At 37.4% G+C, this 124,962-nt stretch overlaps 1 protein-coding gene across 9 annotated transcripts; it reads right to left on the bottom strand.

The window, feature by feature from the left end:
- Nucleotides 1-2,027: 2,027 nt before the first annotated feature.
- FAM184A (family with sequence similarity 184 member A) lies at nucleotides 2,028-74,005 on the bottom strand. Of its 9 annotated transcripts, none has more exons than XM_077782253.2 (19): nucleotides 73,626-74,005; nucleotides 47,118-47,972; nucleotides 45,470-45,605; nucleotides 42,269-42,450; nucleotides 41,427-41,624; nucleotides 38,063-38,185; nucleotides 34,148-34,309; nucleotides 32,217-32,342; nucleotides 31,878-32,024; nucleotides 21,899-21,940; nucleotides 17,648-17,860; nucleotides 16,490-16,643; nucleotides 16,002-16,129; nucleotides 13,676-13,860; nucleotides 13,043-13,189; nucleotides 10,058-10,175; nucleotides 9,276-9,380; nucleotides 5,489-5,691; nucleotides 2,028-3,793 (listed from the first exon to the last, which is right to left on the bottom strand). In XM_077782253.2, exons 1-19 carry the CDS (start codon nucleotides 73,791-73,793, stop codon nucleotides 3,712-3,714), a joined length of 3,474 nt encoding a protein of 1,157 aa, XP_077638379.2. In that variant the 5' UTR covers nucleotides 73,794-74,005; the 3' UTR covers nucleotides 2,028-3,711. The 9 variants fall into 9 exon arrangements, with proteins under 9 accessions (XP_077638379.2, XP_085431206.1, XP_085431212.1 ...); XM_085575080.1 differs by having other exon boundaries at nucleotides 31,878-32,028; nucleotides 32,221-32,342; nucleotides 73,626-74,002; XM_085575086.1 differs by lacking the exon at nucleotides 73,626-74,005 and adding an exon at nucleotides 60,763-73,344 and having other exon boundaries at nucleotides 31,878-32,028; nucleotides 32,221-32,342.
- Between the last annotated feature and the right edge of the window lie 50,957 nt (nucleotides 74,006-124,962).

Raw genomic sequence — 124,962 nt, forward strand, 5'->3', positions numbered from 1 at the left:
CTATCCTGGGAGTTCGGACTTTTAACCCTTCCTTGAGAAATGAAAGCTTTGTGAATTTTTCTTTCTCCTCCTCGGTTTGAAAGAGAGGAAGAGGGACACCTTGGACCCTGGGATGTTAGAAGGAGGAATTCTAGATGGGAGGGGGACAAGGAGTGGCTTTTGGCTGGACTTTTCTGTGTTGGCCACAAACTGAACCAATCTTCTCCTCCAAGAGAGACTGAATTTTGGGAGGATGCCAGTGAGCCAAGAGACCTGCTTCAGCTGGGAAAAGACAGAAGTGGAGTGAACAGAGGAAAAGTTAGGGGGTTTGTGGTGGTGCCCCCTGTCCTCAGAGAAGGAGATCTCTGTTCTTGGACCCTCGGCCCAGGGGAAAAAATGGGAAAATGGGGGGGACTGTGGTCCCAAAAAATGAAAAACTGAACTGTTGTTTTCTCCCCTCTTGGCAGGGCATCCTTGAAAGGAAAAATCCTAAAAGCAGTCTGTCCATCCATGCATTGGTGGTGAGAGCACTGTGCATGGAAAGGAGAAGGGTCACCATGGCAAACTTTTCTCCGGGCGGTGCCATGTGTGACATGGAAACACAGGATGTGGAGCTGTTTTCTTGGGGGGTCTGTGGCACAGGAGAGACTCCTCTCTCCCTTGATGGACTGAGTATCGATTGTTTGGAGGGTGGAAACCTGATTGGGGTCCAGATTGTGTCTCACTGTGGTTTGTTGGAGTTGGGTGGTGGGAGGAGGAATGTTTTGCAAGGTTTTAATTTTGATCTTTGTGTGGTTTTTTTTTCCCTCCCTTTTTCCTTTTTTTCCTTTTGTAGGAGTAGCTTAATAAAGTTTTTTTCCCTGTTATTAAGCTTGGGCCTGCTTTGCTCTGTTCTTGATTCCACTTCACAGCATTCAATGGAGAGGTTACATTTTCATGGGGGCACTGGCATTGTGCCAGTGTCAAACCATGACAGGCCCTTTCAAAAAGCTGTGAGATTGCCTCTTCTGAAATGATGGTGTAAAATGGGGCAGGAAAAAGTAATTGTTTCAAACTAGTGGATAGAGACAGTGCTGGCAGTTACCACCCTAATAAACTCTCTTGTCCTGGGCTTGGAACACTTGCCTGGTTTGGCTCTGCTTTCCACTTGGAATAATGGCTTTCTTACATAAACCAGTATTACTATTTTTGCTTTCAGGTCCCTCCTGATAGTCCTGTGTGGTAGTGAAGACAAAGACTTAAAACTGCTCTTTTTTTTTTTCAGTTTGACAGAATACAGTGTGTGCCCTCAGTCTGGGTTTGTTCCAGGGGAGTACAGAACTGCCCATTAATATGGTGGTCAGGGTGGGGTACAGTGTGCAATTTGGACTCTGCCAGCAAGGCTGCACAAGAGCTGAGAAGGGCTTACAGATCCCACAGGTTAGGGAAAGGTTTAGACCAGGCAGCATGAATATGGTAGGATGTTCATGTGGCTGTAAAACTTGGGCTCCAGACTATGCCCTAAAGTGTGTCTATTGACAGCCAAGGCTGAGGCTGCCTATGAACTCATGTTTTAGCTTCTTCCAGAATACCAGGTACTGCAAAGATCAGGAACACAGTGGCATTGCCATCACACAAGTTCCTTAATCCCAAATGCCAGATACTGACTTCTTTTACAAATACATTTTACAGAGTTCTCAATGCCATTTGGTAGAAAATATAATTTTTCCTAATTTCTTCTGATTGTTTTTAGGCATTTTATTTTTGGTTGGTTTTGGGACTTTTTTCTGGCTTTTTTTTTTTTGGTTTGAGAAGACTGATAAAGCAGTGGTACAACTGCTGACTGTGGCAGACATAGTTACTGAGAGCTTCTTGACATTCAGATGCCTACTAGTAAAACTAGGCACACCTTTCATTGAATAGTTGAATGTAGGGATCATTATCTTTGTACTCCTGTTCAGTTATTCAATCCATATATGAAAATGCACAAATGAAGTTGAGGATGGGAGAAGGCATCTGATCCCTTGCAAAGCATGCAAGAAAAAATACACAACACTCACTTCAGAACATTGTAACAAAATGATCTAGTGAATTTTATTTTGGGTAACAGCCAAGAAATCTGACATTTTGCCCAATATGGCTTTCTTCTAAAATTAAAAAGTTGCATATACCTACAGTTGAGTCAACCAGCTACAGAAAATCTGATGTATACATTTTTAATCCATGGCAGCATCACCAGAATACAGCTTTCAGTGGTGTTTTCAAGGTGAATTATATGATAAAAGTTTTTAAATGTGCATTTAGAAGATTTTTATATAGTTTATATGAAAACATACAAATTTTTCTTTTATACATATAGTACATATAAAATTCATTGTAATTAGCAAGTATCTTCATCTGGGTCTTTACCTTTGTGCATACAGCAAAAAAAAGGATGCAGTTAGGGCTTTAGATGAGATATTAAAGTTCAAGACCTTTTTTATATGCTAACTAGAACCTTATTCAAATAACTCAAACATATTTTTTCCTGCTTTTAAAAGATAAGAGATTCAGCTTAAAAATACATTCATAAAACAAAGACAATATTCTCCCTGAGACTACCAGTGTGAGATAATTTGTGGTAATCTTTGAATGAAAAAATATAAAAAAGACAATAAGCTCTGGTTTTCTCTATGCTGCAACAAATTTCTTGAGCAACACTGACATCATAAAAGGTATAGATTGGGGAATCATGCTCACTAGCTGAAAAACAGTTTCATATATTAGTTTAAGAAGAAGAAAAATATTTAATACAGACAAGGGATGGAAACTAAGTTTTAATGAAAGACCTGTATCTTAGTATGTATTAATGGGAAAAAGTAGTGTAGTTGGTATTTGTTTATTTGTGGCTTCTTTTTTTTTTTTCATTTCAGACATTAATTTTATCCAAAGAAATACTGTATGTTCAAAATGTAGGTTCTTGATTTACACAGAGGTACCTAAAACAGTTTTCTAAATATTTCAAGCATTTGTTTTTGTTAATATACATAAAAGAAATATAGGACCTGTGGGAACAGTTTCTGCTTAAATTAAATGATAAAATATTTGATTATAACTAGATGGTGAAGTCTTATAAGCAATAGGTGAGGAGTCAACCCACCTCCCCAGTGAACAGCTCCTGGTTTGTGGCTTTTTTAATCTTCTGTCAGAATCCATTAGCTCTGAAGGCCAGCAGCTACACTAGCTTTATTTAGCATTTTTGATTTTAAATGTTAGCCAGAGAAGGCTTTTAAACTGCTACAAAGTAACAGAACTGGGATGCATTAAACATATCCCACCCAAATTGGATAGAGTGAGAGAGATATATTTTTCCTTGTACAGAGTTCAAGTTGTATTTATAGTAACCATGCAATTATGTTATCTGGGGGGGAAAGCCTTACCTGAAATCAAAGAAAACACATTTATAGGAAAAAGGGGGAAAAAGCATTATGTTTGTTCTACCAAAATTTATTATGTAGTAATTACAAAGTTTAAAGATTCTTCCATTTTAAATAAAAATAATAGTTATAATTACACATATTGTATAGTACCATGTCAGATGATTCCAACAAATATAACATGAAATACAGTGCAGTTTCAAATCAGAAAGACAAATACTTTCTCATTCACAGTGTTTGACAAATTACAGGAAAGCTTGTTCACATGAGGGTTTACTTAGGGTCATGCTCTTATAAACAGTCCACATCACGCTGTGCCACAAAAACAAATCATCTCTCAGAATGTAAAGTATCGGGCAAACCACTCCTGGCGTTGGGGGTCTGGTGAAGCCACTGGTGAGGCATCAGTCTGAGGAGGGCTAAATTCACAAAAAGAAAAAAAAGAAACAATTATCCTACAACTACATGAAAAGTACCATTTTAGGAGAAGAAAAAAAAAGATCACAGAATATTCAGTAAGGAACACAGTATGTTTTTCCATGGATTAATTATCAGTGTGTTTTAGGATGTGATTTAATGTCTCCCTATAGAATCTGTGATCATCCACTCCATTGGAGAGCATCAGCAGCACAAGTCAGTTCAGAAGCCACATCACAGGCTGGGCAAATAATATTCTGGAAAACATAATTTTAAATCTCATAAAGAGCTGTAGTTTTCAGGAAGAATAAAAAGTTTTCTTGGAAAAGCATGACTGTAGAAGGTCCTCTTTTAGCATCCTTTTCCTGTGGTAAAATTAATTTTGAAAAATATGATGCGAACATCATATTTGTAGACATGTGCTCACAAAAACTGGCTGGCAACTGAACAGAAATACACACTTTTGTAATAATACCCATGAGAAATATCACTTGCAATTGTTCATGCACACACTTAAAATATGCCAAGATACTAGAAAAAACAAACTGCTCTGCTGTAAAACAGCATTTGGCTCCTCTTTGAAAACTTAACATTCTCATAAAATCAACAGGAAAGAATAATTTAAATTTAATTACACAAATACCTTTATCAATAAAAATTGATAATAAAATAATTTTTTATAGGTTAATACACAGCACAAAGCAATTTGGAGTGAAAACTCCAGCATCACAGTCCATGGGGTCATGCACATGCATACCTGAGCATATTCATGCACATAACATGCACAGGAAAAAATAGCAACAGTACTTTTTTTTTTTTTTAAGGTTTTCTTGAAAAATATTGTTTTCCCTTATCTATTTAAGATTCTATCATTTGTTTCCCTTTATAATTAACAGTTGCCAGGTATATGATCTTTTGCATTAAACCAAAGAAGAGAGCAAACAACCAGCTGTGGAACCAGTAACTACACTTCGCTTCAAGTTGGCAACTTAGAGGTAAGAGATCAGCACCTACTAGATACAAAGTACAGCACTTCAGTGCATTTAATATGTGGGCATATCAAGATAAAATATTAAAATCCTGCCTCTAAAATGCCATTTTAAAGTTATTCAATTCAGTAGATTATTTTGTGACAGAATTACTTGAGACTTTAATGCTGGTTTTGATTACTGGAAGCCCAGCATTAAGCACCCAAGCCTGTACATTTCCTGTTGCTGTAGTAAGGTTACTCCTATGATACAATTTCATACAGGTGAGGAAAGAGGAAACACAAAACATTCACCTAGCACGGAAAGTAATTTTCTTACATAAAAATCATTATCATATATTACTAAATAAAAAAACCTTCGTGCTAGTATCAATCCCTAAATGAAAATCAGTAAATAACACAAACATCTAAAACAATTGTTCATTTATGTAAACAATTGGAAGCACATGAATTCTGTTAAGGTACTTATAAAGGTTTTCAAAGTTCAAGGCTTAGGATAAAGTGAGAGACTATGTCACATTTCAACAAGGTCTACAATAAAAAGGAGTACTATAAAGAGGTTATAATTATAATGTAAAAATTAAAAACGCTCTAAGAGTACTTGTACCTCTGAGCAAGTGGGATTCAGCTCAATAAGAATGCAAAATTTTCCAAAGTTAAGCAAAAAAAAAAAAAAAAGAAAAAAAAAGATTGGTGAGGCAGTGCTCACCTCAAAAACGTCTTGGGCTCTTTGGGTGGCATTGGCTGTGGTAGTGGTTTGCTGCTGCTGAACTCAATATCGTGGATGGGTGAGTTAGGAATGGGGTCCAGGCGGTTTGGATGTCCATTGCCCACCACTCCGCTAGATTCCAGAGCACTTAGATTGGGGACACTCACAAACCTGTTTGTTGATTTATCGTTCTTCTTCTTTTGCTGCATTAAAAATAACAAATGTAAGGAAGGCTTCTTGCACCGGGACAGATGAGGACATTGCTACTTTAGAAGTTTTATTGATGGCTGGTTTGGAGGTTTTTTTGAAGGAGAGGAATTGGGACAAATTGGGCTCTTTTTCTGATTGTAGTTTTCTCTTTGCTTTGACCTGAACACCCCAAATTATCACAGAAAAATCGAATTTCTAATCAAAATTATTAAGTTATTATGATTTAGTGTATCACATGAGTATATGATCTTTCAATATAACATTTGGGTTATATTGAAACATTGGTTCTATGTAAAAATGTATTGGTTCTCTTTAAACATTGGAGATTGACAATCTTGTGGAAAATTTCCTTTCAGTCTGTTTAACCTTTCATGTTTACTTAAATCTTTTTTTCATATCCGTGAAACAGCTCTGCTATTAAATGCAATTAATTGATGAAATTTAAATGATAAAAAATAATGGGTCTCTCCAACACATTTCACTCCATCACTGAGGCACATTCTGGTAACTGGACCATGAAATCTAGAAAAGCATCTACACTCCTTTCACAACATTTACACCCTTTCAGTCAGCAAAGCATTATAGCAATACAGCTGAAGAGAAAAATATTACTGTACAAAAGTCCAGTTTCTTGCACAAAGAAAAGGCCTGGCTTTGATGCTAATACACTTCTAGACACCAGATGGCACAACAGAACATGGTTATTTTTTTTTACAATACTCTCTGTACCTTGCTTGATAGTATTTCAAGAGAAGACTCAAAATATTTCAAGCGAGGACTCAAAATATTTAGGCAATCTATTTTTATATCACTCTTCTACATTCTAGAACACATCATACAAGGGAGTTAGTAATTCTCTCTGTTTTTATAGATATTTTAATGCAGAAGGATGTTTCAAATAATTCTATTGCTTTTCTTTTAAATGTCTGTCTGACAGGACATATTTTCTAACTTCTACCACGTTTTTCATGTCCACAATAAAATACTAAAATTCAAAGTGCCTTATTTCCAAAAACAGGAGGTTTTGACATACCCACAGCGATAAAAAAATCCCTTGCTCAAAAATACAATTAATTATGTATTACTTAAATATATAATAAATCTTTTTTTTCAATTACTTATATGCAACCCTAAAAAGCAGCTAGAAGAAAAACCCCTTAAGGGCTTATTAACTATACACATATGAACTAAATAAAGAGAAAGACAAGTAGACTCTCATGTTGTTTCTATGTCATACTTTCTAGCAGAATTCCACCTGAAACAGGAGAGATGTTCTATGTGAGGGTGGGCACGAGTTCAGCTGGAGACAGAGTCCTATTGTTTGTTTGCACTTTCTTTTCTTAGGCTCTCTGCTAGCTTTGATTTCAGTGCCTGACCTCTCCAGTGTTAGCAAATGCAAATGATACTAATTGCAGACATATGCTTGTGGGTGTTTGTCAATACACAATTAAAATACCCTGACAATTTAACAGAAAGCTCTAATAGAAAAAAGTGGGTTTTTAAGCATCACAGTAAATGATCATCAGCTACAAAGGATTAAACTATGCTTGTCCCATACATGTCTGCTGTAGTAGCTGAAGAAACAAGAAATAAGAAGAAATAGTTTGGTGAAAGTAACCAACTGTATGTAAAATACACTTGCAGGACAATATCTGTAATTAAAACAATGTGTTAAACAAACTGTAGTTAAATCTGTGCACTCTACAGGTGGCTCACTTCTGGAAAATGTATGTTATCCACATAGAAAAATACCACAATTTATATAATATTCTCTATGAAACAATCTGTGCTTCTGAAGCAGTCAAATCTGGAGAGAAAACTGTGTGTATTGTTTCCATGAAATTCATGCAAAGTATTAAGAAACTTTAGATGTAAGAATGTAATACTATACTAAACAGATACATTGCAGAAATTAGAGAAGCTCTAATACATACTGTGATGGCTGCAATTTTGCATTAATATGCAAAGCCTGTAGTAACTCATAACTTCTTTTTTTTTTTTACAAAAAAAGAAAAAAGAATGAGATTTTCAGTTTCCTTGTAATTCATTCTCCAATAACACAGTATGTGCTTTGACAAAATAAAATAACAAAGTCCACAATCATGAAATGAAAGATCAGAATGTTCTGGCATACAAGACACTTCTAAAGTCTAAACATTTTAAGTGATAGAAGCATATTATAAAAATACATGAATTATCACTGTGGAAATCTGATGCTGAAGTACTTTTCCCAAACACTTCAGATTTCACACAAAACATAACATTATATACTAAATGGCTACATTTTACATCTTTATAAATAGGTGGTTCAGACAGACTTCCAACATTTTCAAACAATCACTGAAATTGTATCTGGAAGTCCTAGTATTGTGTCTAATGGGGCTAAACTAATTTCTTTTATGCAGTTAGCATAAAAGTTAGGCATCCAGATAAGCTCAGGAGAGCTGCTGGGCTTGTGAAAATCATAGGAGAATACTGACATTTTGCAGTAGAGTTTGTGCAGAAGTGTGAAAGATGCTGATCTGATGTGAAACTGCAGTAAGGCTGGCTAAAAAACATAGCCTGATCACAAATAATTGAGCCATTCTTCCTTTTAAATAACTTGAGCCTGAACCTTGATCATTGAAGCTCTTGAGCATCTGAGCTGCTCAGGTTGTGCTCCTTGGGTTTTAGCCTCTGCTTCCAACTTCTTCTGTCTCTACAGCTGGCACAAATCCCTTCCCCTTCCATGCAAGTGAAATAACCTATGCGTTATCACAAGGAGGAAGGAAATGTCAGAGGGCTCACTCCTGAAGTGGTGCAAAGGAATAGTCTATTCACATTCCTCAAGAAGGAGTGCTGCTGGCTTTTGAGGTCACAGAAAAGCTACTATGCCTCTGTGTACAGTAGCCTTCCCTGGCTGCTGTTCAGCGGGATGGAGAGAACTGGCAAAGGTTGCTGCTGAAGGGCTTTCACTTTCATAGATGGTGACAGTAACTGAGAAGGCTAGAGACTGACTTCAGTCTCTTGCAGCCTCCACTGTCCACAGTGGTTTGCCATTCCACTTCTCCAGTCTTACTCTATGTCTTTCCCCCATCAGACTCATTCCATACCTTTCTCACAGGCTTCGCTTTTTACCCTTATTCCCTTCCTTTTACTGTCCCCTCTCCCTGTGTTTCTAATGCTCTTCCATTAGTCCTAAGTGTCCTTGTGATTTCAATAATAACCAAGAAAAATTACAAAATTAAAGCCAGTTAGGGGTGTCACTGCTCTCTGTTGCATGATACAGTTCTGCCCTCTATTGCCTGTCACTTTTTCATTTTAAATTTGCTATTTTGTGATAAGGACCTGTGTTTTATGTCACACATGTTAAGCACACCAGGGCAACAGCATCAGTGGATCTTTCATCAACACAAAAGAAACAAACCTACACAAAAATAAGTAGACAAATGGAGAACTATGTTCCTTGTTTTGAACATGTCTGATAAGTGATTTATGTAGAGATGCAGGCACACACACATAGACAAGTATCTTTTCTTTTTACTGTATCTTTAGATTTCCTTTTCTGTACTTTAGCAATGAAGTCCATGGAACATACCTTCACCAATGGATTAATAACACCAACATTAGGGCTTGCATTACACATTTTGTTGTAGTTAGTCTCCCTGTTTACTAGTTCCAGCTGATAGAACTTTTTGTCCTCCTAAAAAGAATAACAAATAGAAACTCCTTTTTATGCATTTTCAATCAGTTAGTGGTCAAGTCTGCCTGTTCTCAAAAAAATGTATGTTTACATTTTAGAATAAACTGATCATTCTAAAAATAGCATTTCATGTTTATATCTTATTATATGGAATGATCTAAATAATTTCTGTTTATGCAGTTCCATGGTCCTGAGAGTGAGCACAGCCTAATGGATTATGTATTGTAGAAGACTCAGTATAGTTAAATTCTGATATTTACTCAATTCTGATTTCCCCATTTCTTCTTGCTTCTTAATTGGCATCTAATCAGACTAACCCCAGTCAAGGTGTTCTGCTCTGAATTTGGGAAGTTGAGTGGGTCCGGATCTTGGTCTAAGAAACCTCACAGAAGAAATTATTTCTTATATGGCTTACATGGCTGCCTTGTCCCAGGATTGGAGGCAGGAGACATCTGATAAAGTATGAACCAAAATACTTCTTGTAGTAATGTATTATGCTTGATTTTAGGAAACGCTCTGTATCTAATTAGTATGACTATTATGAGTCATTGAAAACAGAGGAGTAATGTGTCAAATAATATGAATAACATGCTAGCAGGATTGGTTCTTTAAACACTGACTCAGATTAACTTTTGTATTTGTCAAGATATTACACCAAGAGAGCATAGAAGTCTTACAATCAATTTCTTTATGAGTTGGTCCCGCTCTGCAATTAGGTCTTTCAGTTCTGAGATAAGCTGCAAGTCTTCTGGTCTTGATTCTCTGTTTTTATATTTTTCTTCCATTTCTTCTAAACTTTATAGAAAAGAAGAATATCCCCTTTAGCCGATCCAGTGTAAAATAATGAGTGAATAGTCACATTTTTGCTAAGTACAAAAGAGAGTTCAGGGAGTAAAAGCAGAGGATAACTTTCTTACCACCTTGAAGGAAATTAATTTCTATGTTCTCCTTTGACTTTAGATAGTTAAGAAACAAAAGAAACAAAAGAAACAAAAGAAACAAAAAACCCCCAATAACTGGAACTTTTTCTCCAGCAACTAATAATCTAGGTAACATTCCAAAAACTTAACATCCTTCCTGTGCATGCACTACTGCATTTTTGAAAAGGGCCACTTGTAAGTCAGGCTAAAAATAAAGCATTCAAAACCACAGCATCTTCCTCAGTTCATGTGGAACATACTGGAACAGAAGATACCCAAGAATATTGAAGACTACTAGGTAACTAACTCCTCTCCACAAAAGCTACTTAGTACCATTAGAGATGAAATACAGGAATGAGCTGCAAAACAAAAGCAGTAACATTTGGATATTAGGACATCTAATGTAACAACTGATAAACATTTGAAAAAAAAAATCTAAGAGGAAATTTGAAATGCCTTGTGGGAAAGCATTAAAGGAGAGAAGTGAAATAAGCCAACTGAGAGAGGAATTGTACAAATAATTGCATAAATATTCCCTTTTACTTAAAGAACAAGTTTTGAAGACATGACAGTTTCAAATTATTTTGTCTCCTTTAAACTAATAGCATGCTCACGATGCTAAATACAATTTCAAAGGAAAGTACTAACATACGTCTCTCGTATATTCAGCCCTCATGCAGATTAGTCAACCAAGTATCAGAACAGATTCAGGAAATTGAACAAACTTAGTGAAAAAGAAAGAAAATAAGTCCCAAACTCTGAGAAAAATCTATGAATTAAATTGAATCTAAATCAGGTCAAGCCTAATTCCACAAGAATTAAACAAACTGTAGACACCTGGAAGCAGACCTAATTTTTCACTTCAGATAAATATTTTCTCTTCAAAAGCAACTATGAGATTTTAGTTTGATTTGCAACTGAGAAAACAGTTACTATTAAATTATATTGATACTTTTATAACTTTCAAAAAGCCTGTACATATTCTGAGGAGATTATATAATGTAATTACATAAAACAATATGAATGAGAACAACATGATTGTTTTTACTTGCAGAGAAGGCATTTGACTCAGCAGAACAGAAATAGCCTCAGATGACTTAATTTTTATGCACACTTTTTATGCTGGGTTAAGCTATTGTACACAGATCCCCAGAGTATAGTAGATAGTTACACACAGCTGTCATTTTATTTTCAGGTATTTCAGAGAACTGGAGTTTTTTTCTGTTTCAAATAGATAATTTGTAATTCAAAGACTTTAATTGTAGAGCCTAATTAAGGACACCCACTCTCAATTATTCCAAGACATATTCTCCATTTCAAAAACATTCATGAGGCCATGGTTTAGGTGAGGCTGAACCTGGGAAGAGTTACTTGAGAAACTGCTGCATAAAACTTCTCTGGGTTGTTGGGGGCAGGGGGTGTTTTTGGGTTTTGTTCTTGCTTTGGTTTTGGGGCTTTTTTTTTGGTTGGTTTTATTTGTTTGGTTTGGTTTCGGTTTTTTAAATTTGTTTGCTTTTCTACATAGTTTCCTCTTTGGACAGCTTCTTGCTTCAGTGTAAATAGAGAAATAACACACTGAAAGCCAGGTCAGGGCACCCTGGATTTTAGGCCAGTGGCTGCTTCCTCAAAGCTCTAAATTGAGCAAGAGCGAGGAGTAGAAAACCAGCTAAATTCAGAAAATTCCTTGACACGGAGAAACAACTTAATGCAGAAAACATTCAGGGTAAACAGTTCCAAAACAGTTCTGGTGGCTGCTCATAGGCCTGTTTCTCATGCAAGATAAATACAGTAAAGAGTAAGTAGCTTACACCTAATTTACTGAATGGCAGGGTACCATATTTATCAGGGCATAAGAGCATGCATATAGACAATTACAAGGGGGTGAAAACTAGAATTTTATAACCATTTTATTTGAAGACAATTTCTGAGGGCTCATTATACAGAAAAAGCTAGATGCATTTTGACTTTACTGTCCATTTGTAACTAATACTTTTTTGGAAAAGCTTCCTATCAAAAACTTAGAACCAATTTCTTCTCACTACCATAAATCTCCCATGCTGCAAATACAAATCCCTTAGAGACAACTTTGTGGCAGGAAGCCTTCAATGTGCTAAAACCTGAGCCAGAAACTGTGACCAAATGGGTAAGAGACAGAGAATGAAGGATGTGGAAGGCAGGAAAACTGGTTTGTGACACACTATTACATCACTTCTGCCACCATTAGGTAGTCTAATCCCTGGTGGCATTTTGATTCAGACAAACTTTTAAGCCTTCTGTTATTGTATCCTCATACAATCCATTTCAGACACTAATTTTCCTTTATGCTACCAAACCTGAAAATGTTTGCATCAATCATGCTACAATCTCACTTCTTAGTAGTAGTAAATACTGTATTGTTTATAAACTTGTTGAAAAAATTCTTGCGTTCTCAAGAAAGTTGTATTACAGTTTGAGAAATAAATTACTTGAAATAATGTTTCCTCCAGTTTTCTAGGAACTGCACAGATTTAATCTTTCCTACCTGAATTTTTTTGGTCTCAAACCCTTACCAACTTACCTCACTACATTCCCCTAAAAATTATAAAACTGTGTTGCTTAAAGAATGCAAGATTAGCCCCCATATTTTATTGAGGTATTTGTACTTTGGCATCTCTATAGTATCTTCAGGAATTTACGGACACCAGAATAAACTATTCACTCAAGCGCAGCTACATACAATTCTTTTAATGCAACAAAACTTACGAAATTTGTAAAGCTGAATTAATTTCCTTGAGCAGCTCTTGGGTCTTATTAAAATCTGCCAGCATGCTTTGTTTCTCTCTGATGTGATCTGCTGTCAAGACATCCAGCTCTTTCTCATGTTTCTTGCTTAAATCTTGCTCATGCATCCTGTTTAATTTAGTTTTTGTTAAAAAAAGAGTTATTCTAAAATCAGACTTTTTTGTTCATCATGATTTTCTGCCATGGTTCTAATGGCTCTTACATAACATCAGACAACACAGAAGGAATTACTGATTCATCAAAGCCTACTACTTACTGTTCTCCAATCTTCTAGCTTATTTCATGGAAAATGCATCTCCTTTAATGCTTTTTAAAATAAACAAACATAATGAATTTGGAAAAAACCACCAAAAATCAATACTTGAGTGAACTGCTACTAAAATATGCCAAAATGTGTCACTGAAATGTCACTTAACTGCACAGCATAGTCACTAATTTTACCAGTAAAGGGCATAGCTTTACTAAAGAAGACTAAATGATATGAAACATGACTTGATTAAGAGGATAAATTTAAAATCGCCAATGGTTATTTTTTTAAAGTAAAATGGTAAGTGAAACAATACAGGTTTGAATTTAGAGTGGAAAAATTCATACCTGATTTGTTGGTTGGATTCACTGTGTATTCTAAGAATTTCTTTCCCTTTAAACTCTAATTCCTTCGTCAATGCACTTATATTTTCATGAAGGTGCAGAATCTCTTTGTCAAGTTCAGCTATATGATGGTCTCGGTGTCTCAGTTCATCTTGTAGATCTGATATTCTGCACAAAAATTCTTTTTCCTATGATGTAAGTAAAAGCAGCAAAAAATATTTTAGATAGACTTGCTTCTCAGCAGTAATGCCTACAATACTTGCTTTTGGAAGAAAACAGCTGAGCAGAATTTTCCATCCAATAGACAATTTTTTCAGTTTTTGATGCTGACACAAACTATAATCAAAGCAAAGAGCTTTTTTATTGTGTACAAGTACAAAGAAAGAAGAAATCGAATGCATGTAATAAATTATTTCCACTTGCAAGAAGAGTTAAAACCCATGATTGTTACTGCCTGTTAAAATTGTCACATTTTCCTTTTGCCCACACACACGAGGAAAAGAAAAAAACAGGTATCAATAAGATTCAGGGGCTGGGCTTTTCACTTTCTCTGCCTCAACAGCATACAATCCAGAGAAACATTTTTCTCCCTTACAGCCCCATTCAATGGGAGAAAATTGCTCAAGATGTATGCCCTGTACAAACAAAAACTGATTCTGAAGTCTCCTATCTTACAAATATATACATATGTCATAAATATCTTACAGCAGAATATGTGTTAAATAGTTTATGTTGTATTTATATTGTGTCCAATAAATCAAGTCTTTTTTTGCATAAGAAATTCCAATGAAGTTAATATCTGGGAAACCCAGCTGGAGCCCATTCCAATGGCTTTGATAATGAGCCTCCTTGATTTAGAAATGTCTGTAATGAAAACATTTTTTCAGAATTTTCTATTTCCATCTATTCCACTTCTTACAGTTTCACAGTATTTAATGACCATATAGGTCACACAGAGAAAATCAGCAGATATTATAAAGTAATTTCATGTATAATTGTGTTTTGTGCCTTCATGCCTCCAGGAAATACAAATATATCTTAGTGCACAGATTTCATAGGACATCTTTAAGAGCAAACAATTAAAAATAACTATATATCTCCCTATATAAAAACTATGTTGAAGTTACAATAAAAAGCAGAGAAAAAATTTACATCTACATATATAAATATATTTCAAAAAGTAGCAATATAATCATCCTGATCAGATCACTCTCCATCTCATTCAATCCTGATCCTGTGAACTGATGAGCAGTCTAACACAGGAAACCTCAGTAACTGCTTATCCCTCAGTAAAACCAAAGTTTGCATTTAGCAGATCATTATACTGAGGCAAAAAGTACACCCCGTTTGGTTGGATCAAACACCGGCTCTTGTAATTTAAATTTTTCTTCTGACGTCTCATTTAGGTGTCTGACTCTGGGCTTAAACAACTCATGACTGAAACTATATCCTCCTAAATCCTGCACTAAAGCACCTTGTTTTTGCCTCTGGCACCCACACTGTTAAACCAGGAAGGAATTGCTAAAAAAGGGCTCATCTTTGACTGTCTCTGTTTCTGTGTAAAGGCTATGTATAATAAACCCTGTTTCCTCTGTTACTACATTTCTAAATCGACTCCTCCTCCTTGGTGCTGGAGTATCAGTAAATCAATCTTGAAAAGCCTATTATATAGGCAAATAAAGAGGTAATTTTCCGGTCCTCTTATTTCTGGGAGTCTGGCTTTCAATAGAACTTAAACTCTGAATTTTTAGCTACTAGCAGAAAAACTGATTGTGTATAAAATGAAAAATGAAAGATAAAAGGTGAATTAATCACTTTGCTACTGAAAGCAAAGGTAGTTCGTACTGGCTTTGGGGGCTTGGTTTTGGTGTTTTTTTTGTGTACTTTTTTTCTTCAGTTTGAAGCAATCCTTTCATTATAAGCAACCACTTCTTTTGCCATATCTCTTAGGCTTCAAAGAGAAGCAGCTTTTTCCTTCCTGCTGGCAGCTGAGAATGAATACGATTTTGCAAAAATGGGCACTTGCCTCCCATGGCAAGCCAAGGTGCTCCGAGGTGGCTGTGCAGTTCTGAGAGGAAACTACCTGTGAGCCTTTTCTAGGCTTTGAACAAGGTTTGTAGAAGGCAGAAAAAGCTAAGGAAGGAAGTTCATGAAACTGGTAGGAACACATTAGCTGGATGGTTGGTGCTGGATGATTGGATGTTGGTGCTGGATGATTTTGAAGGATTACATGTTTATTGTTTGTTGACAACCGTTCTTGCCTTCAGCAAAGGGAAAAATGAATATTCATAATGCCATTTTACAGCCAGATCCCAGCCATGCCTCCTACCTGTCGCCTGCCGAGTTCTATGCTTCTTTCAAGCTCCATTTTGGCAGCTACTAGTTCTTGTTGATGGTTGTGCCTCAGCTGGTCAATTGCTGCTGCGTGTTGGTGGTTGAGCTCTGAGCGCAAGGAAGCTGGTTACCATGAACAAAGAAAAAAGTTTAATTTGGACGTGTTGCTGTTAATTAACAGCAACAGTCCAGATCCATCTAGTATTGCTGCTGATCTGAAATACACTTTACATCAGCTAAGTAAAAAAAAATCAGCTAAGTAACTGTTCTGAATTTTATTCCTGTTGCTTTCTGAAAACAACAGTTCTCCATCAGGAACTTTGGTTGCTTAATCCTTCCAAAAGATCCTTAAGGGTGAGGTCAACACTGAGTGATTCAGAGAGACACTACAGTTTTATAATATACACACAAACCCACACATGCATGTATATTTGCATGAGTAAAAATAATGGTTTTCTATTTTCAAATTTGAAAATAGTATACCTAACATAGCTTTTCCTTCATCCTCCAGCTCAAATCGTAGAGTCTGAAGTTCCTGCTCCATCTCCAATTTAAAGCCTTCCATGGCTTGTTTATGTGTTTCTTTAAGTGCATGAAGCTCCTCCGAGTGCTTCTGTTGTAAACGTTCTTCTAATTCCTATGAAATCAAAATTGGCAAAATTTGTTCTACACCAACTTAAAGAATTTATAAAACATTACACAATAAAAAACTGGAAACAAAAAGCAGGCATTAACATACTCTAGGAAAAAACCACTCTAGTATTACTCATATTTGCTTATCCTCCTAACATATTTTTTTCTTTTCAGTAGCTGATGGTTAGTTACCAAGATTATCTGTACACAAAACCCATTTGGCTCACAGCGGGAAAAGCAAAAAAAAAAAAAAAAAAAATCAATCCATGGATATATCTACAAAAGCAAGCAATGTAGTAGAGTGCAGATTCATAGATGGGTTTAGTCTGCACATATTTAAGGACTTCTGCTCCCTAAGGACACCCATGTTTGCTCCCTATGGAACTGCATGAAGCATAATGTTCCTTCTTCTGATCTTCAGAGCATATAGTGTGAAAATGATTGCAAAGGCACACTCTAGAGCTGATCTTAAAAAACCTTAAGATACCCCCCATCACGTACCATGTACTACCAAAATTCCAATTCTAAAGTTGTTTTAAAAAAGTATCTTGTGTGGGGTATGAAGATTATCTTGCAAGTCACAGAACATAGCTAACACAATTTTTAACGTAAGAAAAATATAAAATACATTTCAAAGGAGTCTATTGACAGAAAATACATGCAAACTTAATTATAATGTAAAATTCCTACTCAAAATCAAAACAAGAATACAATATTAAGGGTAACAATGTCATTCTACCATAAAGAAATGCATGTGTTCATAATAATTTTACATATATATACACACAGCTATATATGTGTATACAAAGCAAGACATGAAACAATGCCAGTATTAGAAAATATTTTCATTATGTCTTGTTCAGGTGTAACTGGGTAATAGTACAACAATACATCAGCTGAAAAGGAAACAAAGTAGTTATGCAGATTCTTTACTAATTCCAACTGTGTACGCAAAATGCTAAAATGGTAATATTCTCTACAGAAGTTGGAATAACCATATGAACATGCCTTTTGTTCTTGCTCTTTTGTTTCTTCCATGTTTTGAAAGGCAAGGATATGGGCTTCCTGAAGTGACTTATGCCTTTGCTGATGCTCTTCTTCTAATTCCTGGATCTCCTGAGTCAATCTCTGTCGCTCCTGACTGAACTGGGCTTGTAGCTGTTGCAAAGAGCTCTGTGACTGGGAAAGCTGCATCTCCAGATTCTGCTTCAGTAAGGAGATCTAACCCACAATAGAATAGCAAATATTCATTAGTCATTAATACCAACATCAGCGGTAAAGATGACATTCAGAAGCAGAAAACATTTGAAATTTTAGAGCAAGAGTGTTAGCTAAAAGACAGACAAGCAATGTCATCCATCTACTGAATTTGTTGTTAATGTTATATGTATATAATCAGACATATAATGACATTTTAGTGGTTTTGTAAGGATTATCATATTGGTTAGTTCATACTGCGGCACTACCTGTAAAACAATTTTTAATGGCCAAATTATCAAAGGTTTTATTTAGGTATTGCATAAAAGATCAATAAAAATGACACTATCAAGGTCCGAAATCCAATACTTGATTGTTTAACGATTCCTCAGGGGAACATGCATTCTGCAAGGATAATCTTGCACTTGGAATAGGGGAGGACAGCCTGGGACATCTACATTGGTTTTTATATATTTTTGTATTGTATGGTCCTACCTTACTCGTGGTTTTCTCATTTAGGAAGAAACAGTACCACTCAACATAAAAAAAAAAAAGTAACACTTGATGGATTTCCCATCATACACTTTTCTGTTAGTTCAGTAAGACTATGAGAATATTTAGATCTTGGAAACAGATCATGCTTGGAAACAAGCATAAAAATCTGAGTCACAAATAACTTAATTTCTTAGAAATACCTAATTTTACAAATGATGCTTTTCATCCAACAAGTATTATAGTATACTCTATTCCTTTCTTAGTCCCATTTCCTTTTTATAATAATATTATACTTTGTTCTCCACATCAGATAGCATCTTTTCAGACTGAAAGTACTAAATCTGTATTCCCTTTATAGCCATGAGATACCCTCCAGTTCTAGAAACAAGATTTAACCAAAAGAGAATTTTGCTACAGTGATTCAAAGGAAGGAAAATAAAATTGCCAAGTGACAAAGAATTTGAGTCAGTAAGGATACTTTTCAAGCCTCAGAGCATTGCATAATACAGAATTATAAATGCAAGTCTGATAGTGTCATTTGATTCAGCATATCTTAAAATTAATTATGTCAAATTCGTAACGACATTGCACATCACATTACTGAGTTACAGAACATTAAATCCACCACTTAGCAAAAAATTAATAGCAGCATACCAAGTACAACTTCTAGCATGAATATTGCTGCCGAACACGTAGGTTAAGTTTTTTTTTCAGAAGGACACAGCTTAAGCAGACTTGAAAGAAAAAAGCTACAGAAACAAAAATTAGAAGTAAAACAAAAGAAAACAAAAATCAAAATAATTTAAATTAAATAAGCATAGCTTTTATTTCAGATTCACAGGGTCTTTGTGTCTGGGAATATACACTCTACCTTGTATAAATAGTATTGTACTTCAGATACCTTTGAAAAAGATTAGCTACTATTAAAGAAGAGTAGGAGGGAAGGCCTACACTTTGTTTTGCAAAACCTTTACTAACTACATTAAATACAAATTTCATCTAAAAATTGTATAGTGTCAGACCAAAAGTTTGGCTGATCCTTGATTTTGCCTGCAGAAAGGGCCAATCAGGATTACCCTAGAAAAAAAGGCCAAGCATAAATGTAGGGAGCTTGACTCTGTAGTTTACCTGGCACTAGCAATCTTTCTTAAACCAGATGTGGTATTTCGGAGCAGAATTATAGAAGAAATAATAACAACCATTATCTGAGCATATATAAGCTTTCAGTATGCAAAATATCTTGTATCAAGTTCCATGCAGACATGCCAATTTAACATGATGCTCTTCAGTACTTGTAATGGAAAGGAGTCAAAAAAGTTCACTTTTTATTTGCTGTCTTCTACTCATGTTTTTATAGCTCTCCATCATTTCCCTCCTTACAAACTTGGCCATACTGAACTCCTATGGCTTAAGGAGCTTCTCCTTGTATGAGAGTTATTTCATATATATGATCACATTTTTCCTACTTTTACCCCTTTTCTACTACTTCTTTTTTAAGATGAGGAGTCAAAAGCAGCACAAGTTATTGAACATGAGAGTAAACTCTGTTTTTATGTAGCGATCTATATGGTTTTACAGTTATGTTCTCTGTTTCTCTCCTATATTCTGAAAGTTTTATTTGCTTTTGCGACTCCTATGGAGCACTGAGGTAATGTTTTCATAGAATTATATAGCATAGTCCCCAAACCTATTTTCTAGTTGTAACAGGTCAAGGTAAGGCTCATCATTTTACAGAAAAAGTTACAATTTTTCTTTCCTTGTGTATCATTTTGCATTTATCTACACTAGCTTTAATCTGATATTTTATTGCCAAGTCCCTTGGCCCTTTACAGCTATTCTATTTTGAATAAGCTTTTATAAGCTGCAAAGTTTCCAACCTTACTTATTTATCAACAACCTTTAAAAGAAAATGTTTTGAGCACCAGTGTAACTCTACTGATAGTCTATCTTCACTGTGGGTTATTAAATTTACTGAATATCTATATATAATATATACTGTAATTTTTCTCTCCGTCCCTAGAAACTCACACCACTGAAGTGGTGAGTTTGCACCATGCACCTGCCAGCATGGCCAGCTCTGAATTTTCATAAATGTATCTTCTTCTTGGATTGGAATGTGGCTGTCCTCCTTCTCCAGAGAAAAAAAAAACCAAAACTATTTTACCTAAACTTTCCTTTGGTTTACTCACATCCCCATCTACTCTTATCCATCCCACATTCACAGGACCCTTCTCTACTTCCCACCTTTCTGTAACCTCATACCTATCTGGTCCTTATCTTCATCTGTAAGCCCATTCTTACTTGGTCCCTTCAACTATGTTTCTGTCCCTCAGGTTTCTCACCACTGTCCTGTCCTGTTCACCCTGGCCACCAGGAGGTACAATTCCAGGAGAAGTCCTGCCTGGTCCTGCAGAACCTCAGGTAATTTAATGATCACACTCTAACAAGCCTTTCATGATAACACTCAAATGGAGTCAACCATGGTAACTTAGGCAAATTTTGATTAAAATAACATGAAAAAATTTATTTTTGGCTTGAGTTTAAATCTATCTATCACTTAAGTTCCTGCTCCAAATTCTGACAATTATCAGTATATAATTTATAAATATTTTGAGCATGGACCAAGGGCAAAATGATTTTGTTTTTATTTCTGTCTTGGAAATGCGGTAAACATTTTAACTGAGATGACCAAGAGAAGTCTGACATCTAGGCAGGAAGCCATCTTCAAAGAGAACAGGAATAAGCAAGAGCAATTCATCCTACCACCAGATTAAAGTGACTGCAAAACTACAGCCTGAAATGAGTCAATGTCTGGAGACGTCTATTTGCATCAACAGACTACACAGAAAATAAAGGACAATGAGGATCAAATGATTCTAGCAAGCAAGTCAGATTAGTCTACCCTTCTAATAATTTGTTTTGATGTTGAAAAGTACAAAAAAAGTTTAAAGTATCAGTCTTTTTAGAGGGGTATGTGATTTTAAATATTATTTTGATTATTTTGTGCATAGACTGATATCCTTAAAAGCACATTTTGAGAACATTAGTGCCTCTTTTTGTATGTCTTTGGACTACCCCTATCTGTACCAGGGATTCAAAAGAAAACAGCTCTAAACTATTCTCTGAACTTCAATACTTTTATCCCAGGTTTTCAGCACATTAAAAACATCAGTGAGAATTAAAAAAAAAATAATAGAAAGAACAGTTTGGCTACAAATATGAGTTACACTGCAAAACTGCAAATTATAATAGAGCATCAATCCCATGCTTTGTAAAAAGCTCTGCAATCCACATCTGCACTGCCCACAAGCTTGCTTGCGTTAACAATGACATAAGGACGCTGCCCATGTTATGACCACGGACACAGTGTTCGATGCAGCAATGAGCACACAGTCACACAGATGAGGGGATGCATGACACAAGCTTTGATAGCAGCACATGTTCTCGTCTCAAGTATTACCATGTCTCCCATTTCATGGGCTTAAGCTGTAAAGCAGTACTGCAGGATATGCAGGTTGATTAGTGCGAGCATGCCCTGTTCACAAGCTGTAAGTGCAAGTCACTTACATTGCTGATAGATTTATGCAAAGCTTCACCGAGACAGTGCCGCTATGAAGGAAAGATCACAGGAATAAAGGGAAACATTCAGAAATCAACTAAGTAAAAGAAAAAGGGATAAGGAAGGAAGGGTAAACATAGAATATTAATTAAAATTGATCAGAGAAAAATAAGTTGAAAGCCATCTGGAAAAAATATGAATATGTTGCTTTGACTTAGTCTATAAGCTACTGAACACGGAACGATGTGGTGCACCATGTTATGTTTTTGACATACAGTACAGCACTATCTCTTTAACATAATGTTACTATATAGACATATATTACACAACTGAACACGTTTGAAGTTAGCCACTTGTTTTCTCTTCTCCTTTATGGCAAAAAAGTTTTGGGAGAAATCATTAAGTACATGAACAGATGTTATGTAAGGCCACAATCGACAATCAGCTGTGTCTCAAATATCACAAGCATATTAAGTACATCATATTAAAGATAAATTTTCAGTGTTAAAGGGCAGAAAATTAGTTTAGTCATTAATGAAGACATTTCTTTTAAAATACTACTTTTATCTTTCTTAAAATTCAGAACAAAATGCATAGATAAAAGACTATTCCTGAAAGTCTCCAGCAATAAAATGACTTAATGTACTTATACTAGTGGTGTTTACTAATGAAAAGCAAAAAAATCCCAACATATTCTTCCCATATGCCAAGAAAATGCTCTTTTAAATATTACTGATCATACAAATATATGTAATTCATATGTATATGAAAATGCCTGTGTGTTTATATATATGAATCATGTAGATAAGGACAAACACATGCACAGAACAGAGTCATCAGAAATTAAGTGAGAGCAATTTTAAATCCAGCATGACCACTTTCCCCTTTTGTCACAGGTTGGTGAAGAAGATGGCTTTCTCCAGGAGACAGCAGGTATTTTGGCACCAGTACTGAAAGCCTGTAGGTGGGAACTCTTAGATAAAACTTTGCCAAAATAAAAAAAGAAATTGTTATTCAGCCTCAAAAATCTGAAAAAAGGCACAAAATAAAAATACATTACTGTGAAATATCCAAAATGAACTTATTAAAATTGTGAGAGTTATCAACATTAATCTGTGCAAGAGTGGAACACTAGGAGGCATCATACTCCAACAGACAAGGCAAGAAACCAGCATCTAACAGCTCTGATACCAACACGGCACTTCGACACTGCTGCTCTGAACAAATCCACCCAATTTTTCTGTGTTTCCTTTCCCATCTGTTTGGTTTGTTTAGGGGGGAAGCTGTTTTCAGCAGAAATGATCTAATAAATAAATGTTCACTTTCTAGAACGTTTGGGACTTCATATTGGGGACTTATCTATTCAGCATGTGGTACAACTCAGAAATACTTTAATTTTACACCCGAAGCAGAAAAGTTCTCATTGTGCAACAGCAAACAGAAGTTCCAAGTAAAAACAGAATAATATAGGCAAGTTAATTGGAATGGTGGCTCAGCAAAAGTGCAGCAATTTTATCAGATGCACTCTACATTCAAAAGTATGCAGAACACATTCAGAATGCAGTACTCCAAAATAGCACTGGTTTAACTGTTATTAAGAAATTTCATAAAAATCCCAGACATTGTTTTGAGTACTTCCATAGCAAGGTCCATCCAAGTTTTGGATAAAGAAACTATTAAGAATCAAAAAGAATGCAGGCATAATTATTACTGTCTGTATATCTATGATGGGGAAAAAAATGATGATTAAAAAGCAAGGAAACAGGTGGGTTTAACGATCACTATTTCTACAAATTAAAATTCAAGTTTTCATTTGTGATGTTACTGTGGTATAAGAAACCTTTGATCAATTCTCTTTGAAACCTATAGGTTGTACAGGTGAATTAATTTACTTCTTGAAAGTACAGAACCTTCTGAAAACACACCTCTACTTGGTATTTATGTATTAGCTAACCTTATTTCACTTGATTTTGCTGTCTCATTTTTCAGTAGAAGTATTATCTTCTCCACCCTCAGCACATGCAATGCTAAGCTTCAGATGCAACCAAGAAAGCTTCATCATGACCCAGAGAAGAGCAGAGATGCTACAGAGAATAGAATCTGCATCTTTATGTGCAGCATCTTTAGAACCAACTAATCACTGCAGGCTGCTCAGCAGTACTGAAAGACTTTGCAAGCAATACATGGAACAAGACTGAAATTCTCAGCTCTCTTTCAACATCTCTCCTAGAAGAGCTGAGTTTTCAGTTTAGTTGGGCAAATGTGCGTTGCAGGAAAGAACAGATTTAGTGATTTGAAGCTATTCAAGCTTTGTGTTTGCTTGTTGCAATGAATAGTTGTTTATGTTCCCATCACAGCTGTCACAGGGGCCATTCTTGGTGACAAAATGGTGTCATTTTCCTCAAGCAGGACATTTACTGCACCAGTGATATTTTTACATTTTCATTCAGTTACCTTGCTTCCTGCAGGACATTAAATTGGATGCATGGAAGTTCTTGTTTTATGGTTTCTCTGAACTAAAAATTACTTTCAACTAGATTAGAGAGGCTTGACACTTAATTTCAGCATCAGTCTTCATATCACCCAAAGATCAGTTATGCAACACTTTTCCTTCAGTGACATTTCAATGTCATATTGTGTCACAATCTGACTTGGCTATATGGTTTACTGAATTTTCAAAACACTGCTGGCAAACAGGAATTCTTGTGTAAAACCTGCGACCTTGTCTGGGAAAGCTCCTACTTTATCTGTTTTATCAAAGCAGATCTAGATTGCTACACAGTCTTTGTTTCATTTTAAGAATGACGTCCCAGAGATGATACTTACCTTTCTGAAGAACAAATCCTATGTACACCTATCAGACATTAATAAAGGAAATGAGTTTCTGAAGTGCCTAGCACAAAAGCCAAAGGGACCTTTGGCATAAGCCCATTTTATCCAGCTAACAATGGCAACAACAACCCTAACACTCTCCCTCGAGATAGGTCTTTGAAGAGAAGGACTGTTTTGTCAGCAGATGTGCAATCTCTGGCTGTGCAGTGCTTACGTGGCAGATGACTCCGCAGGGATTTGGAAAGCAGCTGTTTGCTACTACAACGTTTTGTACTTGGCTCGAGGCTTGTGACATGCTAGGAACTGGAGAGATACATCAAAGTTCACCCTCTCTGACTGGTAAGAAAAAGTAACGTTTAGAGTCTTTTCCCTATCTCAAAACTCAAGTTTTCTGATGAGGAAAGAGAAGTATATATAAGGCATTCTGAAATCTTTAATAGTCTCTGGAATCTGATTGATCCTGATTTCCTCCTGGTTTTGGAGCCACCCCAAAGGGAAGGTACTATCTCCAGGATGCCAGAGGGTGGGAAACTTATCCTGTTGCTTTAAAAAGATGGAGTTTTTCTCTTTTCCAGTTCTAGGAATCTATCACACTTCTAGGCAAAATCACAGAATGGCATGGGTTGGTATTTTGCCGATTTGTATCTGTTTGGATTTTAGAATACACTCTTTTAATCCAACAAACTGCACGTTCAACAGTTAGGGGAAAAACAAGTACATTTGAATGTCCTGAAAATTTTTAAAGGTTTTGGAAAGTGACTAGAGCTTCATTCATTTATTTGTCATAATGCTGTGAGGATTTGAAAGATTATAGACACACCTTAACTAATTTTTCCTGGAGCACAGAAGTATCACTGCCCTTAATCTTGAATTTCAATCATCTGCTGAATCTCAAACAAATTTTGCCCCTAATCAGTTCTCTCTCATTGCTTCCAGGGTCCACTGTTTTCATTGGTTTTGAACCAAAAGCAAAGCAAAAGCTACTTGAACAAGTACAGAGCAAAGAGGCTAAGGGAAGTGTTTTAAAACTAGGTACTTGCCAAAGTCTTTATCTTACATTTAAGGGAAAAACTTTTCTAAATATAGGATTAAAATTTTGTTTTGGGGAAGTTTAGGGTCAGGTAGATAGGTTTCTTTTTATATGAAAATATCAGCTTCAAACATTAGCCTAGATATATATAGTTTTAACTGAATTAAACACAACACCACGGGAGAAAAAAAATTAAGAAGGAACCAAAAGACATTTATTATAAAACAGAGAACAAACACACACTTGTTAGTATTCCTACTGTGTCCTACTGAAAATACTTTGAAAACACTGATTTGTTCTGTTTCTTTTATTTGCCTGTTTTGTTGAGTAGCTCTTAATTGGAAATGGTCTTTAATGAATTTCCTCCATTATATTCAGAATCTTTTAAACAAAGAGTAAAATAATGATGAAGGTATGGTCTGGGCTGAATGGGCTCACCAAAACCAAAGGCTCGTAACAAACAGCTGAATGCTAGGCATTTGTTTTCATGTCCAAGCTTCAGACAACACTCCAATGACCAGTGCAGACAGAACAAATGCACCAACTCACCATCAGGATCACATCTCTGCAGAGAACTGGGAGCCCAGAACAAGAGAAGTAGAAGTAGTATTGAGAAGTAGAAGGTCATGAAACCAGGGGGAAGCACCCTCAGTAGTTGGCCCTTTGAGGGCTGCAGTGAGTCCAGACTATGAGATTATCCACATGCTCATGTGAAGCAGTTTCTGACCTGTTTAAAGCATAGTTTTCCCACTTGGAATACAGGAGCACCAATTCTTCTAAAGCAGTGGTGAGTGGTAGGATACAAACAAACAATGGATCTAGGCAGAAACGCCCAAATCTCCCCTAATCCTCTGTGAGGCCTGCAAGAGTTACAGCACAGTCCCATTTAGACCACTGTTCTGAGAGCTGTATTAACTTGTCAAAGTTTTCCACAGTCAAAGAAAGCATGCTCCTTGGGAAAAACAGGTATCTACAGATTGAAGAGCCATAGTAATAAAACATTACCCTGAACTGCATACCAGGGTGCCCTCTGTTTCTCCCTCCTTGGTATGACTTTCCTTTTTATTCTTTTGGATTTCCACATTTTAGATTTTTGAGTGCTTATTAAACCTTGCCCAACATCTCTTACCATCCACTAGATGTCATGGTAGCCTTACTAGTATTACTGAATACAAGACTCACCAAAGCAAATTAGGAGGGAGTTACTTGAAATTTACCTCCACTCTGTTTCTGACAGACAAGCCTTTAGACAGGGTGTTCAGGACAATATCAAGTGACAGGGAGCTGAGTAAAATGATTCTGTGCTGAAAGTTTATCTCCCTTCTTTCTGGAAACTGCTACAAGGTATATGCAGGTTATTTCTTGTAGAAATTTCCAGCACCCATTTGACAGCTAATCTTCTAATGCAAGGATTACCCAGGCTGTGGAACAGGCCAGTAATCCTTGTGCTGGGGAAAGAAAGCAGTGTTTCCTAATTTTGGTAATGTGGATGCACATCAGCTCTGCAATAAGCACCTCCACACAGGCAAGTAAAGATGGAGCAGTAACTGGTTCTGGATAAAGCCTGATCAAAAGCCATTTATAGATGTGCACAGGAGCCCAGGGACTTTTCTCAGCATTCCATCAACAGCAAAACAATCTGGATTTTCAGACTTTAGTAGCTTAAGACTGAGCTTGTCTTTGAATAGTAACTACATCAGAAGGCAATATTTACATTTTGATACAAGTCAAAGTTTCTCCTATTTACTTTGACAGTTTAAAAATGAGCACGTCATCACAGGAAAAAACTCTGAAGAGGATATCTCAACATATTTTTCAGAAAAAGAGTCTTTGCAGTAGGAAAAACAAACAACTACTGAAATGTATATAGTATACTTTTGACCATTCTTGCTGTACTATTTCTGGTATTTCCATTAATAGAAGACATATCTTTGGTGTGAAAAGTCGACAAAGTTAGGAAAGAAGAATGTCACATGAGCTTGACCATGTATGAGGCTACTTAAGAATGGGAAAGCTACATATGGGAAAAAATAATGACAAAAGCATTTACTTTACTGAAACTTCCTTACTTTTCAGTAAGGAAGATGGGAAAACCAGTATTTGCTCAAACAGAGAAAAGCCTATCTACAATGAGAATCCCTTATTCAGTTTACTAAATAAAGTATATTCACAAGAATATATCACAAGAAGAAACAGATAAGACGAATACAAATCTTAACCTGCATGTTTCAGTGTCCAGAACTGAAGGTTGCACAAGACAGACAAAGAGAAAACATGCTTATTCTTTAAAAAAAAAAAAAAAAAAAAAAAGATACCAGCTATTTTGCTATTTTGGCCCCGGCTGAAGCTTTCTTGGCAGTAAAATGTTTTTAAGAAAAGCGTTAAAACCCTATTATAGAGCTAAGAGGAATGGAAAAGAGCAAGCATATCTGAATTCACTGCATATTTCATTATGGAACTCTTTAATGGATTGACATAGAAGTACTAGATGCAATTTACAGGGGAAAAAAGGGAAAAGCACTTTATTTTTTGTCTTCTAGAATAATTTCTCATATCAGAGATAAAAACTACACATTTGGTCTCTAAACAATAGTCTAGTTAAACTACCAACCACATTTAAGTGTTGATTGTGCTTTGCAACCAGCAAGAATGTGTTTAAGCATTGAATCAGCTGAATAGCATTTTATCTCAAGAAAATTATTTTATTCATAACAAAGCTGTATTGTTAGAGTAACAATAATCCTACGTGCATGCTGTGAGGTACCACTTAGCATTACTGGTATGAAAGCAGAACTATTACCTAGCTTTATGCAAGAGCTAGATCCCACCTCTCAAATGTGCAACAAATAAAAGTGGCAGAAATTTGTAGATCAGAATAACATGATTTTAAAAACTCAAATCAGCTTAGTACACTTTATGAGCATAATTTTTTTGACTGAAATTGTTTGGTTTGGGTTTTTTTTAATTAACATTTTTATTTGTGTCTGCTCATTCAGCTTTCCAGCACCAGTCAGTCAGCAGCATCCCCAGGTGGGCATACTCTATGTTGTATTTTTCTACAGTTTAGGTGGCTATATTTAAACCTGTTTTTTCAGCCCTTCAGCCCTGTATGATTATATAACCGTTCTTACATTTCAAGATAGGCAATACACTTCCTTGTAGCTTGTTTTTAAATCAAATCAGAGATGTATCAATACATATTAGAAAATTGCACCTGTACTAATGAGCATTTAATTTCTGAATTCAACCTTTATGAACAGAAATTATACAACTAAGTGGTGAACCTCTAGACACTTTCTCAACATAAAGAACACATATTGGCCACATTTTTTGTCAAATCAGGATTTACAAACTATTTAGCAGAGACCCTGGTCTTATGTTGTTTTGATAAATCATTGTATTATACTACTGATATAGAGTATACCACTATTTCAGGTGTAAAAATCTGAACTGCAGAAAGAGAAGCTGGATTCCCTCTCTTCTTAATTTTATACAGGCTTCACGCCTTTCAAATGGGTTTTAAATACATCTTCCCACAAATTAAAACCAGGGTGTAACAAATCCACAATTTCACAGCCCTACTGCAATATCTCAGGCCATTCTAGTTCAGGGTAGAATTTCTAAGGTGTTCCAGGACCTGCTCATTTCAGTACCTTAGCAGTTCTGGAAGAGAAGACAGAGGAGCATCCTTATGGAGTTTGTGGGTGACACCAAGCTGGGAAGAATAAAAGGTGGAGGGCAACACAGTGGAAAGGATACCATACATTGAAAGAAATGGGCTGCCATCCAGAGGGACCTATCTAGATTATAAGTACAGGTCAAGAGGAACCACACAAAATTCAGCAAAGAGAAATGCAAGGTCCTTGGCACAGGAAGGACCAAACCCATATACTGGCCCATACCGGTCCACATATCTGCTTTGCACAACCTTGTTGACAGTAGGCTAAACATGAATAGCAGTGTGGTGTGGCAGCACTGAGTGCCAGCAGCACACTGGGCTGTAGCAGCACCAGTAGTCTGAGGGAAGGGATCAGTGCCTTAAACTTGGCCCTTACTGCACATCACCTGGAACACCTGGAAGGCATATCTGTCTCCTCCTACAGCTCATTCTGCTTTGGTACAAAACACATGTTGAAAATCTTGCTAATATTCAGCAGAGAACTACCACCAAGAAGGCTGGGACTGGAACAGATATCCTTCTGAGGTAACTCTGTTTGCTCAGGCTAAAGAACAAATGTCTTTGTGGGACTTAACAGTTCTTTTCCAGTACCTAGGAGGTGGTTATAGAAAAAGTGGACCCAGTCTTGTTATGAAGGTGTACAGCAGAACAATGAGAGATTACAATCAAATACTAACAGAGAGGGTTCTGTCTAAATATAAAGCAAGAGTTCACTATGAGGATAATTAAGCAGTAAATGACATTACTCAGGGACAGTGGAATCTTCATCCTTAAAGGTTATTCAAGAGCTGACTGGACAGAGCCCCAAGCAACCTGGTTCTAATTCAATGCTGAAGCTTCTTCCAGCCTAAGCAAGTCTGTAATTCTGTGATCCAGGTCACTACAACTCTCAGAGACTAACTTTTGTGTACTGCATTCAGGAGGAAATTATTACAAATCCATTTCTCCAAGAGTTAAGTTATCCATCTTTTACACTATGATCTGGAATTCTCTATCTTCCAGCTGTAATGGATAAAATACAGACTCTTATTAACTCCCTACTACCAACACTATCTTTTCAATCTCTATTAAATACCTATCCAATTCAAACAGTGGTATGGAAAAGCTGGATTGAAAAAAAAATAGTCCTCACATGCTATTAATCTCTTTGCATACAGTTCTGATATAGTAAAAGATATGAAGAAAAAAGAAAAACAACCATTTTGCATATGGAGACCTTTTCCTGTGTCTGAAAATTCTCTAGCATATTCTCATTACTACAGTTAACTTTCTGATTCCAAAATTTCTTGCACAGGCAGGAAAAAAAAAAGTTAATTTCTAACATGGTAATTTGCCATTCTGAAACTGTAGGTTAGATTTAATGTGGTATTTTTGAAAGACATTGATAAAAGTATGTTAAAACTATGGAAAGTTCAATATGCCCTTTTCAAGACAAAATCCTATTTACAGGAAGAAGTAAAGAAAATAAATGAAACTTGGGTAATGTGAAACTTAAAATCAAATTAGTCTAATTCTTATTATGTTCCTGTTGCAAAAAGTAATGGACCAAGAACTTTGAAAACCTCCAGCTTTTATGAGCCTAAACCACAAGACTTGACAAGATTAAATTCGCCCACAGCAAAATATATTGTGACATGCTCCTGTGAGAAGCTGTATAATCAAATGCGTGTTCAGTTATTAGACTTCCCAAATTAAACAGCAAATTAAAAGCCATCCCACAATAAAACCCTGGAATCACAGTCATTTAATGAGTTCCAAAATCTGTTACTCTTACTTTAAAGTATGTTTGCTCATTATCAGCTGTTTCTTCAAATTGGAGTCAATATAACCAATTCTACAGCATTTATGGTTTGAAAAAAGTACAAAGTAAGTATTTTTTTGAATTATCTAACATAATTGAGATTATAAATATGAGCTACATTAAAAAAACCTCAGTATTTACACAAAATTATCCCAAAATAATGTCCAAAATCACTTAAGACAGAGCTGTAATAAATGTGTCATAGAAACTAAGACACATTTTGACTTCTCAGAAACTTGTACAGTTTTATGCTTGTACACATACAGGATTATTACTTTTGTAAAGATAGGGGATACCTTTAAGTCCAAACAATTAACATTGGTAGATATTTAACAGCACAACAGGTGAGCAGACAAAATCAAAACAATCTTGTAGTGAAGAAGTGAGACTGTCAATATTCTCTCCCTCCTCCCCTCAAAACTGAAAAGTTTTATTCACACTTAATTTAAAGAACAACATTCATATAACTAAAGTTATATCCACATATTATTAAAATATTTTATCATGATTAGGTTAAAAAGCCCTATGTTAACAAATTTTATCTCAAAACTCAATATCACAATTGATTTAATTTACTTAGTTGGTAATAAGCCACCAACAATTCAATTGTAAAGACTTTCCAATTCTCAAAGACAACATAGTTACCTGGTCTAAAAGATCTTCCACCTTTTTTTGCCATCCATCCCTTGCTGCATTTTTTTCACGTTCTTTCAGCTGCAACAACTGAGTCATGGCTGCCTTCTTGTCCTCTTCATGCTGCAGCCTCAGCTCTTCACGAAGCTTATTACATTCCTGTCTAAAAACAAAGGACAAATAACTAAAATACAGTGGGACCTTGTGCAAGAAGTAGGAAAGAATTACAATCTCAGTAATAATTGGAAAATCTTAAATAACAGAATCCTTTGCTTTACATTTAATTTGATAGTACATTTGCATACAATATATAGTTCATTTGTTACTAAATAATAATAATTAAAAAAAAACTTGCCGAAGATTTTCAGTCCATTTTATTTCCAAGTCACGTGCCATTCTGTCAACTTTGAACTTTTCTTCCTCTCTCATGGCAGCAATCATTGCCTCATGCTGTTGTCTCTCCTGATCTAGTTCCCCCTGCAAGTACAAACTTTACAATAGAGACTGATCAGCAGCAAAAGTGTATTTCAAACATTGAGTGTATTTATAATAAAAATATCAATTACAATTGGCTCAATTGGCTCATAAATTTGAACTAAAACTTCTTCAGTGTAAAATTCCTAGTTATGCACAATTAATGCTTATACATGTCCTGATATTTCTTATTTGTGAAACAGAAGTTTCACAATATTCCTATAAAAAGCAATTTTCCAGTAAGTCATTCTGCAATCTTCTCAAATACAATTAATGGTGAATCACAAAATAATTTATGTTGCAAAGAACCTCAAAAGGTCACTAAGTCCCACTCACTGAAGGATGTACTTCACAATTAGAGCAGGTGACTTCAGTCCTTTGTAAAGAATGCTTTGAATTTTATTTTTAATTTTTTTAAGCATCATATATCCAGTATTTGAATTTCAAAGTGTGAGCTATCTCTATGTGATACAAAGTTCAAAGTTCATTTCTGTTTCTCAATGGGACAAGCCTGCTAGAAAAAAGGTTTCACAGTCTGAACACAGAAAACACCACCTTTAAAATTCCCATCAATTTCTGCTGAAATTTTATCATACTAGAATAGTATTAGGCACCACCTAGAAATATTACTTACATGAATGTTGTTCAGCAGTGCTTGCTTCATTCATGAAGCAACATAGACCCCTAAATTGAATTATTAATTTTTAAAATGAGACCTTTCTGCAGCATTTTGATGAATTTTAAAATCTATTAAGATAAATTTTATTGCTAGTAGCCTACTAAATATGAATATTTAAATATTTTAATAGGTGAAGAGAGCAATACTAGTTCATAAGTACATTTAGAGACATTAAAAAATGCAGAGGGGAAGTTGTAAACTATAATACTGTGCACCTCTAATGACTGTAGCTGAAAGAAATAAAAAAACCCATACCAATAACCTGTTTTGGGCTAGTTTTGTTAAGAAAATATGAAAATACGTTTAGTGAAAAAAAAATTATTGTATTTGCTGCTTTATGTCAAATACATCTGTGATCTTGTAAATGTACATCCTTTACTGAGGAACCAAAAAAGAAATGTTTACCCAGTATTGCAGTCAATAAGGTATCGACAGACTGATAGTTCTACTTCCATCTAAGCCAATTAAAATGACAATATATTTGTGCCTAGGCAAATTAACTGCTGAATGGTATAAAGTTGTCACATTTTCTAGGTGACAGTCTGATATCCTTAAAGATATCCTAGCATATATCTAAAAATTATTCTAAAGTTTTACTGAAATTCCAAATTCAAGCCTAAAATGAAGACTGTGTCCATTATCCAAAGAAACCATGGCATATATGTATTCAAATAACTAATCAAAAAGATTTCTGTGAATTCCAGATCTAGTAAGCTCTAGACCTTGTATTGCATCATGACATGAACTGTCTGGAATTGCAAGTGTTAACTCATATCCATTCATGAAATTCTGTTAAAGCCCTGAACATATTTTGGAAGATACAATTTACATTAATCACACAAAGATATGCCTGTAGCACTACCTGTTAAATACTAAGAATGTTCTTAAAATAGAAAAGACCCCCCCCGAAACAACCAACCAATAAAATAAAAGAACCAAGCCCCAGAATAACCTATCCTAGTCTCCATTTTCTAAGTTTTCTGTTCAAAATAGAAATATCTCCTTTAATGAAGCCATATGAGGCTCCTTCTATCATGGGTACCCCATAATGCTTCTAGCCACTTTAAAAACAAGACCAAAATCACCCTAACTGTGCTTTGCACAATTTATTCTCCAACAGCATTGTTACCTCGACACTATACAGTGAATCTGTGGTCTCTCGTAGTCTTGCTCTAGTTAATTCTAGTTCTTTCTGGAGTATTTCCTGAGCTTCTTGAAGACTGGAGATGTGTCCTTCTGCAGTCCCGAGGCCTTGCTCACTTTTTCGCACTAGGTCTTGCAGACGACACACCTGTGACATTACAAAAAACCCTGTGATTTCCATAATTATTGCTAATGGCAGCCAAGTCATCCTGGTATTTTTCAGTGTTTCCTAATTCTGACCTAGACAATTTTTTAGTTGCAATGCATATTCTCCTTTAGTATCACTTAATGCTTACGTATTTAAAAATAAATTCCTGTAATATTACAGGAGCAAAGACTCAATTAAAGGATTTTTAAAGTAAAAAAAAAAAAAATGCAATGTATTTGATGCACATTGCAAGGAAAGGGGCTACATAAAAGATCTGAAAATGCCTCTTAGTTTACTGTGAGAAAGCATGTTTTCAGCAAATTAATGAGAAATATTTCAAAATACATTAACTCTAATCTAATATATAAATTAAGTTGTGCTAGGGTTTAAGTTTCTGTTTTCAGATTGCTACCTGTCCAGCCTGTTTAAAACTCAACCTAGCAACTGTACATATAATGTAATAATCTCCTTAACTGCTATGCGACAATACTCTTTTTTTCTGTCTGTTTGTAGCTCATCTTCCCACCTGTAAAATGATGATACTACACTCCTTTGCTTCAAATAAAAATATGAGATTGAACACTGTTCACCAGCTACAGGAAGAAAAAACCTTTTAAGTATGTAGGTTGGAAAAATGGAAAAAAATGGGAGGTAGGGAGAAACAAAGAACAGCAGTTAATTGGAAATGCGTTTTTTGCCGAAGCAATAGTCTGTGCTGCTGCCTTTGTAGGGTGAGACCAATTCATTCACAATGGGACAAGTGTCACAAGAAAATACTAGCTTTTCATTTACAGGCATGGACAGGTAAGAATTATAACCACTCTTCCTGTTTGTTAGAGTAATTACACAAAAATAATTTTATAATACACACAGAGACATCACCCCTCTCTCAGAACTCTCTCCCTCTGTCGACAATTTTTGAAGTGTTCAAAAAGAGGAACTCCTCCTTTCCTCTCAGAAAGGATTCCAAAATTTCTTTGGCATGAGAGATCTCGGTGAAAAACTCAGGTAAACTTGAGCACTTCTCTCTCTGCTCCTTTGAGTTATATTCAAGCAATCAGTAATTCCCTACAGAGCACTGCTACCTGAAGGAGAATCCCTACAAGAAAAACTGTCTCCAGACTGTACTGATATACTGGTATTGCACTTCTGTCTGTGTATCTGATAGTAGCAAATCACTTGCATCATATGAATGGCAGTCCTGTAGATCTAAAGGACATGGCAGCAGGCAGGAATACCACTCATAGGGCTTAAGATATATTCTGTTGTTGCCAAAGCAGTGATGGAGGCTGTTTAAAATGATCTTTAATAACATCATCAGAAATACTTTGCATGGAGACAGCAAGTCTCTGGATGACTGTGCCAAGTCATACAAACAGATCAACATTCTAAGAGGCCTTGGCTAGTCTACAGTGAAAAGAAACACATCTACAGAGTGAACAGTCAGTCTCATCCTCAGACACGTGTGAAAAAAACACTATTTTGACTTAACCCAAACTCCCAAAAAAGTCTCTGGCAAGTATTTAAGATTACACTGCTCTTAAAAAGCTTAGTACTAGAAGCAAGCCTAATGAGGCTAGAATCTTCCTTCATCCTTTAGCTAAGATAATTGCCACCAGAAAGTCTGTCAAAAAGAAAAGAAGATGGCATGGGCTCAAAAGCAGCTTTCTCAGCAAGGAAGCTAGAACTGAGCTAGCATCCACACAAAGTAATGAATACAAGCCCACTGATAAATTACTTCTGTAATTTAAAGCAAACAAGAAAAAAAAAAAGGGAAGCAATAGTAGCAATGTAAGAGCCAAGCTAATGATGTGTCTGACACATCACAGGGAAGCTTTTTCTAGGTCATTGAGAAACTGTTGTTAGCTGTCAATAGAGATCTAAGGCCAAGCTGTGGCTGCAATTGAAGCACTTCTTTTATGTGCTCAAGATCAGCATAGTAATGAAATAAAATATACCGCCTCTGTACTACATTCAGTGGATTTACAAACCAACCCAAACTTATTTCCTGTATGTTTTCTCTCATTCTTTCACTATGCAAAATATATGGTATTACATTTATCCTAGCAAAGGATTGTATATAAATTTGAATATTGGACAGCAGCTGGACCTAGTTCCCTACTTTAGTCTTCTGTTCCTTAGCTTTGCCTCTGTTTGGTTAACTCAGCATGCTGCTGAATTAATTTTCCAAGCCTGAATTTTATAGCAGTTGGATAACAGAAACTCATTCTTTAAACATTTGAAGTTATTTCCTTCAAGGAAGGAGAAAGTTCATTGCTCATGAAGCCAAGAGAAATGGATAAAGAATAGCTAAATTTAAGCCAACAGCACTCGATGACGATAGAATGACAATAGTGCTCTACTCAGATATAATCCAGAAACAATGAAAGTTAGCATATAACAGAGAAGTTAAAGCTAAAAATAAATATCTAAATTTCCTGTAGTTTTGAACTGAAGAATAAAGCTGTGTATGATATTATTAATATACATAACAAATTTATCATATTTTCATCAATTTGAATGCAGGTAAGCACCCTGTTAAAAGAGAAAGAGCAGTTTCAGATTAAACTTACACCTTTTCTAGGCTCTGAAACAAAGACACTGGCAACCCTAAGGAGGAAGAACCCTCCTGTTTAAACAGCTACTCACAACTGACTGATCAGCAGAGCTGCTGAACTCTAAAGGCAGGCGGTCCAGCTACTCTGGTGGATATCCATCTATCTGGTAGGTCCTACTCTGAAAGTATATGTTAATACATATTTTCAGAATATAGACCTTAATATATTAAAGTCAAATACATTATAATGTTATTAATATATTAACATATCCATATGTTATTAATACATTAATATACAATATATTAACAAGTAAAATCTATACTTTATTAAGTTTATCTATACTTTTGGGCAAATTTCCCCATCTAGTATATTAAAAACATTAAGTTTTTTTTCTTAAGCTAGTTTAGCATTTGTGCAATTTGCAAGTCACCAGAATGAGACACCTGCTCTCTCCAAATGTTGTACAGTATGGAAAGCAGTAATGAAAAAATGTTGCTGCAAAATCATACTTAAATTCATGTTTAAGTCTTTCACACTGAAATCATGCATAGGGTTTGCTGAACAATAAAGCTCACGAAATATGTTCTTGAAACAAGGCAAAAGTTCCAGTGAAAAATGGTTTGATGTTTTTGATATCAGTAGAATGTACTTTAGTTTCAAAATACCGTATTATGAAAAGGTGATGATTTCCAACTAAAAAAATTAAAACTGTCTTGAGATATGATACATTTTACATTGATTGCATATATCACGACAGAGCGAGTAATTTGGGTCTTACTGAAAGTATTTCATATCATCTTTTGATGAAAATACATGAAGATGATTTGCAAGTCAGGAAACTGATCAGAATTTATACGCTAACCACAACCAAATATGAGTTTACATGCAGTTAAATTTCCCTCTCTCCTGACAAGTTTTGTGTAGAGGTCTGCATACCTAATCAGAAGATAAAAAGAATTAAAAATAAAGAGCTCTTTACATCAACTGTTTACATCTCTCTTGCTTTAGTTATTTTGTAAAGGACAATAAAATCATTACTCAGAAGCAGTCAACTAACTTGCTATGTTTTAAGTATACTCCACTCCAAACAGAAGTAAGGCATTAAACACTTAACAGCATAGTCCTAGACCTATCCTGGAGTCTAAGATCACTACTGATGAGATGTAGCGGCTGAAACAAGCGAGTTAGTCCTTGCCTCCTGATTGGCAGAAGTCAGCTTTGATGTCAGCTCTTCCTTCATGTTTTCCAGCTGCTGTCGGAGCTGATTCTTATCATCCTCCAAATGCAGTTTCTCCTTCTCAAACTGCTGCTCCAACTCCTTCAGAACAGGAAGGACAGAAGATTTATTAATACTTGCCATAGTCATTGCAAAGTACAGATCTACCACACTGAAATTATTCTAACTGGCATAAATACTTGTGATCTCAATCCTTTCCTCAAACTGTTAAAGCATGAATACTTACTTCCTTTTAAAACAGAAGTCCTAATTTTTCAGTTTATTTTATAATTTAACATCCTTGATTATTCACAAAATAAAGACAAACAGGATTTTCCTCTCAATTACTTCTCAATTATCAAAAGCTTTACAACTATATCTACTTTCACAGTTTTTCAGTCTAAGTTGAAAGAAGAATTTTTAATTTGCTATAAAATTACACTGATAAATCTGCATGGCATCCAGCCTTTACTCATCTATTTCCTACAAATAATTCCCACAGGAAAGAGTAAATCTTAAAATCCAGATTGAGCTCTGTGAAGGTTTTCAGAACGTTACAATAAATGAAAAAAAAAGTCCCACACCATATATCTATTATATTTATGTAGAACCAAAAAATATCAAAATATCAACAATTAGTTTTCAAGTTTAACTATATGGAAAGAAATCAAGTAACACCCCTGTTCTCATTCAACCTTTATGGTGCAATAGCCAAATTCTCAAAATAACTGCTGGATTAATTATATTTCTCTTACGTAAACCTATGTTATTTGTATGTGTATATATGCACACATAAATGTCAGAAACTTTTATATTTTTTAGGAAAATTATAAATTCATACTTCAGCCTTTTTAATATTCAGCATACAATTTCAGAAGAACAATTTATTTCACAAAATACTTAAAAGGAAACGTTAAAATTGAAAATTTTATTACATTTCAGTGAAATATACTATATAGCTCATAATACTGCAAAGTTTTAGTGAAGAAAATTAAGGTTGCCAAGCAAGGTGTTCCACAGTCACACCATAAAAGGCTTCAAGGTTTTCTATGGAGCTAGAGGCTCTTTTATTAACTCCTTCCTAAGGGCTCAGCTGAAATGCAAGGCTTAGCATCGACTCAGCGCCTCTGTGCAAACCTAGGCTCAGGTTTCTGAAAAATCAGTTATTATCTCAGAAACAGCCATGAAAATACATTGACCAGAGCCAGCCTGAAACAAAAAGTAGAGTATTGGTAAAATCTGGGGAAATAGAAAGAAAGAACTAAAGTATTAAAGAGGAAAAACAGTCAGTAAAAGATATAAAAGTCTAAGGAAATCCAAAGTTTCCTGATGCAAGACAGCAATGTAAAGTCAACCCAGCCAACTCCAAGGAGCAACAGAGGCCAAGCCTTCCTCATCCAAACCCAAAGATGCCTCAAGTGTTTTGTGGGGGGTGGAAAGCACATTAAGCAGCTTGTTAGTTCTAGCACTGCTTTAGGGTATGTGGCAGGCAATAAATGATTCCTGCATATGCTGCTTACATGATCTCTTCATCACGGCAGAAGTTGGTCAGAGTGACAGAACAGAGGGTTACACTGTCACGAACACATTACTAAACAAAGTAAAACTCAACAATTCCTGCCTTCTTCACTGGGTCCACATGAGTCAATACATGGGATAAATGCTCCCTGCTCAGTGAAAATTGATCAATTTGTCTTGTTCATGCTGAAATCTGCTGTCTGCAAAATCCCACTGGCGCTATTTAGACACTATTCTGATAACAGAGCAATTATTTCTCTGATGATACTTGTCAGTACAGCTGTGCAGTACTGCAAAATTATTAGCAACTCTATTTTCATAATTCTCCTGATGCCATTTTTATAGCTCATTTTATAGATGGAAGTACTGAAGCAGAAAGAAATATTTGAGCTATTTTTTGAATCCTACTCTAATTCTGCTGAATTCTCTTCTGTTCCCCAGATGCATCTCCCAGTCTTCCAATCCCAATGAATCCTTATGTCCTCTATCCCAAGGCTCCTGGTACCATGCTTCTTCCTCATACAAAATTCAACTCTGCTCGGCATTTAAGAGTGACTATTTTCTTCCTTGGATTACTTGATCACCACAGCATGTGCTCAGTGAGACAGGTTTGACAGAGGAGACAGTGAAATCTGATTAGATTTAACATCAATGAAATCGGATTGAGATCTTAATCCTAACATTTCTTCATAGCTAGTTTTTCCTTGTTAAAGTCATTTTATATTTCTCACACTTACAGAGGTGTTCCCTATTTAAAGTAGTTTAATGATTTAAGAAAAACAGTTTGTGATCTCCTTTTTTTTTATTCTTCACCATTATTTTAATAACAAAACCAAAGAAAAAGAACCCCACATCTTACTGAAGTAAAAGGAAAAATATACACAGAAACACTAAGAGACATTATATTAATAACAGGCATGTTTAAAGTTTTAAAGAAAGTAAACCTGAAAGATCAGAGACATATATGTTCTCTGAGAAGACAGGTCAATTACTGGGTGACAAAAAATAACTTGGATTTATTAAAAATTGAACTAAGAAGCAATATGCTAGTAGAAAAATTTACAAGAACAAACCAAATCTGTCTGAGATGAACATCACTAACTACAACCACGGTTCTTGGTATGTTTCCTGTGAATACAACAAAAGAAATATAACAAAGCCTTGAATTAAACACTTAATCCTGTATTTCCTGTGTAAGGCAAAATTTGTGTATAACACACTTACAATCAGATTAGGAAATAAAAATTTAAAATGGGCCTCTTATCCTGAGAAGGGAAATGCCAGATTTGTGAAACAAAAAAAGCCTTTCAGTTTCAGAATTCCAGTCAAAGGTTAACGTATAGGTTCCTGGAGAGCAAGTTGCTGTACTGTACATAATTTTATGATGCAGGCTTAGAACAGCTGTTGTCATCTTCTGAGTACATATATAGCCAAATCCTAATAAAATATCTTTTTGTACTTCTGGACTGTCAATGAAAACTGTAAATAAATGTTATAATACTATAATCTGTTATCTCCTACAGAATTACTGATCTAGATATTCCAACCCTTCTGAATATAGGTCATAAATCCCAGGAAAACAAAACTATTATACTTGAAAATACATTTGCATAAATGGAGAATTTATCTTTTGGATACAGACAAATGACAGTACAAGTGCTTTTTTTTTTTCCTCAAGATATTTGTTATTTTTCTAAAGGGTAAGCAGTTTCTTCAGAGGCCTGCAGGTAATTCCAAATTCAATTTGCCACAAAACAAAACCATGCAGTACAAGATGCAAACTGTAACAGTTGTTTTTTGTTTGATTACTAAGAAAATAACATACCATCTGTAGTTTCTTCTTATCCTTATTAGCATTACTGTGTGCAGCCTCAATTGCAGTATGGTGTTTCCATGCCAATTCTTCTAAGGTCTTGGAATGAGCCTCCTTTAACTGTGCAGCCTCCCCTTCCAATCTTGCTTGTAATTTTACCAGCTCCTTCTCATAATATTCACGTTGTGTTTCCCTTGCTTCATTTACTTTCTATAAAGTACAGGAAAATAAATCTATTCCATGGTAAGAAAATATGAATAGTAGGAATAAAAAAATCCAAAAACATTACGGATGACATAAATCTGCAAAAAATTAACCTCCACATAAAACAAATTGAGCAAACACTAAGCACTGACTACATGATTCAGTAACCAAAAAGGTAATTTTAAAAGATCCATGCAAAACAATGCATGCTTATTAAAAATATATATTTTTCCTCTACTTAATCTGGGAAAACAACAATCAGGCACCAAGCCTATAGAGAATTTCTTCTTAGTATTTTCAAACATGCTCAATGCATTTTCAGCAAATGTGTTTTCGAACAGTTCTTTAATCATTTCACATTTGTCCTTCCTCAGACAATTTAGATAGTAGGCATATACACACAAGGTCATAAATCAAATGCAATTGTTAGAAGATTTTCCAAAGCAGTCTGAACACTTCATCTGATTTCCCTCTAATCTTACTTTATAATCTACATTAGTCATTCTTTGTTGCTACATGAGATATGCTTGAAACATTCTAGTCCTAGTCTGGTCTTATCAAACAAAAATTAAAGCATAGTATTTTTTTTTTTTTTCTGAGAATCCTAGTGGTTTTGGTTTTATTCAGCTAAAGCAAATAAGCTGTTTAACCTTCTCCAATGCCAGAATTTGCTGCCTTTGTCGCTCATCCAGACTCTGTGTTTTGCTTTGTAATAAATTTCTTTCCTCTTCCAGCTGGGACAATTTTTCCTTTAATCTAGACTTTTCTGATTCCAAGTCTCTGATTGTAACTTCTTGAGTCATTTGAGTAGCTTGAAGCATTCCAATGTGACCTAAAAACAAAACAGCTCTTTAAAACCTCATAGCATAGGTTTCATGCAATTGAAGTGCACATTTATACTCCAGTGATAGTACAAATCTAGTGGAAGGTTGCATATGGATCTCCCTTGTCTTCACTGCAATACTTATCTTCCTCTCCTCTTCTCACTTGTTTAGTTTTATTGCAAAATGCCCAACAACAGTAGAACACTTGGTGCTGGGGCTTCTTTAGTTTCAATTTTCCTCATTTAAAGTTGCATGTTGACTCCCAAAGGAGTAGGCAAGTAGGCAATTCTAAGAACACTGAAGAACTGATCCCACCTAAACCTGCATATTTCTATCCTAGAAAAAGATAGACAGCAGGAAGCAGAACACTAATGTCTAAAGATAAATATGTCATTGTTTTATCAAACCCAAAATTTAGGTGGCATACTAGATACATAGTTTTATCTGCTGTAAAACTTTGGGAATTACACTTCATTTTGCTAAAGGGATCTGACTAAAAGATATAACAAAACTATATAGTAAAGTATGATCTAAAACCTTCAAGGTTGGAGGCTTCCTCTTAATTTCTTTATACCTATTTTTGAAAAAAAAAAAACAAGCAAAGGAAGTACAATTTCAAACTACACAATACAATCATCAATACTTCATGTAACCAGCTGACAAAGGTTTACGACTTCAGAAATTTCTGTTCTTCTTGATGTATATTATTGTAGGTGACTGACTAAAGCAGTGACATTTCTGTTATTTTGGCAGAGGCTTTGGAGTGAATAGAAGACTTTTTAGAAAAAGAGGATGCTTCTAGTTTGACCCAACTGAAAGATGAGAGGTATTGTTTACTCTGAGTAATTTTCTCCTGTTTTTATAGTCTCAGTTTCTAGGAAAGACTGTTGTTTCCCTTCTCATTTTATTATAACTTTCAAAAATCACAGATTGAATGACAGTTCCGTTTTATAATAAAGAATTTTATAACAAAGCTTTTAAATTTAAGTCACTAAGGAATAGCTATGAAAGTGAAGTATATACTGTTTCTCATATAACAAAATGACTGAGTGTCATGATTCATTTCCATTTGTTGTAAAAAGCTAGATGTGCCAAAAAGGAAACTGTTGCCTGTGGACAGATGCGAAGGGAAGAGCTATGAGATACATAATGAAATCTGGAAATTTAAAATGCCTCAAAATTACTATTAATTTCATTAAAAATGCATACCTCTAACTGTATTAAGCCCTGGAGAATTCTAAAAGTTATTTCAACATTTTTGTTTGTAAAACTGAAAACTGAAGGGGAATACTTAGTACAATGGATGTGCTTAGGTTCCATAACATTTTTTTTAAATCCTCATTTCAAAACTTCATCCATTTAAGAAAAGTATTTTCAAACCCCAAATTTTATAATCCAGCAATACATAATAATAATAATAATAATAATAATAGAATTTTCAGTTTGTCATACAAGTACATAATACATATTTCATTGTAAGCACACTGATCTAGAAAAAGATCAGGCACTGATCTAGAGCTTTTGTCCTAGCAATACCAACACAGAAGACAGATTTCCCCTTCCTCATGCTCAACAGTAAAGATATGAAATGCAGCACTTTGCTTACAAGTTGGGAATCTCAGGATAAAAGGAAGAAGAGTATTTTAAATGCCCCAAAGAGACTCAATGGAGTATTCTAAAATTGCAATACGATAAGTAAACTTTCTTTACAGTAATTAAGTATGAGAATTCAGTTACTTTGAGGGAGGATTTTTGACAATGTGAGTTGAAAATCAAGCATTTCCAAACGGCTGGCAACCAACTACCCCACATGGCAATGGCTTGGTGGCACCACTGCAAACAGGGATCTTGGTGCTTGTTACACAGCGATGCACTGCAAAACAAAAAGGTACTGCTGACAGCACCACTGAGCTTGGCAACAGCACAGACACATTGGGACTTCTGGTAAAGCTGAAAACCTCAGTGCCAGAGGACACCAGGGCTGGCCTCAATTACAGGCTAGCTGACTCCATGACATAACTAATACAGAAAAATAGCCTGGGTATTTATTTGGATGGCCTGGTGAAACCCTCCCATGCTTCTACCTAAGGAATGAAGAAACAACAGCTTTACAGTGTATGAAAACAGGGCTCTCATACAGTCATGAATTTTTCTATGACTGCCTCACACAACACCTTTTGGAGGGTCAGATGCCCATTGTACATACTCTCAGCAGTAAGCCTATTCCTTTTAGCTGTTTGATCTAATAGGATCTTGCAGTCTTGGGCTCCTGCTGGTCACTATATTTTTCCAACATACGGCCTAGACTACTCCTGGTCTTCTGCTAATTTGTGTGGAAAACAATCAGGAATTGCTGTAATTGGTCTAATTGAACAGGGCCGAAGATAAGCCAGGGGCCCCTTTATAAGCCTTAGAACCCTACCTATTGTTTAGCTGTCCAAGTTCAAGTACTGGGGCCCATGCCTACTACTGAGCACACTAGGGAGACAATGCCAATGTGGGAAAAGAAACCTGCATGTGTACTGTCAGGTCGTAAACTATTTTTTGTGCCTTTCCACATGACAGCAACTACAAAGGAGCAAGGAAAGCAGCTACAGAAAAAGCTTTAAAGGATTTATTATTCAGTAAGCTGCAAATCTTCTGACAGTAGGTATAAAGGAAAGTACCACAGCATCAGCAAAAAGAAAACACAACTGAAAAAAGGTGGAAGAACAGGAAGCATGTCTCAGTTACTATGTGGAGAACAGATACAGAGCAGAATTGTTCTAAGTGCAGTTCCAAGGCCTGGAAGATATGTACATGCCAAAGTACAGCATTTGGACAAATGAGTACACAAAAAAAGGAAATTGAAGTACAATGCATATGATAGCAAAAAAGTTTAAAAATCCCCAAACCTTGTTGGAAAATTCGATGGAAAGCATTAAACAGTCTTTAGGCACTCTAAACCTGCATGTGATTGACAGAAAAAGGAAAGGCTAAAACAAAAGGATGAAGTTTGTTTCCAGATTAAGTTACTGACATACATACTGGCTTTGAGAACAAGATCAGTGGCCTGCTGCTGTAAGCGCTCTCTAGCAGCTGCAAGCTCGCTTTCCACTTCTTTGTGTTTGCTTAACAATGACATCTCCTCCTCCTTCACATCATCTAGCTGTTTTTGAAGAACCTAGAGGAAACACATAAAACCTGTTACCATCATATACAATCATGTCAATTTAAATGAACATTAGGTTAAAAGATACAGAAGAGACCTTCCAGTAAACAAGTTTTATTCACACAAAAGCTGAAATAGTGCACTATTATTGCCATATACATTGTGTATTATATGTAATGATTCAAAAATACTTTTTGAAGAACAAGATAGTGGGTACATGGCATAACAGTAATGCATAAGAAAAATGTGATAATATTCAAAAAAGTATATAGAAAAACAAACTATAAAATGGTCCACGAAGTTTGGGGGTCAACTTTAGAATCCTGGTTTCTGGTATCTGAGAGCTTTTCACATTAAAGAATGCATTATGTGTTCACAGCAGTTTTGTGTCCTTCATTGCAACTCTGAGTGTTTACTACTGACTCAAATTAAGCTAATTAAGCTATGCATGGAGATACATAAAATGAGAGCTGGGTAATTACTTATATCAAACATTCCTGGGTGTCACTGTTGGGACCAGCACTTTTTAGCATGTTTCTCAGCAACATGGGCAGTAGTACCAGGTATTGGGTGCACCCTCAGCAAGCTCGCTGATGACATCAAGCTGTGTGGTGCAGTCAACTTGCTAGAGTCTCTCTCCTCTGTTCAGCTGAGGAGAAAGGTGATAGAGCAGCTTTGGGGAGCACCTGGCACACAGCCAGGGTCAACCCAACACACTAAATAAAAACTGTGTTGGAGTTTAACCCAGTAAGCAGCTAAGTACAATACTGCCACTTGCTCACTACTGACAAAGTGGGGCAGGGAAGGGAATTGGAAGGGTGAAAGTTCAAAAACTCATGGTTTGAGATGAAGACTGTTTGCCAGATAAAACAAAAGCCACACATAGAAAAGCAAAGTAAAAGAAGGAATTCATTCACCACTCCCCATGGGCAGGCAGACGTTCAGCCGTCCCCAGGAAAGCAGGGCTCCATCTGGCATGACAGTGACTTGGGAAGGCAAACACCATCATGCCTTCCTCATTCCCCCAGGTTTATATGCTGAGCATTATGTCATATAATATGGAATACCCCTGTGTTCAGTTGGGGTCAGCTGTCCTGGTTGTGCTCCATTCCAGCTCCAGAAGGGTGAGGGAAAATCCAGAAAGACTTTGACTGTGTAAGCACAGCTCAGCAATATCAAACCATTCCTGAATTACCAACACTGTTTCCAACATGTTTGGATTTGTTTCCAACAAATCCAAAACATGGCACCCCACAAGCTCCTATAGAGAAAATTAACTCTACCTGAGCCAAACCCAGTAACATACTGAAGTAGTGTGCAGTATTCCAGTTGCCAGTTGTGAAAATATTGGTAATTAAACAATTAAGCGTAAAGTAGAAGTAAATGAAAAAAATTGAAGAAGATGACAAGTATGTATGAGTGATAGAAAATTAAGTTTACACACTCCAATAACAGCCACATGGAAACATTGCTTTTATAGGAAAGAAAAATTCAGTCTTGGAAACAACGTATCATCAGTCTCACCTGAACGTTGTTTTCTGCGGTACCAAGAGCCACCTGAAGTTTTTGGCATTTTTCCCGTAGACTAGCAGCTTCATCCTGGACCATTTGCAATTCAGTTTTAAGCTTCCCCAGATTCTTCCGTAACATGCTTTCCTGGTTCTGAAATTCTTTTCTTAGCTCCACTTCTTTCTCTTTGCAGGCATGTAGACTTTCTGCAGTAAAAAGCTGAGATCTTTTCAAAGAGTCAAGTTCATGTTCATAGAAGGACTGTGCTTTGCTGAGTTTGCCTTCATAGTCCTCAATGAGCTTTTTTCTTTCCAGTCTTAACTCTTCAACTTTATTGTTCAAGTCTTCCAGCTCCAGTCTATGCAATTCCTCCATTTTCTCCTGCCCCTTACTTAAAGTAGCATTCTGACTCTGATGAGTCTTCAGAAGTTCTTGAATTTCAAGCCTGTGGGCAGCTTTTAATTCTTCCAGAGCTGTACGCTTGTCCTTCTCATACTGTACTTGCAACTGCATAAAACTTCGCAGTCTTTCCTCAAATTTCTTCCTGATCTCTTCTACTTCCCTTGACATGGTCACTACACGTTGGACATGCTGAGCTTCTGCACAAAGCTGCATATCTTCAACTCTATCCTTATATGCTTCAAATTCTGTTAAGGCCTGATGTTTCATCTTTTTGTGATCTTCCAGTGACTCTTCCAAAACCTGGATCTTTCTCTTGAGATCCATTTCTTCTGCCATTTTACTTTTATATTGCAAGATCTTCTCTCTGGTCTCTGCAAGAATTTGTTGGATTTCTTCTTCATGAGCATCCTTAAGGGCTTGGATAGCTGCTTCATGTTCATCATTTTTAGTGTTCAAAGCATATATTACCTGCAAACATGAAATAATATTATATTACGAGGAAAGGCATTCTGGTTATCTGTTAAATCCCAAGAGAAACATACTTAGGTACTCTGAAAGTTACTCCACCAATCTGGCTTGTTTTCATCACACAAATAAGACACCAAATGTTATTAAGGATGTAACTGCATAAATGCGGTATTAGTCACAATATTCTTATACATCTTACAGAGTAGTTTTTCTGTTCTCCTTAAACCCCTAATTTTCCTAATGAAATCTTTATCTTTAGATCCGTGGGGGGGGGGGGGGGGGGGGGGGCAGGGGAAGGAAGCACATTTAAAAATCCATTTTAAAAAAATTCTGGATTTATTTAAAATAGTTCAAAGCACAAACTAAAAAAAAAAAAATTGAAGAAGTCTTCTGTTGGAAAAAAACACACAGAGTATATATCACAACAAGAAATTAAACTGGAACAAAAAACACATCTCAAGTCCCTCCTTTCCAAACGCTACATGGTCTTAAATATTTCATTTCAGAATCATCTAAAATGCAAACACTAGTTATTTTGGATTGTACTCTTCACTTTTGACAGCTTATCTAGTAAATATTCTGTGTATCCTAAGGTCTAAGGTCCCCTCACTACACAAATTCACCAACTTCCCAGCTAGTAAGTCAGCTGAACAAAAAAGTTCAGGGCAGGGCAGCCAGTAATCTGGGGAGCCCAGGGAGCTAAGCAGTTAAAGAAGGCTGTGAAAGCAGCAAAACCACCAGCATTCAATGAAAGTTTTAAGATAACCAGATATATCCTAAGGGATGTTTCAACTGCACCGCAACATAGTAGATCATCATCTCGGTTTTTAACTAGGAAGTACAGATAAGTATGTGTGTCTGTATCTGTATATATCAGTGAATAAACTATCCATGCAATGGGAGGGGCTGGGGGGGGGGGGTTTGAAATGCAATCTTTTGCTTCAAGAACTCCAGCAATTCTCCCCATATTCCTAGATATACAGGCAGCAGAGCTATAAAATACATCTGAACAACAACAACAAAAAGTTCTGATCAGTGCAACTTGTGTATCTTAACAAGTAACAAGAAGCAACAAAAATGAACAACACAGAAGCACCAGGGGGTTTTCTTTTTTAACTGAGGATAGAACCTACACCAGTCCTCCATCAGCACAGAACCAGGCAACAGAGGAAGTTGCACTGACTTGCCCTTAAAGCTGGGAAATACGAAGAAGGCACAGAATTGCTACCCTGACACCAAGCAAAAGCCTCTATGCTCCAGCGTCTAGAGTCAAGTGTTCATATGAGCTACAAAGCTCAAAAGAGTTCTCATAAGTAAAAGAGCAGATTCAAGAATTTGGACATGGTGTTCTTTTTTTTGTTTGTTTGAAGAAAAGTCCAGACATTTATTCTAAATGTTATGCCTTTTACTCTAAATTTATGCTAAATTTTATGCCTGAAATAACATATCCCATTCTGTTACCTGAGCCACAAAATCCCAAAAAGGATAGGCTTTAGATTACAATTGAAAAAAGAAAGTACTGAAGCAGCATTGGATGTCAAAAACTCCAACCCCTCAGCCTCACTGATTTTATATAGCAAGGAATTAACTTAATAGTATCACAAAAAATACTTTTAACTTCTTCTAATTGTATTTTTTAACATATGTACATGCTATTTAATGAAAGAGGAAAAAAACATAGGTTTTCCATAGGTTTGGCAACTTGTTTTTAGTACTACTTATGTATCTGCAGGTATCAAGAACACTTTTGATTTTTTTCCTCCTCAAATAAAAAAATAAAATAAAATTTCCTATTTTGAAGGAATTTCATGGTACGGAGACTCACAAAACTCTACCAAAACATTGCAAAAATGAAAACTAAACCACATGCAATCTCATTAGCAAAATCACAACTATCACTGAAATGCCCTTCACCTAAGATTTCAACCTTCTGTATTCTATATTCTTATTGCCTTTGGTGATGCAAACAGTAACTTCTGATCACAAAGCTTTTACCTCCCTCATGGTACCAACAAAAAACAGTCTCAGCTATTGCATCCCAAAGGCTTGTTTCCCTGTTAGTTTGATAGTGTCGAGTGTTCAATTTCTTTGCTCATATCAAAAATGACTAGAAAACAGAGGGTTTGGGGTTTTTCTAAATGTCATATACACTTTTTTGCATTAATAGACCTTAGATTTGGTTAGAGATTTTGGACAATGCAGTTTTAAAGGGTACTATAAAAAATAAATCTCACACTTAAGAGTAGATAATTATAATAAGCAATTGTAGAACACTAGGTCAAACCCACACTCAAAAACAGCCCTTGACTCTTGTCCTTGTGCATGAAGTGCCATAGTGTTTTTCACTTCAGGCAGTGTTCCAGTCTCAACTTATGCCGCACTATGATCTGCAGAAAGTATAAATCATAAAGCATTTTCAAGGGTACTATGATTTAGCAGTGGAAACCTCACTGAAAACTCCAAGTGAAAAATAAATCCATGTGCAATGCCACATTCGGAAGATGTGGATTCTTAAAATTCTCATTATTACTTGCTCCTTACTAAAAGCACTGAACAGCAACAAATTCAATTCAAATTCAAGCACAACTCGTTCCCTAAATGAAGGGCATTCATATCTTATGGGAAATGTAAAAATAAAATATATGCAACTGAATGCTTCATCATAACATATGCCTTAGAGCAGCATGAATTCCACCTCCATCAAACTACTATAAACCTCAGTATTTTTAAAGAAATGGAATAGCTGCATCAGATTTTATCTCTGAGAATTTGACCCACTGTATTAATAGAGGAACACAGGAAAAAAGGTCTGTACTAACTCAAGCAAAAGCAACTTAACGGCACTTCAATGAAATGCAAGCAGAAATTGAAGTACCTTGGAGCAAATGAATACATTTAAAGTTCTAGCTAAAATAAATAGTTCCTTCTCAAGTAAGTTTCTGAAAATTGAAAAGCAGTAAGGTTGCAAACATTGGAGGTAGGTAGATAAAACAAGTTTTGCACTCTCTGTTTTTAAATGAGGGCATTAACCCCTGCTGAGCATGCTTGTAAATGCTTTTAAAAATTATTTAAAAATCCCCGCAGCTGTTTTAGTACAACTGCATAATACTAAGAACCATAAACTGCTAATTTCAGTAATTCATATTTTTCCAGCTCATCTCTAACTGCACATAGCAATTCTTATCTCACAACAGGGGAAAAAAAATCATGCTTTACTGTATTTTCAGTCAGCATATAATTTCAGAGGGACAGACAGAACCATACTCTCTATAAGGAAATCCTCTATAAGGATACCGAGATTGCCAGCTAATACTTTTTACACAAAACAGTAACATAATTATTAATGACAACCTACTGAAATACTGTGTGCATTGGTCTGAAGAAGTACAACAGAATAACAGCAATAACCTTGATTATGCCACTAATTATTGGATTGTTTATTTTTGTTCTACATCATAAGGTGAAGCAAGTCAGTCCCTGTGCTAGCATTGGTGTTTTGAACTACACGGAACACAAACAACAATTCCTGTTCTGCACTGTTCGTGGCTAAAAGATGAAAGTTTGGCTGAGAAATATGTTTTACCCAAACCAGATGTTATGATTTGGAAAGCTGACCAACTCTTGCATGGTTAGCTGTACTTCAGTCATCTGTTCCTTAAAGCAACCTAGTCAGGATAGAATGCTTTTCTAATTAAAAATGTGCAATTCACCTTAATACTAGAATTGAATTAAAATGATTTTGCAGCCCAGAAAACCATAGTCTATGATTCTAAAAAAACACTCCAAAAAATGTGCATGGTTCATCTTCTCTAATTTTACATCAAAACAAGAGCTGATACCTATGAGAAGAAAACATCACTACAAGTTACACAAATATCAATCTCATGACTTTTGTAAACCTCGATTTCAGACTTAATGCGTAGGACCCTGGGTCAGAGCACTGTGCTCAGCCTTGTTCAGGTGAACTGTTGTGTTCCCAGTGCTCCCAGGATGTGGCTGCCTGAATAGCAGTCTGAAAGACCGGAGCCTCCAGAGGCATCCCCAGATTCTGTCAATGCTGCCTGTCTCTGGAATAAACCACACAAGGAATGCTTGTGCATAACCTGCAAATGATTCATAAAATGTGGACCAATGAGCCTGACCTACCCTTGCTCTCTATGGGTAGGTAAGAATTACTGCACAAAGGAAATAGTAACATATACTGAGAAACGGTAAAAAGTGCAGCAAAGAGAAAAGTTCAGTCTATAAAAATCAGTAAGAAACCTTAAAAAATTGCAAGCATTATCATTAATTAATTTTATGTAGAAATATTTCCTCTATGATAGTCTAAAACAATAATATATTTTTTGGTACAATAGGTATTGCATTAATTTTTTCCCCTTTTCTTCCTGTTGACCAAATAATATCAAAAAAAAGAGACTTATTTCTATTTCAGCATTTAAAATTTACATATTATGATAAATTTAAGACAAAAATACCCAACTTAATAGCCAGGAAAAGTTTGTGTTATAGGACAAATTTCTTTTCCTTAGTACATTATAAGAATACAATGATACAGGAAAGTACTTCAAAGCTACTTAAAACTGCCTTTCATAAAAGCTGACCACAATCACAGAGTACAATCTTACAAATGTGTTACTATATACAAAAGTAGACAGACAGTTATGTTTACAAAAAAAACCATCAAAACCTAAAAACCTATGTATGCCCATCTTTCTTTTTTTCTTTTTAATTCAGATTTTAAAAAACATGCATTTATCTAGAAAGATCTTTTGCTTCCTTATGGAAAAATCTCACAAATAGATAACGCTTGTCAATCAAGATCTTTGTATTGCTGATAACAAACACAGAAACAAGCCTAGACCTTTAGGCCAGGATTTCTTAGACATCACAGAAAAGGTGGAAGGAAGACACTTGTTCTTCAGCTACATGATTCACTGCATATCTTTCTAAATACCTGGGCCAGTGCATTAGGAGCACAGTACAATGAGCAGGGAAGGGACAAATATGGTCTGCAGCTCTAAAAGGAATGCCCCTTGCCAATAGCATCTTCCCCCCAAAAGCTGGTCTAACTATACCAGTCTTCCTTTGACATAAAATGCACAGAGGGCAAGAATTTGATCTTTTTTTCCTAAAAATGCACTTTCACATGAAATTGTTTATTAAAATATCATTTATGCTATTCAACAGTCTTCATGTGTTAGCTCAATTTATACTTAAGTAAAATTCAGTATTTTATTCCTTTAGAAACTCTGGAAACAAATACTGGATTATTTTTACTACAGCAACTAGGTTTCCAAAGCAATCTCTAACGACTTTTTTTTACAATTAATTATTTAATGACACTATGAAGCTGAACATAATTTCTAAGTATTGACCATTAATAGATATCCACTAATACCTAGGGCTCTACCTTTGGATAAAAAGAAATTTTTCATCTTCACACTTGATAAACACTTATACTTAATTTTCTGTAAAAGAGGTAAGTCCAAGGCCACTGTTCACTGTTCACCAACATCTACACTAAGAATAAAACATGGGGAAAAATAATTTTTTATTTTCAGGTTTCCTGATGTTTAATACTATATACACTAACACCTCACAAGGGCCCATACACCTAGAGCAGCTTTCATCATGTTCCTAAATATCTGCTTCTCAAGTACCAGTAATCTGATATGCTGATAATCCATTTATACTTTCAGAACTGCCAAGTACAGATCTGTATCACATTAAACGTGATTTACAGTCCTTCCTGTGTTTTGTTTATTTGTGTATGGCCCACGCTGAAATATTAACTCTTTTGAATTGTCTGAAAATCCTACTGGTTTAAAGTATCTGCTTGCATTTACAGCTCAGCATGTTTATAAATTATTACAGTGCCTGTACCTTAAAATTTAATTATCAGAAAGGCATGCCACAGTCCAATTAATCGTGGGGGAGGAAATATCCCATTCAAAGAAGAGGCGCAGAGCATGCCACGGCACAGGAACAGAGTGGTCAGCGTGGCTGAATGGGTCATGTATTCACTGTGGCCTTTCTCCTAGAGTTCTACCAGACAGCAAATGGAAGGTTTTCTGGGAGCTCATCAGGAGCTTTATGGTACCACAGCCTATCTTGGAAATACTTGGTCCAAATCCAGGAACAGGGATAGCCTTTATCAATCAGGTAACACAAATCAAAATCACAGCAGCAGGTAAAGCTACAGCCACAGAGCGCTCTGTAGTCAGATTCAACAAGAGGAACACATTACCTGCACCTCTTTTGATAGCCCAAGACTCCACACAGCAATGTGAGAATGGAATTCACAAGCTCAAAAGCCAGGCAGTCAAGGGTGGTTTAAACATAAAGCCTCAGGGCCAGGACACAACAATATGTGATCCTACAAGTGATTTTAGCAATCAGTAGCAAACCAAGAAGGAGCTCACCCATGACAAGAGGTCAAGTGGGCAATCAGGCCCTGTTGCTCCTTCTCCTCTAGCAGCTGCGTGATTCCAAGACCAGGTTCACCAGCGAAATACAACCATAGGGGGACAAAAAGGGATTTGACAGAGGCATCAGCACATATGTGAGAGTGACAGAAAGAGATATTTGGGGGCAACCCCATTCCACTATGCAGAGTAAATATAATACTAGATACAGGGACAAATGGCATCCTGATATGGTTAGCAGAAAAATCCTTTTTTTCCTTACATGGGTGAGCTGCAGAACAGGGAAAAGTGGGGTATTTTCCTCCCCACAACAAATAATGAAACAAAGGGATTTAATAACTGTACTCCATTTTCTGAGGAAGAAAAACAGAAGATATCTCTTACAAATATGCATCAAAATAAAAAAATAGCAGGGAAAAGGAAGAAAAATACAGTTCACTTTAAAAAGGCATTTAAAAGAATCATGACATGGCTAAAGTGTGACAGACAGATACAATGCTGCACCACCAAATCAGGAGGAATTTCTCACTGAGAGGGTTGTCAAGCATGGGAATGGGCTGCTCATGGAAATGGTGGAGTAACCATTTCCAAAAGTGTTCAAGCAACAGCTGTACATGGCTCTTAGTGCTATGGTCTAGTGATATAATGGTGTCACTTTTGGACTCAATCTTAGACACCTTTCCCCACATTAATGACTTTATGCCCCTATGAAACATGATACAACCTTCAGAACATCTTCAGCTGATGCAAAAATTCAGGTGCAAAATAAGCATTGTGATGTCAAACAAACAAGAATTAGCAATTAAATGGGAAGAGCTATATCAAGATAATGTCACAGGACAATGAGAGGTGGGCTGGGTATGCACTAGACAATTCTAGTCAGTGGTCAAGGTGGCCATTGAAGAATGCTGCAGATGGGCAGGCAAGTGGCCAGATTGAATTCAACTAATTTTCAGGAGTAGAACACTTCAGAATTATATGTACAAGTCAGAACTGAAATAATTTTTCCAGGAGGAAAGACGCAGACTTGAAGACCTTGACAGAAAGACAAGAAGCAGCTGGATAGAAGTGAAGTGCAACTCTTTAGTATAAACCAAATTAGGGGAGACATCCTAATTTGTGCTTTGTATGACCTGGCACTTAATCTCCCACTTGGCTGCTATGTGACATCTATTTCTGAGAGAAATGCTCAGCTGTTCTACACTGACATTGCTGTCTCTAATGGAGTTACATAAGTTTACAGGGTTCAGCAATCCAGTTCTGTACATTTATGTTGCACTGTTCGCAAACAAAGCGATTTCTAAGCAATATACTTATTACCTGTGTGACTGAGACATTTCATTGTGCTAGCTGCACATAATTTTGCTTTCTGTGCCAAAGTGTAAAACCAGCTTGCAGAATAAATCAAAATAGAGTTTAATGTAAGTTTCAATCTCATGATGACATCAAAAATATTTTCATGATGATAGGTTTCAATACAACACAAGAAAGACTTAGGAAAGAGGGAAAATTGTTTAGAAACAGCTTCAAAAGTTAGTCAGAATGGGAACAAATTCTAGCAGAAAACAGTTTAAATGTTTTCTAGTGGCTCCTTGAAAATCAATCCTTATTTTTAAACTCGACCAATTCTTGTAAATCAAGTTGAATGGTACTAAAATTCAAACTTGCTTAACTGCTAAGGAGAGCTCTATCTCCATTTTGATAACAAATGTTATTAAAATACAACAGTTATTTACAATGCCTCTAAGATTTCTTCAGCACTGTGACTTAAAAATTATTTGTTCATCCCAAATTATCAGCATTGTTTCAGAACTACATTACAGAGAAAACAGAGATGCCGTATTTCCATCCGTTTTAATCACCTACAAGCCATAGTAAGTTCATCCTTTCTTTTTTCAGTTTCTGTATTTAGCATCATCAGATTACATCTTAATGGTCAGTCAAGCATAGTTAATGAAGCAGGAATTTTTTTTCCAGACAATATCATTCAGGAATTTTCTCTGTGAATTTTTCAAAGGAAAATATACTTTCTAATTCATCAATTATTCCTTTTCTCAAAAAAAAAGCAAAAAGTCATATTACTCCTCGAAAAAGCATCCACAGAAGAAAAACAGCCTTGTGGTGCAAAATATGAGAGATGGCACTGAGGAAGTGGGTTGTCTTCAGTAGGATCAAATGCCCTAAAGGATGACATTTACTGACACTGAAGCAATGAGAGCCCAAAAGGATGAACAGAAGTTGAAATTTTCTGCAAAGTATATTTCAATAACAAATCCATCACACTTAGAGAATCTCAGTTTGGAGTGGAAAAAAACCAATCATATAAAAGGGGTAAGATTAGTCAGCTGATTCCATTTATTGTCAGAAAGCAAAGCTTAAGGTTTTCTATTTTGTTCTAAAATAAATATTTTTTTAAAGGCCACTATAAGTAATGTCTAACCCAGTAATAAGCAATTATATTGATAAAAATTAAAATTTAAGTCTCCCTTTTTTGTTAAACTGGGCTAAATTATCCTTCATACAATCACATCATCTGTACTTTCACCTACTGTATTTTCATCTGGAAAAAAAATTTAAGTCATGTAGTTATCTGTACTACAAAGAAAAAGTCATAACACCCAAAATAATCCAAATTCTAAAAAATTACTGTCCCGTTTCCTTCTACATCTATTTTCTTGCTTTATCATTCAAGCTAACTTCCATTATAGTTCAATACTGAAAACTTGCTCTTAAATCTTAATCTATTTCACCTTCAAACCTAACCCCCTATAAACTTGCACCATCTGAAGTGTCATGTTTTTAAGCATTTATTTTTCACTAGATTTTTATAATGAAAACTTGTCTGGTCATTGCCTGGTTTTAGATTTTTCAATGCATGGCTTAGAAACATATAGCTTTTTAAAAACTAAGGGTATGCAAGCTGAGTTGTTCTGCTTTTTAGGAAAACAAAATTTTTGTAGAAGTACCCACTAATATTGAAAACTGTCTTTAAATATTTAGAATGAAAGGGATTTGTTTTTTCTTTTATTTGGCAAGGAGGGAAAAGGAAAGCAGGGATGAAAAGAGACCAAACAACAACTGCAGAAATGTAAAGTAAAATGAAGCCTCTCCATTTCAAAATCTGCTCTAGAGGATATCCAAAGCAATATTTCCGAGTGCTGTCACCTGAAAATGTCACAAGTACTTTTGGATAATTGTAAATGAAGTTGACACTAAAGAAAGATGATCTCTTTTCCTCTTAGTTCACCTGTAAACCTGAAAGCAAGGCATAGTCAGCATTATCACTCATACATGCTATTCATTCTTACTGAAGAGTCCTCAAGTGTTGAGCTCATGAAATCATTAGCAAAAGGGTTTTTTTTGTATTCAGTGTTCCCAAAAAAAACCAGCAGTATTGTACGACAAGCCAGAGAAAAGCTCTTCCCAGTTTCCTCTTCCTCACCAAAACAAAGTTCATTCTTGCACTCTCTCTGCCTGCAAGTCTTGTCCTCTCAATGCCTGATCTATTTTGGGTTTAATTTCCTCAAGAATTTCTGTAGACTCTATGCAATTTCAATATCTAGTGGTTCCTCACAGCAGATGAGACCATGCAGATAAGAATACACCACTCAGCCTCTATTGGCTCAAAGAAGAAAGCTTCACCAGTGTTTTGAAAAACAGACTGAAAAACTAATCTACTGCTTGCTCATAACTGATTTTCTACTTTCCAGACTTGTTTAAGGAAGAAAAGGCATGGAGCCTTCCAAGCAAGTATATAGTTACACAGGAAAGAAATACTAGTGAAAAACATACACTGCAAGACTCCCAACACAGTATTTTTATCTATAACACCTTTCCCCTTTCCAAAAGGCATTAACTACAAATCACCTCTGGAAGTTTTAATGCTAAGTTTCTGCAATAAATAAAGGAAAATCCAAACAAAATAATGGAATTTTTAATAACTGCAGAAGAATTTGAGCTACTTTCCCAGAAAGAAACTATCTTGAAACAATTGCTCTTCCTTCCTCTGGAAAAAAAAATCTACATTTTAACCAACAAAATAAAATCCATGTTCATGCTAAGATTTATCACTGATTCCACTGTTTTTAAAAAATAATTTAGGTTATAGAAGCAAAATCAAAGTAAGCAGAAGGTAGCACAGTCACCAGTTGAGAGTCCAAGTTTATTTTCAAAGCCAAACCCAAGATGAATCTAGGACAAGTTTGTAGTGGCCTACTGGGATACTTTCCAGTAACCTACAGGTACCAATCATGCAATGGAAAAAATTCTAATTCCTAGCTACATCTCAATAGCTACACAATAATGACTATTAGTTTTGACATCTGACACTCACAACTTACAGGTTCAACACAGCAGCTATTACAGAAACACAGCATATACAGACTTACAGAAAGGCTGAGGTCAGAGGAGCCATGGAGGTTACCTAGTCTAACCTAGACCCTGAGGAAAGCAGGGTCAGCTAGAACAGACTATGCTGGGCCTTGCTCAGGTGTGTTTTGAATGTCTCCAAAGAAGATGACGACTCAACATATGTGGGCAGCCTGTGCCAGAATTTGACCATCCTCACAGTAAAAAAAAAAAAAAAAAAAAAAAAAAAGGCCTTTTCTTATGTTTTTGTTTGTGCCTATTGCCTTATGTTTTCATGAGGCACCACTAAGAATATGCCTGCTCAGTCTCTTTACTCCTCACCATCTGGTGTACACACACATTCGTAGGATCCCCCCGAGCCTTCCCTTCTCAGGCTAAACAGTCACAGCTCTCAGCCTCTCCCAGTATGACAGATGGTCCAGCCCCTTCAACATACTGGCCTTTTGCTGGCCTTGCTCCAGAACACCCATGACTCTCATATAGGGGAGCCTTTGAACCAGACCCAGCACTCCAGGTGTGTTTCACCAGCACAGAGCAGAGGGGAGAGATCCCCTCCCTTGAACTGCTGTGACACCCATTCCAGCACAGTCCCGCGTGCCATTGACCTTCTCTGCCGAAGGCACACTGCTGGCCCACGCTCAACTTGTGCCTGTCAGGACCCCGGGGCCTTTACTGCCCAGCTCTTTCCAGCCAGTCAATTCCATCCACGTCCCCACTGCTGCCCCAGATAGGCCTTTGCATGAGGTTCCTGTCAGTGCATTCCTCCAGCCTGTCCAGCTCCGAACAGCAGCACACCCATCCGTATCTGTTTTACCAACCCCTTGTCCCACTTTTCTATTGGCTACAAACGTGCTGAGTGCGCACTCTGTCTCATCATCCAGCTCCTAACAAAGATGTTAAACAGAATGGCCTCTAGGGCCCACCAGCCCTCATCTAGGTTCACACAATTGACCACTAAGTCCAGAGGTTCAGATAGCTTTTCGTCTACTTAAATGTCTACCTGGCTAGCACACATATAAACAAGACTCAAAGGCACATGACAAAGAACAGTGGAGATGTAACCGATTTGAAATTTCCTTAAAAAGTCATAACAAAAAAAAAAAAAAGACCAAATACATTTTTTCTCATAGTATCGTGTCTATCTACTTAAACTTTGTGCAGTTCCCTCCACCACAAGTTTTCTAAATCATTCAATAAAAAAGAGGAAAAAACCATTTGTACATGTAAGTAGGAAAACTGTAGTATCTCCATCAGAGACCTATAAGAAAATTGATGCTCTCATAAAAACATTTAATTATACTGTTTTGTCCTAAAGCACCTCTTTTTTTCTATTCATCACATTAACAATGCAAGTAGAATCCTGAACACTCAGTTCAACAGCTATACTTTTTATTATGGCTATCCAGTTGAATCCAAACTTCCTAAGTGAGATAATCTTTTGGAGAGCTACCCTAGCAAATGTTCTTGTCTCATGCAATTTCAATTAAGGTTTCTACTACTGTTTCTGTTTGGCAGCTGGAATACAAGGAGCTTATTTTAAGAGTACTTATATTGTAAACTATTTGCCAGATTTGCCTCTTTTACAATACTTACTTTATTCCACTAAAATGGGAAACATTAATGCCTGTTCTTCAAGCAATTCATCATACAGAATTCCATAGGTAAGACTGTTCAGAATTTTTCACTTCAAAGAAAAATTCCCCACACCTGATGGGTCAGTCAAATAAGAATCTTCATTGAGACCTCAGGTTTTGGCTGTTATTAGCTAGCCTAAGAAGAAAATCTGTGATAGCTAACATGACAAAGATGATTAAAGGAAAACCAAGAAGTCTTCTTTCTTCAACCTCTATTACTTCCTCTTTTTAAAATCAACAAATGAGAAAACAGTGGCAATCTTAAATCAAGGCATACATATGAATCAAACAAGTAGGTTTGTGAGAAAGGAAAAAAAAAATCACTGAGCACTTGTGTGCAACTTCACATTAAATAATTACCTCAAGGCCTCTGGTGGGTACAGGTCTGTATCACGCAGCTGTCAGTATAAATATATTCAGTGTCTCACACAAACATGCTTAGTTCTGACTACTGCTGCAAAAATCTTCCACTTTTTACACAATAAGGGAAACAAAAAATAAGCTAAGTTGGTGGCATATTGCAAAATATACAATTAGTTAAGACAAAAATTTAAGTATTACAAACTCATACACAAAGAACTCATATACAACTCACATACAAAGAACAAACTGAGATATCATTCCAAGGCCCATTTTAAGACTATTCTATGTACAACACAGCTGTCAATACACCAGCTGTAATTCAATACAAAAAATTATAACTCATAACTTAACTTGAAAGAGAAAGCATGGAACAGTTTGTTTTTCAGATTTAGACACTTAACAGCTACCAGCAAATTTGCTTAAGTTTTCCAGTACTTTTTTCAGAGTTGAATTTCAAATTAGCTAGCAAATATCATTTAAGCTTTGGTTTGTTGGTGGGTTTTTAACATCACTTTTACACATTAAGCACAAGTATCTTCAGCTACTGATCCACTACTGCTTCCATTACAGAGTCTGGAAAGGTTCTAATAAAGATAAAAGTTTTTGATATTTAGCTCTGTTCTGTTTCCAGCAGATCCTCTCCCGCATTTTAATCTATACTTTAAGAGAATTTCTATTGCTTGCTACATATAGTTTAAGGGTTAAAGAGACTGCATACAATACAGCTTCCAAAACAAAATATCTTCCATGAAAGTGTAAGGTTTTTTTAATGGTAAGTTAATAAAAAATGAACAAACTTGATGCATAAAAACAGAGCTATGTACATTTCAGAAATGTCTCATTTTAGAGATAAAAGGTTAAACAGGTCCTTGTACCTCTCAGTTTTCCAGAGTTTTCATTAAGTTCTCAGTACACTGCCTATATTTTGGGCAGTCTTCCATCACAGAACCAGACATAAAATACACCAGAACTCAGTGCAACATCCAACTAATTTATTGTGTGTCCCAATTCATTATTCATTCAACTGGAAACAACTATTGCCTCCTGTTACAGGCTCACTTGGGATGTACTTGCAACCACAAATCAATACCCTTGTGCTGGGATAGGTGTGGCAGTACCAACATCAAATCAAAACCCCTTTTCTGTTCTGGCAACCTCTATCAGTCAGGTAATGCCATAAAAAACCATCACAAATCTGTAGCATAGTAGCTTCAGGCAATTTCCCAAGACATTTAAATCTTGAGAAACATAGTAAAGAAAAAAAATAAAAATAAAAAAGATTTAGTGACAGATGTAAAAATTCCTCAATTTCTCTCCCTGTGAGAGAGAATCCCATTTACCCTCTAATCACCTATCTAGACTTATAGTTGACATATCTGCTATATGACTAGACCTTAAATTGCTTCAAGGAAAGCAGGATAGGCCTAGGGGCTATTCTCAAGTTGTGTTTGTCTGAGAGCTGCATTTACTTTCAGATTTATTTTTTGAATACTTACGTATCTGATTTTAGCCTTTCAGGTACACAGATCTCTAGAGATCCTCATTCTACAAAATTATTCCATATACAAACAAATGAATTTTCTCTCAGCAGAGTAATATTAAGTTCAGAGCTTCCTAAAACAAGAAGTAGTAGCATCTAAGTGGAGTAAAAGGGTGAAAATAGTACTCATCTTACAAACCTGATCACTGTTTTTTATTAATCACCGAAGTAAGAGGTTTTAGTAGTATGTTGTTCCAAGAGGTAATTTCCTCTTATTTTGAGGACTTGTGAACCTAAAATACATTGAGCAACATCCAGAAATAAAAGACATACCATTAGTGAATTTTATGACAAGACAATTGCATTTTCAGTTTCTTAAGACCCTTTAAAGCTAAAAAATACAGTTATTTCAAAATAGAATAAAACCAAGTAATGAATCCATTTTTGTTGCACATTCCATAAGTCAGCTTTCAAATATCAAACATAAACCCCTCTTTCAGGGTCCTGACAAAATTAAGAAAATGCTGATACTAATTCAAATATTCTCAAACATTTCTTAATTTAGTAATTGAAAGAACTTAGAAAAATACCAGTGCCTATTTTTAATTTTCACTTAAGTACTTTTTTTTTTTTAGTCTGCCAGGTTTCTGAGAAGACACTACAAAACAGCATGGCACACACTTTCAGAGAAATAATTCACTGCACTTACCTCCATAGTGCTCAGCAGAATCAATGTTATAGCTTGCCACACCGACTACATAAAACATTTGGGAAATTGTAGTTATATAAGCTGGGTCTCTAACGAGATCTTGCCAGTAGGGAAATGTACTTGTCTGCAAAAACCAAGTCAGACTTGGTTGCTGTTGACACCAGTGCCAGTGAGGATAAGATGTGGAGGCAGCCCCACACTGGGTACCACGGAGAGCCGTGGCTGCCACCCACCCCCGTAGCCAAAGGGCAACACGGGCCATGAGAAAAATTCAACACAGCCCCAACGCAGCCCACAGGCAAAGAGCCTGTCAAAGATCCTCTTCCCAAGGGGAGAGCCTCCCAAGAAATGCACATACAGTATACATATGTGTTCTTTGCACATATAGATTGTGTTATTTGATAAAATTAGTTCTTGTAGGTAAACTTAAGACTACTCTCAATTCTTTGACAAAACAGCTGGGATTTTATACTTCCAAGATCAGGGAATTCTGTTCATTTCTTTCTAAAGCTTTAAAAAAGTCTCTCCCTTTTCTTATAAGAATTCCTCTTCTATACATGAGAAGAGATGAGGCTCAAGATTAATAGTGAATGTAGAGTTGAACATAACTTGTGAGTTAGGACTTTAACTAAGGGACCAACTTTATCAAAATTTCATATAGGCCCATGGAGGAGCTAGAGTTTATGATCTGTATGTAGTACAAAACCCCATCCCAAAACATTTTACAATTTCCATTAGAGGAAAATAGTTACAAACAGCTTTGTCAAAAAAACCCAAAACAAAACAAAAAAACTCCAGCAACCAACAACACACCTCACCCTCCAACAATCTGTTATTTGAAATCTAGTTTATTCTAGAGTGTCAACTCATAGCGATAGAAAAGGACGCAAACCAACAGAGGCTAAACTTGCTTCAGGCTCTTCACTTGTTCAGAACACAGCTCCTAATGCAGTGTCTGCCCAAAGTGATAAGAATTATGGTCTCAGGCATTAGATATTTGGAGGCAAGACAGAATATACGTAATACACCAAATTGCCATATATACCTTTTCAATCCACAGTGTGGACCATTCACATGTGGTGAAACAGAGCACAGAAATAAAGGAAGACAAGAATCACAGGAATAGAAAGAATGGCCACAGAACACTTCCAGGTCAGCTCAAAGAATATGTAAACTGAGCTTTGTGTCAAAAACCTCAGCATAAAGCAAATGGACATATATTTTTAAAAGAAGAAAAATGGGGGTTGGGGAAAGAACTGGTTGAATTTTATGACCTATAACTCTAATAATGTTAGACAATATATGGAAAGCTAGTGAACAACACAGACAAAATAATGGATCCAAAATTTCAAATAAATTTCTACCATTCTGTCACAACAAAGTACTTTCTTCAGTAAATAAGCTATGTTGACAACATAGGTTAAGGCTGAGAAGAAAGACATACATAGATTTTCAAGGTGTTTTGCCTTTTTTTAGGTATAAACATACAATTGATTACTTATTATTACTACATTTTAAGTGTAAAACCTACACTTACAATTACACAAAGCAGTAAAATAAAAAAAACAAGTCCTTTTCCTTAATCCTTATTAAAGAAATAATTTCCCATTATCTTCATTTGTCAAGTTTTAAAAGGACAAAGGCAGTCACAGAAGATTACTGCAATACATTTTAGTACAACCTATCCAAACACATCAGCATCCATAATGCAAAATACTAGATCTGAGAAGGCAGTGTCAGATACCCTTTACTAAAAGTTATTACTTTCAGTCACATTGTGAGCAAAAACACTGTTCAAATAAAAATCTTTGGATTATAGTACACCTGTTTTCTGAACACATTACAATTCAGGTTTTTAGAAATTAAATTTTAGGACACTGGCTGAAAATATTACTTTAATCACATAAAAATTAAAATAGAAAACTAGTACTTCTCATATTCACCTCATACTACTTCTTGTAGCTAAAAGGCTGTCTTTCATTTAATGGCAACATCTTGAAGAAGGACTTCATGAACTTTTTAACATTAGCTATTTTTAAAAGCTGTCATTTTGATCTGAGTCAAGTGACAACCTCAGCAAAAGGTTCTCCCTCCTCCTAGCCTTCTAGATTCAGTTAGAAGAGCCTGGCTGAGGAAACAGAACCAGGTAATGTGCATTAAGTAGGACAAGATGGTGAATAGCTTTAGACTGTTTTGTTTCTTCTCGTTATTTTTGGAATGCAATGCCTTTGGTTACTGGTATGACATCAGTCATAAGAAAAATACAGATGCCTGGCTTACTACTGCCAAACTTGTATCAGCCAAGAGACATATACATCTGATTTCATAATGTTATATTGAGATTTGCTGGGTTTATTTAGCAGCAAGCCTGTAAACAGTTAGAAAAAGTTAGTGACAAAATATTTTAAGGTAACGCCCTCCTCCTTTGTACAGCTCAAAGTAGAATGAAGCTTCAATGGACATTTGGAAGGGTGAAGTAGTATCACTAAAAAAATTACTGTTTTTATTAAAGCCAAAGCCTGAGTTCAGAGAATGAGATATTGAAATAATTTAAGTGCTTAGAAACTACTCAAGGCTAGAAGTTGCTGTACCAAAACAATTACTTGCAACAAATAACACTTCTATGCATGTATTGGGTACAAATACACCTCTAATTGTACTTCTAGACATTAAAAAATAAAGTATGCATAACCAAGTGATAGCATGACAATACAGTAATATACAGATAATATATAAAGCAATGCTGCTGCCAAATACACTTTTACTGTGCTTGAAGAAAGCACAAAACCACAATGTTTAATATTAAATTGCAATCTGACTTCTCCTAAAGAAGTGCTGTCTGTCAATTTGAAACAAATTCTTTGCACATTCGTGATATTTCAAATACCAACAACAACACCAAAAAAGCAACACCAAAAAACCCACCAGATTGTCTTCTGCTGATACATTTTGGTAAGACTTGTCAAATCAAAACTCCTTAAAGGATTGAGTACTTCAGAGTGCTGTGCCCATACTAATTTATGCTCAAGTGTATGAAATAATTAATCTATAAATACCTTGTACAGTTACAGAGTTCAACTACTGATTTCCTTTTTCAAATATACATAAAAGGCTCTTCAGTTTACAGCTTTTACATCTGAAGGAAAGCATTTTAGTACTGCATTCTTAACTCTGAACTGGCACTTCCATCTAAAAAGAAAATTGCAAAAGCCTTCTTTCATAAAGCAGTACTTAGCTGAAACAGTAAAAACAATAAAACCCTAAATAAATATATATTCAAAATATTTTTTAATTTTTAAATAATGTTTAGATTGTCTTATATGAAAGCAGCTAAAGGTTGGTAGATTTTAAACTTCATGGGTGTTGCAATATCAGGTTTCGTTTATGTCCTGAATTCTCTTCCTTCTTTAGTTTTTGAATGTTGACATGTTGTTAACACTGACATTAGTAGTAAAATCCACATCTTTTCAGTTTTTCTTTGAATATCCTTAAAGTGTTGATGTGTAGGATTTAAAAGCTGAAGTACCGACCAGAGCAATAACATCTCACAGTCTTCCAGCTCCTTGTAACTTTATATTGTCTAATTCTGGCAGTGAACAATAAACAAGAGGATGCCTACAGAATCTTAAGGATCTTTTCCAACCTAATGACTCTTAAGATCATCAAGTCCAACTGTAAACCTAACACTTGCAAGTTCACCACTAAACTATATCCCCAGCTGCCATGTCATTTATCCTCCTCCTCAGTTTATTTCTCTCTTCATTTTTATTATTCTTTTGGATGTTTGTAAAATGAGGAAAAAAACACAACCAAACAAAAATAATCTCCAAGAAGCTGATACATCCACAAGTGTATTAAGGAGGCATTTTAGACTAGTAACATATGTGAATGTGTGATCAGACAGTTCTTCAACATCACACTTTCAACTGCACACATCTACAGGAAACTTTAGAACGTGAAGTTATCGGTGGCCTCAGAAGAACTCCGATTTACCAGTCAACCATTAAAACTATGTGGGTGGAGAGCACAGGAATTAATTTGAGTATATTTCTTTTTATATTAAAAATATTTCATTCTTGTCCTCTTTCTTTCTTCTTGATGTCTTGTGATGAAAGACTGTAAAGTCATTGACCCAATTCACACATCACAACACTGAGCTCTAAAACATACCCACATCAGGCCAACAGAGAACCCCTGCAGTCCTACAGGTTTGCAATGATAATGAAGGGAAGAACCACTTGAGAGCTATGTGACCATTATTAATCACCAAATTCCATAATTTTTGTCCTACAAAACGTGGATAGTAAGAAATTTAGACCTCTTCAGGTCTAAATTATAAGCCACAGCTGCGTTAAAGCAATTCATAGTGCATCAACTAGAAAGTATTTAGACAAAGACAGTAACTGATGATTTTATTGAAGTTCTGAAGAAGATATTGAGAGCCTGAAAGCTCTACTTACTTCTTCTGAACTATATAAGATGTTATTAAAGACATGACATTCTTACCCAGTTCTAGCTTTCTCCTTATACTATCATGGATACAGAAAACTTCTCCTCTGTGAATATCCCTTGCTAAGATCATAATTACTGCAGAATAGTTGGAATACCACATGGAAAGAGTCTGACAGGAAAGATGGAGACTACACTAGCATGATTAAAAAAAAAAATCTTAAGATAGTTAGACACTATCACTATATTTCTGGAGCAAGTTTCTCATTTCTTCTTCAGAGACTACCTGAGAAGTCTGTCCCTTCTCAGAGGACTTACTTCAGCTATCTTTGGAATAATTAACACAAAACAAAGTTAAATATTTCCAGAGAAATGTAAATTAATTGAATACTTAATATTATATTTTTAGCTCTTTTAGTACTTACTAGTATTTTTAATGTAGTAACATAATATTTATTCACACATTACCAGTTAGAATAATATGTAAAACACTGACATTAAAATACATACTTAAATCACGCCTGCCTCAAAATTTCAGTTCTTTTCATGCAATCCTAGAAATCCACTGGCCTACTGCCAGTGTTAACACACATTGGAGAGATGACATAAGGCTGCTTAAAAAGCTAAATCCCAAGTTTTTACAAAACTGTTAATGGTATCAACTACAACACGATGACAGCTAACATCAACACAGGGATTTTTAGATTCTCATGTCTTCCCTGGTTTTAAAGTCTCTTTTTTTTTCTTTTTAAGTTTTCTTATAATTTTATGCATAATGAACCTTCTGCAAGAGGTTTACTTGTTGTTTCCTGAGGCAGAATACTTCTAAATAAAAACTGACCAAGTTTCACTGGAAACATTTTTTAAAGAATCATTTATATAAGTTAAACCTTATAGCTCTTTCTTCCACAGAACTGCATTTTGTGATAGCTGAGGGAGACCTTTAACCATTCCAGAAAAAGAGTACATACAACAAAAATCATAAGCATCTGAATTAAGAATCATCAAATTTGCTCTTCAGTCTTTGAAATATATTTAGTATCTACATCCCCTAGAAACTGACTAGATTAACAACAACATAAATGCCTATTGTCTAAGTACTTCTCTCTAACACAGGAAGACAGAAGGAAAATCAAAGATTTTGTTTCCCAAATATAGGCAAGAACTTGTTGGAAGAATTGAGAACAGAAGTCAGGTCTCAGGAGTCTTGGATTCCAGTTTCTTGTTTACTCAAGGATGATGTGCCTTGGTTAGGTTGTTACCGTCATCTTTGAACTGATTTTTCTGGAATCTTTCCAAAACTGAGCCATCAAGTTCTAAGCACGTACCAAGGAAAAATATTAGCGTTTTACACAGTTTCTTTTTATTAAATGGACAAAAATGCTAACTGTAGGGGAGAGATCATCTTCATGGCACTTACAGACTCTTCTTTCAGAATCGCACAATAGTTTGGGTTGGAAAGGACTGTAAGGGTCAGCCAATTCCAACTCCCTGCCACAGGCAGGGACACCTTCCACAACACCACTTTGTTCAAAATCCTATCCAGCCTGGCTTTGAACATTTCCAGGGATGGGGCATCCACAGCTTCTCTAGGCAACCTGTTCTAGTGCCTCATCACCCTCTCATTAAAGAACTTCTTCCTCATATCTAATCTAAATCTATCCTCTTTCCTTTAAAGCAAATCACCCCTGTCTTATCACTACAGTGCCTTATCAAAAGTCCCTGTCCAGCTCTCTTGCAGGTTCCCTTTAGGTACTGGAAGGCTGCTCTGAGGTCTCCCCAATGCCTTCTCTTCTCCAGGCTTAACAAGCCCAGCCCTCCCAGCCTGTCTTCATAGAAGAGGTGCTCCAACCCTCTGATCATCTTTCTGGCCTCTTCTGGACTCGCTCCACAGCCTTCTGACCATCTTCTGAGCCCTTCTCTGGACTTCCTCCAGCAGGTCCACATCCTTTTTGTGCTGGGGACCCCAGAACTGGACACAGCACCCAGGCAGGATCTCAGGAGAGTAAAGCAGATGGGGGAGAATCAGCTCCTTCCACCTGTTGGTCACATTCCCTTAACACAGCTCTGGATACTGGGTTGGTTTTCTGGGCTGCAAGAGCACATAGCCAAGTTATATTTTCTCATCAATACTACCAGGTGCTTCTTTCTCATCAGAGTTGCTCAGTTAATGCAAAATTTCTGCAACAAATATCATACAACCGAAGCAATACTGAAGAGTCTCTTTTTATAGTTACAGCAGAAATCATGCAGCAATTCTTTAGGAGTCGAAGATTTATTTTGATGTCACAAAATGTGCACAACAAACTTTACCAACACACTTAGGATATGGATTTCTCAATCACATGCAAGATACAATCTACATCACAAAGAGAGAAAGAATAAAGAGCCAAAAACACCCAAAAAAACCAAAAGAAACCCAAACAAACAAGACCTCAACAAATCCAAAATGAGGAACAAGCCACCTGAACACTTGTGGGAATCATGAAAACTAATGCCATTCTCTCCTACTGATGTAAGCACGGCAGCACCTTGCTTTTTGTTTCTAATCCAGTTGTTTTATGCAAACTAATTAAATATATATGTATATTTCCATCTGCAGCAGTCATAATTTAACACTGCATTATCACTCCTGCATGCAGTAGTACAAACACATATATGCAATCTCATAATCGCAGTTTATTTCTTGTTGGCTTTAATCTTTGTGTCAGATGCTACTTTATCCCAAACTGGTACACAGATCTTCTGGAATGCCTGAAAATAAGGAGTTTATATTGAAGAGGAAGACCTAAAATTGCTTCAGTTACAGTCTACTGCAGTCTTTGAACATGACATGAAGTATCATCTTGGGTTTTTCAGACCTGCATTTCTAACCACTTATTTTATCTTCCCCTGCAAATTAAGCATATTAAAGTTAAATCAAGTAAGTCTTTCTCTCCCACCCAAAAGTAAAAATATAGTTAAGTATTTAAGAAGTGTTTTGCTTGGTGAAATGGATTCATACCTTATTTTGCCTCACTTTGAATTACTGATTAAATCTGGTTATTAAACAAATTTCACCTTTTACTTTGTATTCCTGTATTGTTTTGACTAGAACATCAGATTCCCTTTAAGTAATGCAAAAACATAACTGAGGAATCCTAATTTTGGAATTTTACATTTAATTCATGAGTGACTCTCATCCTCTGTGGGGAAAGCATTTTCTTCTGCTCCTACTCACAGCTCATAATAAAAACTGTACAAGGATAGGCAAAAGTAAACTATGGGGTCACATTTATTTTGTCAGAAGACAGAAGCTGTCTGGTTAACTTCACTGTGTGTAGTCCTTGGATAATGAGTATTTGGATTTTCTTTTACTACAGGTTTGTTTTAACCTGGTAAAAACTAGGTTAGGTTCACCCAGCCACAGAAATGCCTTCTGCTGTAAATTCACAGGAGGAATTATTATATCTTCAAGATATTCTTAGAGAAGAGTTAGAACATAAATTAAATAAATGGGTAAAACAGTTGAAAGACGTGTGAGAAGTACCTTATATATAAGACAGTAAACAACTTGAGAAGCACAATTAAGAAGTGGTACTCCTAATAAAGTCCTAGATTACTGAAGAGGAATGTTATGCACATATGCAGCTAAGCATTTGACAAAGCTAGAACAGCAGAATTTGGTCAAAAGACCTAAACAGAAATATCCTAAAATCTTTTTTGCAACACCTTACTTCAAGGATTCTTCTGCAAAGTGAAGTTAATTCTTCTCTGACATTTAAGTCTCACTTAGGGAAATTAAGTTTATTATGTTTATATTTTTCCCCTGTAGCTTGAGTCCTTTCCCAAGGACTAATTTTAGATCATACTTCACCCAGAAGTTTCTATAATTCTTTTAAGCCTCCCTTCCTGAAAGGTCAAGTAGGTGAACAGAAATATAGGACCTGAGCCTTCTAGCTACAAAACTGTCAAAATGTGCACCTCTACCTTAATGAAATACATTTCATACAATACCTTTAATCTTAATCCTAATCTTAAATCTTAATTTTATTGTTGCAATAGGTAGAAGTGAAGTATTTATATACACCTCAGTTTACATTTAAAAGCACTATTATTCACTCGAGACCTTCACTCTATAGAAAAATCAGCTGATTTCCCAAGCTTTCTCCCTAAAACTTGTAAACAGAACATAACATACAAACTAAAACACTGCCAGAATCTGCAAGTCACTGGGACTTGCACATACAAGACTCCAGCCCTGCAAAAGCCTAACTCACTTGTAAACTCCTAGCATAAACACATAGTTTGAAATTATTTGAAATACACGGCAGAAAACAACTCACAGATTTTATTTACACTAATATGAAGTCTCTGTCAGGGCAGACTTGCATACTATATATAGAATCTTAGATTAACTCTATTGTAGATAACAAAAAAAAATTTAAGTATTTGCTTTCACTCTCTTTGCATTTTCCAACACAGGAGTTCAAAATATTTCAGCACCATGCATTTAAATCCATAATTAACTCACATCCACCTCAAGATATCTGACACATAGTAAGTGAGAGTGCACGGGGCACATGCCCAGTGATGTGGAATTCACGGGTCATACACAAATGACTTCACATCAGAAGTGGAATGCTGTTTCTGAAATAAACTCCTGGGTAATTTCCTAGAGAAAGTAAGGAAAATATACCAAAGGCACACACACAGATATAAATTCTTCTTTGAACGTATTACTTCACATATGCACCTAGGCCTTAGAGGAAGCCAAAAACACACTTAGGGTCTCCAGGTGCTTTTTACATGTTTTAAGGAACACAAAGCTGTAACAATATCTTTAATGTTTTACTTCATTATTTGTATGCACATGGAGCAAAGCCAAGGAGATCCTTCAGCTTATTTTAGTTCAACTTTTCTCTTTATGGATTGGACTTTGAATTCAAGGACAAGAATTCAGTTTTCAGCTATCCCAGTAAGGTGCACAGTGTGCCACGATAAATAATATTAATTGGTCAATGGTGCATCAACTGTACATAAATGTGAACTGTCTCCACTGTGAGCCTGCCAGCAGTCTTCATTCTCTTCACTCTTAGTTCGAACGAAATGTCACCTTCATCCATTTTAGCATACATGTTAAGAATTCTGGCAGTTCCCACAGTGCTTTAAAATTATCTTTAAGCGTTTTAGCTATTAAATTCCTGACAAAAAATACTTCTTCTGCTTTCTCTTTAATAAAGAGAATCTGCCTCTCATTTCCTAAATAATGTCATTTGCCTACAGTTTGAGCATCACACAAGGGAGATTACAGCACCAAAGCATTGTTTTAAGTTATTCTAATTAAATCACATCTGAAGCATTGGGCCTACATGCCTTAGCAATAGCCTTTAAGAACACCTCCTAGCGTCTTAATTTTATTGTTGCAATAGGTACAAGTGAGGTATTTTATATACACCTTAGTTTACATTTAAAAGCACTATTATTCACTCGAGACCTTCACTCTATAGAAAGACCAGCTGATTTCCCAAGCTTTCTCCCTAAAACTTGTAAACAGAACACAACATACAAACTAAAACACTGCTAGAATCTGCAGATCTGGCCTCTCACAAAGATACAATCTATTCTCTAGGCTGGGGATGACATAATGAAAACCGTTCAATCAGCAACAGCAGACCAGAAATTTTCTCACACTTCACCCTCACCATCTAAGGCATTTAAGCTATTACCAGACACACCTTAAATAACAGCACTTCGGAAACGGGAAGGCAAGCATCACTTGAATTTCTCCATTCAAAGAGACTCGGAGAAGGGCTTGTAACAGCGCTAGAAGAGAGGCTACAGTTTCCCCAGAATAAATAACCAGTGCCAGCCTAGCAGTCAGGGATCCGCTCCCGCACACCGGGATACCTGGCTGTGTCGGGCGGGATTCGGGCACCACGAAGGGGGCCGGTACTGCGGCAGTTCCCGTGCGCGGCTCCTGTCCAGCCCGCGGCTCTCCCCGCGGGACCACGGCGCGCTCCTGCCCGCGGCGCCCGGGGGATGCTCCCGGGGACCGAGGGCGCTCCAGGCTCGGCCTCCGGGGTACAAATCCGGCCGCAACCCACCCGGATTTGCCATCAGCCCCGACAGCGTGCCCCTCTCCAGGCCCATCGCTGTCCGCATGAGGGCAGGGAGCGAAAGGAAACAGAGCGGAGGAGGAAGACACCCGAGGCGGCGAAGGACCCGGCGCGCCTCCCTCACCTTCGTCAGCTGGGCGATCTTCTTGCTCATTTTGAAGTGCAGGTCCGCGCTGTGCTCGGCGCTCAGCCCCGCCTGTGCCGAGCCCGAGCCCAGTTTCCCCGCGCCGGGCGAGGAGCCACCGCCGTAGCTGTGCTGCGGCTGCTGCCAGCCCATGCCCGGGGTCGCCATCTTCACCGCGCGGCTCCCGCCGCCGCTCGGGCTCGGGCTCCGCCGCCGCACCGAGCCCCGAGCCCGGCGCCCCGGCCGCGACTCGCCGCCCGAGGCGGCTCCTCCCGCCCCGGGCGCTTCCCACGGCCGCTGCCCCCGCCGGGCTGCGGCGTCAAAGCCCTCGGGACGCTGCGAGAAGGGGCGCCCGCCTTCCCTCTCGCCTCCCGGTCGCGCCCGTCCGTCCCCGGGCGGGGGAGGCCGCTCGGGTGGGCCGCGGGTGCCGGGGCCGCCCCCGCGCTGTTGACGCCGCGCGGCGCCGCGTCACTCGCCGGCCCCGCCCGCGCCGGGCTCGCTCCCCCTTCCCGCCCCCCGTCCCGGGAGCCGGCAGCCGGGAGCCGGGAGCCGGCCCTCCTGCGGGAGGGGCGGAGACAGCCCCGTGGCCGCGGGGGCGCGGCGGGGAGGAGCGGGGTTCCTGCGGCGCTGCCCCTCCGCGGCAGACCCGGGCCGCGTCCGCCCAGCGCCCGGGGCTGCTCCTCGTGGGGAGCCCGGAGCAGGTGGGGGGCATGCCCAGGGAGCGCACTACGGTGCGAGTGGATGGAGCTGGTCCCCGGCGTCGTACCGGTGTGAGCGTAGGACGTGCCGTCCTTCCGTGCAGGAGGTGGCACGGGCAGAGAGCCGCTGGAAATTGGAGCAGGTAGCACGGGACTGGCCCGGTTAGCTCGGGTTTGGAAGGAAGTTATGGGGCTGGCCGCTTTTCCCGGGCAGTTAGCGACAGGACGAGAAGACAGAGTCTTAGGCTGCTCCAGGGGAGGTTTAGGATGGACATTAGGAGGAATTCCTTCACGAAAAGGGTGACAAACGTTGGAATGGACTGTGCAGAGAAGCCCCTGGAGGTGTTAAAGAAAAGACTGGATGTGGCACTGAGTGCCGTGGTCGGGTTGACAAGGCGGTGTTTGCTCATAGATTGGACCCCATAATCTCAAAGGTCTGTTCAATTAAAATGATTCTGTGATGAAGCGCTCACAAATGCTGGCGTGACCCAGGCAGCGAGTGGGGAGGCATCCAGCTGAGCCGGCCGTCTCTCCTGGGTCACAGGCGCTGCTTCTGCAGCGCACAGCCGCGGGCCAGCACAGTGATGGGCATGGAACAGAGGTTCCCGCCAGAGGGGATTCACAGCTGGATTTAGCACGACCTTTAGGTTGGGTTTGACTGCTCTCTTTTTCAGTTCCCATCCTGTGCAACTCCTGAGAACTGCCACCCTCTTTAAGAATTTAAAATCTTGCTAGGCTCTGGCCTTGTGAGAATATATATATTAATGTGGTTGGACACATCTGATTCTCAGATTAACAGCCTCTGCACTCTTACTTTTTTACAGAGTCCTTGGTACTCTCTGTTGAGTAGTTTGTCTTTTTACTGCTTTTTTTTTTTTCCTGCTCTAAAAATCTCTGCTTGCATTCTTTGTAGGCAGGCAGAGGTATCAAACAGGCAAACCACAAAAATATACAGCTAAATCTGTGGTTCTCAGCAATGTTATGGAGGAAAGGATCACTTAGAATTTACAAATCATAGAAGTAGGTGGAATAGTAAAGTATAAAAAGAGATCCACATTACAGAGCAATGCTAATAGAGATTAGTGCTTGTATTGTATGATGAATAACCAACTAAACCCAAACTGCCAGTGCCAACCTGAGGTCATGAGGTAAATTAGGTTCTTTGATGCATACTGGTCATTGTACAGAAGGCACAATTAGATTTTGCTACTATGTTACAGATTGATTGTGAGAGTATGAGAGAAATACTTGGCATTGAGTTCTGCAACTTCCATGCATCAACACACTAGAAAGGTCTTCAAAAAGGTCAGAAGTTCTGGGAAAAGTTTCTTATGATGAAAGAAATAGTTAACCCAAACTATTTTGGATAACGAGGAAACTAAGAAATAATTTAATCCCAATCTGAAGTAGCTGTGTTGCCTTAACTCAGAATTTGCATTGTCCAGGAAATTCTGACACCGATATTTTTTCCTTCTGAAGTGGCCCATTCTGGCAACAGAGAACAAAGGACAGATGGTGCCTACCCAGGCAGGGATTCACACAGATGAAATACAAGGGGAAGAAAGAATATTAGGAGCATCTGTTTCAAATCTGTGTCCATAGATTACATCCATGAATAGCACATACTGTTAATTCAGTTTTATCAAATTAAAGAATATATCAGTGGCAGAAGAGACTGTGATTTTTCATGTCTAGGAAGGTCAAACTACTAATTAAAGCAGTATACTGATTGGGGAAGCTTGGTTACAGGTAATGGTTATGTCTGGCTGCAGGTATGACATTACGCAAACTTCTTAATTCTTAAGTAAAAAGACACATCCTTTAATGTACCTAATAATGCCCCAATATGCAGGAATGGCTGGCTCAATTTATTAGTGCTCCTAGAAATCTCAAGAGTTACAGAATATATTAATTTTAATCTACACATGTTAAATATTTTTGATAGATTTATTTTTAAAACAAATTAGAGCAGTTTGGATTTATTAACATTTCTTCTGAGACAAAACGCCTTACTGTTTTATTTTTCAGTTTATTTTAGAAACCACTTTTACTGGGGTTCATATTGGCCCCAAATAATTATTTTTAAGCACTTTAAATTGACTTCTATATGGTCATGCTTATATATGTTTGACAAAATGGTCAAATGAGTTCAATTTTTGTTTCCTTCTTCTAGTGAGATGTAAATGCTAAGTTTTGTCTAGGTGATTTTAAATTTTTTAAAAAAGTGATTAAATATTCTTTGTCAATATTTCATGTGCCATTTAGTAGTTAACTTATTATGATTTTTTCAAGCTTTTCTTTATACATTTTATGCCTTTAGAGCTCAGATGATGTCTTCTAAGCTCTTTTCCTTTCAGGTCTGCACGTGTAGGATAGAGCCTGTTTTCTTTAAGGTTGCTGATGAAAAGGAACGTGATGCAGCAGCACAGTCAGGATCCTAGTGGGTTTTTCCTTTGATGGGATTTAATGTCTCATCGGTACAGTAGGATCTGTAGGTCTGAAGGTCTGCCAGGGCTTGGGCTGAGACCATCCAGAGGCAAATGAGGAGACGGCGCTCAGGGTTTGCTGGAGGGTGCACAAAACCGTGGAACAAGGCAGGGCTCCTGCCACAGATCATTGCTCCAGAGCTGCACAGTGAAACCTTTGGGTCCCTGTCACCTCGGGGTTACATAAGTGAGATACAGTTTGTATCTATCCAGTGTCTCCATGGGATTACAGACACTATGTAGGAGTGCTCTTGCTGTATGCATACGGAACATTTTTTATGAATTTGAAAATAGGGTCAGTGAATATATGCTTCGAGATTGCATTTTCTAATACGTTTGCTATGGATATATAGCAGCATGTGGGAAGGACTTTGTGCTTTTGCTTTCTCTGATGTAAAATCAACAACACTGCCTGTGTGGAAATCAACCTGTGCCTTTATTTGTGTCCTACTGCCTATCTATGTATCTGCATATTTGCAGTTCAAATGTTCTGGTATTTGTGTAATGTTTTCTAAAATTATGAAATATCATCACTGAGATTTGCAAAACCAGGAAAAAATGTCATTTACACTCAATCTGCTGGGAATATTTTGGATTACAGATTTCTGTGTGCACTAACCCTCCTTTATTTACCTCATCACAGCTCTGACTAAGATAAATGTGTGCAATCACTGTATTCCTTATTTTCAAGCCGTAGGCACAAAACTCCCTCTCTGACTCTTTATAGACAGAAAGTGTTGCAAGGGCTAAGCTTTCTTTGAGATAATGTCTTTTGACAATTCTGAAGATGTCAGGAAGTCAGCAGCTTTTTCTGAAAGGACAGTTAACAAGAAATTTTACACACTGGTCTTTGCAGGTTTATTCTATTTAATTTGTAAGTCTGCAGCTACAACTCTGAACAGAATTTTCAAATTTTTTTGCACATATGTATGAAAAAAGTAACTAAATACTTAAAAATGTGAAATATAGGAACTAGTTACTTAAAATACTGAGATTCTTTTAAAAAAAAAATCTTTATTTCTACCAGAATTCCAACTAATAATTTATTATATACATACCTTCCATTTGTATGCAGGTTTAATTATTTTCATAAAGTAATAATTATTTATTCATTTAAAAGAATAGTATAAAATATTCAAACTAACAACACGGCTTAAACATATCTGTCATCCCTGCTTTAATTTTCTGGTCCAAACAAACCTGGTAGAATATAATAACTGAATAAGCCCATGGTGTCCTACTTTAACATAAAGACCTCATTGCTAAGGCTGAGGTTAATCTAGGATGCTGAGGTTTCTGTGTAAGAAATCATGCAAAACCATTTTGTTTTGAACGTGTACAAGTAACAAAGGCTGCTTCTGTTAGATGTAGATAATTATACATAGGGCCATATTTCCACATCTGTAAAGGATCAGAATACCCAAAATTGTCTCACTATGGTTGCACATACAATCACGAAGAATATGTGGGGGGAGGAGAAGAACCAAACAAAAATAAAAATGAAATATCCTCATAGCTTTGAAATAATCTCATGACCTTTTAATTTGTGAGTTAGCAAGACTGTGATTTATGGAAGGTGAATAATCAGACCAACATTTCAGGATACTCCATCTGAGTAGTTCAGTCATTACCTTCTTGCCTCTGTATATGAAAATAAGATTTCCGTCAATATGACCCAGTGGCACAGGGTGACAGACACAGGTTTATGACTCTGCCTGGTAGATCTTTGCTTTTACATATTTTTGGTTTTATAATTTTATGGCTTTACACTGACTTGGCCTTCAAAGCTTGGAAGACTCGACCCCTGCAAATCTTGAACTAATATGTATATAAAACCTGGCATAAATTTAATTTTTCAAACAAGAAAGCAGAGAATGGTGAACACCTATCTGATACAGATAAAGTTGTTGTCTTTATTATGTCTTTTTGCCCATCTAGGAAACTTTTAATGTGAGGAAAATAATTTAGGTCACCAAATCCTAAAAGGAATGATGCCACTTCATGCATGTGTCCAAACTGGAACTACTGTCAAGATATGATGAAGGAGAGAATATATTTGCCTGCAACTTGTGAAGAAGCATGTTTGAAAGATTGGATTTTTTGCTGATTATTTGGAAAAAAAAATTCCAGATACTGTAAAGATGTGCACTGGCACACAGAAAGATTCCCATGAGCAACTATCTCCAGATATTTCTCTCTTTCTTTAAATCGAGTTATACCTTGTCTTGCACAATATTTTTATCCTCACATGGAGGGTTTATCCTCACATGCAGTTGGAGGCATATAGGATTTTTTAGAAAAATTAGCAATAACCCACTTTTTTCCGTCAAATGCTTTTAATCAGTAAAGACATTTATATTATTTTAATTTCAAGCACAAAAGAGTAGTTAAGGATGGAAAAGTTGAAAAAGATCAATAAGAAAAGTATAAGGCTATTCTGATATAGCTCTCACTTTGAATACTTCACTCATAAGTTGTCTGGTTTTTAAGCATGCACCCTCATTTTTTTAGCAAAGAAGCTTTATTTTAAAGAAAATTAAAATTACATAGAAAACTGTTTTACAGACAAATAAAAAACCCCAAACCAACAAAACCCCAAAGCAGCAGAAAAAGCAGGAACAAAAGTAATGCTTTGGGAAAAATATCTCAGTGCTTACACCTGACTATCCTTTAGAGAGACAAGTTGCACAAAGGAAGTGTTGGTTGAATCCCTCAATACTTTTCTGGAAGATGCTGAGATACAGCTGGGAAAAAGATGCTTCAAGAGTCTACCTAGTGTAAAACAATTTTCTCTTCTTTTGGAAAAGATGTCATACATTTGTGTTCTCTTCAGCTGCACAAATGGGGAAGACTGGATGAATCCTCAGTTAATACGAATCCTACTGTTTCTGTTAGTTCTTATAACTTTTTCTTTGTCAAGTACTATTTTAGTTTGGTCCCTTTCTAGTTTATCAGGGCAGGAAAGTTTTTGCCAACATCAAGAAAGCAGACACACACATGAAAAAAAAAAACAACTCTCTTGATTTTACCATCAAAACAGAGAACAAAACCTATCAGTGATCACCACTGGACAGAAAATTAATAGAACAACTGGTCATTACAAAGCCAGAAAATTCATATAAATGGTAATAGTACCTGTGCAGAATGTTTTGTGCTATCCATCTGCACCAAGATGCAGCATGTAATCCTATGGAACCTCTCAGTAACAGGCTTTTAGTATTGAGTCACTTCATTTCCAGTGTACAGACAGTATTTTGGATGACAAAATATACTTTTTGGAGTAAGCCTTTTGATAAATAATGCTTTATTTTGCCTTTTCTTGAGGTTTTTGAGGTTTTGATTTTTTTTAAAATAAATGATACACATTTGGTTTAAGTTGTCAATAAAGTTCTTCAATAGGATATGTCAGACCTTGTATTCTTCCATGTCACTTGCAAAGATTTAACATATAAGCTGTTTTGAGCTTCTTCTTAAGAAGGTTTCTCATTTTATGTTGTTCTCCTTTTTTAACCTATGGATGTTATTCAGGTATTAAAAATTAGACCTAAAACTGGGAAGCTGGAAGCTTAGCCAAGGGTGAGTACATCAGAGGAATGGTAGATGGACAGGAAGAAAGGAACAGAGGGGTCTTGTAGTTTAAGTTTGGGCCCTCTGGGGCAGGATTGGCCTTTATGACAAGGAATAAGAGTCCAAAGAACATGATTTTCAAATCAGGCCTGCCCAGCAGAACTCTCGCAGTGAATTTTCCAGACATTAAAAGAACTACCACCCTTTCCTGCACAACTTGTGTCAATCAACCTGGTTGATTTCACTCCCTGAAATATGTCGAACCAAATCCTGACTTTAACGTTTCAAAGGAATCTTTCTAGATTAATACTACAAATAAATTTAGGCATGCAGAGAAAGCTTAATTTAATTTCTCTGTTAAAACTCAAGTTGCAGGCACATTTCTGCACATGAAAATGCAAATTTATCAACATATGTTAAATCTAGCATACTTTCTATTATGTGGAATTATCCACTGCAGAGGAGATGTCCAGTCTTGCATTCCACATTGGGATATAAATCTGATCATCTGCCTAAGACATTTTTATTGAAGTAGGTTAAAAGGCATTTTTTGTTTTGCTCATGGACAAAATAACAGATAGAACAAAATTTAAAGTATTAAGTAAAGTTGAATTTGAAAGTCTTATTCATAGACTGTTAGTCTTTTACATTCTTGAGCTCATCTGATAATAACTAATTAAGAAGACTGTTCAGATTAGAAAATGAATACATTTCACTTAATTAAATTAATACAGTCATATTAATCTTTGTTACAATGAAAGCATTCCTATTGAAAGGAGCAGTGACCTTTAGTAGACTATTGGAGTTTCTCCCAGGGATGCATTAAATAATCTTACTAACTTTGCAATGTTCCTCTAAGGACTTAATTAAATGGAAGGGAGTGCCATAAGTAAGGCTGTCTTGTTTCTAATGCAAGTGCTACAGTGAGCTCAGAAAGGAGACAAATACAAGGAAATCTGCATGGCCTTTTAGTAGCAACTGGTAAAGATTACTTTGGTATATTAATGTGACTTGCTTAGCTCAATCCTGGCATTCCTTTAATATGCTGGATTTGTTGTACAGAATTGTAACACACTTATTGTCTTTTTGGAAGAAAAGCAGATTTATAGGTTAAAATATAAAAATAATTCTGATCAATAAAAATATTATTCAGATAAAAACATGTGATTAAAAAAATCCTAAACAACTGTGATTGAGAGTAAGACACTCTTAATCTCAATAAACAACACTATTGAGAATAAAATTTTTCCTGGGAAAATCTGGCTGGCTGATGATGTTTGTTTGATTTTGGTGTCATTATTACCATTTGGTGTTTATTACATATATTGTGCATTTTGAGGGAAAAATCCTTGTTAGGAAAAAGCAGCTAGAGAGACTGTCCCCATTTGCTGAATTGTGCTACTCTCAGCACCTTGATCTAACATCTCTTATCTGTCCATGGTGCTGGACATGACCCAGAAATGTGCATTCCCAAGCCAGAGTGCCAATTGTATCCTGGGCTGCATCCAAAGGATTGTGGCCAGCAAAGATGATCAGAGGGATGAAGCACCTCCCCTATGGGGAAAGGCTGAGAGATTTTGGTTTGTTCAGCCTGTAGAAGAGATGGAATAGGGGTGGCCTAATTGTGGCCTTCCAGTACATAAAGGGAGCCTACAAGAAAAACGAGAGGGACTTTATACAAGAGCATGTAGTGACAGACAAGACAGAATGGCTTCAAACTGAGAGTAGGTTTAGATTAGATGTCAGGAAGAAATTATTTACCCTGTAGGTGGTGAGGCACTTGAAACTGGCTGGCCTGAGATGCTGTGGTAATGCCCCACCCCTGACAGTGTTCAAGACTGGGTTGGATGGGGCTGAGCAGCCTGATTTAGTGAAAAGTGTCCCTGCCCATGGCAGGAGGGTTTGAACTAGGTGATCTTTAAGGTTTTTTTCAACCCAAGCCATTCTATGATTCTGTGTTTATAGGAGCAAGGGTGGCATTTATATTGTCCTATATCTGAATGTACTCATTCAGATTTCAGGATGCCTATAAAATTCATGTGGTCTTGCAACAGGCATATTGGATGATATGTAATTTTTTTTTGTCAGGTCATCCGCAGAAGGTTGGATGTGACAGCTGAAAGCCACACTGAGTGTCACAGTTTAACTACAGTGCATGTAAAGGCACCAAAAGCACCAGGACTGCTCAGGGTTTCCTTCTCCCTCAGTACCAATGGGATCACTTGGAAGCAGCCACAGAAATGCTCCAGTAGGAAAGTTCAAACAGATGGCTGGTGTAGCTCTGATCCTGCCCTCAGGGCCATTCTGCAGAGCATCACAGACAACATTTGTCATCTGTATTTCTCACTGTGTTATTGGAAATGGAGATTGGTTGCTTGAAGGGTTTTACTTTGAATGTGGCTAATTAATCTCCAACATTGGTTTGGGATTTTCTGTTCCACATACTTATCTCTGGTCTATTCCCTGACACATATGAATTCAAATTGCTGTATCTTGCCAATGTATTTTGGGGGATTTGAGCATTCAGATTTGAAGACTAGAGGGGATTTTGGTTATGCTTCAAGAAGGAAGAAAGAAAGATAGACTGGAATATTTCCAGAAAATTGACAGTTGTGCTAAAATTGTGTTGAATCCCCAAAAGCTGCACATGAGTGTCAATATTCAAGTAAAAAGGCTTTTGTAAAGGTTTTTGTTACCCTCAGATAGGCAAAGGCTTCTTTTAAAATTAAATTTATTGAAAACCACAATATTTTAAGATTTATTTGCATATGCAGGTTGCTCACTGAAGTCCCATATTTTAGAAGTGTTGCATAGAAATTATGGTTAAGGGAGGATAAAGAAGAGTACTTATAGATTATTACTGGTCTTCAATTAAGCTGTCAAAAGCAAGAAGCACAGCTCTTAATTGTGGTGTAGTGTAATGAAACTGATACAGTAACTAAAACCACCAGGGCTAGGGGAAACAGAGCAAAGTTATCTGCCCCAAATCAGATAAGCTGCAATTACTCTCACTTCTAGTGCCCATGCTTATGATCTGGTGACTGTTCCATTATTATCCACAGTGGTGGTGGTTTGAGACCTCCTTGCCAGACATCTGGATTTGAACGGAATGGTGAATTATCATGTGTCTGGATTAAAGTGCAGCAGGCCTGAAAATGTCCCGTTATGCTCTAATTCAAATCAGCAGAACACAGCTTGCATTCAGCAGAATGGAGGGTTCCCTGTTCTTGACAGGGAACCAAACGCCCTCAATAATACTTAAAACTTTGGAAGGGATCAGCATTAGTGCTTCATATACTTGCTTCTGTAACAGATTTACTTTGGGAAAGGGCTTCCCTTGAGAGCTAAAATACATTCTACCCCAAATCAGCATAAACTTGTGTTTCAGTATATAATGCATTTACTTTTCATAAAGTGCATTATATCCTGTCTGGTGCATAATCAAGCTAGTTCATAAACACCAAAATGTCAGTATTTTTGATTACTATGAGAAAAGGTTGTAAATTTATTGAAAAATGTTCTTAGGAATAAAACATACAGATAATTTCCATGACAGAATAGTACTTAAATTTACAAACTATTGCTTATGAAGTTTAAGAACAGAAAAACAAATGATAACTATATTTTTCTGCACAAAGCATATTAAATGCTCACGAGGATATTTTGAAATTTATAAACACTAGGGCAAAATTGTAAAAATTATATATCACTGATTGTGGTTTTTTTACATCGTTATTCAGTTTTACTTTACATCTTAGTTACAAATGCCCATAATTATGATAATAAAATCTAGTTTACCTGCTTGTAGACATATCCTGCTAGATATTAAGAAAATAATTCTGAAATAAATATTACAACTCTTTGTAAACTGAGCAAGTTACAACAGTATATCGGCTTTCATATAAATCCATTTTTTGAACATTAAAAGTTTCAAGATTTGTAGGACTAGAACTACATAAAGCTAAATAAATATTTACAACACGTAGAAAGGAAAATCATAAAACAAAGCATTTGAATATCAAGAGTTGTATATCCACAAAGAATTTTTTAGTCAAAGAGTGTGATGGAGCAATTTGGTGTCTCTGAAGCAGAAAACTTGAAGAGCAAGGAAAGGAATTCACTTCAAGTCTTTATGCACTTAGACTGAGCTTGGTGATTAGTGTGTCAATCCAGCAGGTACATTCTTGGCTTTAAATATTCAAGCCAGCTCTTTGAGATCAGCTTTCTCTTGATCAGAGTCTTGCCACACACTACCAGCCAAATACAGAAACACATTTCTATGAGGAATTTTCACTATCTAGTATTTTGAGCCTACCATAACTTTCTGAGAATTTTGAAAAGGAAATCAGTCAGAGCAATAAAAAAGAATTAAATCTTTTAGGAGTCCAATTTCCAGCAGATCTTTAGTCAAACAGCTTGTCAACACTTCACAGGAGGATAAAAGTTTTTTGATTTTGTTTTAAACATGAATATCATTTTTCCACAGTTGAGTTGTCCAAGACATTCTCAAACATCATTCAGGTATGACATTCATAGGGCTTAATATTAGTCCAAAGTTGTTTTTTTTTTCCTTGCCAAGCTTATCAGAATCAGTTAATTATTTCAGACTGAAAATCCAAAAAGCACAATAAACTTTCTAGAAATAATAATGCCTTAATCTTTTGGAATCTAAGAATCTGTAAGCCTTTGAAACATAGTATTCAAAACAAACTGAAGAAAATATGGTAATTCTAATATTTATTAAAAGTTTTATCTTTAAAATACCCTCATTTCTTCTACAGTACTTTAGGAAGCAAACCTGTGTAATTTCTAGTGCCGGGTTTCTGCATAGTTACTTGAGGACAACCTTTCATTTTCTAAAACCAGAGCACAGTTTTAAAATTGTCCTGTAATTAATAAACCCCATGTCTACAGAGAGCTCTGTCTTCCTATGGGTTGTGCAGCTGGTTTCTGCACTGTTTGCCACAGAAGGTTTTTGATGCTGGACTACACTTTACTTAATGAATACCTACTATCTTGGGAAATTTCCTGGGGAAAGATGTCATATGCTAGTTCCACACTTTTACATTCTAAATCATATCAGCCCTCATAAAGATATCTTAAATCTCGAACACTTGGTTTATTTCAGGCTAAAATAATTTGCCTTTCTGAACCCTTTTTTCTAAGCCAGACTTTCTGCTGCAGCACAAATGGGTCCATCATAGTTGCAAGCAACTCTCAATTTGGCATGCACCCAAAACAGAGTGCAAGGCCAACCAGATATTGAAAAGTAAGTGACTGATTCTACCCCATGTAGCTGTCATGCAGTGTATTCTCTGGAGAGATGTCAAATTTGCAAGAGCAGGAATTGTAATAAAAATAGGCTCATATCATGTCCTACAGATATAGTGGAAAAAGCCTTGATGCTAAAAGAGAAATCTCTATAATACACTAGTGTTAAAGAGCACCTTCAGAGTCACATGTAACCCATATTTGTAAGGGGGAAGAATACTTACTTGTGCTTGCCTAGGTGGAAAGCCACTCAATTGAAGCAGTGATTTCTATTATTGCTCATAACTACCCTATTTAAATTCACAGATAAATGCAGACTTCCAGTTTAAATTATAACCTACTTGACATCCACAAGAATATGATACTTGTGGTCTAAAATAAAATTCTTGGAGTAAAAAGACTGTGGCACAATTCTTATTCTATTTTTGAGAAACCGGAATATCTAAGTCTAGTAAAAGATGTAAGTGATATCTGGAGAAAGAATACAGAGACTTTGTTGTCATCTGGTAGATATGCAAATTATGAAAACTACTGGAAAATCTATACACAACTGTTTTTTTCATTAAAAGAGTATTTTAATTATTCATGCAATAAATTAATATTTATTTGATAATAATACATAATTCAGCTGCTAACTCTCTTCTAACATCACTCAGGGATAAGTGTCTGATCCAGAAATACTGCCCACCGCTCAAACTCACTTTTCATCACAAACCAGTTCTTTCAGAATTATCAGTCAGCCTTACATGATTATCCTGCTCTTCTCTTTGTGTTTGGTTTGCAAATTGCCTTCTATTTATTTTCCTTTTCAGTCATGTAAATTAAGGAAACTCTACTACTGCCTATTTTTGATTCTAGTCCTCAATTACTTTAGCTAGCCCATATATATTTAGTTAAATTGATCGGATATTTTTTGTTGGTTTTTTGTGAATATTTTGGTGTCCACAGCTGAGAGAGTCCAGATAAGTATGCAGGTTCATGCCCTCTGTGTTGGTAAAGGAAAAATTTGTTTGACTGGGAATACATAATGGTATTTACTTCCATACTAGACTTCCCTTGGAGAAAGAAAAATAGAATTCCGAACTGCACCTTAGAGAACTTGTTTAGATGGTAGTATTTAAGGGAAAAAAAAAAAATCAATGAACATACACTAAGAAGAGTATTATGATGCTTATTTTCAATTGCTTTACTTATGAAAATATGAGGAAGATCCTAAATACTATGCCATCAGTAGGCTACCAATACCTTCAATTATAAACTGAATTAAATGCATTTCTTTTATATTACTAAGGCTTACAGATGATTATACCTTTGTACCTGTGTATAAATAAAAATTCCCTTCTATACATATACCTTAGAATTTCTATACTGTGCTATGTAGCCCATTTCTGTCTTCATCATTATCAGGTACCCATGCTAAGGAAACAAATGGCATACCAAACACCAAGTAGTTTAAAAATAACTTAAAAATAATTTTATAATAAATTACTTGAAATAATTTAGGGAATGTGCCATTGAAAGCATGTTCTTCTCTCACACCATTTTTTTTAAAAAAATAAAAAAGATAGGTGAAAACCATATGCAAATAAAGAAGATGCATTTTTACTCAGGAGAGATTAGTTCTGCAGCTCCAAGTATTTCCATATTTGAGAAACTAAGTATGAAAAACGGTTTGACATGGCTGAAGAGAAAAATACTAATGTCTATTTGAATTCCTGCAGCTTCTGCATTTTATTCTTCCTCAGTGAGCACAGTTCTGAAGTTGTCTTCACCAGATACTAGTCCCGGACTAGAGGAATAAGCCAAATGTAATTTCATCCTAGGAAAGGACCAAAATAAACTACCAGCATTGTGTTTGATAGAGAGATGATACAGAATACTACTGAGAAACCTCCTCAACTGACATCCAGCCCTTCAAAGAATCAGTAATTCTAACACTGTAGATCTATTTTGAATATAGATAACACAGTTATTTTTTGGTTTGGAATGATGTCAGTGCATCTAGTGAGACTGAACATCCTTGTTTTTCAAAGGCAGTTTCAGATCTCCAGATCAACCTGTATCACCTAGAGAAAACTTTTTACAATGCTCTTACAAGTTTTTACTGATACCAAATTCATGTTATGATCCCAAGACAAGTGTACAGAATAACATAATACTAATTATGAGTAATTACGTAATACTAATGTAATCAAGATTTGACATCCTAACAAGTGAAAAATACATCTTAATAATTTTACATTACTTGTCCACCAAGTATTGCTACTTCATTATTATATAATGAAGCAAAGATTTCTCTCTTTTCTTGGATCTTTTCCAATTAGTTGTGACATTTTCTGTACTTCCCACACCCTTAAGGTAGGAAGAGTGCTTCTATACAGCAATGCCTTTGGACTTACTTTTCAGTCTTGAACACATTTATTAAAAAACCAAAAATTAAACCAAACCACAGTGGTAACGAACCAGTAACACCTTATTCCTTCTAAGATATTTCTTTCATTATTATTTCCATTCATTTTTTTCTCCTCTGCAGCAGTTCTACTTTGGTGCCTCTGTCCCCACTTGAAAACGAACATATTTTCATGCAAAAACTATACATTTTAACTTAAAATTCATGGATCAGCTTTAAATGCACAGACAGTTATATTTAAAATCATTTGAGAAATTATACCTGTAGTGTTTTCTGGTAAAATGACTGCTAAAAAGCAGGATTACATGTCATAGAAATAATTGATATATGTCTATGTTAATCCATTTTAGCATGACTTACTCCTCCGTAGTTCTAAGGCAATAGATATGTCTAAGAAGGAAAGGAATTTCATGCATTATATGCAAAACTAATTTTATGCATTTTGCTTCTCCATGCTACTTGGAAGGAAAAGACAGGGTTACACATGGAAAGCCAGGTGTTAGACAAACCATTTTTTACTGATGACAATTGCATTCTCTGATAGCTCCTACAATGTCTTGTGGAATCTTAATATTAGACATGAAGTCAATAGACCACATCAGGTAAAAATCTCTTTATTAAACCAAAACATAACTTACTTGAAATTTTTTCAGCTAAGTAGTTACAACACAAAGTATTCATACCCAGACAGGTTTGTAATTCTAAGCACTGCTAGAGTAATTCAGGTTAGGAGGGACCTTAGGGGGCCTCTGGACCAACCTTCTGCCTTAGACAGGCTCGGCTGTGAGGCCAGGCTGGAAAACCTCCAGTGATGGAGGCAGCATAGCTTCCCCTGGCAGCCTGCTGCTTCTCTGCCTGACTGTCCTCATGGAGAAAGTTTTTCTTTGCATGCAGTTTGAACCTCTCATTTCCATCTATGCCACTGCCACAAATCCTTCTGCCATGCACCACTACAAGGCTCCACCTTCTTGATAACTCCATCGTAGGCATTAGCACATTGCTGTTGGATCCCCCCTAAGCCTTCTCTTCTACAGGTTGAACATGTTCCAACAATGCATTGACAAATCCATTCTGACTAGCTTCAAAAGAAAGCATTTGGAACAGGCACTAGCTTGCATTATTTATGGTTTTGGTTTTCGTTTTATTTAAGGGTTATCTGACATGTCCCTCCCTCTGGTTCCTTGTTTTTGCTAGGACTGATTGAACTCTACTTTTGGCATGTGGCTATTGGGTTAACCAGCATTATATCCTGCTGCAGCATTTCTCCTGCAACCTTTAGCACATCTCATACTAGCTGACTCATCATCCTAAGTGATAAGCATTCCCTCTTCCTAACAAAGGACAATATCCAAAACAACAATGCTTGTCTAAAAATAATAAAATTAATAAAATAATAATTTAACAAAACACAACTATTGTCTGTGACTTTGCTTCTCTTAATTTAAGAACTGAGATAATTCCATCACCAGGATTTGAGGAACAGGAGGAGAAGGCAAGCAAAAATCAAAACATGGATTGTTTTTAATTGTATCAAGTCTTATGGAAAGGTTTTTCCTTTAATTCTCCCTGTGTGGGAGGTGGAAAGATGATGGGAAGGGTTCTTACTCAGACAGATATTCTGTATGTATAACACAGAAAAATGTTATACAAACAAAAGAATTGCTTTCCTCCCAGATGTGCAGGATGATACCAAAGTGGAGCCTGACCAGAACAGCAGAAAAGCTTTCATATGAAGTCATCATATAAGATGCACAATGCCACTTTCTGTAGAGCTGTTGCTTCATAGCCCTGTATAATATTTGCTAGACAGCCTAGAATCCACAAGATTAAATTAGGGCTCTAAAATAAGGTTACCAAAATAAAAGCTTTCTCATCAAGGAATACTGTCATCAACAATCCTTCACAACAGAGGTACTGAGAGAGTCACCTTCTCTCTCTCTTGGCAACAGAAAAGTGCAGGACAAAACAAATAGTGTTTTTCTAACATATTATATGCTGTATTGGTGCACTACAAAACCAGTTACAGCTTGATGTAAACTTTCTCCCTTATTTTTGTAAAGTTTCGGCAGAGGAATATGATAATAGAAATATCAACATAAGGTAGCTGGGATGTCTCTGGTAACTTTGGCTGAGACACCCTGTCAGCCTCATGTTCCTAATTCCTATACAAGCAAGAATTAATTCATTCAGGGATGTGAAGAACTGTTGTTGACTAACAAATTGTCCAGTGCAAACACTTGCAGTGATAAAAAGTTGTCACGTCTTTTTCGAGGTGGTATTACAATATTTTTTAAAAGTAATTGTGTCATTTGGCTGTCTCTTCCTGTTATAAAACTTCTTATTTACCACTTTCAAATTTCAGTCTTTCTTACAACTTGTCAGAGAATTTTTACTGCTGTTCTGTGGTGAATATATAGGATGAAACTAGGTCACTTCAGTAACCTGGGGCTGTCTTTGCTCTGTCTCAGTGAACACTGTTGGTCCATGGTGAATGAATTATTTCTTTCCTTGACTGACAAGAGAGGAAATTATTTTAGGAAATTTTATACCCATTTTAGACTGGTTATATATTAATATGTAGACCCTAAGACTTTGATGACTGGATCAGAATACAGTGGGCATTGCTCAGCAAAGACTACCTGGGAGAGCCCCAGAAAGGTCAGTCCTTGCTCTACATTTGCATAATTTTTATGTGAGCAAAAGTTGACAGATCCTGAACCCAGGTACCACAGAGGTGGAGAGAGCACTTGGATTCATCTCTCCTGACAATGTGCACCAATATGACAGCCATCAGGAAGGCAAAAGGAAGCAAATTGAATAAATTTTTAGCCACAATGAGCTCTTTGCCCATGACACCCATGAATAATATTTTATATTCTGCATAGAAGAAATGATGGCACTCTGGGTTACAGTACTGACTTCATCTAGGAAACAATTATATTGTGTTCCCACAGGACTTCAGTACTGGACTGTAGCCAAAGCCAGCAGTTTAGGAAACAGCCTGATCTGAGACACACATCGATGACAGTGACTGCTATGAGCAAAAGTAGCCTTTTGCTGTTCCTGACACTGGTTTCCTTCATGAAGCCCCACATCAGGTATTCTATCCTTATTTTCAAAGTGCTTACTGTGAGAGGATGCTTGTGGATATGAAAGTTTTTATTTTAAGTTATTTAAAGTTTTTATTTTAAGTTTAAGTTATTTTAAGTTCTTGGCCAGACTTAAAATAAAACTTAAAGAGAGACTTTTTAGCACCATGGCAAAACTTTAGTGATCCCTCCAGCCTCCCATGGGAGGCCTGTGCTGGAGCAGGCTCTCGGCTGGGACTTGCAGACCTGTGGAGGGGGAGCCCATATTTGAGCAGGTTTCCTGGCAGGACTTGTGATCCCAAGGGGGGCCCACACTGAAGCGGCCTGCCCTTGAAGGACTGCACCCCATGGAAGAGTGACCCATGTTACTGCAGTTTGAGGAGGCCTGTGCCTGTGGGATGGGCTCACACTGGGGTAGCTCATGGAGAACTGTCTCCTGTGGGAGGAGGGAGACCCGTGGGGAGGGGTAGGGAAATGATTTCTCACCCTGAGCAGTGGAAATAAAAATGTGTGATGAGCTGACCATGATCCCCATTCCCTGTCTCCCTGTGCAACTGGGGGGAAGGGGGAGGAGAGCGGTAGAGTTAGGAAGGAGGGAGGGGTGGGGGGCAGGTGGCATTTTTGAGGTCCTTTTTTACTTCTCCTTATCCTGCTCTGATTTTTTTAGTAATACATTCAGTTCATATCTCTAATTTGAGTATGTTCTGTCCATGATAGTATTCAGTTAGTGATCTCTCTCTGTCCTTATCTCAACTCATGAACCCTTAGTTATATTTTCTCTCCCCTGTTCAGCTGTGGAGGGGAGTGATAGGGTGGCTTTGGTGGGTGCCTGGCATCCAGCCAGCATCAACCCACTACAGGGGGCATCCTGCAAATGCCTGTGTGCTATGGATAACACTTCCTAAATGTGATGGCTGTAAGGGCTGAAATGAAGCCCCTGTCTGGTCATGATTTGCTTACTCCAGCTGGGATTGTCACCAATACTTTTCAGCACCTCTTGTTTTTAAACAGTAACCACCAGGTTCAGCTGAAATCAGAAAGAAGTGGCCAGATAGTGAAAAAGAAGAGAATGGAAATTTTTACAAATTCAGGACTATATCTCCACTGAGTGAGGCATCCCACACAGTTTTAGCACAAACAATTGAAGGCTTCCAAAATTTGTTCTTTGATTGCTCATTGCTGTAGTACACTACAATTTAGTTTGTTCAGTCATTACTAAAGCCATCCACCCACTTACAGCTATTCTTATAGAAAATAGCATCCCTTCCCACTGATGCACATAATTTGTATCTTCTGATAATTGTACATCTGATGCATGGAGAGAAGACAATAATAGATAAGGGCTTCAACTTGATTTCTGACATACTGCTGAAAAAAAGAGGCAATGGCTTTAGTTAATGTGTGCATACATTTTGCCTGAATGATAAAAAAACAAATGGAAAGCTTCAATTGCACTGTTCAGTAGTGGCAGTAATGTTCTGAGTTTATGAGTGACTGAAATGTTATTGAATGGACATGGATATGCAGTCACAGACATAATGATTTTGCCTGTAAGTAACTTGCAACTTTTAAAAACTAAAAGTTAAACAGCATGTCAGACTGTATAGATGCAGTTAAGAATCCCAAATTGCAAAAGAAAATGTGGCATGAAATAATCTTAACAAATATTTTTTTTTTTGTTAAAGGGAACATTAGTTTCTATTTGGTAATACTATAAGGCTTCAAAAATTATGTGTTACTTACACAGTTTAATCTGTTTATCAAAATAACAAAACACACGTTAAAAAAAAAAAGACTTGTGAAAGCATTTGGAATTCAGATGCTTAGAAAAAGAGTGGGGAAACGAACATTAAATCACAGGAGTTTAGATGCTTGTAAGAATTTTCTGTGAACTTCAGGAAGTACCTAGTGACTTTTGCAAAGGAAATTAAAAATCTGAGGAGCTGAGATAAAGAGCTTCATAATGAAGCTCTAGAATAATAATGGAATTATATATTTTAATGTCTACCTATATAAATGTAGAGTTCTTCTGTGTTCTATATTCAGCTGACATGGCTGAGAATTAAGCAATCTGTGCTCCCACCTCTCCACACAGCTGCCTGACCACTAGATTGTGCCTTGCTTGGGGGCTGCTTCTGGGCAGAATAAGGAGGTGTGTCTGATACTGTGGTCACTTGTCAGCTGTGTTGGGGTGACTCCAATTCCTGTAAACAACAATTAGCTCCAGCCAGCCTGAGTTCTTGTGTGTAAGCTGAAAGTGTACAGACCTCCTCCTCCTCAGAGCTGCCTTTGGCAACAGGGAAAAAAGGTTTCACTTGAAAGTCCTTGTCATCTGAACATGGAAGGATATATGTTTACACAGATATCAAGAAAAACACTTCCTGTTGTCAGTACATATAATCACACCCCCTTTGATTTATGCATGTTCCATTAAGTGACATCATACACATCTTTCGGTATCTGACACAGAAAGTATCACATGTCTTGTGATACTATGTGGGACTTCTCCTATGGAGTGCTCATGGAAGTCACATGGGCAAAAAGTACTGAATATGATAAAATTATATGTAGGAAAAGAAGTAATGAAAATTTTCTGCCAAATATAAGTCACCTATTTGTGCACGTTATTCACTGCCTAACCTCTTGCTTTTTCACCTAAGGAGTGTTGTATATATAACCCAAAATGAATTTATGATATTTAAGCTGTTTTAATGTTATTTAAATATATTCTTGAGGAATGAAATTGAGAGTAATACAGCTAAGTAACAAGAAATACACTGGGCACACGGGGTGCCAGTTGTGAGCTTGGGTGTGCACCCCCTTAGTGACCAAGATCAGGCTAGGTTGGTGCTGGCACAGTCCCACGGCATCTCCTTCCTGCTCTCAGCTGCACGCTCTCACCTTTCTTCCCCTTGGCACTGGAATTTTTCTCACCCCTTTGTGAGCCAATTGGGATAGTAAAAGGAGCAGAGAACTGTACACTTTTCTTACTGATGTAATTTTCTGTGAAGAGAGCCTTCCAAACTGACATCAAAAGTTCAATATGAGCACTATGGGTGGCAGCATGACAGCAACACAAAGCTGTGAGTAGGATTGCAGCATCTGACCCGAGTTGTCTTAAATTGTCTCGGAAGTCAAAGTGGTTTGTGGCAGTCAAGGTTTACCAGGATTAAGCTGCAGTTCTGTGTTCATTTTCCTGGCTGCACATTCCTGCACCTTCTTCCTGGAGACCTTGGCGTACATGGAAATTGCATTGGTCCAAGGATCAGCTGAAAACTAGCTACTCTTTTTTGCTAAGATTAATTTGCAAACGGTCCAGCTGCTGAGCCAGCTTCCCTTCTGGTCACACACACACCCAACCAGGCTTGTTTAAACTGCTGTGGAACTGCATTTCAGGGCGATGTGGTTTATTCACCAAAAGATCTCTGCTGCATGGAAGAGCCTGGAAGGGAGAGCAGGCAGAGATGGGAGCCTGCAATGTGTGAATTGCTCTGTGCCAGCGCTCCGTGACCTGTGTACCTTGGACAGACTGCAGGCTTGCCTGTGTTTCTGACTCACTGTCTGCAGGCAAAAGAATTAACGCACCCTTGAACACACAAGTGCTGACAGCTACAAATAAGGCAGATTTTTCTAAAAAATCTGTCTTGTGAGCAATGTGGCTTCCAGGTACTGTGAGGCTTCCTTTTAAAAAGTGCCAATGGATATGCATAAACATGCTTATGCTAAACATACAGAAATAAATTGCATATACAGTTAGTTAACTGTAAATAAGTGCAAAACAGAAAGAAAAGTGAAAATGTGTGTTTCTGTCACAAAATAATGTTGGGGAGTGAATCTGATATGTTTATGTGTTTCTAAAGGACCTGAGCAATTTTCTGGAAAAGCATGTAGGATATACCAGATTTTAAGAGAAAATATTTTCTTTGTTTTTACTGCCTCATACATACTAAACCATAGCTTCCCCTGAGGCTGTTTTATTTATAAATTCATAGTTATAATTTCCATAGAGTTACTCTGAAAAAAATTGCAAGACACAGTAAGAATAATTAAATAAAAATACAGTAATTTTTGCAGGAAATACAGTGAAATAATACCTGCAATTGCCTTATAAGCTACCCAGTCTCACAGACTGTATTTAGAATATAAATAACACAGAAACTACAAATGTGGGAGTATCAGACTTTACCTTTTTTCAAAATGTATTCACTTGGGGAAGGCATGTGCTGCTCTTCTGCTGCTCTCACAGCCAGGGATACCTGTGCTTAAACCCATTAATTGGTGTTTTAATGAGGCTCTGGTGAAGAGCCTGGGGGCTTCAGAAGGAACCAGTTGCTTTGTTTTCAAGGAAATTTTCTCAGAAGTCTGTGTTGACCCAGAAAAGAAGTAATTGCATTTTTGCATCTGCAAATATGTGGGTAGGAACCTGTTTTGTCTACCCATACTCTGTAATATGTGACAGCTGTGACATAGGTGTGTAGGTATCCTGTGTGTGCCATGACACCTTTCTCCAATTCTAGGCTGGCATTTCTCAACTGCTCTGTCAGGGACATGCATGCTGCAAATGAGGTGACTGAGGATCAAAGAAAAAAGGGAGAGAGGACTGACCCAGTAAGAACAAGACTGTAGTATTTAACAGGTTTATTGTAATTTTGGAGGAATAATTTTATTTCCTTTAATGTTAATTCCAGGTAGGGTGCCCACTGCTTGGATTTGTGGTAATGGCTTAGGCTCCTGGTCAGCACACTACGAACATGGCCACACGTTCTCTTTTCCCTGGCACAGGGACAGTGCAGTGCAGAGGCTTTGGATCTCCCTGCAAGATTTTCCAGGAAGCATCTGACAGAGCCCAAAGAGGTAACAGCTGCACAGGGCAGGGTGGAAAATTTTGAAAGAGAGTGAGTACTGATAAGGAAACAGGACAGCAATTTTTATCTGCCTAGGGCAGCAAAAAACCTTGCATCAGCTTTACTCAGTTTTATTACAGATTTTATTCTGGTTTTGTTCAGTGTTCCTAGGGAATGTTGTGATGTGTATTTGCATTGCATCTGCTCACCTTATTCAGTTTAGGGAAAGGTATTCTAAGCAGAATACATTTTAGAGTTGCTTTTCAGAATGTAAAGCACATCAGCCTAATGAATAGCCTCTGGAATAGTCCTGCACCCAAAAAGCCACATACACTTGTGCCTAGCAGTTGGAAGGCAATATTCAGAGAAATGAAAAAGGTCACTGGTGCTAAAAAACATACCAGGAAAGAGATTAAAAAAAAAAAAAAAAGGTGTTGCCATTATATACTGAGGGAAAAGTACATATCTGAAGATTGCCAGCATTTAATGGAAAGGTTTGACAAAAATTGTGCTTTTCCTTCCTTACAAGAACCTTTGTTTTTACTGAATAAGTTCAAGCCTGTAGCTTTCAGAATTATTATAGGCTGTAAAAAAGATAGTGCAAGTTAAGTGTAGAGACATTAGTGTTGATGATCCTCAAGAAACTGCAGTCTCACAGTACTGTCCAGTAAGTAAAAGAGTTGTCATTTTTGTTCTATCAATTTGTTCAACTCCACACACAGTCCTCCACACAGATGGAAACAAAATCAGATTTCTCCACGTCAACCTTAAAGATGTTAAAGATGCAGATTGGGATTTTCCTTGAGTGTGCCATATCAAACAGTGATGATAGAAGTTTATGTTACCTGCAAAGACACTAATGAAACTTCAGAGCTTCTTAGTTCTCATTATCCACTCACCATGAGCCTTTCCTACAGCAGTCCCCGAACTCTAATGTGAGGAGTAAGGTCTCCTTGCCTTTCCTTGGAAAGCTCATATGAAAGTAACAAAGCTAGCTCTTAATAATCAAATATAAATACTTTTCCTGGATTTTTTTTCTTGTCTAGGCTCAATAAGAGCTGCTTTCTCCCTATGGGAGGATGAGCTGGGTCCTGAGGGTTACCCCAGTGCTAGCCATGACCTCATGGGTGGGTGTGTTCGACCATAGTGGGCAGAGCTGGGGGACTTCACAGGGTTCAGTGACAGCCCCTGAGATGGATAGTGAAAAGCCAGGGCCAGGGACAATCCAGGAGCTAAAGCAGAATGGGCTGGGGACAGGACCTGAGACAATGCTGTGATGAAAGTTGTGAAATTCTTTCGAGGGAGAGGGACAGAGAATGGAAAAAAGGTGCAACATATGACCACAGGGGCCATCCAGGAAAAAATAGACATCCAGGTGGCAGGGCCAGAGACAGAGGTGGGAGATTGGCACTGCTTCCACACAGTCCAGGCAGGGGTTACCATGGGCAGGAGTGGAGGAAGGTCCCAGGTGCAGCTGCTCAGGTCCATTATAGCCTATGGGTTTCCCACAGGACCCTGATATTTCCAAAGGAAATCTTTTTTGAATGGTTCTTCCCATGACTCCCAAAAGCCACCCAAAAGATGTGGCTACACTTGTCTTTCATCCTCCTCCTGTTACAGCAGCAGCACTGACATGGTCAAGCAGAGCTCCCCAGCCTCAGTTCCTGCTGGACTCTGTCCTCAGGAGTCACACTGAGGCAAGATACCAAGAAAAAGTGGATTAAATGCAGAAAGTTTTTTTGGGAAGCAACAACTCCAAAGTCCTGCTGAGTTTCTAACAGTATGCTTTTTGTTTCATTTGGGAAGCAAAACATAAGCTGTTGCACCAATTGTCAGAGAGTTGCTGGGTTTCAGATTTAGTATGAAATCCTCACTCCACTAACTTCCACAGCAATTCTGGGATAGAATTCAAAATTTTTTTTCCACCTGTTATCTTCTTATACTTAACGGGATGCATTTGGTGCTGAGGAAGATACAAAGAAACCATGCATAAGTGCTGAGAACCAGCCCATATGCCTGCTTCTCAGCTGATGGGTTTAAAACCCCGTTACATGATTTCTGAAATCAAACTGGATTTTCAATGCACAAATTGCATTTCGATAATGCATCATGGGTAAGGCACATTAAGGCTCCTGTGATTTCCTGGCCATGAAGAAAGAAAATGAAATAAACCTAAAGGAAGTTTAATACCCACTGTGCTAGGGAAATTATGGATGTGTACATAGAGGGAAAGGAAGGAGCTGAGGTAAAAGGGAATAGAAAAGACACTGAAGGAACATGATCAATTAACCTACAACAATTAACTTCGCTAGTGGTTACCTATAACTAGTAGTTAATGGTTTAGGAGAGAGTGTCTCAAATCTGTATAGGCCTCTCTGAATATGAAAAAAAAACTATATTCAACACATGGACAAATAGGAGTTGTTGGCCTGCCTTTCAGTGATGCATGAACGCAGGGCTCCCCCTGTATGAGCATTTTTAATAAAAATGAGTCTGAAGTTCGCCTCATATGGGTTAAAATATGAGACCTGATTTGATTAGTGTTTACAGCTACATTGTCTCACTGCTCTTTTGTTTCAGTGATGGACTGAATGTTGCATCTCTACTACTGTAAGTTGTCTCAGAAAAGTACAGAAACAAAAAGGCAGATGTTGAACCAATGAGACAAGCATGTCCTCATAGCACAAAGCCATGAAACAATTTCATATATACGCTCAAATACACTCTAGGAAAGCACCATTTAGGTTGTATCCTGGGGTGAAGCTTTTCCTAGTTCTTCAAGACCACCTTTTCACTAATGTGAAGCTGTTGGGTTTAGACACATTCAGATTATCACCTGCCCTGTTCCAAGGGTCCTGCCAGTGGCAGGTGTAGCACCTCCCCAAGTCAGTGATTTCCCCACAAGCCCATCCCTTGCTGTGGCCCATGCACCGTGTCACAACATCTGTTTCCCCTGTGACATGACACCAGATGTGGATTGTCTCCCACTGTACAGATGCTGAGGCCGATCTTCTGGCTGGAAATCTTGCTGGCTCTATTTTGGTTATTATTTATCTCAACAACAGTGTCCTCAGTAGCTGTCCCCCAATTGTTTTGAATTAAATGAGGCAAGGACACATAAGTGTCCTGTTCTACCAGACTTTCTTCCTCCTGCTGCTGTCTGCAGAGCTGCAGGGGCTGCTAGAGGGCCTGACAGAAGGCAGGGAGAAGCTACAGCCCATGCTCCCTGTCATTTTTTCTGTGACTTTATGTAAGTGATTGGCACCTTCACTGGGAGAGCTGTCACCTCTCATCATCCTCTGACATTTGGATGTTTCTAAACAATTCTAAGCATGTTTCTGTGAGCGGTGTCACCTTCTAATTTAGCAAATGTACTCTTCTTTTAAAATAGATTTGTTTATTTCTAATATAATAGAAAATGTTTTTTTGCTTATTTGTATAGGGATCAAAGATTACCAGGGTTAGACTACAGATATATTTTGGGGTTTGCTGCCATCTGCAGTTGAAACTTAATATTAATTCTAGTTTGCATGAGTGAATCTTCCCTGTCTTCAAAGACCTTCAAATCTCAGCAAGCAACAGAACATGCAGTGATGAATTATCATTCTATTTGACTTCCTGCTGCAGCAGAAGGAATGAGAACCTGAATTTATTTAACTCCTGCTGGCTGTAAAGTTCACTGACAACCTGAATAAACTCTGAGTAAACTCTTGTAGTCATCTCTTCAGCTCTCCTTTTGGTCATTTCGTTCAATTTCTGGTCTATACACACTCAAGACACAATCCCACTGTTTAAACTTTGAGCGGAAACTGTTTACAGCCTTAACACAGAACTTGACAGGTTTGGCAGTGAGAGTTAACCATCTGCATTTCTGAACTGGACTATCTCTCTGTTTCATATCTAAAAGAAAGACAGCTGCTGATGTAAGATATCTCTTCCCACACCACTGTATTGGGTTTTCTCATTAAGATGTATGGTGAATCCCAGTATAGAAGAGAAAGGCATTAAAGCTTGCTGTGTAAAACAAAATAAGAAAAGTAACTTTAATAAAATTTACCTCTACAGTGCTGAAATCATTCTAGGCAACAAAAGATCCTGAAAAATTTAGATGCATCGTGGGATGTTTAAGATACTTTAAAAAACCTAAACAAATACTCCCCAAAAAGCAAACCAACCACAAAACAATAACAACAACAACAACAATAAAACCCATTAAAAAACCCTAAAATGAATTAATATTTCTTAATATTTAATGATTTAGTAAATTATGCATATAAAGTAGGAGAGTAATTCAGGCAGTTCTTCACACATCCTGCAAGTAATTACAGAAACATGTAAATAATTACATAAAAGAATGGTAATGGCACAAATGGAGTGAGTAGATGTATTAAATTGTTGTGGCATAAACAGTCTTGTATTTTCTTTTTCAAATTAATTTACTCAAGCAACTTTACTGAGGTCTTAGGGTAAGAAATTATTTATCCTGCACTCCACTAAAGGAACTGCATCCCATTTCACAGGTATTGGTTTTAACTCCTTTATTACAGTACATTCACCAGCTAAAAATCTCTGTACTCATAAGGATGTAGTATGACAATATCTTTTGATTTTCCTATCTCTACAAACCATAGCAAAATTAAGAAGTATTATGCCTGTTCCTCAAGGACCATAAATCATTCTATCTCCTTGAAGCCAATGGAAAACCAGAAGATCTACCCCTAGATTTTAAGTGTTTCATAAACACTTCACTCAATCTGAGAGATATGAATGATGATTCAAATGATAGTTTTTCTTCTGCATATTATAGTTTATGTTCTTTTGCCCAATTTGAAGTACTTAAAGTATCAGAAAATATAATAAAGTACAATATAGCAATGATCAGCACGAAGTACATCAAATTACTATAGTTAAATCATGGAGTGAGCTGCCAGCTTGTTTTTGCAGTCACACAAAAGCAATGTCTTAATCTCTTCTGACAAATGGAGATTGTTACTTATGCAGATGGTGCGTATATGAAACATGAGTGCTAAAATTTTGCTGGTGTATATTTTCCAAAAGAATGCTTAACAAAGCAATCTTAAAGTTCACATAATAAAAAAACTTTTTCTGTGCTGAGATCTACGTCAAAAATTCTACCCACTGTCAAGCCAGTTTCAACAAATTGTCTGTATAGTTGAGACTTTGTAGTAAGGCTTCCAGGCAATCTGGGAGTGTTTCTGTTCACTAGGGAAATGGACTTCATCTGGTTTGCATTTATTGTCTCCATTTCCTGCTCATGGGAAGACTTCACAAATCTCACAGTGCAGAAGTGCTCAGGCATCTTCAGTATCTGGGGATCATGGGATCGAATCTGGATTATCCTATTATCTACTGCTGGACTTGAAGCACATCACTTATCTTCTTTTTAGTGTTTAAATTTAGGTCTCAGTTTTTTCACTAGAAAGTCAGTAACGTCACCATTGAGTCAGAAGTGACACAGGTAATGAGTGACACACTCCATGCATTCTCAGAAGGCAATAAGGGCAAAAAGCTTTGTGTTTATTGAGATGTCTTCTTTTAGGTCCTCATCCAACAGACATGACCTGATTGGTCATTTAATCAATACATTTCACATGATTGGCTAATTAAGAAACCACCCTTTGGTAAACACATTTCCATAACACATTCCACATGTTCACAAACAGCAGGTGCAGCAACTTAAGATAAGAATTGTTAATAATTCCTTTCTCTGAGCTTCTTACAACTTTTTCCAGAATGATGATTGGGAAACTGTCAGTTTCTCTCTCTCAGCATCCACAAATAATGCCCAGGTGACAAATTTATTATCAGCTGGATAATTCTGTTGATGAAAATGTTAAAAGGTTTTTTTACTTAGTATACCTTAAAAGCTCTTACTATGTATTACATAATTTGTCTGTTGATGAAGACATTCAGAATTAATATATATAAAAATTATCTTCTGTAAAACTAGACTAATAAATTAAAGGTTTTATTGTAATGCATTCAGATTATATATTGAAAAAAAGGATAGATCAAAACATATTTTTGCCAGATTGCATTTAGTGAAGAGTATTGCCTAAACAAATAGTGAAAGTAACTTTAGCTTGTCTGTTTCTTAAATTAGTAGTATACTTCAGAGTGCCCTGCAACAGCCTAGAAATAAAAGGAGACAATACCTTACATTCTGTATTATTCTTCTTAGTGACTAAATGCTGTAGTTTCATCTAGTTCTGTACTACAAAGTTTAAGTTACAAACTTTCTGAGACATGATAAAGATTTAGTTTGCAGCTTGGTTTGTAGTGTGGCTACAGTGCCTGCCATAAATTCAGCATATGTGTTTTAGAACTTCAGCTTCAGTTAGATTTAAGCTTCAGGTTTTGGCCATGTGTTCTGACTTTCAACTGGGAAAAATTCCTATTCTAAGGAGAAATCTCTTACTTAAATCAAGCAAAACTCTTCTTTACTCCTTTTATGATCTGGCACAGTTGACAATGTACATGACAAGGGAGAGAAAGAGGAAATAAAATATTACCAGCTCACTTGAGAAAGCGAGGTTGCTCCCATCCCATTCCTCCAACACTTAACCAAGGTAAATAAGGGAGGGGAGGAGGGAAATAAAGAGTCCTTAAATGTAATCTAAATTACAAGATTAGGAGGAGAAAGTAGCATGAGCTCTCAAAATTGTCCTAGTGGTCTGGGGAGAAAAGATAAGTTTGAGTAAACAGGAGTAGGAGTTAGGAAAAGTATTAGAGAAGGGTGGAGCTAAAAGGCAGCTGTGAAATCCTGTAACATAAGTAATGACACTTTTTATTGAGTGTCAAGGCAGTTGGTTTAATCTCCTTTGGAATATAAACTGGCTTTGTCATGGAGCCAGGGTACAAGGGGAATTAAAAAAGCCAAAGAACCCAAATGTATCAATTTGTTTTTATAGTCCTAGGTTTTCAGAGGCCAGGAAGAAGAAAACTGATAGAAACTCACTAGAAACTCTGTCCACGTGAAATCTGAAGACTATACATGTAGCCCAGGTCTTTTAGGAACTGGTAGCTCTCTGAAACAGCAGCTCTGACTGTGTGATGGGCTAACTGGCAGCATTTCTTGGGCATGTAGCTCTGCAGCATGTGCTCACCTAGTCTGGCACCCCTGGGAGCCAGTGCACCTCCTGTAGTTGTACTGCAGGTGACAAAATACACTGCAGGTGACAAAATACTCTGCAGTGCATGGTTAACATGCCCACCTGCTTTTGGAAGCATTAGTCTGGCTGTGGAACATTGATGGGCGTAATTGTGCAGAGATGCATCAGCAAGAATTACAGAATAACGTTGTGAATTGGGTACTGTTAATGCCTGCAGGCCTGGACTGAGCAGCCACATGTTAAAAACAGGACATTTGATCCATCTCTCTGGGTACCCTCTGTGTAGTCAGGGAGAGCATCCTAAGCATTGCTGACCACTGTCATGTAGGGAGTTTTGTTTTTCGTCCTGCTCCAGCTGTGATGGTTGAGTGTAGGGATGCATGACAGGTTCCCCCATACAGCAGCAGGCTCATGATCAGGACATTGCATCATCTTTCCTGGTCCTCTGTACCCTGCTTTGTTTCTGGGTGAAGGAAATTTGCTGGTTTGTTGTATAGTTGTGGGTTTGATACAGATTTAGTTCCCTTTTGGGAGTTATGTGTTATGAATAAACTAATAACCTTGCAGCTGACTTGATGGGACTCCCCACTTTTGCTGATAGAGCTAGATGCTGAGGGTAAATGGGGCAGAGCCAGCTGAGGGAAAAGCTTTAGAAAGCCAAATAGCTGGCAATTACTGAGATGACTGAGGAATAGGAAGCAGTAAATGAGGATGTGTAGATGAAATTTGTTCTTGCTGAACAAATTTCTGAGGGTATACTATTTTATCTCTGTGGGTTTTTTGCTTGGTTTGTGGATAATTCACACACTATTTGAGAGCTGGATGCTGATATAAAGGTGGAGCCTTGGTAGCTGAGGCATCTGGAAGTATTTTATCTTTGGTAATAGTTGCAAGACCTGATGAGTAAAGAGAAAGGGAAGAGCTGAACTAGATAAAAGTAATTAAACCTGAAGTGTAAATAACTAATGTGGTTTATTAAGTGAAGTGACAGTTGGACAGAAGTTGCTGTAGCTGGTGAGCTTTGAAGGAATAGTAAATAAAAAGAAGGAGCGGTGGTGTATTGGTACTGTGCAGTAGAAACCAGCTAGCAACTGGTGTTAGCATGGCAGCAGAACAGAGGGAACAATTTCCCTTAGTTTTTAGTTAAGTAATGTAATAAAGGATAGTTAGAATACAGTTAAATGAAGCTAAAATCAAAATTTTCTATGAGAATGTTTGAAAATAGAAGTTAATCTGATTCTAAAAGCTTACAGTCTATCCTAAAATAATAGAAAAATAGTACATGTGCTACTTATCAAAGAAATGTAATCCATATTGCCACAGGCCTGTTTCCCTGCCAAGATACAGAAGCCTTTATAACCAGCTTTGAAATAAGATTATGTGGGAACTTGCACGTACATAGACAATGAGATTAAACATGGTGCGTGTGTTTACTAACAGTACTTTCTGTCAGGCTGACATACTGTTTTTTTTTAGCACTCTGTGCCACTTGATACAATTCTAGGCCACAAATAATTACATGAGAATACACAAATTAGTAGAAAAATGTGGAACTGGTGGAAGGCAGACCACACATACAAGCACACAGTGGTAGGAGGGGAGGTGAAGGACACATAGGGCAACAAGGGAAAGTCTAATTAGATGTCTCTTTTTTTTTTTTTAAGTGAGCCATGTCAAACACTGGATGAAGTTGTCTAGAGATAAAATTCCATCCTTGATAAGGTTAGAATTCTGCTGGAGTTGTCAGATCTAATGTCCAAGCTGATCCTGCTCTGAGTAAGAGGTGGGATCAAGTGATGTCCAGATACCGCTTTTAAATTAAATTACTCGAGAATTCTTTGAAAGATACTTTTCCAAGGCGAAATTTATGAATGAAAGAGTGCTATCAGTGTATTTTTGCAAGCATGGAGTTTTGGGACTCCTCAAAGTGTTTTCACTTATTCTAGCCGTAGAATTGAGAAAATTTGGGAAATACTGCCTAGTGTAGGAAGATAATTGTATAGATCAGAAACAATTAAGACTATAGTTATAGCAGTGGAAGTATTTTGTGCATTGCTACGTAAAAAGCTGGGAACAACAAGAACTTTTAAGGGACTAAAGAGATCAAATGAGGGTGTATGAGCTGATCTTCACCTGACTAGGCTGGCAGTGCTGATGCAATCATGGCAAAGGCAGATATGGTTCTAAAATGACAGATGGGCACTTCCAGTGGTCACTGGCAGGAAATACAAGTCCAAACCTAAATAAATTAATCAGGCATTGAGGGATTGGAAAGCTTTCCTTGAAAGGACTTAGTTTAGGAAGATTAGATTGAAAACCAAAATGTTTAACAATTTTAAATACATCAAATTCCATCAAAGTTTCATGATAGAAGAAAGCCTGTTTAAGATTCTGGATAAGATACTGGGCTTAGAACTGCTAGGTATAAGATTAGTAAATGTTGAATTAAGTTATAAACCACCACTTTCAGCATTCAACTTATGAAATAACTTTCCATAAGAAGCAATGGGGGCTTCAGTGATGCTTGATCTGCTGTTAAAATATTTTTTTTTTATATGGCTGTGGGGACAGCAAAGGACAAGAGCTGATGACTTTGAAACATAAGACTGGGAAGGACATAGCCTTTCTAGAAATATATAGCAGAACAGTTTGATGAAAAGCTACAGTAAATCACTCTGATTCTTAAATGTCATTAGTATTAAAGGGTTGTTATTTCTCCAAAGGATCTAGGACATCCAGAGCCACTGAAAATGTAAGAGATATTTATTACCAAGGAGACTTAGACTCAAGAGCTGCCTGCACCAGCAGCCATACAGCTGTCGAGGCCCTCCACTGAGAGGAGCTGCATGGTAAATAGTTCTGTTCTGCCTTGGCCCAGGGGAAAGGTTCCCTCAGCTGAAGAATTGCTCTGCTTGCTGGTGTTGACAGAAGACAGATTGTGTATGGGAACCCCTTTGTCTGAAGGACAGACTGCATCTGAGCTAGATCTCTTTTAATAGCTGACTCAGCCATGGCCACTTAAAGCAAGGGTCCTGCCCTGCCAGGGAGACAGTGAGACATGTTGAGTACATCTAAGGAAAGCAAAGACAATTCTGAACACAACAAAAAATAGTCTGAATTTTGATTGTTTTCACTTAGTCTGAGATCTGGGCACTTGTCAGAAATTATTTTAAATATGTAGTGAAAGTTTCCCTAAATTTCACTGCTCTGCAGTGCTTATATCCTTATATACATCTCTTGTTTGCAAGGATTACCTTGACATTTCCTGAAGGAAAATTTCACTTTTATATATGACCACACATTTTTTTTTAAAAATATAAAATAAACTGAACTTCTGCCATGACTGACTGAAATATCTAACTGTACTGTTTCTGAAGAAGCAGCAATCAAAACCCTTGCTTTTTGGAAATTATTTCAGTAGTAGTCTTTAAGTAAGTTTGCAATGGCTCTGCTTAAAAGTGTGTAGACACTGTTGTGAAATACTGTAATTTAATTTATCTCATATAAATGCATGTGATTTGTGCGTGGTAGCACTGAAGCCACTTTTAAACAGGCAAGCATAGAACAGACGTATGTACAAAGTGTAAACCTGATACATTTGCTGTGTTGTCTGAATGAACAAGACAAGATTTTGGTGAGGGATGCAGTGATGTCTTCAATAGGATTATATTATAGTTCTTTTTCTTTCAGAATAAATTATAAATGTCACAGTTCTTCACAGCTGAAAAGATTGAATTAATTAGTGTGTCACCTGAGAGTTTTCGCCCTTTCTGGGAAGGAATGGAGTGATTTGAAAGAGCACGGGAAAAGGCCCTCATCCTACTTGACCTTTCCAGAGATGCGGCAGACAGATCGATAGGAAAGTGACTGCACTGAGCTGGCACCTTGCAGAGAAGGTGTACTTCAGAAGTGCCAAAACAGATTATAAAACCATGGAGGCTGACTGCTTTGTTTTATGAAGAGCCTCTCTCTTTCTTTTGGTTAAGGCTGAGGTAGCATCCAACCATTTTGTCTTTACCCTGACTTTATTTTATTTTAATTGTTTTCATCTTCATCAAAATCAAACCCTTCCTCCTCCTGAAAGATTTCTGATGGGAATTTATGATAGCTAATTGGGGATTGCAGGGGGTGAATGACCTGACAAAATTGAAAATGGCTCTCTGAGGTAGAAGTTTTAAAGATAAATTTGGATTTCTATTTTTGTTTTCCTTTTTTTTTTTTTTTTTGGCTCAAAATCAAAACTAAATGGCACCGCTGTAGAAAGTCCAAATGTGCCTCGCTGCTGTTGGTCAGAGTTGGTGATGACTACAAGCACATACACACACTGCTGCAAGGCTCATGCTCCCTATGGGATATTGATGCAGAGGTTTGTTCCTGTGATCCTTGGCCAGCTGTTTCCTTGAGAGAAAATCACTGTGGTTGAAAATGTGTATGCTAGATTCTTGGACTGAGGGTGAATTCCGCCACATCAATCTTCTCCCCCAGACATAGGTCTTTCAGTGTTGAAGCCCACTTGTGAGGAGTGATGCACAATAGCAAATAATACGTGGGTTGAGAGTGTGCCACCTGAGATGCTGCTCCTGAATCCCCTTTGATGACCTTTCATGCAATGAAGGTTTTAAAATTTTAGTTGCGGGCATCAGGGAATCCTATTTTCAGAGCCTGCCCTGCCTTCTTCACTTGATTCCCAACAAGCATATCTATATATTTAATGTTTTCTTTAATATTTTCTTGTATCAGTGGGCTCAGAACAGCTAACTGACAGGGGTGGGGGGGAAAGCAGCAAGAGATGCAACACAAAACTAAGTAATTATATTGATAATAGTAGACAAACCAGGTGTACTTCTCCTAATCACTCCAAAGGAGACAAGAGTACCAGAAATGAGTTAATAAGGAACTTCTGCAATGTCAGTACCTTTCTAAAATTCAGTCTTCGAGCAGCTCAAAACTGCTCTATATTGCTGTGTATATGGCTGGCAGAGAAGTGAGTGAACAGGAATCATAAATTGTGCCCATACCAGCAGTAGCAGAGTAGATGAGAAAAGGTTCTTGGTGAGGCACAAGAAGCAGGCCACAATGATTAGGAGGATGATTAAGATTAGATTTTTAGGTAATATAATACAGTATTTAAATACTGCTGATGTATCTCAATAACAGCTCCATTGTCTGTTACACTGATTTTAATATAACCCATTCCTGGTCCCTCCTGTTGAGTCATGAACTTTGGTGAGATACCCTCACTTCCTCAGCTTTTCAGAGAAGTCCAAGTATGGATCAGTCCACTTAGTCTGAGATTTATTCAACAGGTATGACTAAAGGGCTATAATATAAAAAGATTAGCTAGAAATGTATAGGTTTAGAGGTTTTGGCTGTAATCTTTTGCTGTAGATGTGGCTGGTCTGAAATAGCTGATATAATAGAGAATAGGTGCTGGCATTGTTTACCTTTCTGTGTAGGAGTAGCCATCATCTCTTCTAGAAAACAGGAGACAAGCTGAATCTGATTGAAATAACAAACTCAGCTGCTGTCTAGCATGTGTAGTGATGAGGTCACTCACTTGCAAGGTGATGCTCTAAGCTCTGGTCTTTACTTTGAGGATTTTCTGCATTTTTTTCTGAAATGAAGCAATTAGTGGAGAAGGAGAAGAGAATAAATCTTTTACTCCAATAGATTGGAACTGTAGCTTACAGTCAATGTAGAGTTTCAGTCTTTTATGCTCTTCTTCTGGCTCATTTAATCCTTATTTCCACTTAGTTTACACTGAGTGACTTGACCAGGAATAATGGACTGAGTCTTTACTTACAGACATCCTCCTAGACTGGTAATTAGGGCATTTGTGTGAAACAGGGATTTATAATTTATTCATATTGTGCATCTAACTCTGACAAATTGTCTTGAGAGGTAAAATGAAGGATGAGGCTGAAATGACTGGCTTTGTAGGCCATGATTATATTGATCAGTTTAAAAGTTCATGTTCTCTTATTCAATGTAGAACAGAAAGCTGGATACAGGAGGCTACAGAAAGACACATGAGTTATTTGTATAAGGCAGCATACTGTGAATGCCACTGGTCATGGCAAAATTCCACTTCTGGTGTGGCACTGGCAGAAGTTTTCAGTCTTATCCTTTGAGAAATGATGATCAATGGCTACTGCTTTTCCAGGCATGAAACATTCCAAGGTAAACAGTTTTCGTACTCATAATAATATGGGTACCAAGGGAGAGGGTTTCCCTGCATGTTCCATCTGAACATTCCATGAACAAAGCTGTGACACTGTTGCTGTGATTTTTCATCCATCCTATCTTCTAAATAATCACTCTAACTTTGAAACCTGCTGAAGGAAGTTTTATGGGTGCTGCTGCCTAGGACTTGTCCAAATTATTCAGTGTTGTGCTTTGTTTTGTGCTCTTGCCCTCTTCTAGGTGTGAGGAGAGCAATGCTGAATGACATTAATCTTGAATTCTTCCCCCTTATAAATAAAAAGAAAGATGAAAACATTTCTTAGAATTTGTGCTTTTCTTACCAGTACTGCTCTTATGACATCTCATTGAATAGAACATATCTATTTTCTGAGATATTATCTTTTATCTGTTTTATCTTTTTGTTTATTGTTTATTATCTTTTCTTTTGCATTGAAACAGAATCTTTCAGGTTTAGTCATCAACTTACTCCTGCTGTTCTGTCAGTGAAGGAGATAATCTTCAGTAATCTGTGGAAATTCTACAGAAACCAGAGAGGCTATTGATACTAAAGTCCAGGTTATTGTCTGAAAGGGATCTTGGCACAGAAGAACATTTGGGCTTCAGTGTGAAGACTGTTATCTTACAGCATGGAAGTTGCAGAAGTACCTGAAAATCCTTGTTATAGAGGTTCTTGCCTTAATCAGGCAAAATGGGAAATAACCTGAACTGCTGTTTTAAATGTAGAACAGCTTGAAGTTCTGTTTAAAATATAGAGTGAAGAAGCAGTGATACATTCTGACTTGCTGGAGAGGAAAACAATTTCATTTTTCTGTTAGAACTTGACACATGGTCCCATAAAAGGTTAATAATTCCTCCAGAGTGAAATGTAACCTGCCTAAAAGTCTAGAACTGCTGCATGGGTACTGCACAGGTCAGTCACTGTGCCTCACATGGATTAATTTTTAACAGGATCTTCTGTGTGTGGTGCTCTAGCTTAGTTTGCATGGGTGATCTTCTGGCAAAAAAACAAATGAGGCGAGTATAAAACTTGGACCTACATTCCTAGGCTTTTCAGGTGATGCACGGTGCTTAAGAAGGGAATTGTTGGGCACCAGTAGGAGAAGCAAGGTATCTAGAAATGCCAAAAACAAATAGGTACCTAACTAAGAGAAATAGGTACCTAATTCCTCATGTAACTCAGAGTTGCATACTCTCTTGGAAAAAAGGCTGGCTTGTCTCTCTCAGAGCATGGCAGAAGAAAACTAGATTCTTTGCTATGAATTGGGCCATGGTCAGGCCTTTGCTCAATGGTGTAGAAAACCTGCCAGAGGAATTTCTAAATACTGTGAAATCACGCACCAGATGATTGCTCTGTCTTCTGGATTTATGTATTTGTATAAATAAAGTGACCCTCCTGCTCCCCCATCCTTTTTTTTTTTTTTAAGTTATGTGTTTTGTGGTATTTTTGCTATGTCAGACATGTCAGAAATTCTGGACAATAAAAATAGATATATGACTCAGTCCATATAAATTAGAAAATGAGAGAATTACACTGAAGGAACATTAAGGCAACCTCTGTGATGTGTGAGTCTAAGGTTTGTATCTCCACTGAAGAGAGAAGCTCTGATCTCAGGTTTTTTGTATTATATGTGAGGAAACATGCCTGGCCTGGAAAGCAAATACTGCAACACTAGAAAACCCACACTGACTGTGGGTTTTCTAGTGTTGCAGTATTTGCTCTCCAGGCCAGGCATGCTGGCTTTTGGTGTAGGAGAGTTAATTTTCTCCGTGGTAGGTTGCATGATGCTGTGTTTTGGATTTGTGCTGAAAACAGTGTTGATAATTCAGGGATGTTTTAGTTTCTGCTGAGCACTGCTTGCACAGTGTCAAGGCATTTTCTGCCTCTCACACTGCCCTGTCAACAAATAGGTTGGAGGTGCACAAGGAGCTGGGAGGCAACACAGCCAGAACATCTGGCCCTGACAAATTTAAGGGATTTTTCCCTACCATATGGCATCATATTCAACATATAAAACCAGGGAAAGAAAGAGGAAGAGGGGCTGTTCAGAGTGATGGCATTTGTCTTCCCAAATCACCATTAGGTGATGGAGCTGTCCTTTCCTGATGATAGCTGAATATTTGCCTGCCTATGGGGAGTGATGAGTGAATTTCTTGTCTGGCTTTGATTGTGTGAGTGAGGCTTTTGCTTTAACAATTAAACTGCCTTCATCTCAACCCATGAGTTTTCTCACTTTTACCCTTCCCACTCTGTCACCCACACACTGGGTGTGAGTGGCTGTGTGGGGCTGAGTTGCTGCTGGTTGTGGTTAAACCATGGCAATGACTCCTGCATGGGTCTAAATTGCAGTCCCATGTAGTCTTGCTGTTTTTAGTGGTTGGGAGCATTTTAGGTGCTACTTATTATTTCCAGCTGAAGTCTGCCATGTGTATTCTATCACACAAGTTCCTGAAGTGGCACTTCTCATGGAGCAGGCAATGACTGAGAAAACAGAGGTCTTGAGAGATGCATGAAACAACATTTGGGGGCCTTGAAATGCTTTCTTTAATTTGCTAAAACCTTTTGCTGTAGACAACTTGCCAGAGATGTATATTTGGCCATGGGACTTATGGAAACAGAGGGATATATGGCCACATGCTTGTTTAAAAATGGTTAACAAACCCATAAAAATGTTTAAATTCAATACATAGCTTTTTATTTTTTTTCAGGTTAATGTACCTGAAGTGAATGTCCAGTACTAAGGCAGCTCCAGAAATACAATAGGCAAGTGCAGATTGAGTGTTCTTAATTTTTCCCTTCGAATAGAGATTTGATTAAAAAAAAACAAACCTGTTCTACAAATCAATGTACTAATAAAACTAGAAGAGTCTCCAGACTATCTTTCTTGGATCTTGTGTGTTCATGAACTGGATTTTAGCAGCCTGCAGTGCTAGTTCTATGAAGTATTCACTAACAAAGTAGGCAGTGCTTGCTGTGCAAAAGCAGCTCTCCCAGACAGATAAATTACTAGGCTAAAGTGCAAGTACGCTTATTCTGACAATGAATTTAAATTATTGCCTCTAAAAATGGTGCATCTGTCCAAAGCTGTGAAGCACCTAATTTTTTTTTCCTTGCAAATGTTCATAGGCAAAATAAATCGTGTATAACTGTAGTATTATCTTCATCTATCCTGGTTTGCTAATTTTTACACTATTCCACAAGAAATCACAGAAAGTTCTTTGGCTTCATTTCAGCAGCAGAAAAGAAAAATATTTGAGCCCTCTTTAGATATTTAACCTCCTTTAGTGGCTAGAAAGAAGGATAGGCTTGTGGGTGAAGGACTAGTCAGAGAATTATTCATTTGGCTGTAGCATCCCTGAGTTACTGTGGGCAAACTAAATACTTTCCTTTTTTTAACCTGTTGGGATTTTTGTAGTATTGTTACCTTTCTGTCTTCCTCTAGTAGGCTATAAGTTGTCTGAGACAGAAACCATCTGTTACAGGGTCAATACAAGATACACAGATGCCAGCTTCTAGGCAGGAAGCAAACTAGCTTGTTTCTGCTGCAGGTCCTTTTCTAGAACATTTATATGCTCAGGATTTAAAGTTCCTTTAGGTAAAACCTTTTCAACATATATATGCGGTATAGCCTGCTGGAAATTTCTTCCCTTTTTAGTGAAGAGCTGCTTTACTCAACCCTGAGGAATGTGTGTAAAGTGTGAAAAAAAACCCCACTTGTTCTTTTTTGTCTCATTTTTTTTCTTTTCTCTAAGGTATGGCCTTTGCCTCTAGGAGAAGTTATATTTACTAGTGTAACCCTATTCAGTTATCTGCACTGTGACATTAGTATAGGAATTGGTTATATGTTTTTTATATCTTTTTTCATCTCTCTACTTTAGAAAGATCTGTAAGTTTCCAGCCTACTCATGTAATTCAGAGTAAAGGAAAGAGAAGTTTGCTATGACATTCTCAAACTTTTTAGTTGTAAACCTTTTGAATGTAAACTTAGAAATATAAATGATTAATGAATTGAAAATGATGGGCATACAAGGGAACTCTATCTCTTGAAGTGCAGAGTATAGAACCTTCCTTCGTGTTTTGTGTGAAATTGAAACCTTTTTGTAAGCCAAACTCTGGGGCCTCAGAAACTCTTAGAAGTTTGACAGTCTAAGAGAAAACCTGATTTCTTGGGAAGCAGAGGAATCAGGAAAGACTGCTTATTACTTAAATCCCTCTTTACCACAGAAGACTTTGCACAAAGTTTTTGTTACACTTTAAGGTCAGAGTATCAAGTACCCAGATTTTATTTCTTTTTCTGCTATATTTCTGCTAGTTTTCTTCCTTCCAAAAATCAAGAGAGAACCTTGTTCCAAACTATTCACACGAGAATTGCTGACATGGGAATAACATATCTACCTTTAGGATGCTATGCTTGAATCAAAGATCTTAACAGCAACTGTGGTGTCTGTGAATTGTTGCCCAGTTTACAACAGCCCTAAATTTTCCTTCAGTCCTTCTATTAGAAGGGTCTGATCTCAACTTTGCCTTTCCATATCTCACTCTATCACTGAAGCCTGTCTACACCAATTTCACTGGGAGTTTCATCAGAAACAAGAAGAATCTTTAAGAGTATCAGCAGCAGTAATTTGCTCCTACCCATTCACATTCAGAGGCCCTTCTGGGGTTTCCATAGGCTGAAGGAAAATACCATTACTCTGCTCTGGTTCAGATTTGTGATGTGAAACCTTCACTCCACTTACACACTGCACACATTGCATTTTACAGCCATTGTCTTGATTACTGAGCTGCAATTGATTTACTACAGAGCAAATTGAAAAATTATCTCTAGGCTTCTCTGGAAAATTAGCTCTGATAGCAGGAGCATCAGACAGTGCCTTAGTACTAACAGGAGGCTGTCAGCCTGTCACTTTCCCTGCCAGCTAACTCTGACTGCTGGAAGAAAATTTAGGTCCAACCTTAGAAGATACAGATTGCCTCCTAACAGTGGAAAACTATGGGATGGCAGATTAGGAGGGAGGGAGGGAGACACTCACTATATTTGAGCAATTGGGGTGCTTGGTTGGCCCTTTAAATAATGGTGATGAAAGAGCTCTCATTCCAAAGTTGGTAGGTAAGAGCAACATCCTTTTTATTTCAGCATCTGTGGGTTGCACACATATCTCCCTGTAGTGAACTGCTACTCATGTGCCTTTTTGTCCCCCTCATCAGGAATAAGAGACACACCATAAAACTCAGACAGCAGCTTTAGAGCAGAGGAGACAGTAGTCTTTCACACAGTATTCAGTGAAGATGGAGACTTCATTTGTACAGATGTTGTAGAAGTTCAAAGTACAAATAATTTTACATGGAAATGTGAATTTTTGTTTCTTTTTTTCCAATATGTTAATGGAAGATAGAATACTGAGATTTTTGACCCACACAGGATGTACTCAACTGTCATGACCAAGTCTGCGCACATTTATGAATAAGAGTGTAGTTGAACAAACAAATTGAGACAATGTAAAATAAGTTAAACTAGACCAATACAAACCTCAATAAGGAAGATGCCATCTGGAATTTCAGGAGGGATTTTGGTGCTGAGAAGGGTGAAAACTGAACTGGAAAGAATTAGACAATAAGTATGATAGAGAAATGGTATTGAGATAATTGAAATAAGACCAGTGAAGCCTCAGGTTTTTGTTGAGAGCCAGAAGGGAAGGAGTATAAAGTCGAGACACTGACTTCATGCTGGTGGTGCACTTTGTGGTTTGATTTGGAAAGCCAATATATTTGCAAGGAGCAAAACTGAAGGAGCTGTTCTGTGTCAGAGGGCCAGGAAATTTTTGTCTTTCAGGAGATATTTTGAAGTCGCTGTTGAGCAACAGGAGGAGAAAAGCAATGTTTACTTCTTTCTTAGGGTCAATGAATACAGGCTAGTTTCATACAAGACTGCTTCTTCTCTAGGAGAGAGGCTGTCATTGGTGTAAGTGAAAATGTTGATTCCCTTCTGCAGAAAATTTTATGTACTAGTGGGGATGCAAGTGAACACATGCATTACTCGTATCTCCTGGGGCTTTCTAAGGTTGTGATTTTGAGGTCTCCAAGTACAGTCACACCTATTGCAGTTTTTACAGTGTGTCTTTAGCCTCACAAGTCCATGCACAGCTAGAATGTCTTTAGATATCACCTTTACCTGTGCATGTGGGTGTGTGTATTTGTGCACACACTGCTTGGTGTGGCCCTCAAAGCTTGTGTTAAAGTCATAAGCACCCACAAAGGTGACCTTCCTAACTGTAAGATGACAGTGGTTTTGTCATTCTGCTTGGCATGACTGGGAGCTGTAGCTGTGAAAGGGCAATGCCTGCTTTTCTGTCCTTCCTTCCACCTCCCATCCAAACTGAGCTCAGCAGCCTGCTAATGGGAGGCTGGCTTTAGCAAATTTATAGTGACCCCTGGCCAACACATGAACTCTCCCCTGTCCAGGAAGAAGAGGCTGACATACTCCCTTGTGTATTCCTTTAATTCCTTCCACAATTTCTGCTTTCTTTTCTTGCCAGACACTTTGACATCATGACTTATTTTTACACTTACAGCCGCTTTCTGCTGAGAGCCCTAATGAGTGCAAAAGGGCACTTATGACTTCCAAACATTGCAAAGCATAATAGTGCTGTGGGGGACACAATCTAAAAATGACAGAAACAGCAAAACACTGAAGGGCAAACAGGGCAAAGCCATCTAGAAATAACTACATATCCTGGAATGACTTTGTCCCACCCTGAAGGTCTTTCCCCTCCCTCTTCCCTGTAGTTTGCAAAGCTCTGCCTAGGTGTTTCAAGTGTGCCTAAAGTCAGGCTTTACAAAGCATTGGGGCACTGCTTTGCCCCGTGTAGAAGTGTAAAAACACCATATAAGAGTGTCTCCATGTAAACTTGCTGCTTTATGGTAGAACATTGTTAATGCTTGACAGCCTTTTAAGAAACAGTCAGCTTTCTTTGGACTCCAGTTTTTTGCTGTAGGTTACAATTTGTATTTTCCCCTTCCTGTGGAAAAAGAACACAAAAGAGAAAGTTTTATTGGCATTTATCCTTCTTTTCAGCTTAATGATATGTTTTATGCACTTCTTTCAGAGCAGTCAGGATTCCTCAAAAGAGGCATTGACAATTCTAATGGAAAAGTGAGTTTAACAGACTGAGGATGGGGCTGTTTATATTCTGCTCAGGCCTTCCATGTCACCAGCCACAGAGCTCTTGCTGTTATATAGCTAGGCTAGAAAGGTGTGTATTTGACCTAGTTACCACTCAGAGTTTATTAATCTGGTCTTTCTTGTCAAGGTTCTTGATTTCTTGATAAAACCTGCTTAAAAGTGGAACTAGAAGAGTTATTTGGCAGTGAGTCGAAGGGCTGGAGCCAGGCACTCTCTAGGCAGGAAGGTGGAAGTTGCTTTGCCTTTCCTCTTGATTAAGATATTGCTCCATTCCTTTATGGCTTAGGGTCTGTGTTGTTTTTCAAATCTCCATCTATATTAAGAGCTCCACCCTCCCTCATAAAGTCACAAATGTGCAGCTGAAATCCTTCAGAAAGTCCAGTCTGGGAGTGGATTCTGTGGACAAAATAGCCTATCTATCTCTATTTCATGGAAAATACCCACAGTCAACAAGTGCCTGTCAGTGTGGCAGGGAAAATCCCAAGCCTCTCTTTACAGTGACAAACCTTGCAAAGCAGGGATCCTTTGGGACATTTTGGGACATGCAAGGGAAGGTGCCTTTCTACAGTTTCAAACATGAGTCATACTGAATAAACACACCCTGAAATCCAGGAAACATAAAGATGTAACAATGCCTAAGTTTATTTGTTTCTAAAGGCTATCATAGAGTAAATGTGGACTAATAAAGCAGACGTGGTGACCTTAAGGACCTAAACGATATCACCAGAGCAGAATTCATTCAGTCCTTATGAGTGTGGAGTCAGCTTTGGGTTTTGCTCCTTTTTTGACATGCTGAGTGCAGCTGCAGGTATTCACAAGCTGCTTCATCAAGGCTCTTCCTCTGAGCTAAGACTTTTTACCACAGGCCTCCAAATGGTCCTGTAATCACAGTGTTATGGATAGCATTAGGATGCTCAGCAGACCTTAATATGTTTGGGAAGTGAAACAAAATTCCCCATGCTCTGATAGCTCATCAGTTGCTTGTACGATGTAGAATTTAACCTTCCCAGATTCCCAGGCTGAGGAGAAGTTAATTTCACCCCAATATCAGCTGCTGATACCTGGAGGGCTGAGGACAGAGGGTGGCAGCACAGCCCTGTCAGAGCTCACCCAACGCGCTGTGGAGGCTGTGGCAGTGCTGAGTGGCCGTAAAACATTTCACACACAATTGCTTCTAATTAAATGTACTTTTTTGTTTGTTTGTTTTTCTTCACAACAGGGCGAAAGTAACTTCTGTTTGCTTAGTGTGTTTTGGCGTGTTTGAAGCTGTATCTCATTGTTTGATTTACGCTTGTGCGGTGAAGTTTAGAGCCACAAGTTGTGTGCACAGTGTATGTGTGCAGGGAAAACCTCGCCTCAGAGATCACCCGCTGGTCTTTAACTTATTAAATGCTCTGACTGATGCTCTTGCTGATTGTCCTGACAGCAACTAACAGGCCATCTCTCAGTGTAAGGCAGATAAGCAAGACACTGAGGATTAACCAGATCTAGCCTGGGGGCAGAATGAAGAATTTTGGTACAAATCACAGTAGTGAGGAATTAACCACATTTGAGGAAGGAGGCATGCTTCCAAGAGCCCTAAAATGCTTCATTTTGCATTTTGTCTCATTGGAAAATCTGATGTAGCGAAGTGCTTAATGTGTTACTGGACCAGGTTGGAATTTTACAGTGCTGAGTGCAGGGCTAAACTAACCCCAAACCCACCAGCTCCTAAGCCTCCTAAAACAATATCTATGTACCTCACTGAAAAACTAGTATAATTTTCATTCCTCTCTCACTTTCCCAGTTAAGTGCAATGAAGGTGCTGGGCTGTTGATATAAATATATACCATGCTATAAGAATATGCACATGTTGAAAATAATATTCCTGAACCCTCTTTGTTCTTTGATGAAAACAGCAGTAGGATTACTGAAGGATCATTCAGAGTTCTTAGTACTAATAAAAGGTTTCCTGAATGAGTGTCAAAAATTATCTTTTCTTAAAAGAAGTTAGCAGAGCATTGAAAGGAAACCTTGCCCATTTCCTTCATTAACAGGAATAGTCTTTGTTTTGTATGTTTTGAATGAGAGGTCAATTTTCAAACAGCAGACCAAAGTTTCTGGGGCATGTTGGTCAAAGCTCAAACATAAAAGTTTTGTATTGTTGAAAATTGGTGGTGTGATTATATTGTTTCTATTGCTTATATTGTGCTTATTTACATTGTTACAAATTGATTTGGACCTGTGTAATACATTAATGTTGTAACTTGAAATCCCTGTAAATCTGAGATAACAAACCTAACTACCAAATGATGGCTACTGGAACTCTATGAAAGAAAAATATTATTTATTTATGACTTGATAAGAGCTTTGAAAATTAAGAAGCATACAGCCAAACAGCGGGCCACTTTTACAAATGCCTTTGTCCTCTTTCATTTTGTTTAGCACTTCAACATTTTGCTTAGATGAGATATTATGTCTTGCTTTTACGTCTGTTGGTTTACTTAATCTTCTCTTGCTGGGCTCTTCTGTCTAGTCAGGAAATGTATCACAATCTGTTTATTTGTACAGATGAAATAATTTTATGTCTGCTAATTTCAGGAGAGTCTATTTCAATTCAGAATTGTCTCCAGAAGTCTTAAGTAGCTTACTGGGAAACAGAACCAATGTTTATATGTACTTTGTACTTGTCATAATTTTAGATCAGAACAATGTAAAAGAATATTCCTGAGCTGAAGATATAATGTACCTTTTTTTCAGCAGATAGAACATCTGAGTTTAAAACACTGGAGGAGAACATCTTCCACCTCAACTCTCTTTGGATGTTAGCTCTCTGGATCCATTTAAAAAAACATTAAAAATCCTTGAAAGGACAAAGGTCGGATCTGAACAGGCTAATTTATATATAAAATAGAAAATGGTATTAGACAAGTCAAGACCTGACTGATAGAAGTCACAGCACATATTTTCATTGGAACTTCATCTTTGTGAAAAGAATCTGAAACATTACTGAGAGACCATTTCTAGCTACACCTTTAAACAGCAATTTGGTAATCTCATACAGCTGTGCTATCATTATTGCCAGAACCTTATGCAGTTTTTTTCTGACCTCACATTTCTTAATAAGTACACTCTGATCCTCACAAATCAGACAAGATTTTGAAAGAAATATTTGCAATGACCCATTTTCTGCAAATAAAGTATTGTCTGTATTGTCCTCCCTACGAGCCATTGTTTTAGAAAAGTTTCGTCTGCCAGTAACTGATGAGGGGTGTATGAGAGGTGTCTCCAAACCTTACATAAGTTGTAAATTGTATATGATGACACACATTTTATTGCCCTTCCATTTCTGCAGGGAAGGGTCAGACAAAGTGGAAAAGCCCCTGATTTTGGGTAGGTCTGCTTTGTAACAGTTTGTTAGCAGTAGCATTGCCCTGAATTGAAAGGTGGGATCCTCCACCTGGGGCAAAGCATTTTTGGGATGGAAAGGAATGTGAAGTGACACAGTGACAGGCTGTGATGTGCTTGTGGGGCCAGGCAGGTAGGTGAATGTGTAATGCAGCTGTCCATGTTTCTTTGCTGCAGATAAGATTAGTTTTTAGATAGGTTCATTTTGTGCAGAGCAGCTCCCTAGAATTTAGAGAAGCCATTTGAGCCAAGTTCAGGAAGACTCAATAACTCTGCCCTTAGGTTCTGAAGAGCAAGAAATGTTTTGAAATAATTATTCCCAGTGGAAGCTGTAATGAGGTTAGGTTAGACACGATGAATAATTCTAATTCCTTACTGTGTAATGACACAATTTAAAATAGCATTTCAGGCCTCCCAGGTAACTGAGTTAGATCAGTAATCTCCCGCTCTGATAGAAGCTCTTCTACTCATTCCTCAGTGTTATCTCTTTTTGTGACTGACTGAACATAGGCTTTCTGGGTTTCAGAACAGCAATCTATCTTATTTATTAATAATATTGAAACCATATTAATTAAACAATAAAATGGTCCAGATGTTGTTAGGATTATTTACATAGTCTGTGTGTTAAAGGGGGAGGACAAATTAGTATCTCTATCCTGAGAGGTGACTAAAGGCTAGAGGAAACAATTCAAGGCTTTTTACTGCCTGGAATATAGACCTATATTGTCTCCCTGTGACTGTACATATAGACAAGATGCTTATTTGAGGGCAAGGTAGAATACAGTTTTCAATACAAATATTTTGGCTGTGGGAGGAAAACAACATCCTTGAAAGTGATTCAGGGGAGGGAAGATCCTTTTGAGCAGCTGTATCCAAGGTTAGACAGAATAACTGCTGCATCCTATAATATTGTCACCCTGGTGGCTGAAAATTTTTTTATTACCAATGAAGTCTCCTTCCTGCAGGTAGTCTCTGAAGGGAAATCAATAAAATAGCATTCTCTTGCAGGAGAAAAGAAGTGTATAAACTTTTCAACAGAGAAAATAACAGTTTGTCCTCAGCAGTGATGAAGTCTATGCTCTTAACTAACATGATATACATGTACAGCTCCCAACAGGACTGAGCGTTCCTCATATAGACTGCCCTTTTTTTATTTTTTATTTTTTTTTCAGTCTATCTTCTGTCCAGAAGCCTACTGAGCCCAGGCCATGAGAGACTTTATGTTCCACCTTCCTCTCTCAGCTGTGCTTACTCAGGCATCAGTTCCTCACTGCTCTGCAGGGACTGGCTGGTACCTCAGATTAGAAAGCCTAAAACTATGAAGAAAAGCTCAGGTGGTAATGGTTCATCCTTCTCCAAAGGAAAACAATTATGAATGAAGGCACCTGGAGCACAGATGCAGTTGTCTCAATAAATTACACAGGTGTGAGGGCCTGTGTTTGTTAGCTGCTTGGGAGATCTGCAGTGTCCCTTAAATGTGAATCCAGCTTCAACACAAGCAGAGTTTATTTCTTTCCTTCTGGAAGAGATTGTGGAACGAACTCTGCTAAACCTGAAGGCAGGGCAAGGATTGTAAAGTGAGCTCTTTTTGTGTGAAGAAAGAAAATGACTTTCATATTGCCTCTGTTACGTGAAGTATTCGGGCAAGTACCTGTTGATGAGCTCCCTCCTTGCTTTCCTGCTCGTAATTTCTGTTTGTTAAGTTTGTTTGCATAGGCAGAATTATCTGTGTCCTGCACACCACAGCTCTGTAATAACAGGCAGGCCTGGCCAGCCAGGGAAGTCAGTGGTGTGACCTCTGTTGGCTACCTCAGAGGCAAACCCAATGCCCCTCCCTGGGCTCTGTAGCTTGCTGCCCAAGGTCACATATCACTTACATGGCAGCATGAAGAGTGGCACAGCTTCTGCTTGGGAAGGCAACATGTTCCTTGGCAGGCTCCCCAGAAGTCTCATCTAGATTTGTATCTGTTTGTCCTCGCTGTACTAATCACCTTGTGGTTAGCTCAGATGCCTGGCTTAGTCTCCTTAGCAGGGTCAGAGAGGGGAAATTTCAGATCTCCTTATTCCTTGTTTGCCTTGGTTTTTTCGGCTTCACAGGGGAGATAACAACAGTACTGAGACAGCCAAATATTTGCTTGTATAAGTACATATCTTAATTAGCAGAGTCCTTTGAAAAACTGTGGCAAGTGCTCCAACAGCAAAGAGGAATCTTTCGTGCTATAAAAAGCCTAGAATTGTTTCCTCTAGCCTTTAGTCACCTCTCAGGATGTAGATACTAATATCTCCTCCTCCCCCTTTAACACACAGAGTATGTAAATAATCCTAACAACAAGTGGTCTGGAGCATTTTATTGCTTAATTAATATGGTTTTGATATTCTGAATAAATAAGATCACATTCAGACTGTGAGTATAGTAAAGTTAAGGGGATATGATCCAAGAAGGAGTTTCAAATCCCTTCGCATCTGTTCCTCTATTTTGTTTGATTAATTTCATGTTCTAAATTAAATTATTCTTATGAATTTGTTTCCTCTGATGTTCTGCCCTCCTCCCCCCATTTTTTCATCATCTGTCTGCTCAACACCTTTCCTGCTCTCTAGCACAGGGAAATAAAAGCCACTTGACAGCCCAGCTGGCTGAGCAGGTCTGTGCTGTTCCTCTCCATCCCTTGTGGGGCTGCTGAATGTGATGGCTTTGGAAAGCTCTGGTCTTATTAGTCTCTGTTTTCAGATGAATGCAGGCTTTCCAACTGGCATTCATTGTTACTTTGATCCAGGTTTTAATTGAAAACTTGGGAATTCTAAATCCATTGAACTGTAGTAGACTTACTTTTTAGTAAAAGATCCTTTTTTTTCCCCTCTTACCTGCCCTTAAATGAAACTCCAAAGAAAGCCAAACAACTCCCAGGGCTTTGCTTATTTCTGTTTAGTGAAGGAGAAAAAATTGTTAAGTATTCATCTTCTTTATATGATTTTTACAAGAATTTTTTTAAAGTTCTGGCTACAGAAACGCTGATGTGACTGTAGTTCCCAAGCTACCAAAGAAGGTCATAAACAGCCTGAAAAGGGTCACAAGACTGGGGAAACAAAAAAAAACCCAAAAAAACCCCCCAAAAAACAACAAAAAAAACCCCACCAAAAAAACCCCACCCTCATAGGCATAATAGATGCTTATTTGGAAATTATGACTTCATTTTAATTTTGTTAAAGTATAAGCTGCCAATGGAGGGAGCCTCCTCTTTCTAGAAGAAGGACCTGGCACATTTTGGGCATTTCCACAAGGGAAAAATAACTTGGTTGCAGGTATAGATGCTAAGGAGCTACTTGTTCTCTTTGGCTTAAAGAAGAGTCTTTGCTCAAAGGTTCTTCCTTACAGACCTGACCTTGCACAGCACAGCCTGCTAATTTCCCTTGCTGCTGCCTCCAAAATACTGCAGCTCCTGCTGGGGTGCAGCTGCCTCCCCACCCCTGCCTGATATCCCTCTTGTTGAGAGCAGCCAGCAGTGCTGCTGTGAGTTACTCCTAAAGTGAGCAGCTCCATATTCCCAACTGATTTACCACCACCACCACATTTGATGGGATCAAAAGCTGTCATAAATCCCCTCTCCTTTTTCTTAATGTTGTATTTTTATGGTGTGTGATTGTTAGTGGAACTCGAGCGCTTTATCTCTGGTAAAAAATTGTCTAAGATCAGCCTGAGAGTTTAGAAAGTTCTTGGAGAGGTACAAACCCACACGGCCTAAATCACCATTGAGAAATGAACTATGGTTAGAAATCTAATGTTTTTTCCAGGAGTGTAGTCAGACCATGACCGTTCACCTGCTGCCCTGTCTCATTGTGCATAGTGGAAGATGAAGGTACCTCCTGGTATCCCTTTGAGTAGATCTTTGCACCAATTTATTAATGGATATTCTTGCACTCTTGTGTGGCAGACTCCTGATTGTGGAGCAATCTGAATGGAGTGTGCTGGGATCACGGGGAACACAAAGAAAGGATGCAGGATGCATCTGAAGTCTGCTCCCATGTGTTGAGGGACGTGTGCTGTGCTTGCTGCTTCATGGTGCTGTCTCTTTGAGTCTGACTCCTGAAACCTTTTCCCATTTAAGGCATATTAACCATAGTCTCTCCACTTCTAATTTTTAAAAAAACTTTTGCTTGCTTTTACTACTTACACTTGTCTCTTCTCCAGCAGTAAAAGAAACAGCAACTTAATGCAAAGTAAATACCTGATTTATACTTGTATAAACAGCATGTATCTCTTCATGTATAGGTAAACGGAATTATAAAGACATTTGTGAATAAAATTTTGAGAAATGAGAGAGTTCACTAGTAACTCATTTACAGCGACAGGAGATGAATAGAGGTAATTTAGTCTCATAAAAGTAAAATTGGCTCATGTCTTACATGGGGATGGGAAGAAGATTATTGTTTAGCAGCTGGAAAGCTGAGTGGAGCTGAGAGCTGGCAGCTGTGCTGTGGGGGTTTGACTGCCTGGCTCTGTAACCTCGGGTGAGTCATTGAGTGTGTGTGGTGTACATGCTGCCTCCTGTAAATACAGATCTAATTCTTGGCTAGTTTGTAGAGGGATTTGCTCTCCCCATGTGAGGCACCAGAAAATAGGACTGTGGTGTGGTGCTGCTCTATTGCTGTGTTTGAATATGAGCATTTCCTCCTCTCCTTCTCCTGTGGCTGATATATTTGTTCTAAGTGTGTTTCAGTCTTCACATCTTTCCTGGGGACAGAGTGGAAAGTAATCTTGAAAGAAAAGCAAACATCCTTTGGTTTTAAAGTTATATAGTAATAAAAAGATTAGGGCCTGTGGGAGTAGGCATTATGAGACTCATATGAAGTACATCATCTTCTAAGGTACCTACCTTGTTGGACAAATAAGCTTTTCTGAAGGCATGTCAATGCTTGGGAATGAAATGAAATGTGATTAGGAATTTCCTTCCAGGACTGTTACTAGTGAAAATGTTGTGGAAATCCCTGAGTTAAAGGAGTCAGAGCTCTGCTCTGTGGTGTGGGCTTGATGGCATCTCCCTCTCAAACTTTAGAGATTGCCTGAAATGA

The sequence above is a fragment of the Lonchura striata genome, chromosome 3 (assembly GCF_050655825.1).
Source record: "Lonchura striata isolate lonStrDom1 chromosome 3, ASM5065582v1, whole genome shotgun sequence".
Classification (NCBI taxonomy): Eukaryota; Metazoa; Chordata; class Aves; order Passeriformes; family Estrildidae; genus Lonchura; species Lonchura striata.

Excerpts from the sequence above, each read along its gene's own strand:
- FAM184A (XM_077782253.2), bottom strand. The coding sequence starts at position 73,793 with ATGGCGACCCCGGGCATGGGCTGGCAGCAGCCGCAGCACAGCTACGGC. Across the intron at positions 32,025-32,216 it reads GGACTGAAAATCTTCGGCAA|GAATGTAATAAGCTTCGTGA; the intron begins GTTTTTTTTTAA and ends GTTTTTAGACAG. Across the intron at positions 16,644-17,647 it reads CAAAAGAGCAAGAACAAAAG|GAATTAGAAGAACGTTTACA; the intron begins GCATGTTCATAT and ends TTGATTTCATAG.